This window comes from Melopsittacus undulatus, chromosome 4, assembly GCF_012275295.1.
Source record: "Melopsittacus undulatus isolate bMelUnd1 chromosome 4, bMelUnd1.mat.Z, whole genome shotgun sequence".
Taxonomy (NCBI): domain Eukaryota; kingdom Metazoa; phylum Chordata; class Aves; order Psittaciformes; family Psittaculidae; genus Melopsittacus; species Melopsittacus undulatus.
This window is the reverse complement of record NC_047530.1, coordinates 73,974,775-74,082,803: the sequence shown is the minus strand read 5'-3', so window position 1 is coordinate 74,082,803 and position 108,029 is coordinate 73,974,775. Positions and strand designations below refer to the sequence as shown.

The window sequence follows — 108,029 nt, the reverse complement described above, 5'->3', positions numbered from 1 at the left end:
TTTGATTAAATAATAGAAATATATATATTGGCCTGTGGTAAATTGTGCTGGAGCACAGTCATGGGGATGTGATCATTAGGAAGAACTTCTTAAAAGACCAAATTACTTCAAACAAGATTGTCTGCTGTCAATATATGTGCTAATTTAATTGGCTCTTGCAGCTAGAAAGATTTGTTGGAAGTTGGGCCTGTGAATTGATAGCAAAAGTGGCAAAACAAAGCCTTTTTTAAAAAATAAGTCTTAATTGTCATCACTGCTGAAATGCTGCGTGGATCTGACTAGATAGAGTTTTAAGAAATAACAAGAATCAAACTTACTCAGGCTTACTCTACTTCTACTCTTACAATCAGGCTTACTCTAACGCTAATAAGATTAATAGTACAGGAAACCTTTGGAAGTTTAAAAACTGTCTTGATTTCAGGAAAGAAAATGAAGTAATCTGAAGGCAGTAATTTCTAGGAAATGTGATCAAAACTGTATTATTCTTTGAGGTCAGTTTGAAACTCTTCTTCAACATCTCCAGCTTGTAGCTGTCATCTCTTGAGCTGTGGTTCTTGCCAGCTCTGTCATTGCCAAGTCCTTGTTGTTGCTTACATTCTTTACATTTGGACCCTGTCGTTTCAGTGATGCCAAGAAGGTCTTTCTCCAAAGTGCATACTCTGGGTGTGTTCTGAAATCTTTGGAAGATAAACTTTCAGTTTAATGAGCTTTTTAATTTGTGGAGCATATGAGGATGCGTGCTTATCAGCTCTTGTGCTTCACAGACTTGTCAGCCCTCTCCTCCTACGCTCCTTTTGGGATGTCATTTATATGCTGTGCAAAGTGCTCCCTCCTGTCCTTTGACTTTCTGAATGAAGTGTGCAGAGGAAAGCATATTAAGAAAAAAACGACAAAACAACAAGCCCTCCCCCCCCAAAAAAACCCTGAAATAGCAGCATTCTGGGTTTTTCTTTTTTGTTGTGGTGGTTGGTTGGTCTTGAGCTACTTTATGGTGATAGCAGCTGTGAAAAGCAGTGGGTGCCTCTGCTTCTGCCTGCCTAAGCTGGTCAGGGAGAGAGAATATAAAAATCTAAACAGCCAGTGCAGTTGACAGTCATGAAAAAGACAAAATCTCTGTTGAAGGGGTTAGGCTCTGCAGATATTTTGGGTCTGCAGATGTTTTTGTTAGGGTTTGATCTGCAGCTGGAGGTCATCACGCAGATTTTACTGGAAATTCAGGAGCTCTTGGTCTTGAGAAAGACCAAATACAATCCTCTTTGGAAGATTATGGTGAGATTTGTGATAAAAAGTCATGTAGTAAAAGTAAAGTAGCCAAAAAGCAGTTAAAAATGTTTTATCTAGGGGCTTGGGGTTGTGGTTTGGGTTTTTTTTTTGTTGTTGTTTTTTGTTAGGCTTATTCCATAAGGATATACATGCTATTGTTACACCTGGACTGGAATTTAAACCACTGCTGTGTACGTCACCTTATAACTAAATGAGCTCAGAGGTGTTTTGTCAGGGAACATGCAGTGTGCTCAGCAATCTGTTAGACCTCAGTGACACAAACCAGTCCAATGTACTCGTTGATTACAGCATACTCTTTGTCAGGGCTCATCTACATTTAAAAATTAATGCTGATATAGGGAGGCTGTCAGGCTACAGCAGCTCTACCCAAATAATCTTATGGTAATCTTGTTTACTGCAGTCCTTTTACTCGATAGAGGTAAATTATATAAGAATAATGCAATGTGTCCCCACCTGATCTTAATCAGCAATGACTAATGATGAAATCCTGTGGAGGCAAGTTTGTAGCCTCACTGGAAATGATTCCCAGTTATTTCCTGATGAAAGTGTTCTCCATTGCTGCATTTCTTAAAGTACCTTTTCTTATTACTCTTTTTTAGGCATAAGAACAATTTTCTAGAAATCATGAAGATCAGATGAATATGGTTACTCTCTATTCTTGCTTTTGTTGTCTGCCAACAAGCACTTTGTAAATGCTTCTCCTGGAGTAGCACATCCTGAAGGCCAAATGCATGGGGAAGCATGTAGTTTTCAGACACTTAGAACTCCATTCAGATATAGAGTCTTGGGTGACATGGTTTAGCATGTGGTGTCCCTGCCCATGGCAGGGGGGTTGAAACTAGATGGTCTTACAGTCCTTTCCAACCCAAACCATTCTACAATTCTATAAGACCTCTCAAAGCATCTTTGCTGTTTTCAAACTCCTTTACCACCTGAGTCACATAAAATGGGTTTTCAGTATAAGGCTTTGTGGCATCTATTGAATGGTGCAGTGATTCAAGGACAAGGATGTAAAAATGTGCGGATGTTTAAAATTCAGGAATTAAAGTCGTGATATTATTTCCTCTGTAAAGGGCAAATACTTTAAAAGTGCTTGCCTCCAATGTTAAATATCTGATGTATTTCTTCTATTACTGAATTCACTTTGTACTTCATTTATTCAGCACTGAAAGAAAAATACCCAAACCACCACACCCTGGAATAAAGCCTGTCCGCTTGCTTTGCCTGTTATATCTTCTGATGAAGGAAGATCATAAGATTTTACTTTGCTAAACTCAGCAGTGGAGATAATACAGAAGTATTCTTGCAACTGTGCATTGTTTTCTTTCATGCATGCCAGTAACCTTACAGTGGACAGGAGGTGTGCCTTTCACAGAACCTGGGAAGGTGGTGTTCCCCAAGCAGTTCTAGAGTTCAGTCCTGAGTGCTTGAAAGTAGAAATTTCATTGCTATAATTGATTAAGAACTGTGCTGAGTGCAATTCTTTCATTGAGATTGAGAGGGCAGTTGTTACACATAGTTAGCTACCTCATATTGGCAGTAAATCAAATGTTTTAGAAATGCCTCATGGAGAACATCAACATAATGAATTTTCTGTGCAGAACCCCTAAACTGGGACATCATTCCTCTAGTCTGGAAAGCAGCCCATGGAATTCATCAGTAAAAAGGAATTCCTGGAATTAATATTTATCTCTTTGTTCTTGTGTCAGAACAGAAGTGGGCTTTTTGGTGGTTGGTTTTTGAGGGGTGGTTTTTTTCTTGCTGGTTTTGTGGGGTTTTTTTCTTTTGGGTGGGGTGAGGCGTTTGGGGGAAGAAATGCAGGTATGCAAAAGTTTCTGATATATTCCTAAATAAGATACTGAAGAAGGAAAGTTATGCTCTCTCCTCCTATAATTAATACTTTACATAAGGAAAGCCAGCTCTAGAACTTCAAATCCCCCTGTACCTTTAGAAGTTGTCCACTAAGGGTTTAGGGACAGCTTAATTGGTGTCTTGGGACTTTTGCTGCCTGAATTGCTAGGTGGATGAGTATGCAAATACATAACACCCAGGCATTTGTGGATCATGTTTGGTTCAAGAGGGCAGTTGCCTTTCCTGGTTACTGTGTGTTATTGGCACTTATTCAAGTTTGTTAACGAAATAAAAATCCTTAGCAGGGAAAATGTATTTTACTAATGAGCTTTTCTATTGTGTCATTGTTCATGATTGCTTACCAGCTCATCTTCAGTCTTTAGGAAATATCATCTCTTGCTCCCCAGGAGGAAGTTTTCTGCTGCTTTACACTGGAGTAAATAGAAAGAATAGACTGAAGTGTGATTACGGAAAACCCCATCAGGGTATCAGGAGTTGATAATTACTTACTTTTTAAAACCAAAGTGTCCTTCTCTACTCTTTGCACTTCAGCTCCTCACAGGATATTTTTAACTAAATTGTTTAGAGCTACAAGTAACAACTGTTCAAATGAAAAGGTATTTGGTTTTTAGAGAAATATTATTTTATTATAACACCATGCCTAAACTAATTTGTGCAGGCAAGTTTCAGAGAGCTTACTTGAACCTAATGTTTGTTTTCCTTGAGCTGATCATTAGATAGTTTTCTTCTGTCTCTTCTGAAACTGTAAGTAAGTGAATTCATGCCATAAAACTCCAATAAATTATGCTTGAATAAAACACCTCTCCCCTTGTATTTTAATGCATTGATACCTCTGATCCTTAAAGCCTTGTAAAATAACCATTAGACTCTTGTCTTGCTAGGCACTTAGAGAATAGCATAGCAGGCTTGGTAAGAGCTCTGTCTGTTCTACTCTAAAATGAGAGAACATTGAATGCTCTTGTTGATATTATTCTCTATTTGAAAAAGAGTTTCAAGTCTAAGTAGCCTGCTGTAATCTATTAGTGCAGACAGTTTTAATAGAAATAAATCAAAACATGTATCCATCTTGTTTCACTTTTGATAGATAATTTGGTTAGGCTACCTTCTTGTATCATTAAAACTTTTTTCTTTTTTACTATAATATTCTATACCAGACTCATGTGTTATACAGAATCCAAGAATGGTTTGGGTTGGAAGAGATGTTAAAGATCATTGGGCTTCAGGGACACCTTCTACTAGTTCAGGTTGCTCCAAGCCCCATCCAACCTGGCCTTCAACACTGCCAGGGATGGGGCAGCCACAGCTTCTCTGGACAACCTGTGCCAGGGCCTCACCACCCTCACAGGGAAGAACTTCTTCCTCATGTCTAATCTAAATCTACTCTCTGTCAGTTTAAAGCCATTCCTTTCCCTGTGTGCCCTTGTAAAAAATACATATACATATGCTTTTCCCTTTTATGTGATGTTGTAATGGCTGGATCCTGCCTAAATGGAATTATCTGGTGTTTATGAATTTAAGGTGATTTTAATATTACTTTAACCCTGTATTTGAAGAGTTAGTATAATTAAAATTAATAAGATTCACCAGATTAAAAGAATAGAACTTTCCAGGGGATTCAGCATATGAAACTTTGTATGGAAATTTGTCTTGCTGCAGACAGTGAAAGACTCTTGGTTTCAGTTGGTGGTTTGGTAATTTTTTTGCTTTTGCTAACAATTGTGTGTTTAATTGGCTTGGTCAGCATGCATGTAGCCACTTGGGGAATTGCAGTGTCAAAACCATGTCTGTGGTTGATACCTGTGTAGAGCTGGAATTGCTGTTAGCATTGTCTCCTAAACACACACACACATATATATATAACGAGAATATCTTGTTTTCTATGTTGCTGCAAGTGGATTTCATCTCCACGAGAGGAATCTTCCGCTCTCTGCAAGTTCCTTCTATTCACTCAGAAAATGCCTTGACTATTCTAAGTTTAAAAGTTTATTTTTTTAAAGTAGTACACATCTAATATAGCTTCTGCCCTACCTGTCAGAAATCAGCAGTGCTAGGGGGTTTAGTTGAGTGACGTTTGATTCACAATTTACTCCTTTTTCATTGTGAATTATTTCCAGAACTAGGGTTTTTTTCCCTGTTACCGCAGCTATAAATAACTATTCCATTTACATACATAAGTCATGTCAAAAAATCCCAGACTTAGTCTTGACATGCAGTCACTCTCCTTTTCTTCACATATACTAATAACAGTTACTAAAGACTGAAGGTTCTAAACCTCATTTGTACACTGCTGACTCTCAGGATTTTCAGCAGCTGAAATTTTGTGCCCCTTTAAATTAAATTTTGGGAGTTAAATCTGAATGAGCGTGAAGTCATTTGAGGGCTGGCTGAGTCTTTGTGCTTCTGTCTGCCGCATGCCTGGCATGATTTTAAAATATGCACATGTAATCATGCACACCTTGAAGTGTTTGGTAACTCTACAGCACTGATGGAGATTTACCTTTTCTCAGCGTATGTTGAAGTATCCTTTATACCCCTAATTTTAAGGACATGCAAAACATGAAGGGATTTTAAAATATTACTAGTATAGCTTGTGTATAAGTCAGACCATGGGATTTCTGTGCCTATGTCTGTCAGCAGCTATTTAAACTTACAAAAGCTCCTGGGATTGACACTTGGTAAAGCTCCTTCTAAACTCTATGAATATTCCTGAAGAGTTCTGAGTTTGTATGAAATGTTGTGATCAATGACCTTTGCCATCTCATTTAACGGGCTGCTTGGTTTTTTTTCTTTTAATTCAAATGTTCCCTGTTCTTATAATCGGCTTTCTATTTCACTATTCTATTGAACTTCTTTTGAGGCCAGATAGGAAATTTAATGAACCTCCAGAAAAATGTTGGATCAATGTTTTGAAATCGGATGTTGGTCTCAGCCTGTGGCTGTATAGGAAAAAAAAAATGGGAGGTCTGTGGATTCTCTAAAGGATTCACTGAAAGGTAACGTTTGTAATGGGGAGGAGGGAAGTGAAGATTATTTTTGATAGGCTCAAATTAGACCGAGAGGTGATCTCTCTTTCAGGAAACTTTGAGGGATGTATGGATTAAAAGAGGTTAAAGAATGCACCTCCCTCTTCACTTAACACCTTTTCTCAGCCAGTTTGTGGGACAGGAACTAATGTTTTCAAGGTGATGTTCTTTGGCCTAGTTCCAAGATAAGGTCTGATCACTGGAATTCATGAAGGATTCTGCATGAAAATGGAGGTGTCCTCCCTCTGTTGTCATGGACACTCAATTTTTGTAAGTTGCCTTTCTGCAGTTTCCTTGCTCTTATTGTTAGTTAATGTGCATTTCATAACATCATGTCCTAAAGGCTGTGTAAAGCAGGAATGTTTGTGTTGTACACACCTCAGTATTTCAGAGTACAGTCATAGTGATCCTCTTAACATCCCACACATGCATAGACTTAGTTAAGATTTTAGGGTGGTTCTGAATTCTCAGGAAATGGACACTATAGAGGTGATACTGTGCAGCCTTGCTTACTGAGGTAGCATGCCTTTATGTATGCCTTTACACAGGTCCCCTTTTAAACTTTGGATAAAATCCTTTAGCTTTTCTTTGGCTGTTTAATTTTCTGAAAGAGATGCTTATCTCTTTTTTTTTTTTTCCCTCTCTTTACTGAAGGAGTCTCTGCTCTGCATAAGAAGTGGGCATTTAATTTACTTATCTTTATTTTTCTCATGGCCTCATCCTAAGGAGGTCCCATTTAATTCCACCAGAGTGGGGAACATGTCTTTGGCTATAAAAATCAAAAGCAAATTAAAGAGAACACAAGAACTTACAGTGCTAGCCATTTTATTGTAGATGCTTCTGAGAGGCTTAATATAGAATCATAGAATAGTTAGGGTTGGAAAAGACCTTAAGATCATCTAGTTCCAACCCCCCTGCTATGGGCAGGGACACCTCACACTAAACCATATTGCCCAAGGCTTCATCCAACCTGGCCTTGAACACTGCCAGGGATGGAGCATTCACAACCTCTCTGGGCAACCCATTCCAGTACCTCACCACCCTAACAGTAAAGAATTTCTTCCTTATATCCAATCTAAACCTCTGCTGTTTAAGTTTCAACCTGTTACCCCTTGTCCTATCACTACAGTCCCTAATGAATAGTCCCTCCCCAGCAACCCTGTAAGCTTATTAAACTTAGAATAATCTATCTGTAAAATATTTTGCACTTTCTTGTGTTGGTTGAAAATACAGGGTGATTATGTGGTTCTATAGGAAATGAGCTATTGATTTTTAAAAAACAGTGTTAAACCTTTTCCCCCTTCCTTCTCTATATTTATTGGTACAAAAAGGGTAAAGGTTGGTGTGGGAGTGAAATAGGATGGTGTAAGTAGGGGATTGTGGTGTTTGTCAAGGTTGGTACTCCATGATGCATCACAGAGTGTCAGGTATCATCCTAAGCCTAATCATCTCCTGGATCCTCAGAGAAAGCCAGCAAAGATCTTTCACTGGGGAGCATTGTTTCACTGCCTTCCTCACTGAAAAGTAATCTAAAGTAGATATGGAGAAGTCCTGCTGAAGTGCACAGGTTAGGAGAGAGCAGGAAAGAGAAATAGTGAGGAAGCATGGTGAGACTGCAGCTGCTGAGCTATTCCTGCACAGCCTGCAGCAGGGGTAGGAAGGGGCAGCCACACTCTTGAAAAGCCAATTACAGAGAAATCTGAGAGTTAACTTGGGAAGGAAAGGCAAAAAACAGTAGTAGCATGAGCAAACTTGACTTATGGAAATCTTCTGTATAGAGAAGGATGAAAGAGCAGTCTTGGTTACTGAAATTGCAGTAGCTCAGCACTTCATTCTATAACTGCAGGGTATCAGTTTGATTTGAAACCTAAAACCATTTTGGCTAGGGCAGATGAATAACACTAGTATTAAGATAGTTTGTAGATCCCAGTTGTAACAGTGGTTGCACTGACACTGCACATTTGATTCAGATTTGAGCACAGAGTGCTGTTAATGATGCTTCTTGAGACACCTTCATTCAAGAAAGTAAGTTACCAAGAGGAAAATTAAACCATATGGAAGGACATCAGTGCTGCGTGTGTAACAGAACTTTTATCCATCTGTCATCACCCCATTCAAAGCAGTCATTATGCCTGTGTTTTGCTGCGACTGCTGTGGAATTTGCTATCCTAAGGCAAGTAATTTCAGAGCTTCCTTAACTGACCTCCAGCCCTTGCTGCCATTAAGTCCTGTAAATCTCTCTGGTATGAATCCAGCCCAGGTAGATGATTTTGGAGATAGTAACAGAGGCGTGATTGCAGTGGGTTTTTTGGGTTTTTTTTTGTTATTTTATTTTTGAAAAAATGCTGAGGGAGTGTCCTTCTCCAAAGACTGTAGCAATGTGGATAAGAGAATATGGTGGAATAAGCAGCTGGGAGGATTCAGAAGCTAATATACTAAACTAATTCTTTCAGGCCTTGTAATTGAGAAGAAAATATTCTGATATGTTTAGGTTAGCTAAGTTAGTCACAGATCACACCCAGAAAACAAAGGTACAAAGTGTTTATGTGGCCCTATTAAGGTCAAGTGCTCTTGCACTGGTTTTGATAAGGATGCAAAAGGCTCATGACTAGGCATGGTACTGGGATGTGAGCAACATGTGCATGTGTTCCTTACATGACTTTATGTTCCCTTTGTGTAATGTAGGGATAAAAGCCTCTACATCACTCTACCTGCATTTGGGGAGCAAAACCTGTTTGACCTTAATGATCGTGAAGAATATGCTCCCTTTGTGTTTCAGTCTTACTGAAGGTTTTTAGCTTCTGCTTTCAATATTCATTTAGTAATTATTATATGTTAATCTCAACCTTTACAGAATAAATTGTAAAATTGGTGCTTAGACCAAAGGCTCTGTTCATGCTGAAAGTACTTATCTAACATTTCCCCATGTAACATCTTCTGTTTCTTCCTTCCTCCTTTGTTCAAACTGCCTTAGGTGTTTTTGAGACATGTTATTAGTCTTGCCTTAGAGAAGAAGCTTCCATTAATAGCTAGGCTGCTGTTGACTGAAATGGAGCCCCAATACCATTCAGAGTATTGCTTGTTCATCTGACCTGCCTGCACTCTTGTTGCCTTATTCCAGACTAGCTGTGTGCCTCTCCTCCCTATGTGTGTGATGGCCTGGGCAGCCAGTGACTGGTATCAAGCTGTGGTACCCCTTTAGTAACCCATGCTTATCTAAGATATCTAAGAGTCATTGCTCTTCACTTCCAAACTTCATTTGCATATATTGATTGATTAGTTCTAATTTTTATAATATTTGTTTTCCTTGTGATGAACCTTGAGGGAACCTGCAGCCTCTGCTTAAACTTTAAATGAAACCCACAGAAGTCTTGTAGGAGGTCATCTGCAGGCACTATTTCCATGATATCTGTCATGGGCCATCTAGGATAGCAAGGACCAAGGGACAGGTGAACTTCATTCTGTGGTGTGTTTGTTTGTTTTTTTTTCCTGTGCAAAAGTTGGAGGTAAACATCTATTAAGGAGAGAAGAATTTATGTGGGGCCTTAGGCTAGAAATACTCAAGTTTCCCTTTCAGTTGCAAAGTGAAACAAAAGGATCTGTCTGAGAAAAGCAAAACTTCAGAAAATAAACTGTCAATGGGTGCTGTGCAGGAAAATGCCTTTGGTTTTAAAAGGAAAAAACAAAATAAATTTTTGGTTTTTTTTTTTTCTCATGACTTTAATTTTTAACCAGGAAGTACCCCTATGCGACCCATCTATGTGTGGTATCATTAAAATGGCAAGAATCTTTGTATTGCATTTATTTTTCCAAACTGCAAGTCATAGTATCACTTTTTGTGCCACTGACTTTTATGAGATGTTATGAGTTGGTCATTGTTCAGCTTAGCCACATTACACAGTATATGTACACCAGAGCTAATTTCATATAGCCTCATCTAGCACAGATACCCTCCAGAACTGTGTGTACCTCAGCAGCTGCTTAAACCCCTGTACTCCCTAGAATTAACTAGTAATCAGACTTCTGGCCATGGCTAATAAAATAGCACTGAAAAGGTTTGCCCATCATGAAGATCTGAGGGGAAAAAACAACACAAAACCAAGTGTTTTGAATATTTGGGTAATTCCTAGGTTTTTTTCACAATTGCACAGTGTCATTCTGTCTTTGCTCTTCTGTAAAGTACACAGTTCCTGTGTCAGAGGTGTTATGGGGGTGTATTAGAGAGCACCTAGGCTGCCAAAGCTTTAACATTTAATTGTGTAAACAGCCTTGGCCTGAATTTTTGACCATCAAAAGCAGTGTTGAGGGAATCAATTCCAGGGTGTTCAATAAGCTGGACATACTTGTCATCCCAGCCAGCTTTGTGCCACCATGCAGGCATGGCTACTCTTGGCATTAAGAATCTAATTTCTGGGACAACAAAGCACCAGTGTCCTTTCCAATCAAGAAATGGGAGCTGGTGGCTAAAGTTCTCTCACTGTCAGTGAAAGACAGGCTTCTTAGGAGCAGATTTCCAAGTGGCTACATAGCAGTGTTTTTAAAGCCACCTATATTCCAAAGGAATTTTACAATACCCTTAAAAGCCCTGGATTACACGTCAAAGCCAAATTTTCAGACCGGTCAATAGGCTGTAAGTCAGTACATACACTTTACCATATTATCCATGGAGAATAAAAATCATAATCATTTATGTTGCTAATAAATCCTTGTAGTTTTATTGCTAAAGCTGCCAGAAATGCATTAAGAACGGATTTTTGTGTGTTTTAATCATATGACTAATGTAGGCTGAATTCAAATAGGAGAACTAGCATGAACATGTATGCCTCTGCAAATAAAGACTGAGTAATTTGTCTTGCATGAAAAGCAGCTTTGCTAGTTTTGTACTCCTCCCTCTGATGAGCTGGTTGTCATCAGCCATAATGCAGTAACATGAGTTTTGCCTGAAGATCCAGTGAAGTATGATGGTAAGGATCTCTGTGGACTGGTTTTTCTTTCTGCCTTTTTTTGTTTTCTGGATATTATAACTGAAGGTCAAATAATGCTGCATGACTGATACAGAAGCCTTGAGATTGTCCGGACTGTTAGATAAGGTGGATGCAGGTGACTGTGCACTGTACTTGGGTCTGTGCCTTGTAAAGTAACTAAATGTGAAATGCAGTCTCCTCTGAAGCTCTTAAGTGCAGAGCAATTACATAAAATTTGCTCGACTCTTTCTGCTATCCATTGAAATCTAAGCGAGGAAGAATGTGGCATTAGACATTAAGATTGATAGAATCCTTGATAGGCCATAGCAGCTCAATAGCTCTGTGTTTGCTTCAAGGATTTCTTCAGTATTCCCATTGTTAGTTTAAACTTGATAAATGCAAGGAGATAGTGCAAATGGAAGGCTGGGCTATTTTGTTTAAGTGGAGGAAAGATAGTATTTTACTTGTTTGCTAGCTAGTCAAAATTGTATTTTTTTTTTATTCTGAATATAAGCTGAAGTGTTGCAACATTTATTTTCTAGTGTTTTATTCTGTGTGCTGTTATGGCTTTTAAAAATCCAAACATGATACTTGCTGGGGAGGGGCAATCCAAAGGCTACTTATTTCCAAAAGCAGTGTAACCCTAGTGTTGGGCACTGATATGTGTGCAACAATGGTGTTATTCATGCTGGTCTTCAAAGATTGAAAATGAGTGATTAGATAGGCTGTCCTTCTTGGTTTGAGAAAATCGTGACTGTGCTCTTTTCCACATTTATACAGGAAAAGGTATTGGGAGGGGGGTGTGGGTGGTGTGGGTGGGAATTAGCATTTTTCAATTCCCAGAGCAAGGTCTGCTGCTGGATGTTAAATGATTTCCTAAGTGCTGGCAATACTGAAAACCAGTTGCAGAAACTGCATCTAATGTATCTAGTAATATGCTGGACCAGATGAAGATGAAGTCTGAGTGCTAAGGCACCATCTCTGACATTCCTCACACTTCAGGCTTGAAATTTGGGCTGACCCCTGAACACATGAAATAGACCCATCTCTGTTTCCCAAAATCCAGCAAATGGTGGTAACATCATCAAACTAAGATATCCTTCCTCAAAAAAGTACTTTTTTGTAGTGAGCAATGGCTCGCTACAGAGGGATGGCTAGAGTTTGCTTACACAGCATTAAAGTAGGTTTTGCAGAAGCATTTCAGAGCTGATTCTTTATGAAAACTCTCATTAAAAATTATGTTTAGATTTGCAGTTTCTCCTTGTATCTGTCTTTCTGGGTATAAAATCATAGAATCACAGCATGGTTTGGGTTGGAAGGGACCTTAAAGCTCATCCAGTTTCAACCCCTTCCACAGACAGGGACACTTTGGACTAGACCAGGTTGCTCAGAGGTCTGTCCAGCCTTGCCTTGAACACTGCCAGGGATAGGGCAGCCACAGCTTCTCTGGGCAACATGTGCCACTGGCTCACCACCCTCACAGGGAAGAACTTCTTCCTCATCTCCCCTCTGTCAGTTTAAAGCCATTCTCTGTTGTCCTACCCCTGTCTGCCCATGTCAAAAGTCCCTCTCCAGCTTCCTTTTTGGCCCCTTTAGGTACTAGAAGCTGCTCTAAGGTCTTGCTGGAGTCTTCTCTTCTCCAGGCTGAACAATCCCATCTCTCACAGCCTATATCTATAAGAAAGGTGCTCCAACCCTCTGATTATTTTTGTTGACTCCTCTGGACTTGCGCCATCTCCAATACTGTGTGGCTTTGAGCCATCTCAAATGGTGTTCGGCATGTTCTGCTTGGTTTGGTTCTGCCTGGTGTTTGCTCATATTGCCTTCAGACTCTGCTCTTCATGAATAGTTTTCCTGTGCTCTTCACATAGTATGTACCTGCCCAGGCCCATGTGCACACACCTGAGGGGTTTAGCTTTGATGTCTTTGATTTTGCTCCCATTCACATGTAACTAATCTGTTAATGCTACAATTTCATGTATATGAAAGAGGAAGAATTCCCTTACAGATCTTCTCATACTAAGAATATGGCTTTTAGAAGCATTGCCCTTCAAAATACTCAGCCAGGTATGAATGACTGCCTGGTTTACAGTCAAGATAACATAGGACCTATCTGTGACAGGCTGTGTAAAGTTTGGGAACAAAAAGCACACATTCGTTTCTTGTCTGTTGTATTTAAAAATAGGCTTTTGTTTTAAGAAAACTGCTGTGGATTCCTGTATTCACGGCCACATAAAATCCATAGAGAAGGGCTCTGGGCTTCAGCTTCTACAGCTGACAACATAGCCTGTGTGAGAAAAGTTTGCTGATTTAGGAAAGCAAAAGAAGGATGCAATTGCATTCAGGAATGTCTCAGAAAACCTCTTTCTAGAGGTGCAGAAGAACAAAGGCACTGAGCTGATGTGTGTACATATGGCATGTGGGAGTCACAAATTGCCAGTGATAAAACAAGCGCTGCAGAAAAAGAAAGAAGAGAAATACAGGCTTGGGTTTTCAGTACTGAATGAAGAGCATTATGAACCCCTGTCTTTAAATTACACACTGAGGATTTTGGATAAATCAGATCCAATGTCTTCACAGAAGCAAGTTAACTTTCAGGAAAGAATAGCTGAAGAGAAAAATCTGTGCTTAGAGGAACAGAGATTGGCAGACCGCAAGCAAATAGTCTGAGTCAACAGAAACATCCTCAAGATGCTGCTGGAGAGCACAGGACTGTCACAGGGCTCCCCAGATCAGAGCCAGCACAGCTGGAATATGTGGCTTTTATATGAGCTGGGCATGGAGGACAAAAGATCTGGTGATCTGGAGGTAAAACACCATTGCTGAAAGGAACAGATATCCTAAATTAAAGTTGTGGTTTAGGTACAGGGTTGAACACTGACATCTGTCCTGCTGAAGCTGAGACAACATGGTGAACTGGGTTTTGTTTTCACTACACTACTTAGAAAAAAGTTAAGCAAAATCTATACATGCAGCCCATTGGAGAGGACACTATTCTGAACCATCAAAATGCCTTGGCTATTTTGCACTTGCACAGACTGCCAAATATTGTGTAGTACAAAATGGTAGAGGATGATTTGCAAGAGGGACAACCTGCCTGCAGGAGAGGTCAGAGCTGGGGATTTTCTATATCTGAACAAAAGCTCCTCTGAAGCTGTCTAAGGGTAACAGGAAGGGCAACAGCAAGAGGCATGTTACCAGGGATAACTGAAGGAGTCCTTCAGATGTTTGAAATGCATAATCCTAAACTACCTCTGTGCAGGAATGTCCATTGTCCATGGAAAGTCCAGCTGGCTATGCTTTGTTCTTGAAGTCTGGGAAAATGTCCATTAACTTGTAGTTCAGGAGAATGGCATTAATTGTGAAATCTTGAAAGTGGACATTAATAAATTTTGCCATTAATATAATATCACCCTTGTCATTAATCATGCTGCGTTAGCAGAATATGCTCTTGACTTGAAAGAATTTTGTTTTACTCATCCTACCCCCACTGTTAAAGACTGTTACTGCTTTTCAGATTAACAAGACAAAATATTCATTAATGAATTGGAAAACCAAGTTAGAACTCTCAAACACTATTTGGAGTGTCCCACCCTTTTGGAAAGTGGCTGGGACAGCTGGTTGTCATAAAGTTTAGCACTGTCCAAGCATCAAGAGATGGAGTTAGATGTTCCTCACAGTGTGCAGAGATGTGCTGTTTGCAGAGGATGTTCCAGTGGTGGTCTGGTGCCCACATAGCAGAAGGTCTAGAGAACTCTATGGCTATGAATTAGGCATCCCAATCCTTGTTCAGATGCAGCCTTGATTAATGTGCTTGGCTTTCCCAATCCTGAACCAAGGCTGATGCTGTTTGTCAGAGCATTAATTATTCTTGAACAGGGAGTTTTGTGGCAGTTCTGTTTTGTGTGAAATGAAGGGATATCGGAGATGAAAATACCTATGATGAAAATGGGCTGGACATGGTCAGTTGTCATTGTGCTACTTTAAGAACAGAATCTGAAGTGATAGCTAATGAGCTTGAAGAATATGGAAAAAAAATCCTAAACAAAACCAACAAAGAACTGTCTCCCAAATGAAAATATTCCATCTTTGGTACTCATAACCAAGATTTGAAGAAAAAAAATCTGAATTTTCAAGACTTGAAGACACACACAAGCACATTTAATATTCTAAAAAGTACCATGTGTGCTAATGAATCTAAAAGTATTTGGACAGCAGCACCTGGCAGCCTGATTGCAAACACTTTGCACACCCATGGGGAGGGGACTGGATTTTGGTTGTGTTTCCTGAGTTTTGCAGCCTGGGGAGTGTTAACGTGTTGCCCAGTTACTATCGTTGTGGCCTTTGTAGTAGATCTCATCTTACATTCTTTTCTGCTCTCTGTGGATCCCTGTCTCTCCCAGGTGAGGGCAGTTATCTTTACATTGATGCAATTTTACAGCTCCTCTGATTTCTGTGGAGAAGCAGACTGCTTGGCTCCATGGCTGTTAGCATGCACTGGTTACTGAGAAATAAACAGATGGGAGAAGTTGTGTTTGTTTTCAGGTTCATTATAGAGCCTTTAAAATACTGCCTGTTCACCCACTAGATATGAAGACACCTAGGTACAGTCCTAATCCCATGACCTAATTTTAATATTGCCTAGAAAATGCTATTATTAATTGAATACAAAAAAGCTAAGTTATTTAATGATTGACAGACAGCATCTGGTAGTATTTTTGGATGATTTTACATGCATGCCAAAAGCCAGAGTGTGTGAGCATTTTGAAGTAGCTGACACTGGGTCCTTAATTCTGTGTGAAAATCACTAAATCCAAGTGTTTGATTAGCATCTGAGTTCTGCAGTGAGTATTCAGGAATGCTTTCAAGAGGGAGTAGGTTGAACTCTACCATTTTCAATTCTACTCAGAAATGAATATCTGAATGTTCCCCTCCAGTTTTGCTCAGTCTTAGCTCCAGAAGTGAAAGTAGCTTGCAGAAAACAGTCATAGCTCTCTGCAACCGCCATGGCTCTTGGCAGGTATGTGCAGTATTGAACTCCTTGAAAATAAGGCATGTGTATGGGATGCTGTTCTTGAGTCCCTGGGAGCTGAGTGGAGAACTGGGGGTGACTGGGTGGTCTGGGGTATAACTGTGCTGGTGAGGCTCATTGCCCCCTGGGAACACTTTCTACTGGTGTGTTAGTAGTTTGGAGACTGAAGGGAGAGGATGGGCACAGAGCGAGTCCTGTGGGTTGGGACCACTTGGGCAAAGAGCTGCACTTTTGAAATGACAAATTGCACAAGAACAGATGGGACCTACTGGAGTTATGCATCGGCAAAGGCATGCTGCCTTGGTCTCTTAGAAGAGGTGCAAGAAATAACTTCAATAACCTGCTTGCACAACGTCACAGCATACAATGAATTACAGTGCTAGCAGTCTGGTGCAGACTGCTGTAATAACAGCAAGAATGGTGACGATTGCAAGAGTGGAGCCAGCATGCTCATGAAGCCACTGGACAAACAGTGAAGCATTATATATACCTTTGTTTTGGCATTTATTTTTAATTAATATCTAAAGTTGTATGTATTTGTAAGTAGGCACTTAACACAAGGGTCTTAGAGCTGATCAGTTAATCAGTAGCTGTAGCAGTGGCTTCCCACTGCACATCAAACTCTTCTTTTGGTTATCTTTTTGATTTTCATCTGACAGGTTATTCTGTGCCCACTTAGAAAATGGCTTCTCTTTAAAGGATTTTTCTTAATCACATGAAAATATCATGAGAAGAAAATATTTGTTACCAGTGATGAAGCAATTATACCAACTATGTCAACTCTTTTCAGTCTTCCATTTAGGAAGGAGGTAGATGGCTCTGTGAAGCAGCTCACTGAGCAAACCAGCTGTGGCCAGTGGGAAGTCTTGCAGATAACCCACACAATTACAGCTGTTGCTCAGGATCACCTAGTAAATAATTTGGATAAATTTATACCAATGCGCAGAGTATTGTAAAGAACCAGAAACACTATACTCAGCCCCAAAAGATGCTAGTAGAGTGGAAGAAAAATAGAGCTGGAGTTTTATAGCTCTGTAGACAGTCTCTGTTCTCAGTGACTTGCAGGCTGATTCACTCCAGCTCACTGCGAGAATGAAATAACTGCCTCAAATCTGGACTGGCCATCTTTGCATTCAACATTTATCTCATCCTCTCTCTCATAAAGAATCTTTTTAGCCAGCTTGGGAGCACCTTAAAAGAAAATTAGGGAAACAAAGATGGAATCTTGGAGTGACATATCGTAATGAGACCTCTCAGGCTCTCAAACTTTCTCATTAACTTGCACCAAATGCAGACTTCAAAAATTACAAAAGGATTTTCTCTCATAGCCCATAAATAGTCTGTGCTTAGAGTATACCACGTTGTCTCAATCTTATTGGCTTAATTCCCAAAGCAGCTTCTTTTGGCATGCTACAGTTGATGGGAATGATATTGTAAGAAGAACAAAGTACAGTTTTTCCAAAGGAAATAATAAATCTGCCGTGGGCTTTCAAAGGAAGCTAACATAATCAGAAAGTGATATATTTTATGTTTTTTAAGAATGTAGGAAGAACACAGATGTTCCTTTGGACCATGAACATCTTCACTATAAAGACATGCAAAATATTTCCTGTGGCTTTTCCCCTTCCTTTTGTTTGTCACCTATTTTTATTAAAATTAAAGCTTTTTTTTTCATCCTGTATATTAAGCTTGGCAACATTGCAGTTCTGCCAATGCCAGTATGGTAGGGTGAGCAATTACAACTGAGTATTTTTAAAACTTTTGTTAAATCTGCTTGTTATTCCACCATTTCATATTTTATCTCCTTAACATATAAGCCCAAAGAAGACATGTAGCTGGAAAGCAACTCAATCTATAAAACAAGGGCAGCAGGCAATATGGTTAGGCTGCTGGCATTAGATATCCAGATAGACCTAAAAGTGAAAGGCAAACCCCAAGATGATGTTCATAATTAAAAAAATATTAATCTGTTGATGGAACTAACTTGGGGGGTGGGGTGGGGAATAGAGACATTTGAGGTTTTGTTTGGATGGTTCTTTTTGTTTGGTTGGTTTAGTTTTGGTTTTTTTGTTGTGGTTTTTTGTTGTGGTTTGGGGGTTTTTTTGTTTCTTTGGTTGGTTTTTTTAGTGTAATGAAAACTGAAGTTGGTGGGAGACTTGCATTAATTCAGCTTCAGTGGGCTTTAGATCAGGTGCTTAGTAACATTATGTGCCCAGTTTTTATCTGAACAAGGGCTCTTTGCTTTGGGATACTGTGCACCCATATGGTCCTAATGAAGGCTGAAACTGGCTCTGAACTAAAAGGTCATGTGTGTGATGCTGGGCGTGGGGTTCGGAGATCTCTCTCATTCCCAGAACCTTGCAGAATGCTTTAGAGTTAAAAATTGCATGAGTCTCTTTTGGAGTCCAAGAGGAAGAGTTGAAGCAAATGTGTGTACACATCCTCAGAGCTTTCTGACCAGGGACCAGTGGAATAATTACTGTGATACTCTTTGGTAACACAAACTGATGCTTGTTCAAAGGAAAATACTGGAGTTCAATTTGCTTGGATGGTATTTTGTGGTTATGGCATTGCTTTCTTTGCCCAGCAAAATGCAGTCTGACACCACTTCCATGGGAAGAAGATGCAACTTCATTTGCATGAGACTTTTGCTCTTTCTTCACTGTCATGTTTGCACCACTCTACTGAGCCTTTTGCTACTTATCTTTGCACCTACTTAAAGACCTCTTCCCTGAGGGAAGAATACAAAACTTGTCAGTTGACCCCCCTTTGGTATTTACTTTTAAATTTATTTATTTATTTATTTTCTGTGCTGGAAAACTGAGAGCTGAAACCCAGGTATTTCCCTTGTACTTAACTAAGGATCCATCCATTATAAATATCCAGCTAAGAGTATCAGAAATTACTGGGAATCTTCTTCAGATGATCTTTTCTCCTATGAAAATCCTATGAAACCAGAAGGATCACCTCCAGCAGTGCTCAGTTTTGTGTCTGAATGTTTCAGTGCATTTGCAAGCAGAGAGGTGCTCATGTAACTTCTGCCCATAGGGACTGCACTTGGTAGCGGTGTTTTTGCTTTCTGCTCTAGAAGGAATGGTGAAAAACCAACCAAAGTGATATAGTTTGGTATTTTTGTGAAAATGCAGAGTTATTTATCACACAACCTAGATGCTTCCTTGTTTGTGGTGTACACACACTTGTATGAATGGGATCTGCAATGAGATACTCTAGCCCATCCACTCTTTCTTAAATTCAGGGAAGAAACAGAAACACATGGGTGGAGGGATATAGAGTGCTGTTTAAACAATGATTCAAGTAGGTATTAATTCCCAAAACAGAGCTGTGGCATTTCTATTTACCAAACCCTGCAAGAAATGAAAATATAAAGCAGTAAAAAGATTTTGTGCCACTGTCAGAGATGATGGATGCACAACAGTAAAGCACATGGGGAGAAGTGGATGTCTTGTCAGTCTTCTGTAAATGTATAGCGTCTTGCAATAGAAATATCCTTATTGTCCACCTCCTTAAAATAGTTTTGTTTATATCACCCTAAACTGTAGGAAATCTTACCTGCTTGCTTCCTTTTTTTTTAATGTATCCATGAAAATTGTTTAGAACCTTTTAGTTTCTTTGTGCAGTGCTATTTCTATATTCTCTTACACTGGAGTTTCTAAGATAGTAATCAAGCAAATGCAATGAATCTGATTTTCTTGCCCAATCTCAGCAAATACTGCATTTTGCTTTCTATCTTTTCCCTGTCTCTTGGTTGCAGATAGCATTTATCTTTACCAGGCAGGTTACTGAGGGAATTAACGTTTACTTGTGCCATACTGGGGAAGAGTGACACTGCTATATCCCACTACTGACCTCAGGAATAATGGGAGGCTTAATTAATTGCATTTTGTGCCATGCTTTGACAGACCCAAATCAAAGGCATGGCAGGTATAGCAACTATTATTATGTTGATGGTAAATGAATTTTAATGTTGTAATACTGGAATGCGAGGCATAAGGAGGAAAAATGGCAAGAAGTTGTTTTCTGGGGTGGTTAAAATTGTCAGAAAAATTACTAGGAAGTCTCTTTGCAAATATGGCTGAGTACAGACATGTGTGTTTGCATTTTCACACAGGTCTGAGAGAAAGAGTTAATGGAGTACAGAGCTATCAGGTTCATTTCCAATTTTCCACTAGGCTGTAATGAAATGCCACAATGCCTCAAACCAAACCTCTCATTAGTCTCCTTATTAGTTTTCACTCTAGTAAATAAAATAATGGTGCTACTAGCAGTTAATAATAGGCAATCAGGATCTCTTTCATGCCTGTCACTTTTCTCCCTGCTCTTACAAAAAAAAAAAACAAACCCTGTGTGTGTGAGAAAAAACCAAAATTAACCCCTTTTTAGTTCTACTGACTCTCTTTCCCTGCACCCCCCTTTTATTTTCATCCTTTATATCATGGTTCTGTGCTTTTTTTATGGCTGCCACCGATCCAGCAGTACACTTTCTGTGAAGCATCCTTCTCTGTCTGAGAGGCTCTTGACTAAGTTTCTGCAGTTGATACCCAGCTCTGTAATTCTCTTCCTGGCACAGAGATGCCTCCAGCCAAAACCTGGCAGCAAAGGAAAAACACACCTTAAGTCATTTGTTGAAATATTGTACTTGATGCTTACAACGGGCAGGCTGAAACAGTAGTTTATAAATTGTGAAGCACATTGTTAAAACATGCCACACGCGTTTACTGCTTCTGCTAGGAAATAGAGTTATGTACCTGCATAACAGTGTTTTGGAGGTTGGTGCATGGCCCGAGCTTCTGTCTTGTTCCTTACTGACTTGGCCACTTTTTTATGGCCTAAAACCTTAGACATTGATTTTGGGCACGTCCATGCTTCTGCTGTGGCACAGAGCCCTGCATTGGCTAATTGATCTATTCTTGTCAGTCAAATGATAGTAGGTCCTTGAGGATATAGGGATTTCCCTTGTCACCTAACCTTGGATTGTCTTAAATCTTCCATTCCCCTTCCCCACGTATTTATTTCTCCATGTTCTGTTATACCCTTGCCCGTGAAGCTTTCCTACTTTTTCCCTCCACCTTTCCTATAGGTGCCTATCTTTCTGTAAGCCCTACCTTATCCTTTCCAATAATTTTTTTATTTGAGGTATTAAGGTTTTTTCTTATACTAGATAGGTGTTATATGTTGTTCTGTTAAGCTGTGCTTTCTCAAAGGAATGTCCAAAAGGAATTGTATTTGAGAGTTACCAGGGTAAGTTAAGGGATACTGAACTGGTATGAAATCCTATTCTTTTTGAGATTGCTTTGGTGATTAGGGTATAAGACTGGATACAGTTAAAACAAATAATTGATCAGTTTTTACTCTTTTCAAGTGATCCAGGCAGTCTAAAGTTAAATGAAGGATTCAAGAATGCTCTGTATGTCCTGTTCTTCATAAAATGTTGTTACTTAATACTGTGTTCCCAATTTTACCACTGGAAAGTAATTTCCAAATGCTAGAGACCAGTAACTCCATAAATACTTACCTCAATTCTCTTTGTAGAATTAGAAAATTCAGTATTGCTGCTATTGCAGAAAGGCACCCATTTAGACTGCTCATTCAGTCTTCCATCTCTGAGTATCTGTTGAATATTATGAAATGTTGTTAATTATATCACTAATTCCCTATGAAACAAAGGACTGTTGTCCTTTGCTTAACATTTGCATTATGATTATAAAACAACGGTAGTTTGGAATATGTCACCAAGGTATTGTCCTTGAATCTACCACCAAATAAGACAATTTGGTAGAATCTTGTCAGCAACTGAACTTGAAGCTTTAAAGCTCAATACATTCAATTGTGTTCCTTTGATGTGACATCTAATATCCTTTCACTGATTTTGAACTTTTTCCTGCTGAGACTGATGGTTTGGAGTTGTGCTTTCTGGGGTCAGCACACAAACACCACAGTTCCCTGAGGTTTGTAGGAATCAGAAGATAGGTGAAGGTTTGGATAGCCTCTTTGTATCAAGACTCTCTCCTATATCTCTGAAGATATGAAGATTCTGTTCCAACCAACAAGCAAAATGATCATTATAGCATATCCAGACTTGAGATATGTGTAAGCACCATCATGTTTCACCATTTCCTTGTAGTCTTTTTGCCCCAGATGGTGAACAGCCAGGAGAAGAGGGGCTGGTAGGCCTGCTTGGTGGTATTAACTGTGTGAGCATCTCTGCTATGTCCTGGCTTTTGTACAGCCTGATCATGGATGCCCAACTCTAATTCCACCAAGCCTAAAGGTTAATGATTTACACTTCCTCTTCCAAAACCTTGGCCTTAATCAGGAGGTTATAGAAAACAGACAGTGTGCTTTCTGGGAGCTGTCTGCTACTGCAGTAACTGAGATGTCCTTTCAAAACCATCAAATTCTGGGTGTGCTTGGCAAATATATAAAGGTGACTAAAACTGGCAGAAAGCTTTTTAAAAAGGGTATAGCAAAACTTAATTTAGACAGATATGTTATCTCTGATGCTGGTAGTGGAGAACTATAAATAGTAATAATGAGGTACACTTACTAGGAAAGGTACTGTTCTGAGCTACAGATGCAAAGAAGTTCAGCCTTGTGCCTCAACTAGATTAGGTCATGATGGGCACAGAAATTATAGTAGTCCCAGTTTAGTTATTTTCCTACTGTTTATGGAGAATCTGAGGAATCCAATCTAACAGTGTTAGCACACTGCTGCTTGTACAAGCTATATGCAGCTAAAGAAATGGCTTTCATGTTCCCCAGCTGTGAAGTGATCATTCATACCATTGCAAACAAGTGGATGAATAAAATGCATTGAATGTTGGCACAGAAACCAAGAGCTGTACTGAAGATACTGTTAAATAGTAATGTGTTTTCATGCCTGACCAATTAGGAAGTGTCTGAAGATATATGAAAATTTAAATCTATTTTTACACAAGTGCACAAAAGCAGAGTCATAGCACAGAAGCTCCTCAAAAGCCCCCAACCATGTCTGAAGGAGCAGATGTCACTCGTTCATTCACCATAAGAACAAAACTAGGATTTGCCATCAACAGAGCTAGTGTTGCCAGCTGGTTTTGTCCACAATTGTTAATTCTTCCATGTAATCTTTTAAACTAATGAATTAATAATAGCTATTAATAGCTGGCCTTTGATGCTTCAGGATTCCCTAATTTAACTTGGTGTGAGGCACCATAGCACTTACTTGGACCTTTGTGGTTAATTACTGCTCATGAACCTGCCTTAAATATCATGTCAGTGCTCAGACTCTCAAAGGGGTGCAGATGATACTTGCCTGTAGTGAGCAGTCCTCCTTAGGAGAAGAAATAAATGTCTTTCACAGTAAATTACCTAGCTTTTTATGGTTAACATAAATTATTTCTTTAATCCTCAAGTCTGTATGGGACTCTTAAAATGCTTTATGATTTATTTAATAACTTAAATAATTTTACAAGTTATTTTAATTATGGTTTTATGTACAACATTTCCAGGCTCTTTGAAATAACTCTATACTTGCATATACAATCAGGTAGATACATCTTCTAACAAATACTAATGGAGGGAGTTGGCATAAATTGATTCCTTTAAACCCTTCTCAATTAGAATTTTTGACTTCATAATCTCCCTACAGAAACACAAGGCTTTTGTAACCTTCATGAGACTTACAGCCCTTATAATCCTGATACTGTTGCTGGATTTCTTGCCTGTCCTTTTAAACTTTACATCTTCAAGATGCAGCCTCATAACCTTGCTGCTTGTTTTGTCTTCCCTTCGGTAAGCTCCTTGTCTCCATTGTTAGGATGGATGGGATGATTCACAACCACTGAAAGCTCCAGCCAGATTACTCTCTTCCTAGTAATGGTATTTGTAGGAATAAATATGAAAATAATTACTTACATAATATTCTGTGTATCAGGCTAGGTTTTTTTTCTTTCTGAGGCTTGATCTTTGAGCTGAGATAGGAACACTGTCCCAGTGTCCCAGAATCACTGTCCGCCTTATATTAGCAATGCTCACTGTTCCACTCTTCTAACCTTGTTTTCTCATTAGCTCCCCTGAAAAGGAGATTTCTTTTTTTACCCACTTATTTTTGGGGGTAAGGCTGGCTATCATCTCGATCCATAGAGGACCATTGAATGCTTGGTCTGCTGCACCCAGTTTTACAGCCACCACCTGATACAATCTGTGAACCAAGGAGTAAAGGTCATCAGATGCCTTTCCTTGGTCCAAGCAATGCCCTGTGTCCAATGGGGGATGCCATAGCTGCCTTCTTGCATGAGCTTTCTGGCTCCTGTCATCTCCATCCAAGCACTGCCAGCTCAGCACCAATGTCTGCCTCCACACCCAGCCTCGACTAAGGTCTTATGCCCAGAGCTGGCATATGCCTTTCAAATCACCTGCCTAAGCAGTTCATCAGCCAGAAATACGCAGTTGCTCTGGTTCTGCAGCATGGCAAGGAAGGAGATCTTGTCCTACTCACACAAAGGTTTGTTCCTCAGTCCCCTAAAGGCTTTCCTGTACCTCTTTATTGCCTTTTCTTTCTCAGTCACTTCTTCAAGTCCTCCTTCAGCCTGTATCTGACTTGTGGGATACAGTGGTCTGCCTAAGGAGGGTCTGCCCTTGATCCTGGGTCTCAGTGATCCATTACATAGTATTTTTCATGCAAAACCCTAAGGAAACTTTAAAATTAATGTTTATACTATAGTAATCCTAAGAGGAAAACACAGACGTCAGCAAGATGCTGTGTAGGTAAGTTATAAGCAGATAATTCACAGAATTGCAGAACAGTTTGAGTTGGAAGGGACCGTAAAGACAACCTATTTCCAGCCCCCTTACCACAGGCAGGGACACTTTCCACTAGACCAGGTTGCTCCAGGCCCCATCCAACCTGGCCTTCAACACTGTCAGGGATGGGGCAGCCACAGCTTCTCTGGGCAACCTGTGCCAGGGCCTCACCACTCTCACAGGGAAGAACCTCTTCCTAATATCTAATCTAAGCCCTGCCCTCTGTCAGTTCAAAGCTAATTCTTTTTCTCCTATCCATACAGGCCCTTGTAAAAAGCCCCTCTCCAGCTTTCTTCTTGGCCCCTTTAGGCACTGGCAGCTGCTCTAATATCTTCCCAGAGCCTTCTCTTCTCCAGGCTGAACAAGCCCAACTTTCTCAGTCCTGTCTCCATAGGAGAGATACTCCAGTATTTTCATGGCCTCCTCTGGACTTGTTCCAACAGTTCCATGTCTTTCTTATGTTGGGGGCCCACGCAATTGGATGCAGTACTGCAGGTGGAGCTTAAAAGGAGCAGAGTGGGAGAATCAGTTCAGTTCAAGGACTGGGCTTGACTTTGCAGCCTTTCCAGTGAGTGTGCAATGGTTATAGCAATAGAGCAACTCTTAAAAAAATAAATTAGACATAGGAGCGCACTTGTAGCAGTGCTCAAAACCTAGAGAACAAAAACATCTTTGGCTGTGCTGTAGATCTGTTTGAGTGAACTTATGTTTTGTCGATGATATTCCCATAAACTTTGCAAAAGGAAAAGAGGAAATAGGAGCAGCATGGAACAGGAAAGACCAGTGGTGTCATGCCAGGCTCCTCCTGGATCCCCTGCCCTGATTTGTGTGTGGGGAGTGCAGGATGGGAGCGGGAGACAGGTTGTGTAGCTTCTCCCATCAGCAAGAGCATTCCTGGCTTGATTAGCAGCTTTCAACTGGCAGCCTGTGCTGCTTTAATACTAATGCTTTTTTTATGAATTGTTGTTTAGTCTGTTTTGAATGTTTCTGCATGACTAATGAATGTACCAAAATGAATTAAACTGTGTTGTTAAACTTTACGGTAGTATGCAAACAATAGGCTGGAAGTCTCAGCTCCTCTTCAATATTTTATCTAAACTTTGTGTTCTCAGGAACAAGGCATTACTTGTTATCTAAAATCCACTTAACTGAGCTAAAATGTGATGTCATGCTTCTCTAAATACGCATAGGTATTTATGTTCAGCCTGTTGAGAAACAGACTTGAATATAGTGAGATATACTCAATTACGTTCTTTTAATGATAACAGAACCCACTTAAAATTGGCAGGAGATCAAAACCTACAGCCTCATATATGGGGTTTTGCTTGAGTAAAGCATTCTGTAACATTATGCTGGGGAAAACCGGCATGATTCATCACTGGAAAGACACTCCCAGCTGGAGCAGATAGTTAGAAATCACTCGCTATTGACCCTTGTGAAGAGCGGTGTCAGCCCCTCCGAGCGGAAAAGCTGCTGAGAAGAAGGTAACCCTGCAGCCGGGGTGTTTGTATTTCATATTTGAATAGTGCTGGTGCGGCGCTTGGTTTGCTTTTCACTGTGGAGGGCAGAGCTGTGCCACACTACAATTCCTCCCCCCTTTTGGCTGCTAATGCCCTGTGCTTCTGAATTTATGCTTTATTGTCCATAGATAATTTTCTTTTTCTCTCTGAAACAAAGATTTTTCTAAGAGAGTAGAATAACAGCATACGTGTTTGATATGTGTCTGTCTATGCTTGAAATAATCCAACATCTAATTTTTAATGAAGCATGAAAGAAAGCTAGAGCTCAGCACAATCCGTGCCCAGTGAAGATCCTAATCTTCCCTTTCCAACAGCGGAGAGCTGAAGCGGGCACATCTGTTCCATGACCGAGCAGCGTGGCTGCCGCTGGCCCCGGGAGGGAGGTGCACTGAGCCGGCAGCCCGAGGTCCCTCTGCTGGGCGATGGGAACCGGGCAGTGGTAGAAGGCAGCGACCGGCCGGGGAGCGCAGCCGGGGGGACGGGCCTGGAGTCCCCCAGCTGCTGGCTCTGCTGAGGGTGTGATGGAAACCCCCTGAACGACAAGCCAGGAAAGACTTGCTGCAAAGGTACACATCTCTCTATATATATTCTACAAAATCTCTTCTTTCTAACTTTTTTCTCTATTACAGAAAAAAAAGTGATTTTCTTGTCTGAAAGTCACATGCCATTAGGAAAACACACTGTGTTTTGAAAGGGAAACCTGAACATTTCCCGTTCATTTAGCTATCTGTTGCATTATTTCAGTATTGAGTATGGCTTAGTCACTTTGATAAAGGAGCAGAACTGGACCCTGTCTTTGCTGGGGGAGCCTTGGGGGGAATCCGGTGAGCCCCTCCTGCCACCTGTTTTGGGGTGAGAACACCACCACATCTTTCCCCCTCACCCCCCCCCCCCCCCCCCCCCCCCCAGCAGACTCATTTATTATGGAGGGTTTGCTTGGGTGCAGAGCCGCAGGAGCGGTTGTCTGGGTGCTTTTTGAAAGGTTGGGGTGATGGAGCGGGCAATACATGGTTGTCTGTCTGCTCCTGCCCTGCTCCTCAGTGGGGATGTTTGGGTTTGGCAGCAGAATGTGGGTGTGATTAGTTTTTTTTTATTCATATTTTTGAGAGACTGCTTATGAATATGTAGTTCTTTATACATTGTTTTCCAAGTAGAAGCAAATGAAATCACTATCTGTGTTGTGAGTCTGGGAAAGAGAACAGCATTGCTGGTGCAAAAGAGTTGCCCACTCTTCCTTGTTACTTAAAAAAATCCACTGTGTAAATAATTAATTTCTTATGCAAACAGTTGTTTCCAATCGCAGCTAGTGCAGGATCTCTTTTCTGCTAAAGTACCCTTCCTTTGGAGGGAATATTAACAGTTTCTTAGTTAAAATTACATTTCATAGCTCATGTGATGGAAATCACTGCATCACTTTCCGCTACAAGACCAAGCGGTATAATTCTTTTGTATCTCCGCCTGATTTCTTTTATAGTTTACTTGGTAATGGATATTGACATGTAAGGGAGCCTGCTCAAATTGTGGGACTACCTGCAGCAGTATCTGTTGTGTGTTATACTGGACACTGTTAGGTGTGTATTTGTTGACTTTTTTAGCATCGGAAGCCCAGGCTGCACCAAAGGTCTGTGAATTGTCTTTCTTGCCTGTATGAGATTCACTGTAAGTCCATGCCAGAGCACAGGGCTGATCATTATTGTAGATTGTGAACTTTCCATGGGTAGAACTGACACAGCATACATATTCTGTCTCTCAAAAAATCCCAAACCAGCCAAAACCCCAAAAACCCTGAACAAACCCAAACCAACAAAAAAACAACCCAAGCCCCCATGTGTTGCTTTGGAGAGCTTGTTCTGTGGAAATTAGCAGTAAATAACAAAGATCTCAGTGTGAACTGGGTGGAGATCCCCAGTGTGACTGTTAACATACCTTTAAAGTGACCTTTGTTGATTTTACTTTTTATTGCTGCGGAAACCCTATTTTGCACAGAGATAGGACTATCTGGATGCACCAGAGCTCAGGACAGTGGTGCCGGGAGCTCAGACTGGCTCCTGCATCCAGCTCCAGCTTCGTGTCTGCAGAGCCCCAAAGGATTTCAGACCTGCACATGTGGTTTTCTGGCATGGAAATGTAATGGTGCCATCTGCTCTGTAACAAGTGCATAAAGAAAGTTAACTGAAATAAAAACATAGATATTTCCCCTTTAGTAAGCAATGAGCTTGTGGGCTCCACGCATTGGTGTAGAGAGCAGGTGTCAGGCAAGGTTTCTTTACTAGATCTGTGTTTGCTTTACTGTGGAACAAGGTAAAAATAAATCATTGGTGAGGCGCTTATGTGTGATAATAATGGTGATTTAGCTTATTAGGACTACTCAGATAAAATGATTCCCAGCACTTAACTGATAAGTTATGCAAACACGGAGGACAGGCTTTTAATCAGGCTGGTCCTTGGGTCTAACTCTGGGAGGTGCTAACATGGAGGAAATCTGACCCTTTGGGTTTTCACTGGATTTTTTTTAGGCCAGTACTCACATAAAAACATATGAAAATTCATCCTGATGATTTTACAGTAGAAGAATGTTCGCTGTAAATATAAAACTTTATTTATGTGTCATTGATCTGCTTGTTTAATTATGTGGCATTTGTGTGACTGATCTTGAGTCTGATTTCCTCTTCTGCTCTGGTGTAAAACGTAATGTATAAGTTACAATGTCATTTGGAAATAGAATAAATTAAATTGTTTGTTTTGCTCATGGGTAGGACTGGGGTTTTCCAAAGAAAAAAAGATTCATCCTTTGATTTGTCCAGGCTTCCCACTACTATTGGAAATTAGATTGATCAGCAAGTATAGGGGATTAAGGAGTGCTAAAATAACTGTTGTACATCCTTCAAAATGTTATTTATTCATGTATGAAGCTGACTGCAGTAAGCTATAACCCCCACCCCTTCCTTTTTCTTGCTTTCACGTTGTACCTAATGTCTATCAAGTTGATGCAATGGATAGGCAGAACAACTCATAAGGGTCAAGTGATACAACAGCCAAGCTTGGGTGATGGTGAACTCTCCAGGAGAGACCAAAGTATGTACTGGTGCAGCTGATGGTTTGAATTGATAAAGCTCAGTAAGATGTATTTATTTAAAATGAACTCATTTGCCTTGAAAACAAACTCTTGTTTCAATCCTAGGGTGGCTGATACAGTCCCTGGGTAAAACATGGCATATCTTGATTGCTGATAGGTATCTTCCTTTTGTAAGAAGATATTTACCAAGAATACCACAGGGTAGGCATTAAGGTAGAATTGTCAGTACTTCTTTGGTGCACTATAGTTTATTTTTTCTTGGTGAGGAAGCACATGAGCACAAATGTATCCCATGTTGGTGTTTTTTTTGGGGGGGGGTGCGGTAGGTTTTTTTTTTGTTTTTAATTATTTTGGATTCTATGATTTTTTTGGGGAGGACAGGTTAGTTCAGAGGAGGAAACTGCTTGTTGGAAAGCCTTCTTTCTCTTATAAAGTGAATAACTGTTCATAGTTTTCCTCGTTGCCATGTATTAAAATAGCTGTAGTAGACCTTAGAGGCCCGTTTTTGTCCTTTGAGTTCTTTGTTTTGTGGTGTGACCTACTCAGAGAGTAGAGCATTTCTTATCCCTCAGTCGCCATATGTTCGCAGCAATGATCATTGTTTTCCATAAGTATCTGTATTAGTTCTGTTGTGCATACACTGTACTTTATAGTTTCTGATGTAGTTTTTATAAAGAGCTGTCATGGAAATTGTGAGGGTTTACAGCAGGGATGTATGGACATAGGCAGGACTGCTTCATCACAGGCTGTATATCACTCTTAGCTGCTTAAATAATATTTGCATTGGTATACCAAATAAAATCTCAGTTTATCATTTGGCATTTGTTAAAAAAGGGAAAAGTTCTCTATAAATGATGCTGTCATTTGAGTGTTACACAGCTCTGTGCCTACGTGATCCCCAGTTCAGACCCTTCTTCAGTGCTGCAGGGTGTGATTCAGTCTGAATCCACAATATTACTATTTATTTGGCTCACAGCAGTGCCAAGGCATGTGTTAAGACTGAGTCTCAGAAGAGATGCTGCAGATGCACACAGCAGGAGCAGCCCCCCATGCCAGGACTTTACTTTGCTTTAATACTCAGAAAATTCTCTATGGAAACCTCGAATTCAGCTATTAGAGTGTACTTCTGATGAGGACATAAAATATCCTGCGTGCTCATCCATCGGCATGTATTTCTGAGTAAGCTGTTGTGGGGGCTTGCCTGGCTTTAAAGAAACAGCTAAATACGCTATATAAACTGCTAAACCTGGTAGGCAGGGATGAGAGGAATAGAGTCAATTATAATTAGAAGTTTTATTGTCATTTTTCCTTTTTTATGTGTTCATATAATATATAAAATTCCTCTTGCATTCTATTTAAATTCTGGAGCTTTCATCTGACCTTTCATTCTCTTCCTATACAACTGCCTTTCCTGTAATAGAATAACATAAATTACTGTCATCGAATTCTGCCTGCAATTACTTTGTATCAGTCAACCTACTGCTTTTGTGTGTATCTGCTTTCATCTCATTAGCTGTTGTACAGACGAATTATGACTTGTAGGTAGTTGACTGACTAGCTGTTGGATGATTCCTTTGAGTACAGAAGGTATTTGGCTGGCAAAATGTTGATGTAGTTATTTCAGCATTAGGCAGGTTACAAAATGTTTGGGGTTTGCACTGACATGGAGTTTCCATACTAAGGCCTACGCTGTGCAAATATGTAAACGGATTAACAGAGCAGATTATTTGGATTCAGAAATTGGTTTATAGTGCAGTGAATGATATAATTCTGGAAACTGGAAGTCATGCAAACGGGGTATTTTCGTAGTGATTTGTATTCAGGAATGCTGAAGGCTCATAACCTTGCCTAATTTTGAGCTTATTGGATATAGCTATTAAGTGCCTCAGGGCAATTAAAAAAATTCCTTAAAAAAACCCACAACCTCTTTCAGTGAGTTTTATGAACTGCTGGTGTGTTAGTGGGGGGTTTAAATTACTGTTTATTTGTATAGTTATTTTAGCCCTCCAACTCAAATAGTTGGAAACTGCTAACTCCAGTCCCCATTCCCTTGCACTGTTATCATTCCTTTATTCATGCAGAGATTTTCAGATGCAGTCACTTTGCAGTGTGAGTCCATGCTATTTTCCAGCATTCATGCTGAATCACAGTCTTGGTGACTGCAGCTTGTGCTTTTATGCCATGGTATTCACATTATTGTTATGGAAATATTTTTTTCTTTTTTAAATTATAATAAAGTATAAATAAATAATGTCTATCTACAGCTGTGCTTTGGAAGAGAAAGTAAAGCTATAGCATAAAGATACATATTCATGTATATATATATGATCAAGACAAAATATTCTTCACTTAAGCCACTGGACTTCTGTTTGCTAGCTCCAAGATTTTGTGTGCATATTTTCATTTGTTTGTTATTTCATATTGATGTGGGTAACTTTTTAAGTAAATTAAGTAGATTGAGTTAGGTTACTATTTCAGATGTTATTTTTGAATAATCGAATAAAACCCAGTTTGGGTAATTGTGTGAATAGCCATTTTCCCAAAATAGCACTGATGTGAGTGGAAACAATAGCTTGTGTCTCCAGAATAATGGAAGTCCTTGATAAAATTTTAGCATCTTAACATATCACTCCAAACTGAATGCTAAAGTCATACGGTCTCATGGGTTTCCACTGACCAAAGTAGCAGCAGTTTAATTCCAGCATCCCAAATAAATGTGAACCTTTTCAACTGGCAAATTCTGGTGAGTTCATGCACTTTATTTGAATGTTATAAGCACAAACAGTATCTGCCGAGGAGTTAGTTGATACATTGTGATTTAACTATTTCTCGTGCACATTGGAAGGGATGAAACATGCAATGGTTGTGTTTGTCTTGGAAGGGTTTCCCTAAATTATAGCAATGCTCACTTAGTTTGAGTTGATTGGCAGGATAATCAGTTTTAGTTCTGATGTGCATGGGCGGTTGATTCAGATTTGATTCATATATATTTTATAAATACCTTTCTTGTATTTGCTTGAGTGTTGTCACGTAAGGTCTGTGACACTTCTGTAGGTCTAAATACATGAAATACAACAGACTACCTGAATTTTCGTAAACTAGGCAAACCTTCAGGTAAAGATGGCTTTGACAGGAGCATTAGTGGGTTTTCATGACCAATTTGCTAATGTTATTGTGGTATTTCATATGCTTAAATATTTAATGGAGTTTAAGATGTTTTTACATATTTTTACTACAGCTATTGAGCTGTTGATTTTTTGATGCTAGTGATTAAAGGCATTCCCAAACTTTTCTGGCCTTAAATATTTAACCAAGAGAGCTTGTTTTTCTGGGATTCTTGTGTTAATATAATAGTCTAAAGCTAAAGCAGTACAGGGCTGGATTTTGCAGAAATCCCTATTAGTTTTAGAGCACAGTTTCTAGACAAACATTTGAGGCTAAACTGCTGAGGAAGCAGATGCCAGCCTGTAGATACTAAGAGTTAATATCTCTTGAGATGTGTTCATTTTCTTAAGGAGCTTCCAGCCCACAGCAAGGCTTTTCATCAGCGAGAACAGAGGAGCTGGTGAAGTTGGTGGCCAGTGTCTTTGGTCACAGTGTTGAGTGGCGCTGGAGAAGTGGGTGAGTGTAGGGTAGGGATACATGTTTTGGAGCCAACCTTAAATACTGAACTTGAACCCTGCATCACTGGGATAACGGCTGTTACTTTGGGTAGGTTTACATGGCTTCCAAACAAATTAATTTGGTGGGTAATAATAGTGGTGCTTCAGAGCATCCAAGAGAGTCAACAACAAAGAGTGGCTTGGGGGAAGTGAAAACTGTGATTCCCCCCAGCACAAGAAAAGACTGAGTGTACTTGTCCTCCTTCTTTTACCTTGTGTCTCTGCTGAATGATGAGTGTGTGTGCATGCATATATATACACGTGTGTGTATATGTATTGTATATATGTATGTGTACATATATAATTTGTTGGTTTCCATATATAAGTATGTATTTGTTGGTATTTGAGATTTTAAATTTGTATTATCAGCATCAGGAAAGCAGCTAAGTATGAAAGTTTCATTGCTATTAAGTTGTTTTCAACAAGAGTTTAGCTTGTGTAAACTGTGCACTACTATAACATATTATAAGGTACAGAGGGGTTTGTGGTTTGAAAATGTTTTAATAATTCATAATATAGTTTTCTTTTTCCCACATAAAAGAAGTTGAAACAGCTTCTACCTCAGTATACCTTTGTTCTAGATCTCATATTCAAGCGGTAAAAAGGGAAAAAAACTTTCTCATTGTATTTTGTTCTCATGAGTATTTTTCTGTGGTACTGCTTTACTGAGCAAATTTCAGTTGAGGCAGCCAAGAGAACTGTTAAACAAAGATGTATCTGCTTAACAAAGGTAGACCTTTATATACACTAAAATATTTTATCTGGAAATAACATCTGGTGTTATTTTGTTTGGTGTTCAGACAACAACTTTTGTTGCTTGTTTTTAAAAGCTCTGGCTTTCTGGAACTGATGAAACAGAAACCTTTGAGTATGACCCAGTTTGACAGCAAACTAGCTGGTGGTGTGCCTTGCTCTGAGCAGACCATGAGACTCATGTCTGATGAAGCCCTCTCTCTTACAGCTTTTCCTCTTATGCTGGTTTGTGGTTTGCAATTCATTATTTTCCCCCATGATCGGGGCACCTAAATTTTTTCTCTTTCATTCTCTGTTGGGTTTGGGTGTTGTTTGTTCTGGGGGGAGTGGTAGTTGTTTCTTTGGTTTGGGTTTGTTTTTCTTTTGTCCAATAACGTACTAATAAAAGCTGCAATATTTCCTTAACTAAGGCACTTGAAAGAATGTTTCAGTATGTGTGTTCACTAATTTCTCAGCCTCTACCTTCATGTCCAGCCTGCCCAAATGTCACCAATGGCACAGAGTATTGCTTTGGTTGGGGAAGGGAGCAGAAAGGTACACAATTGCCTGTGCTCTGGTATTGATAGCAAAATCCTCCTTTCCCTAGGAAATCATGGTGAAGGTAGGATCAGAAGAAGTAGGATAAAAAAGGGACAAAGAAGTAGTAACACAGGCTGAATCAGGTTGCTTTTTTACTCATCTCCAGTGAAAGGGTACAGAAATGCTGGGGTCACCATTGGGTGACCCACTTCACTGACTGTTAGTGGGAGTCACAGTGAGAAACCCTCACATATGGGTCTGGATGTTGTTTAGCTCACCATGAGAGTCTGACATCATTAAAACTTTTTAGCACTTCCAATAATAGAAATATATTTATTTCTGAGCTGGATCTTAAATGCCTTTTAGTTGATGTGATTCAAACTAATCCACTAAGAGCTTGATCATCTGCCAGCCGCTAGAGTTGGGCCAAAGCTCTGTAAATTAATGAGCTCAGGGTGATTAGTACAGGTTTTGGTGCATTGGACCATGCACCAAATTGGTGCCATGCAAGGTATATGTCTGTCACTTTATTTCCTTTAAAATTCTTATGCTTTGAGGATGTTTTCCTGGTTTGACAGTCAAAATAAACATGAAGGGCTCTGTCTGGTGCCAGTAAATGAAAATTATATTATAGTTCCAAAAAAGTAGAATCAATGTTATAACCACTGCTATGTTACAGAGACACTTACTGCTGAGATAATCCTAATCCAATCTCGGGTGAAGACCACTGTGTATTTAGCAGGTTTGTATCTGGTATCCATTCACAGGACATGTTATGGGAAGAGGTTAAGTCTTGCAGCAACAGTTCTGCATGGCTTGTATGAAGCTGTGGAAGCTACATAGAGCTTCTGTGGACATCAGGTTCATCTTGCTGATTAACTGTTGGCTGGTAGTGGGTCAAGGAGAGGAAATGAGCCATTGCAAAGTCTAGTGACGGCTTAAGCACACATGTTATCTGTAGGTTTTTTTTAAAAACATGGTAACTTCTGGTAGAATGTAGCTGGCTTTGTAGGCAGAAAAGACTCTTGTATTTCATGAGCTTTCAGACAGCTTCAGATGATGGAAGAATGATGTGTGATGGATATCCAGATTCACTCTGGCAGTTGACAGAGGGTCCAATTACAGTTTAATGGATTTGGCAGCGGAAGCTCACATTTCTGAGGCCAGTCCCATACCTGCCTGCTGGCTTACATCAAACATTTTCAGCAATAGGGAGCACTTCCAAGCCATTTTGGCTCAGTTTTGTCCAGTTTGATCTAGAATACTTGATAACTGTGTTGATGCCAGTCTTTGTCTTCATTCTGTTTTATTCTGATTAGCATTCATACTATAAAATCAATTTTCCAGACCTTTACAATCCTCTTTCCACAGATGTCTGAAAACGGTTTACATTTGTTGGATATCATGAGCTTTCTTGAGGGAGGATTATTTTCAAGGTGATTTGCCTTGAAATGATTGCATGTGCTGTCAGCAGCTGTCAAGAGCATGTGGCAGGGCTGGACCACCAGTTAGCAGTCTTAGCTAGATCTCTCTAAGCACCATTCACTTGCTGGATTTTTTGCATTATTCTCAAGCATTTCAAGTGAGAGTTTAATATGTGCTTGTTATTTTCAATTCCAATTGAATCTGTGTCAGTTAACTGTGTCAGTTAACTTGTTAGTTCTGTTAAAGCTGGTTCATTATTTAAGAGTGAGGCTGTAGCTGTTGTCACCAGTGGGGCACCAAGTCTCCTTGTGCTTCTGGGAAGTTTAAGTATCTTTATTTTGCCAGTCTTTATGCCCCATCTCCTGGGGTTTGGGTCCATCTGGTTGGACTCCTTGAACATGGGACACATTTGTGGTCCATGCATGACTGTGCATACAGCAGCTGTCTTGTGCTGCTGGGTGGCTGGAAGAGCAGTTGGGTTCTGTTGAAGTATAGTAAAGTCACATCCCATGGACAGACCTTGCAAGGCATGAGAATTGACTGCATAATACAGCATTTTGTGTCATTTGAAATTTTCGGTCCTTTGACACTTATAACTAAGCACTGAGATTGTTTAAATATCTTTGACCATTATTCACTATTGTTGCTGAGCCCAGCTCAGGCTGTGTGAGCTAAACCTATTGATCCCCACCATTCATGGGTGGCATCTTCCACGGCTGGGGCATGGGCGCATTTTGGGTGCATTTGTGTAGCTGATAAAGCTAAGCAGTCATTTGCCTTAGTGTGAGTTGTAACATCTGCTTTGCAAATTCTCTCCAATTCTGACCCATAATCATACTTTTGACTTAATTGTGGTTAAAACTGCCAGGTGTCTACAGCTATCAGGACTGGCAGGCAGTAGTGTTAAATTAAGTTCTAAATGATTCCTCATAATTAAAAATAAACAGTAACTCCTCTGTCTCCAGCTGGGGTTTGAGGTTACATCTTCTACCCCATGCTCTATACTCCATGTCTGGGAAATGAGCAGCAGGGCAGGAATGTCCTGGGGTGGGCAGATCCAAGCTGGTGGTTTGTTGCCTGCAGCTGTTTTGAAGTCTCTCTCTGACTTAAATATAGCCACATTATGTAAAATCCCACACTGTATTTTTGTTCTGTGTGTGTAGAAGCTGATAGCGTGATAAGATGGTAGCTGTGCCTTGAGTTGGACATATATATTTCTATTAGCCTTGAGGGTAGTGTTGGAAAAATGCTCTTTTGTTTCCATTTTAGCACAGGAAGCTCATTTTGGCTTCATTTAATATCACTGCTCAAACTGGCGGGGAATCAGAAATGTAGTTACATGACATCATATCTCTGGCACAGCAGCATGGCTTGGAGCTTCAGAGAAACCAGCCCCCCTGATAATAAATCAAAAATTGAAACATTTCTGCAGTCTGTCATAACAAGAGAAGGTTGCATGGCACATTTTTACTATTTCTCTTTTGCTTCCAGAAGAGACACAGTTTTCTGAACTGTTAGAGTGACCTGGATACTGGTGCATATAAACAAGCACAGGGGGTGAAGTTACAGGCTTTGTGTTCTGGGGATGTGTGACTGTGCTTTCCTCCTCTGCTGCTGTTGGGACTCAAAATCCACATACTCTTCCAGTGCAGTGCCTCCACTTTGGCCTGGGGTTTGCTGATATATGGCAGAACTGTACTTTGAGGATTACACATTATTCTGGTTACACTAAGAGATATTAAATCTATGCTGGCAGAGTTCTTCTTGTGTAAAGTTGATTTTATTTTTATTTTTATTTATATTTTATTTGTATAGCTGAGAGAATACAAAGCAAAGACTTATACCACTGTCTGGTGAATAATTTTCATGTCTACAGTGTGCAAAGTTTTAGGATTTATAGTGAATGAGTCTGGAAGAAACAAGTCACTTGTGGAGCAATGAGACCTTTCCTGCTTTCCTGTTAGTCACATAGCGGAGAAGGCATGGGTGTGCACAGAGAGCAAATATAAGGTAAACTCTATAAACTTCTGTCCACTGTTTTTTGTCTTTATTTCTCTAACCTTTTTATCTTTTTTTTTTTTTTTGCTTGTTTTTGGTTTAGGTTTTTTTTTGGGGGGGTATTTTTTGGGTTTTTTCTTTTTTTTCATCTCTTCTGGAGTGTGCATAGAGCAATGGGTGTCAGGAGGAGTCGGGTCTGGTGCCCATTTTCCTTGTAAACAAAGCTGTAGCAGAAAGAGCAGACACCTGATCAGACCTGGAAACCTGTTTTCTAATTAATTCCTGATGCTTCTCACGCTGCTGTATAACTTTATAAGGAGTTCAGAGAGATACAGTTCCCCTGGTTTGGGAGGCTTGGTTACTGCACACCTTATCCTGCCACATCTCGGCAGGCCTGGATTTCTTCGGTTACCTGTCCCTTCTCTGCAGAAAGGTATATTTTATAAAGTGCTTGCTGTATTGTGAGGGGGTTTTATGCTGCAGGGGAGGGACCTGGCTGATTGTGAGTGAGAGTGGGATGGTTTCCTGGTGCCTGACTCCATGGCATGAGGCGCTAGCACAGCACTGCTACTCCAGTGCTCAGCACAGAACTCCAGTGCTTGGGTGAGTCTTGGTATGAGCAAACTCTTTTTGTTATGCATTTGTAATTGTGATGCTCAGATTATCAGTGGCTGCAATTACAGGCTTACATGTAAAGGTACCGTTGCTGTAGGAGGGGCAGGTCTGGGTAGGTGCCGCAGCTCTTTGCAGGAGCTTGGCTGTGCTGGCATTGGTCTTCACCCAGCCTTTGCAGAAGGATGCTCATCTTGTCATGACCACTTATCAGAAGTATAGAAACATGAGAGACTGCTCTATTTACATCTTCAGATAAGCAGTATTTTATATACATATATTTTTTATGATAATTTACGGAGAATAGTTACTGGAAATGGGATCTACCAGATAAGGAGTCATGGATAACAAACTCCTTCTCACATGAAAAAAGAAGGAAACAAATAGAAAAGGAGAGCAGGGATGGGTTGACTCTTCAAAAATTATATGAAAATATTGAAGATACTAAAGGAAAACATTTTCTGGTCATGGATCTCTTGTCTCTTTGGAGGCAGCACATGTTGGGATGAATGGGCAGGCAATGGTGAACCTCGTTGGCTTGGGACTGCTTTTTCTAGCTTCTGTGGTCCATGCCTAGGATTATAGTAGGTAATTACTGCAAGCAGCAACTCTGTCTTTGTTTCTGAGTATCACCAGGACTGATTTAACTTATAAGTTGGGTGGAAATGGTTAGCATCTGGAGCTTGCAGAAAGGTTCTCAGTGCTGTAATTTCCCTGCAGTGCTGCAGAAACTGGAGGCCATAATGGATTTATAGTGCTTTTTGCTCCATGATATAGTCTCACTTTCTGTAATACATTTTAAATGTCTTTCTTTCATTGGTGGTTTGACATATTGACAGCTAATGCATGTCTTACTTCAAAAGAGGACAGAAATGTCATCGGGTGTTTTTAGAACCCAAAGTGGATTTAAGCACATAGGTAGTTTTTTAGCCAGTGACTTGTGACATAACTAGACGTTTTGGAAATCGAATCAGTCTTTCAGTTGCAAAATGTGTATCTGTTGGTGACTATTGTGTTTATGATCATAGATGTTGTCCAAAAGGTCATCATTCCCATTTAAGAATCTTGGCCTGATTAACTTTTCATGAGGTCTCAATTACATCTAAAAGAGAAATTAAGTAAAATAGTATCATAAAAAGCAATTTGGAATTCTTCTCATCAGGCATATTCTCAGGTATCCTTCAGGACCTGAAGGTCTGATTTTTTTAATTTTCAACCTATTAGCTATAATTAGCCTTTCTGTCAACTTTAGAGAGTGAACTTCTATCTTACTTTAGTGTAGGCTGATTTAATTGTTTTAGCAGGCTTTTAATAATCTGTAAAATCTTTCAAATAAGCAGTTCTTACTAGTGCCTGACTTACTGTCTGGGCTTCTTTATGCTTGTTTGGTTTTTCTTTCTTTCCAAATAATAATGTGTTGTGCTGCCAGCTATGTATCTTGCACAACAGTACTGTCTCTGCTGACCCATGGGTAATGCTTTGTTATTGCAAAGGAGCCTTCAGCCTTTTGGGGGTGGTTTCTTAAATGCTCAGGGAGATCTTTGCTAGGAAATATACTAGTGCATAAGTTGGAAAGCAAAACTGTACAAAGTTTCAGTCCATTTTTTAAAATAAAGTGGTGGTATTTTTGTCTTGAATATTCCTCTGTTGTGGAAAAAATATAGCAGTGTCATGGCTAGGATTGTGAAGTGTCTTTGCTAGAAGCCTGTTTTGTCCCAGGGCTGGAGGAAGAGGTGCCCCCTCAGGGTCATTGTTTATAGTGGTATATGCTTACTGTCAGCATTGGAAGTAATTGTCAGAAAACATCAATTTTAGAGAAATTAGTAGATGAAGAGCAGTGTATTTTCAAGTCAGATCTATATTTCACTGATCAGACACAGATTTCTTGACAAGTTTTGGGGGTAGGACTGAGGGTGAAGATCAGGTCTAATGAAAACCAGTAAATCATGGTCTTAGAGAAGTGAAAATGTCAGTGGTGACATAATGAAAGCTATATATCGTGGCCTGTGGAATGCCAGATGATTCATGTGTGAAAATTAAGCAACTAGATAAATGGGGGGGGCACACATTCTGAAAACTATGTCTCCTTTTAGTATGTTCTGTAGGTGAGCATTTAAGTCTGATGAGTTGGAGCATGATTTTGAGGTATTCTTCAGCTATGCTGGAGATAACATCTCTTACCTGGCAGACAGTTGAATTACAGATGATACTCCATAAACACTCTGTACCTTGGGAAAGTGGACTTTCTAATGCCAAGATGATGAGGCATTTGGATCCAGCAACAGGCGCAGCAGATGAAGAGATAAATGAAGGAGCAGAGGAGTTTGAAGTGAAGGTTGATCTCTGGGAGGTGAGGGTTTTAGTGGAGCAAATGGAAGATGGAGCAGGAGGATGTCTGCCTTAGCGCTCAGTTACTGATATCAATTGTGCTATTTAATATCATATATAATATTTGCCATCTGGTGAATTAATGATATTAAAGCATCTTAACTGAATGAAATGGACAGTGACAGAGATTACAGTGCATGGAAAGGTGGCCAATGGAAGGTGTTAGGGCAAATGCATGAGACATCAAGGTGTGGGGCTGGTTACAGCTGAAGGCAAAGGGGAGATGAGAATGTCAAAATCCCACAGGGGCTGCCTGATGACCCTGATGGGTGCTTGCCCCATCTAAGCTTATCTGAGGGACAAGACTGAAGGAGTTACAACTCCTTCATTGCAGAGATGTTCTAGGGTGGAGATTTACTTCAAAATTATTTTGTGAAGTTTAAAGCTTGGATAATACAGAGTAGGGGTTGTTTTGATTTGTGTGCTGGAGATTGGTAGAATTGCCAAGCAATATATGACCCAATGTGACAGCTGCAAAATGATTTGCGGAGGGGCATGCTTCAGTTTACCCCCCATGAGAGAAGTCAAGTGAACCCATACCTGTTTGTCCAGGTGTGTCTGTGTGTGAGCAGGACTACAGAGGCAGGAGAGCAGACCCATTAGTTTCTGTGGTTTCCTCCTTTTCTTGTGGGTTGAAGTGTGAGGAGGTGTGGTAATATTGTTCAGTGACTGTGGTTTTCTCTCCATCATGGACAACCCAATCTCTCTACACTTTCAGCTCCCGTTCCTTTTCTCTGCTGATCTCAGGCAATGACCAGCCCTTGTCCTGGCTCCTAGGCTCTTCCTTTAGTGCTTCTCCCTCCTGATTTCTGTTTGCTCTGCTTTTATTACCAGAACCAGAGTTTATCTGTTATGATGGTAGTGGTCCCCTGACTCTCAGGATCCAGCCCACTGAATCTTCCTATAAGGTCCCCAGTGACCTCCTGCCCCACTTTCCTCTTAGCCCTTTTTTATGTGGCTTTATTCATGTACACGTCATTTCTGCCATGAAACCAAACAAATGTGTGAATATAATATTATTTTGGGAACATAGCAGCTAGCCAGGCACTGTAACTTCAGGGAGATTCACTTTTTCTGTCTTTGTGCACTGTTGTTTGAAACTTACCATGAATCAACACAGTAAATAATTGATGAGCTCCAGGTAATTATTTCTGGTGAGGTAAAGTAACAACTGGGAAAAAAATAACCATGAAACAATCAAACAAACAAACAAACTCCAAACCAACAAAGCCCAACAAAAAATCCTTTCTGACATTGCTTACAGATGAATAGATCTGGTTTTGTGAGAAATCCAGGAGGATGAGGGCCTGGTTTTGTGCTTGTGGTGATTCTAGTGCAAGTGTTTACTTCTGTGCAGTATCTTGATTTACAGTTATTTAAAAAGAGCAAATATGAATACACATATGAGCTTTATGACATGTTAGCAGACAATCAATGATCCAGAATGTCCTCCTGGTTAACTGTGCCCTGTAACAGTATTTTTGATGAGAATATTGTGTTATGTGCATACCCTTGCTTATGCAATTTGTACACAGTAAAATGGAGGAATGAGTGACAGTGATTAGCTACAAGTGAAATGTAGGCAGGGTCAAAGCTTGTATGAAGCTGAATGAAAATTGAAATGCTCAAGGAAACTGGTACAAGGGGGAATGAATACATCTCTGCCTTAGTCCTGGTGCTTTCTGTCTACAGTTAACTCGCTTTACAAGTAGTTGCCTCCAAACTGAACTCTGAACAGCAACGTGTTTCAGATCACTTTAGCTTCAGAAGGATGAATTCAAGCTAGCATTAATTTGTCTATTCAGTGGACAGTGTATGCCAAGCTGCAGCAGACTGCGCAGCTTTGGCAGACTCTGTTTGAGTCAGGTTGCAGGGTGACTGTTTTGTCCATCTATAAATTGTAATGCCATTAACAAATGTAGGTGACTATTGCAGAGACACTTTCTGTAGAAGCAAAGGGTAAAGATCTTTATGTAGGAAGGCACATGTAAAACTTCTATCGGGACCCAATGGTGCAGTGTTGGAAGCTTGAAACAGTCAGAGTAGTGGTGGCTAAAATGAGAATGGTATTTTATAGCTTCCTGTCATGATGGAGAAGATTATTGTCTTTTAATTGGTGCTTTCCCCCCCCCTCCCCCCAACCAACAACTTATAAAAATGAAGCCATTAAATAACTTTTTCTGGGAGGACAAGTGCCAAATAATTAACTGGCCATTGAATACAAATAACACTTGCAAGTCTTACGGGGCATGGGGGGGGGGGGGTGTTTGTTTGGGGTTATGGTGGGTTGGATATTTTTGGCAGGGGGTGTTTGGTGGTTTTTTGTTTTTGTTTTTAAAGCTGTTGAAAATTAAATGTGTTAATGATGGTAGTGTTTGTTTACTCCATTAATTAAGCAGACAGCTGGAAGAACACTAATTGGTCAGTTCTAATTTGGGTTTCTTTTATGTGACTTTGATGATATATAGCTTTTCTAATGTTTATACCAAATAAAATATGCATTAAATTCAGATGTATGTCAGTGGAGTAACCCTGAGTAAAGCTTTACAAGCAAAGCATTTCAATTTCAGTACCACATGGTAGAAAACATGAAATCAGATTAATTTTACTCTTTTAATGTGACTGATTATGGACATTTTTGCAAAGAAAGATTTCCTCCAAAGTTTGTTGTAGTCCTTGTGGAGTGAAGGCTGGCAGTGCATATAATGAAACAGTGCAGGAGAAGAGTCTTCTTTTGATTCACAGAACCAGTTTTGCATGTCACCTCTGACTCTGCTAGATGTGGATGTACATAAACATGAGCTACTTTTTTCTATCAAGAGAAAATGAGAATGAAATACATACTTTAAAGGATCACTAAGCAAGGCTCAGGTCATTGTTCATTAAACTTTGTGTAGGTGCCAAAATCATATAGCTGGGAATGGCCAGCCCATTCCCAATTATTTCTCTGAGGGTTAGCTGCCGACATCTGTGTGTCATCTTCTGCAGCCTCGTTTGAGATGTCCTCTTTGGAAATGAGCAACAGCAAACCTGTTATCCTCATATGTGTCCTCTCCCTTTGTGGCTTGCCTGTATTTTTGATGCCTTGTGTCAATGGGAATTCACATGTGGGTTGGGAAATAAAAAATAGCATGAACTCTGTATGAACTGCCAGGGGAGCAGAGACATTCTGCAACCTAGTCTATGTGTGTCTGGGGCTGAAACAATACCACCTGGTGTTCATTAACTACCATATAAATATGTTAAATTGTTTTTGGGGAGAAAACATGGACATGGCATGACAGTGTGAATAGACAAAGCAAAGGAGTTCATAAATATCTTGTCTATTGTGAGGAACCAATAGCCCAATTCAGTTTCCATTGACTTTGGTGACAAAACTCTCTTCAGTGGGGAGAAAGCTCAAGTTTTGAATTAATTCATAATAATAAAATCTCATTCAATACAAAACATCGTGTATTCAGGGCTGATCTCTGAACTTCTACAGAGCCCTCTTTGGGTTGATGCTGAGCAGTCTGTGACTCTGTGCCTAATCTAGCATGTCAAATGTGTGGGGTGATGTCCGAGAAGAACTGTCACAAATCACTCTGGAGAGCTGAGGGGGAAGGCATCGGGAGAGTGAGGACACAATGGTGCAGATTGATGTATGGTTTTATTAAAGCACAGTTTGTTGCATGACAGACAAGCAATTTAGCTCACTCTTTAATGTCTTCATTGGTGTTTAATACAAAAAGTTTCTTGTTGTCAATATTTCTGGTATAAAAATGCTGAACATAGCCTTGCAAGAAAGTGGAGGTAGGGGGAAAAAGTATTTTCTCTTGAAGATGCCCCTTTTTACCAATTAGATTTTGAGATGTTACTAAACTGTTTTGTTGGGGTTTTTTTGTTCATCCCAAACATGCTTGGTTAATTGGGTAGAACTCATTTTTGTGATCAGAAGGGTTTGGTGCTCTGGCGCTCTGCTTTGGTCTCTCCCCAATTATTCTGTGTAACAGTCTCCTTTCACAGCAGAGATGTAATCCTGCCCATTTGAAAATGATGGTTTTATTTGGAGATCTATTTTCCCCAAAATCCTACCAACCGTTCCAGCAATTTTTCACAACTTGAAATGTTTTTTGCTGTAGCACAAATAAACTGTTCTGTGAGTTTACCCAGGACTGACTTCAGGCTAAGCAGTTGCTCCTTTGATCCTTTAAAAATACTGAGATTGTGCGGATGATCCTCCTTGTCTCTAGATCTTTTAAACTGGTCCCAATTTTCTAGATTCTATCTGCTAGCCTGGTACATGGACTAGAAAACTACTTTCTTAGAAAGCTTCATGTGTTTGTTGTAGATCAGATCATTTGCCAATTATCTCTTTGTAAGCATGGGATACATTCTTCTATTTTGTTTGATATCACTTGGTTTTGGCAACTCTTATTCTTTGGCTAAATGGTAATATGCCGCAATTTTTTTCTACTTTTCCTAGCAGATTTGTTGCACAGTCATATTGTCAGTGCTTTCCCATGTTTTAACTGGGATGCTCTTGCTTTTTGGGTTAAATGTAAATAGGAAAGATAGTTCAGGGTAATCCAAATAGCTGTTGCCATACCAAGCATCACTGAAATTTAACTTAAAAAACAGCCAAGTATAAGCTTGAGACCTTGTTTTACTTTTACCTGGGAGAGCATGACCACCCTGTCCACAGCCAGTGTTGTTTCATGGTGTGGCCACCAACCATGGCCTGGCAGACACAGCCTCCCTGCCCTGAAACACCCTTCCCCAGGTGTTCTGAATGGAGCCTTGCTCTCCTTTTTCTACAAGACATTAAGGAAGAGCAGAAAGGAGATGTATGTAACGTGTAGTCCACAGAAATAGTATCCCTGCCTTGGAGAGAAGAGCCTTTTCATTTGCACCAGTGAACTTCAAGGTTTATTTAGCAAATTATTTAACCTCCCATTCTTCCCCTTTGCAGAGTTGCCTGGCCACTGGAACTCAATGACTGGGGTTTTTGCCTCTTATTAGCAGGAAAATCCCAGGATTTCTGTGCTCACGCATGGTTTCCTTATCCTCCATCTCCATGGAGCCGGTCTGTCTGTGCATTGAGGTCAGCACTTGTGCTGTGGGACACGGGAGGGGTTGAGAGCTGGCTTCCAAAATTCCCAAACTCAGCCAGATCCTGATCTTAAACATCCTGTTGAGTTCAAGGCTTGCTGCCTGCTGCTCCTGTTGCATGCCATGCAGATACCTGGGAGACAGGTCTTGAAATGTTTTCTTAGATCACCCATGCCCATTTTGCAGCTAATTCAGAAGCATTTATAGTCAGTCCTATGTTTTCTGTATCATTAAAAAACTACCAACAAACCAGTGGTGTCACTGCACCACTGTGTGTTATGTATGGTGAAGTGAAATTGGAATGAAATATGTCCAACTTTTAACATCTCACCTTCTTAGTTAAATAATTAATTTGATACATTGTGTTTTCTCATATGAATGTAATGACCTGCCTGATTTTTAAGGTTTTTTTTTCTGTCCTTCACACCAAATACTAAGTATCTGAAATACTCAAGTGAAATATCTCTGTTTCATCTCTCCTCTGCATTTATCTGCAGCCAAACTATTCTCTGGGGATGAGTGAATAGAAATGACATTTTACTATGGCTCATTAGAACATGAGGGGTTTGTACATGACCTAATAAAAGTTAAGCTTTTGGCCAGTTGGACTGAAAATTTAAGTTACACAAGTTGAAAATGGAAGCAGTGTGCTACTTTTAAAATAATCTTGAGACCACATCTTGTTAAAGATTAAATTGTATCTGAAGGAAGACGGCATGAGAGGTAACATATTGTACCCCCCTTCACTTCCCCAGGATGTGGGCTTTTAGCTCAATGGACTACAGGCTTTGTAATTAGCAGCAAGGCGATTAGATTGTCCATGTTTCTGGGAGTAATTTGTGCACTAATTGTTTGATCATTTAATTGCTATTACTTGCTGCAACTGAGGAGAGGTGGTGAACCCTTTTGCAAGAGCTCCTAGAGGTTCCTTAGGAGTTGCATGTACTTCACTACATCCCCTATTATCAGGAGGGTAATATACATTTAAACGTTTCAAGGGCCAAACTGCAAAGAAAAATCTCTAAATAGCAAGCAGAAAGAAGAATTCTGTAAATGGCAAGTGGCAGTTAATATGGTTAACTACATATTCTGTAGTTGCAGTAGTGCAAATTCCAACCTATAGTTTTATGGATGAAGGGCAGAAGGGAAATCTAAAGAACAGTAAATTTTGGGAAGGTGATGTGCATAAGGGGGAATTATTGTTGGGTAGACTTTGTATCCAGGAACAGATCTTCCAGCACTGTCACAATGGTTGTAGTTCCTTTGACTTCATTTATCAGTGATGAATAATCATCATAACATAATTGAATGATAGACCAGGTGATCTTGCACAGTGGAATTCACAAAAGCAAATGACTCATGCTGTGGTTTCTACAGTTTCTCACAGATACTGCTGTTTTGACATGCTGTGCTTTATACTTTGGGGCTGATATGTCTACTGCCTGCTAAGAGGGAGTTTTTATTTGCTTTTGCTATTTTATTTATCTGAAGGAAGTGTTGCTTTAGGGTGTTCTGAGGTGGAGGCTTTTCCACATGAAAAGATAAGAGAAAATGTCTTCAAGATGAGAAGAGGTAGTAACCTATGAAACTTGAAGATATGGCCCAGGCAGTGAGGAGGAGATGTAGGGGGAAGGTGGAGGTGAGAGATCAGCAGAAGCATCAATCTCCTGTGAGACTAGGCAAACCTCTGTCTGCATCAGATGTCCAGAGAGAGCAAGGCAATGTTTCATCTCCCATGGGAGTGGGCACTGACCACCCCAGCATGTGCTGTCCTTGCACAAGGAGGAGAACCACAGAAATGCCCACAAACTTGGAATTCCTTCATTAACATTTTCCTCCTGAAATGCTTCAACATTTGCTGCAGCCCTGCAGCTAATAGCAGTCCAGCTCATGGCCTTCAGTACTGATCAGCTAGCAAATATCTATTAAACTTGTGAGAGGGACAAGATGGAGAAAAACATCCTCACAGATAACTCCTTCCCAACAATGTGTCTCTCCCAGAACTGGAGATCTGATGGTCAGCAGTGCCTCTGCTCAAGGGCTCCCTGGTCCTTCCTTGGAGGATGGGGACATTCCCATTGTCACCAGGGCTGGTGACAGTGAAGATGAGATGTTGCTGCCCTAATAAGACCTGACAAATGGGTGATTGGGCTGTGGCTTAGGGAATTTAACGGTTAATTTCCATAGTGCTGTGTCAGGGCAAAGGGCAGGAAGAAGTAATTCTGCTGCAGAGTAGCAATGGGGATGCCTTTCCGTCTGAAAGGTGCTGGTGAAGCTGGAAAGATTGAGTTAACTAGGATTTCTGTGCTGGCGCCCAAGACCTTTTATAAACAGACTGTATGATCTAAATACCATGTGACTATTTCCCCTAACTGAAGTCTGGTATCAAATTCAGAGTGGGCCATGCCATTTTATATTTGGCTGGTGCACACACTCTGCTATGTGAGAGAGGCTACTACGCCTGTAAAGGAGAGGAGTTTGTTCAGAAAGACAAATTGTGTGCCTGTACACTGGAGAACAAGTCTGCTCTGTGAGCAGAGGTTTAGCCCTGTAGTAGCTGATATGCCAGCAATAACTGTTTGAAAAAATGGTTTAGCACAGCATTGGCAGTTGTGGCTGAAAACCTTGAACTAGAAGGGGCTTGTGAGTAAAAGAAAAAACCTTCATGCCCTTGATGAAGCTTCTTTTAGGGCTTATAGGCTTCGTGAAGAGATGCCATCTTTGCAGAAAAATGACATTTTGGATTATTTATGGATAAAAAGGGACCTGAAAACAATTTTTTGTCAAATGTCTGCAGGTTTTAAGATTGTGTATCCAAATATATATGGGTCTACTTCCTTTAAAAACAAAAAAGCAACTACACTTGGTTTTTATGTATGGGTCTAAAACCAGAATGAGTGTGCTGAACAGTAAATATTGTTTTATTCAAAACAGTTTTTGATGTTCCAATGTCTGTGAAATATCAGTATTACTTTGAACACCAACAAATAATCAAATATTTTCTCAGTTGGATATATTTGTATATGTATTTTGCCCATTGTGAAAGACAGAACTATGTGTAACCATGTGTAAATACTCAATATATTTGTGAAATACTGAGTATTCAGGTTTCTGGCAGTAGGTACTTCTATGTATATGGAACTATCTATTTTTATGTTACCCATGTGTTTGAAATGATCAGGTACAACATACTTGCTGTAAACAGCAATGACTATAAGGGTGGTAGGTGTTTTTGTTCAATAAGTACTTTCTACTTCAGTAACCAAAAGGGTTTTTAATTTTGCCTATAATTAAATCTGTTTCAAACATACAGAAGTGGGAAAGTGAATTCTATGTATTCATTTGAGGTTCTTGCAACTTGTAAGAAGTGGTGTTGGCAAGCTACTTGTAATTAGGAGAAGCACAATGTGGGTATTTTTAGCATGCAGCTGGAGGATTCCTGCCACCCTTTCAGACAGGACTAACAGCCACTTGTCTTCTGAATCTGACAACTAGGCAAGTACTAATAGCTACACAGAGACATTTGGAGATGGGCTGAATAAGCAAGTGATCCCATAAAAGGGAGGATGAACGACAGAGGGAAAACTGGTGTCCTCAACTGGAAGACTGCACTGTGAATAGAAAAGCTTTTTATGATGAGAAAGCCCAATAAATTCATTTCTTATTATACTTTGGAGGAATACTTAATTCATTATCTTAATCTTGCTGTGTTTTAACTTAAAATATTGCTATTTGTCATTTCTGTTGATAACATGTTAATCATAGGTTTCTGCTGAGAGTTAGCGTTGAGCTATGAAGAGCCTCTCTGTTTGGGATGGGGGGTCCTAATTTCTTTGTACTGTAATGCAGGATTGCTGCAGTTTCACTACAAACTGCTGCTTCCTTGAAATGAAAGTTGGGCTTGCAAAATTTGCCTTGGTTTTGTTTGGGATAAAAAAAAAAAACCACAACCCAGACCCCTCTCACCTCCAATCTTTCATTATCTTAACAGTATGAATATTAAGCAGTTTCCACATCCAGTTGCCATTGGGCAGCTCAAGTCAAGCAGTGAGTAAAGAGGCTGATATGTGTGGTAATGGATGGCTCTCCTTTTGCATAGGAGAGGCTCAACTCAGGAGTCCAAACGCATCTTGTTTCCTTGTGCTGAGCATCACTTATTACATATAGATATGTGCCCTGAAAGCAAACTCTGCCAGAGTGGAGCATGTCTACCTGGTGATGCTGTTTGTGCAGCTGATGAGTCCTGTTTTCAGAACTGGACAATCAGGACAACATTGCTGTTTGGCCAGCTCATCTCCAGGTGCATTTAGCCAAGAGGAACTCAAAAATGTGCATAGTCCCATGCACGTACCTGGCTCCCTTGCCGAGGTGGGCTCCAGCTGGCTTTACTGGGGGCTCTTTCCCTGGAGCACACAGGACACACTGGCCCCATTTCTTTAACCTTTTATGTGGCTGGGAGAGGTTTATTTCCTTCTTGCTCCTAATCAGGAGCTGATACACATCAATGGAGTAAACCCAATGGAAATTGGCATTTCCCCCTTCATAAGGTTAAAACAACAAAGTTTAATGCACCATATTGTGTTATCTGTTTCCCTCGCTATTTTTATGATTTCACAGTGTTTCAATAAAAGGGCTGTTTTCAGATAAGAGCCAAGGATGATGACACCCCCACTGGCAGCCACTTGAGCTGCTACTCCTGTGTGGGTCTCCACTGGGAGACAAATACTTGGAGACAGAGCTGGGAGGTTACACCCCTGCCTCTGGGACATCTTTCCTGAAAAAAACCCAACAAAACAACCAACCGACCAAACAAATTCATTCGATGATAGCTCTCACACTTCCAGAGGAGCTGAGGAAGTGTCTGGGTATTGCAGAGCTCTTGGTCAGTCTGGGTGGAAAAGAAATCCAACCCCCTATGTTCTGGATGAACGCCAGCAGCCAGGGGAAGCCAGCGGCTCCTGCCTGGCTCGGCAGCTGCGTCCTCTCAAGGCTTTCTTTTCTCGCTCAGTTTTTGAGGCCCTTTTTCATCATTTTTAAGTAATCCTAATAATATCAGCTGTGTATCTAATGATGCACTGGTATTGTCTGCTCCTGGATGGCTCCCTGCTGCCTGGGTGCAGGGATTGGGATGCTTCTGAAAGCTGCTGATTTTGGGAAGCTTCACAAGTGCTACTGCACAGGTATTTCTCCCTCCTTAAACTGGTTCCCTTCGTTCAATGGCATAGGAAAAATAAACTGCATTGTTTGACAACAGGGTCACAGAGGGAGTAAGACCCTTTGGAGCACAGATGAGGAAAACGCAGTTGTCACTTTGTTATAAACACCAGCCAGCTAAAGGTAGAAAAAGCCTGCAGCAGCTGGAGCTCCTTGCCTTTCCTGAGATACATGGAAAGTAATGTAGGCTTCTGGCCTGCAGAAAAGGTGCATTTTTGAAGGGTGTGAGCCTGTGTTAGAGTGTGTGTTTGGGATACCCATCACTGCTTCCTACGACATCCCAATGGGTCTTCAGCAGTGCTGTTTCCTTTCTTCCTGGTCTAACTCTGCAATTTTCCAGTATTCTCTAAGAGAAGCTGTTAAATCCTGCTGTAGCGCAGCCTCTGATGACTTTATCAGTGCCCTGCTGGGGTTTTTGCAAACCAGTCACTGACCAGTTAAACTGTAAATGGTGACAAGCCATTCTGCCATTCACCTCTGCTCCTGTTTGCAGCTCTCTGGCCAGGGAAGGGTTTGTCCAAGTCCCTTTCCTAGGCAGTGACAGGGATGTCACTGAAGCTGAGCTAATGTAAACCCACTGCTACTTGCCCCTGCAGGAGGGCAGCTGGAGCTTCATGGGAGCATCATGGTTTTGGTGAGGTTGGGTTGCTGGGGCTAAGGTGGTGGCCACCATGTGGGTTTGCTCTGCTCACCCCTCTTCTCTGCTATTGCCAGGTGTGTTTCTACAGCCACCGCATGAGTACGTCCTCCCCCAGCGATGGCCTCGCAGCCCACACTGGCATGGGTGCTGCTGCTCAGCCTGCTGGCCAGCTGCCTGCCAGCCGTGCAGCCCAGGGACTTCACCGTGAAGGACATTGTCTACCTCCACCCTTCCAGTAAGCCACCTTTGCACAGGCTGCAAAGCCACAGGCAGCCACGGCATGGGGGTAAGGATGAGGGCAAATGTGTTTTAAGGCAGCAGAAACATCAGGGTTGAGCTGGGAGCCGAGCAAAGATTAAACAAACATCCCCAATACTCATAAAACCAAGCAGATGTACAACCAGACCATTGCTTCCCAAGGGCTCACAGGTCAGCGAGGGTTACAGGCAGTTGTTGAGCATGTCAGGAGTTTCTTCTTTACTGTTTTCTGTTCCTCAATAATCTCTCTGGCCATGAGACCAAGCTCCATGCCATGCTGTTTGCCCAAGCACATCAATAACGGCGACCAAGAGGCAAAATTTGACTATTAACAACTACAGCACTAACTGCTCCTGACTTTATTTCAGTAAGTCCCTGAAGCAATGCTATAGCAAAGTTATGCCTCTTGTCTTTTTACTAGTCTGTTCACTTTATTGGATACAAAGCTATTTAATTCTACAAAAAGAAAGCACCTGGTGAGCTGTCTGTGCCATCTGCTCCCAGAAAAAACTCATCACCTTTCTGGATTCAGCTGAAACTTTATATTCTGTACGAGACAAAATTCCTGTTTTATGCTGTAACTGTGACCTGCTAGATGTCCAGGGTGACATGGATGGACTTAGTGTTGGTGTGTTGTCCCACTACAAGCTATTGCTTGAGGGCAGCACCAGCCCCACCAGGGATGCTCCCAGGTGATTTGGTGGTCCCTACTCAGAGAAGCCTGGGGACAGGAGCAGTGAATGCCTCTTGCTTCACTGAATGGGATCTGGCCATATGGGAAATCCCATACCTGAATGGGATCTGGCCCAGAACTGCTGAGCAAGGGGAGGAGGTGAAGAGGAGGGAAAGGCAAGATGTGGTGCACAGGGCTGTGGATGTTCAGCTTACTTCATCACATGCAGACAAATGTGACCCGTTCACAATTCAGCTTCTGAGAAGGTGGCAGCATCTTGAAGATGTATTGAATGTGCTACAGAAACCGTGCCAGGAGATCACTTAAGAAGTTACAGTCTTTGTTTGGTGAGATAATAGGATAGAGTCTGCTGTTAAAAACTGGAGGTTCAGCTGTTCCTTTGGGGACATCAGCCTGCCTTCCAAAGGGATAGCTCATTTTCTCTCCCGGACAGTTTCCAGAAGTATTTTAATCCATCTGATATTTTGTTATCAGGACTGATAAAGGAGCTGTATTGGATATGAGCTCTGATACCAAGAGGATAAGTACTCCTTGCTCACGTTAACTCCCTTTGAAGTCTGCAGTAGGCACTTCTGCTAGGTAAACAGGGTTGAACTGAGTCATTATTGTGCCTGTATGTGCCCTTCCTGCATTGCTATTAGTGATAGGATTTTTATAATCAGGACCAACCTGATGAAGTTGAAAGGTATATTTGTAGAAAGATATGTCTAAAGAGAACAAATGCTACTATGTGCCTCTGAAAAGCATAGTAGAACCCGACAAATTGTCTCACTTTAAATGCATATTGTCTATTCCTTTCAGCCACACCATATCCTCATGGATTTAAGTGTTTCACCTGCGAAAAGGCAGCAGATAATTATGAATGCAACCGATGGGCTCCGGATGTCTATTGTCCAAGAGGTAACCAGCTGCACCCTTGTGTTTAATTTAAACCCACCTTACAACAACCTCTTGCTGTTCTCACTATGGAACAGCACTGAGCCCCCATTATTCCTTGAGCATACTTGGATGCTAGTGATTGCTGTTCCTGCTTGTAAGCCATCTCAACAAGAAAGATGTGTAAGCGATATGGGTAATCCTTTAAGCTTTTCTGTCTCTGCGATGGATGAAGTTTAGGACTTTCATCTATTCCCCATACTCCTCTAGCTCAGCTGGAAATTAAATCAGGCTTACTTTTATTTAAGGGTTGTATTTCTCTTACTGTTGTGAGTGTGTGGCCTGTTCTTGCATTGGTTTCTTCCCCACCCTAGGGCATAAGCCCATGCTTCAGGGCAGCTGCCTCTTTTCGCCCAGAATCGAAGTATTTTCAGTATCTTGGGCTCATAACTCTGGAGTCAGAAGTTGGGAGCAGCTCAGGAAGGGCTTTGGAATACAGGCACACAAGTAGCAGATCCAGGTATCAGGGAGATCCCTGGATCTCCACCTCCCTTACACTTCTCCTTTAAAGATACCCATTAGGATTGCCCATAGCTGCTGCTGAAGCCCATTTAGTTGTGTTGGACATGATGTGTGTCCTCACCAGGGTGGGTGAATGCAGGATGCAGCTGAATTTGCGTGGGCAGAGGGATGCTGCCAGGGCTCGTTGCTCCTCTAGTGCTTTCCCTGGGCTTGGCAGCCTTGTTCAGCACCTACTCAGGATGTCTGTGGTCTGTTGTGAGACATTACAAGTGCTCTCAGAAAATATTTGTTTTGGAAGGGGACACACAGTGACCTGTGCTGTGGGGACAAACCAGCTGTGTTTGCAGCCTGTGTCAGAGCACCTTATCTCTCTCAGATTTATTTGCTTTGAGCTGAAATCAGCGCAACATCAATAATAATAAAAGAGATCAGCCTAGCTGGCATCAGATGAGACCAACAGTCACGGATACTCCCTGTTTTGACAGGAGTGGATGGTATTTGAACTGTAGCCTGTAGATCACTGTGTAAGAGAGGCCCAACTCTGAGGTCTTCCCAGCAGAAATAACCTGATCAGAAAAAAAGTTCTAATCTGGGGAGTTAGCATGTAGTGGCTGCTTAGGGGAGGGGAAAGCAATGCTTCAGTGTGTCTGAAAGTCATCAACTGCATTAATCCGAATCAGAACAGCTAGTTATGCTCACCTGCTCTCCTACCTGCTGATACAAACACCCACTGTATGTTCATGAAGCAGGATGGGGTTTTATTCAGGAAGAGGAGCTAGCTGGAAATCTGAGTCTGTCTTTAATCTTCAGCACAAAAGACTTCTTAATTCCTTAAACTGGAGGGATCTGGTAATGTTTTACCCAGGCACAACACCTTAGTAACCAGGCTGCCTGACAGTGCATGCTTTGGGGCTGGAGAATGGCTCTGCCTGTGGCATGGATCCACAGCCCCTCACTGCCGTCTTTTGGGTCAGACCAGGCCCCCCCCCCCCCCCCCCGGTAAAGCTGATGTTACTGTGTGTCAGAGGAAAGGGGATGGGCACTATGGCTTGAAGGCTCTGTCCTGATTCTGTTGCAGTGGAAGCCAAGACAGGAGCAAAATTGATACTGTCATTGCTCCCCACTCTGCAGCAATCAGCTGTTGCATTGGGATGTCTCATCACCAGCAGCTTTTGTTGATGTCGCTTAGTTTTACATCCAATACACTTCTACATCAGAAAGCTTTTATTACAGCAGCTTTTTAATTTTGTTACTTTAATTTTCAAATGTAATTTTGAGTTTGTGTAAGGAAACCGCAGAAATGTAAGCTTAGGTTTGAGGCGTGACTGAGGTCATCTGCTCAGGTAATTGCCTTGTCTCTGGGAGTCAGAACTATACACTATGCTTTGGTGGGAGAAAAAGAAAACTGTCCAGCTGCTGTTATTTTTGAAAAAGACAGAATGCTGTTAAAACCAAAATATTTTCTTAATGAAACAATCCAGGACTTACATGGAACTGCATTTTATTTATAATAAAACTTGTTATAATGGAGAGTGAACACATGAATCCTGAGTTAAACAGAGATTAGAAAAAGAATTTCCTAGAAAGGAGACCTCCTGCTATGCATGAACCTTGGTTTCTGTTATTTATTAGATTCAGCTCAAGCAGAAACTGTGTTAGTGATCTAATTTGCATGGAAATACTGCACTTGGAATACTCCCAGTACTCTGGTTTTGGATGGCCTACGAGCGGGCTGACAACTTACGAAGGGGATAGTGCCCACAACTGCTGAGGTGATGTTCCAGTGTTGTTAGAGGCTTTGGTTTGGGAAGTAGGCTCTCAAAAGTCAATGTGTGACCCTGGGCCCTTTGAAATACCAGATTTGGTGTTTCCCTACACAGTTTAAAGCAAAGAGGTTCAATTTTTCCTACTGGAGACATGTACCAACCTTGCTGAGTCTCAACACGTGCAGCTGGTTTCTTAAATTTAGCCTGGATGTTGGGCTGCACCATGAGTTCTGGTTTCAGTAGCTGGATTCTTTCTGTGTTCCCTCTTAAGGGTACGGAAGGGTGCTCATGAGGTGGACCCCTGGAGAACATGTGTTTTAACTGTTGGATGATGCTGCTGTGGGTCAGCATTGCTCAGGTTGAGACTGAGGTGATCTGTTGATAATAAATGTGTGGAGAAACCTCACTGTCTTCGGAAGACAGTTCTCCCAGAGGAAGGAAAAATCGAAAAGCAGAAGTGGCAGTGTCACATGGGTGGTCAGTATAAATCAAAGGCCTGAAACCCCCACAGACAATCCCATAGAGCAACAATCTAATTTTGAAAAGCTTTTGTAATGGAATGTGTTACTGGACAGGTAAATATTATACCACAATCAGCCTGGTTCTCAAATGCCTTTAAAGATGGTCTAGCCCTGCAAAGTTTATAAACAGAAATCCATCCTTGTTTGGTACAATACCACTGAGACCCATCCTTACAGTGTGGCTGTACTGCTGCCTAGCTTGCGCAGCATGTTACTTAGAAGCATCAACTTTCATGTTGCAACACTTTATTTTAACTGCTGTAAACATCTCTTATTTCTAGTAAAATCATTATAGTGTTTGGGCTGTGCTCTTCATAGGCTCAGCTTGGAGTTCCTCCTCCATCACTCCGGCAGGCAGCCTCCCTGTTCACAGGGCAGTTGTTATGGGTTAGATGTGATGATGTTCCCCAATTCTGCTTTGCTCTGGGCTCTCCCAGACACTTTTCATAGTGTCTGTCCTGAGAAGAGAGGCAGGCCAGAACACAGTGAAAAGTTGATTTTTTTTGCTTATTGTGGACTTATTCTGTACCTGCAGTCCTGCAGCCCTGCAGCCATCAATGATGGCTGTGCAAGGGGAAGCATGCAGGGAAAATACATTTCTCAAAGATGATTGCACAATATTTTCTGAAAGCATGCTTGGAAGAAAGAATGAAACAGCCTTAGAAGAGTTATGAGGTGCTAGAAGCTTTATTTGTTCCATCTGGGACTTGTCAAGAGTGAGCTCCACAGACAGAGCCATTGCAGGAGAAATAAAGCTCCTGTGATTCATGGATGGCTTTGCTGGTGAATGGCACTTTCAGGCAAGTCCTGGGAGAAGCTCAAAGCTTCTGCTTGAGCAGAAGTGCTGCTTCCTTTAGGGTGAGACCATGAGCTTCACCCCTTGGGGTGGGAGAGCCTGGAAAATGCATTATAAGCCGTGTGGTGCAGCCCTGGCTGGTTTGACAGAAGACAGCACGCTGAGAATATCCAGCCTCTGTTGATAAGCTAAGTCTGTTTGCTGTGGATATTGCACTTGAGTTAAGAGCAGGTCAAAGATATCACAGATGTCTGAAGGGTTTTATTGCCTAGTGAATAACATGCTCAGTTGGCAATCACATTTTGCTGTTGCCAAATGCCTAAAACATGTGAAGTATGCAGGGCTTTGCCCATTGGAGACAAGGGCTGAACAGGAATGTTCACTTTAAATTAAATACACCTCTTTCCCTCTCCTCCACTTCCCCTCTCCCCCCCCCCCCCCCCCAATGAAAGCAACAATTTTATTAATAATAAGGTTGATTAATAAGAAGTAGGTTATAATTTAGAGAAGAAATATATAATGGCATGTTTCCTGTGTTGAAAATCCAGTGCTTTCATCTTGGAGTGCTAGGAAGCAAAATAGCACCTTCAACTTTCCTCTTATGACTAAAGCAGGAAATAAACCTAAATACCTTTATGCCTGAGGATAACCACAGCATTTGTCATATATTCTGCTTTGAATTTTCTGTGTGTTTTACAAGCATTGTTAGAAAAGTAGCTTAAAAAGGGAGAAGAATGGTCTCCCTTGGGGATAAGGGGCCCCACAGGAGAAACATGTGGAAGATGCAATGGGAATACCAGGGGGACAGTGCATTTCATGCTGTTTTTTCCAAAGACTGGGAAAGTGAGAAATACATAAATCCTTTCAACTCTTCTGATGGTATTTTATAGATGGTAAAACTGAAGGACAGAGAGGTTTGAGGATCTCCTCTAGGCTCTGCAGGAGCTGTGGGAGAGTTGGGATAAGAGCGCGAGCAGCAAGAACAGCTTGCATGGGCTGTTAGGATATAAAGAAAGGTGTCTCCAGTGTGTAATGCTTTAGGTAGTTCTACAGAATGAATGGTTGTGCATGAAGCTAGGAAAAAATTAAGCCTATATAAATGAAAGTTAGCTTCAGATATAAAGAGATGTGAATGTTTGGGGTTTTTTTAAAGACAATTCCTATAAAACTGACAGTGCACAAGATTTGGGGTGTTTATATGAACTTCCCACTGTGACTTGATTATCCAACATGCATGCATTTCTTTATCTGTAACACAGAGGCCCACATTAGAACTGGGGATAAATCTCTGTGTTCCAGAGTACTTTGAAGCCTCCCAGTTGCACTAGAGCTTGGGGTGTGGGTATATGTTTATGTATTTTAATAAATATATCAAAATGATCTTTTTTTTTTTTTAAACCCCAAGATTTGAAAACAAATCTAGGACTTATTTCCTGTATCTTTCTACTTGTAAACTGTCACAAATCTTAATTTTGATGGATAAACACATTTTTCTGTCTTTCTAGGTACCAGATACTGCTTTAGCCAACATATGATGAAAGTTACTGGGGAGAGTGTATCTGTCACCAAACGCTGTGTACCATTAGAGGACTGTCTGTATACAGGATGCACATATGTAAAGCATGAAGGATACAAGGTAAAGGATAAAACTTTCCCTTTTTTAAATATGAAAATTGGGTAGGATCCTTCTGGCCTCCACCAGAAGTCTGACTGGTTCAGTGGGTAAATCAGCATTGTCAAATATTTCTATTTTTAATGAGCTCCAGCTCATTTCCATTTGTTACAGAAACAAAGGAATAAAGTCTCTCAGAACAAAAGAATAAGCTCTTTAAATAACTCTCTTGCCAGTAGTTCAGGGGAGCAGACCACTCCCTTCTGCTTAAGGAGGGCTTTGCCTGTAGAACTGCATCATGCTTTGGCTCCTCTGCTCTGCTACTGATTCCCACAGATTTCATTCTGTGAAATTCATTCAGATTTCATTAAATTTCCCACTATTTCATTCACCCAGATGTATTCCTCAAAACCTCATCAGACCGATACTTTCATTCACACTATTTCATTCACACTTTTTCAGCTCTGAGGCACACTGCAGCCTCATCACCAGGTGCACCCCTACATGAATAAATACTGGTTATATTTTTTAGTTACAGCTTGTGAGCTCTATGTCTTTACTGTGAGGGTGGTGAGGTCCTGGCACAGGTTGCCCAGAGAAGCTGTGGCTGCCCCATCCCTGGTAGTGTTCAAGGCCAGGTTGGACAGGGCTTGGAGCAACCTGATCCAGTGGAAGGTGCTCCTGTCCGTGGCAAGGAGGTTGTAACTAGATGGTCTTTAAGGTCCATTTCAACCCAAATCATTCTGTGGTTCTATGATTCTACCAAACAATGTTAGTTTTTTGTCAGTTTAGCTTATTTGATGTAGAAAAGAAAATAATCTTTTGGAAACGTGTCCTCCTTGTACCAGCCAATGTACTGTTCTTGTACAGATGAAATTGCTCTCCAAGCAGATAGATTAAGTAAATGGAGGAAAGAAGTGGAGGTGGGGGTGGAATCAGACTGGCCACTGTGCTTCTTTGCATATATTGTATTATTTCCTTATGTCTTTATTCAGGGTATTGGTATTTTTCATATAACCAAGTTATAACTGTGTTTCTTTCAGATCTGCACCTCCTGCTGTGAAGGAAGCATCTGCAACTTGCCCTTACCAAGGAACACAACAGATGCTGTATTTACAACCCTCTCCCCCCTCAACAAAACACAGAGACTTTCACATCCTGCCCTGCTGACAGCAGTGTGTCTTTGGCTGGGGTTTATCTCACAGCACTGGGTTGTGCTGCTGGGTCCAGGCAGCTGAGGTCCGCGAGAACATCTGCATGAACATTCATCCTCTCCCTACAGAGCCTGTGCTGTGGAGTTGTCTTTGGAACTGCTTTTCCTCCTGATTTCTTGCTAACCATGAATGAGCAGGCTGGAATCTAGATGTATTTGAAGGGTGTAAACCCCACCCATTTCTCTGCTGTTTTCTGAAGAAACTCATGCAAGATATTCCCAGAATCCATGGCCGAGATGGATGCATACACTTTTCTTAATGTCTGTCTTTAAATGTACTATACTGTCGATAGTATCAACACTCATTTGAAACTTTCTTATTATAATTTGTCAGAGCACTAACTCTGGTGCCTCATTAACCTCTTCTGAGAACATACAGTAAATAATACACAGCCAGTGTACATCTTTGCAGTATCCCTGTATCCCTTACTCTTCTCTGAGCAGGCAGGAATTTGTATCAAGGCAGCAGTAACTGTCAAGGGAGCAGCAGCTTTGATCATCAGCATAATTCACAGATGCTTCCTCTGAGTTTGTCCACCAGAAGCCTGAAGAGCCACCCCTACAACAGCACACACTGGGATGTGCAGAAAATCACTGTTGCTTATAAACTGAACTGGAGAAACTCTAAAACCTCTGGCATAGTTAGAGGGGAGGAGGGTGTGTGGCCCCTGACCCTCAATTCCAAGGAGGTAAGGTCATGGGGAGCTACTGGGTGGCCCCCTATTTAAGATGCCTACCAAGCCAAATAGTTCTTAGTGTTCTGTGGCTTTATATATTCTGGCATTACTAGATACAGCTGTATTTTGGTGACTTGTGTTGCTTGATTTGCTCAGAAATCATCTATGCAATATTTATTTTTGTATGTTGAGTAGGATTTAAAGTGTTTAAAAGATTCTTAATACCTATATGGCCAGGTAAAATGGTTGTTTTGCAAATAAGCAAGCCTGTAATATATAAATTATCATATAAATATATATATATAAAAGTTTTTAATTTTTAAAAGTCAACTTTGTTTCCAAGGTCAGTAATAAAAGCAGGGTGTCACAGATGTGCTTTAAAATTAAACCAAACTCTTTTGCAATTTTTATTTCCCTTTTTTTAGTCATAAACTGCTCTTTTAGGAGCTAATTCTTTGCTACTTGTGCTCCAAGGTAACTTGTGCTTTATCAAGTTACAGTATGGTTATGCTCTGAAGTGATTTTTTTGGTGAGTTATACAGTGAAAGGCAGGTGAAGGAAGGCAATGCTGGAATGCAAATGCTTTGTAAAGGGCTCCTAGAGAGTACAGGCAAGCCCTCATCTACCAGTGTGTGCATTGGATACCAGTGAGAAAGCTGCAGAGCTGAGCATGCAAGGTGCTGTCCTGAGCTTTGTGGCCTATAGACTGAACTTTGCTTCTGCTTCCAGGGAGTTTTACTGGAGGCAAAGGAGGAGGAGGAGGACCAAGAGCAGCACTCCCTCCCAATTCAGTTTCAGGTGATTTCTCTGGGGAAGGAAAGCAGGCTGGAAGCATTGCTGTGTTTTGCTGTGAAGTGTCTTTTAAAGATGTATGTATATATCATCATGAAAACTGACTTCAAACACAGTTTCTTTCCTTTTGTTTAACTTTAATATATAAACCTAGCCTCTTTGAGGAAAGGATGGCTGACCTCGCCCACAGACAAACCTTGTGTTTTGCTCTTCTTTCTGTGAGCTGCTCACAGATCCCTAGTATTGAGGGTTGTTGCAATCTGTTATTTTAAGCAAGTTAGACTTATCTGTGGAGACCCAGAGGAAAATCAACCCTGTCTCCCTCTTCTGCAAGCTCACTTGGGCAGAGCTGTGTGCCGCACTTACAGGTTGGGTGAGAATGGAGCTGGAGGGGGTTATGACTTCTCTGACAGCAATTTAAATATTTTTATTATTATCCTGCAAAATGGATGAGTTTAAGCCTGGAAGGACCTCATTCAGGGGTTCAGCTGCTCTCCTGGGGTGGGGTTTAAACAGGTTTTCTGCATCCACTGCGCATTTCGGCAGCACTCTCCTGCTGTAGCTGGGCTGGATCCAGAATACGTGCTTTGAGAAGACATGTTGGAAAGCCAGCATGATGAGAAAGCATGGGAAGTCCGAGATTACCCATGAACAACATCTTGTTTACCTTTTCAACCAAGGTAGGCTCGAGGCTTGGGCCATGTTGCACATGGGCAGCAGTAGCACCTTGTGGGAAGCTCCCCACCATCCTCAGGACTCACACTAGTGACGCAGCTCAGCTGGACATTTTAAGGTTTTACATTTTTACTGTGGGCCTCACCCATGCTTTTAGGAGTGAGTCCCTCAGTGAGATACCTAACCAGCAGCAAGAGGCAGATGTTACCCCCTGACCTCAGTTGGCTGCTTTGGTCAATAGCATAGTCAGGTTTCTGGCTGTGTTGTACGTTGTCTTCCCTGTTTCACATATATTTTGCAGTCTCACTGTTATCCAACCAGCCTAACCAGTGGCATGGTAACTCTGAGCTAGATACATATGACCATGCAGAATGAGCTGCAGGAATATATAGATTTCTTCATAAAATACTGGGACTTTTAGGACCATTACCACCCCATTAAATGTGTGGTGCCTGCAGTGAGGCGATAAGGGCTCCAGTGCTAGCTGGCTCCCCACATGCACTAACAGACAGGATCTTCATGCTGTGTTTAGGTGTACTTCAGACAGACCAGACACCTTTTCTGGGTACCTTTCAGTGCTCTCTACCCACAAACACTGGGTTACCACAGATCAAATGTAGTTATCAGTGTTGTAGAGGAGTTAAACCAAGGCAGTTACTTCTATTCCCTTTGTAGTCAGTGAAGGATTGGACTGATTCACTGTATGCTAAGGTAGTGGTTGTGTTGTCTCAGGCACATGATGGATGCGTCTAGGAAAACTAGTTTGGTTATAAATACCACATCCCACCTCGGTTATCCAGCTGCCAGCCACACAGTTACACCAAGACCAGTGCTTTACAAATACCTGAGCAGGAGCCACTCCTAAGCATGTTGCTGGCTTTGCTCTGATCATGACATTGCTGCAGCCAGAGAAAAGCCTTGTTCTTGCGATGTGCTGGTCCCTCTCCACCATGGTTGTGCCACAGTTGTGCCCTTCAAAAGGGACCTGAGCCCTGCCCAACCGAGCTGCTACCTCCTGCTGTGGTACAAGGATTATGGACATTGAGTTTAAAAGAGCAAATTAAGATGACTGAGAGCAAGTGAGGAACCCACTGAGAACCATCCCTGAACCAGCAGGTTGGTGTGCCCCGTCTGCCCATGGAGCTGTTGTGGGCTTTTTAAAGCACATAAATGCTGAGCTGCACTGTATTTTTAGGCTCTATATATGTGATATTGCTTTTAAATGTCTAACTTTTTAACTCTTGTAAATGCTGTATATTTGTATAAATAAATGTTTTAAATATTCAGATAAAGTGTGAGGTGTCTGATAGCAATGGACAATCACTGCCACTAGCCCTGCTCTTCAGTGTGGTGCTACCTCCTGTGCCAGGATGCTGCTGTCTGCTCCCCTGCCCCCTTTTCCTTTCTCCCATGTCCTGCAAGGAAAAAAAGGAGCTGAGCTGTATTTAGAGCATTTCAGCTCCCCCTGTAGCTAAGGCTGAGCTCCCATGGTTACTTGTTACAAACTGTTTTACACTGGGCATTTAATGAAATAAGTCAGAGGTGACTCCTGCTTAGTTTGTGACCCCTGGATCTTCCTTTCTCTTGCCTGCTCTAGGAAAGCTTTACATTTTCCATGAGACCCAGTGTGTTCTGGGGGTTTTCATGCAGTTATTTCTAATTTTCACTCCTGACCCCAACCACTTGGATGTAAACAACTTCATGTAGCTAAAGAAAGGTTTCAAAGTTATCTGTGGATCAGGTGAAGCAGGAGGCAGCTCACAGTATTTCTACACAGCTCCAATTCCCAAGTCTTCAAGTTGAATAAACACATAGTCGCACAGTACATTGGCTTACAGCTCCTGAACTTCCCCCTTAGTCCTAAGTAAGTTTCCCTCTGGCTGTTTGTTTGGCATTCGTGCACCTTTGGTTTACAAACATGCTTTGAAATAAGAGGCTCTGTTATCCCATTTCAACAGGTGCCTCTGGAAACACCAGTTGCTGCTCAGGCTTGGGACATGATGATCCTGGGTACACAGCCTTGCAGCACTTACCTAGCTTCTTGCTGAATCAGTGATTTTTTCAGCATTGCAGCATGGTGAGCTGAAGGCAGATGTTAGTTAATGAACACTTTGAATTAAATTGTTTTGCAGAAAGTAAAGCATTGTCAGTAAAACAATTAATCTTCACTGCATAGTTCTTCACCTCCCCTTAACCACCACCAGACACAGCTTTCAGCTACCCAGTTCATGCAAAACACACCTAGCACCAAGGCAGACAAAGCAATACTGAACCTCCTGATTGTAGTAGCAAGAACCTCTTCTCCACTGCCAGAAAAATCCAGCACAGTCCCACAACAACCAGTGTGAACACCTGGTCAGGCAAAGGTTTTGAGAGCATTTTTACCCTCTTAAAGAAGCTCAAGTAACCAGCAAAGGTTATGCCCCCTAGTGTCTCCACTAATGCCTGGAGGTTCCTGTATATTCCTGTTCAAGGCTGAGGAGAGGACTCTGCAACATAACTTGCTCTTTCCACCAAGAACCTGCCAACAAGTTGAACTCTTGATTCCAGTGTATGGTATCACCATACCCACTTGCAGGTAGTGGGAAAGTAAATGGAAAATGTGCTTAAAATACGTATTTTATGGAATCAATCATGTCAAGCATAAATTAAGTCTCATGACCTGAGGATGCAAACCTTGGAAATGGTGATGTGCAAAGGTGCATCAATTTAGGCTTTAAAAACCAAGACGGGACCCAGCCCTCTGAATCAAAGCCCTTGTACACCCCACAGCATTACACTCCCTGCTGTGCATCAAAACAGGCTTCCAGTTTTTGCTACATCTTGCCAATACAGGCTTTACAATGCCAGCCTCTTTAGCTCATTTGATTGGTTCTTGTATTAATTTATCTTTGCCCATTCCTGGGTGGGACTCCCCTTGATATTAATCCCAGTGTCCTCTCAGCTTTCTCCTTTTACACCCATTGGCCAGGCTGAGCTAGTAACTTAATTCCTTTAGCACTGACATTATTTATTTGAAAGCATTTTGAATATATCTGTTGCAACTTATCTATATGTATTTATGGGCTTTAAGGTTTCTGATCCCCTTTTTAAGATTTCACCAGGTCTCAGACATGTAACATTTACACATTTCATCACACAGAGCTCAACCTACAAGTCTTAGGCTATAAAAATTAGCAGGATACCTTCAACATGATGGACCCTATCCACAATAAAAGGAAACAAACACAGCATAGGGCTGATGATACCACAAAAACAAAAAGTGATACCAAGTTGGCAAAAAAAAAACCCTCTAAGGGGTTTTCTTCATGCAGAGAAGCAATCTGAGCAAGCCAGCTTCACTGATGTTTATAAACATTTCACTACTCACCAATATGAAAAAGTTAAATAGCCTTCAGCTCTGCTACAGATGTACCTATCAAGAAGACAGGCTAAACCTCAGCTTGCTAGTCCATGTGTGTCAGAAATGGCTAACCCCAACCTCCTATCCAAAAGCTCAGGTAGTAAGGGGCTGCCAGCCAGGTTCCTTCTGTTGCTGGGTGCTGGAAGGAGAGTATTTTAAGTAGGCAACTATTTCAAGGGGGTAACTTGCAGGTTTTCCTTGTGAAAATGTAAATAATCCTCTTGCTGTGAGGCTGTGTGCCAGGCAGGGCAGTATCTGGACAGCTAAATAAAAGAGCTGCGCCTAACGCCCACAGCAGATGTCACAGAGTTGATATTACTGACCCCATAGTTGATCACCTGGAATGGGTATTTCTTACTGTTCACATTCATCTAATTTCTTGTCAACCTAAGCACAGGTAGGGTGCAACGCGTGTACTCACACACAGCTTCTCCATAACAAAAACGGTGGGTCTGGTCGCCCAAAAACATCCCCCTAACCCAAATGCTGAGTTTTCTCCAAGTGAAAATATATTCCAACAAGGTCATTTCCCATCATTTTCTATCAGTACTCACCTAGTCTCTACAGGGTATCACCATGTCTCAGACACAAACCCCTCCCGAAGTCCAGCTCTCAGACTACATTTGTTTTCTTAAAGCTTTTCCAATCTGCCAGACACTGCAGTTTTAGCAGCAGAGATTACTTACTCAGTGAAGCATAACACCCGGTTGCATGAAATTTCAGTCTCATAATCCTGTTAGGTTTCCCTGTCCAGACTCCACACCGATGAGACCTTTGTTTGTGCAGCAGCCTGAGCCTCACCAAAGAAAACCTTAAAACAAGAACTGCCATTGCCAAGGCGAAGGGCTACTGTTTTAAAGGCACCACAGTAGCAAGGGAAGAGAAAAGCTACAGTCAGTTTGCAACTATTACTCAGTCTTGTGTTTTATGCAGACCATGGGTTTGAGTGCCAGGCTCAAAGATGTACCACCTGCCTTTGGCTTTTTCCAGATGAGAGCACATTTTCTTTCCTTAATGGATGATGATTTAAGAGAAAACAAAATAAAACAGACATTTCTTATCCTTTCCATAGGCCTTAGTGTGTAGCGGAAAACTTCATTCATTACACCAGAATTTTGGGAAGAATAGATGCTTTTCCAGTTAAATTTTCATTAAGATACGTCCAGCAGGTTTTCAGAACCTTTTCTTTTTTTTTTTTTTTCCAGCAGGAACAGGGATGGAAGGGGTTCATTTTACTGACACTTTGCTCATTGACATTTCAGTGTCTTTTCAAACTCCCAGATTTCCTAGATTGCCCCACAAAGACGAGGACTTGGGCCCAACAGCCTTCTGAGGCTGTTTCCAACACTAAATCATTGAGTCTGCAGCAATTTTCCAGCAATCAGATCCAGCAGAAAACCTGACCAGTGTAAAAGCTGTCAGCAAAGGGATTATTCTAAAACTGTGGCACACCAGTGAACTTGATCTATTAGCTTTGTTAAAATCCTCCTTTATAAAGGATTTCTACATTCAAAGATAGATTTTTCAGCTTCTGACTGTGGAAGCATGTAAAACCTCAACTTGTGTAATAGCACACTAGTATCCATGTATATATATTTATATACAGCATATACCATACATCCATATGTACACACCTCTTCAAAAAACAGGGCACGTGTATGGCGAAGATGACGTTAGGCACAGATCATTGCTGAACATGCAATCTGCAGTGAGAGGCTACAGTCTACACAGCTCAGGATTGCTGCACTTCAGTGTTTAATAAGTTTTCCAACCAGAACAACTCACTGCCTAGGTAGAGATTATTGAGTGTTTGATTAAAAAAATGGAAAAAAGAAAAAACAAAAAGAAAAGCAAGCTGGCAAAAGCCTCAGGAGATGTGTTGTCCTCACACCTGTAATAGATTAGCTGGAAGAGCAGTGGCCTTGGAGGGCTGCAAAGATCAAACCCCACACACCGATGGGCAAGCCCCATGTTCATTCATATGTGGAATATTTGGGTCATTAAATGGGACATTTCCCCTTGGTAAGGGTCAAGATGCTGAAAGAGTCAGGCCTGGACAAGCAGTATTCCACTGAGCAGTTTTAAGAAGGACATGGTCCCTTTTTGTGTTGACTGAGGGGATCAGATGAGCAGGAAGGGGCAGACACAGGGGTCCTGTCACCTGAACTCTGCAGACACAACCAGGAGGATGTCAGCTTGTAGGGAAATCCCCAGAGTTGAAACTCATGTGCTGCTCTGGGCAACTTTCATAACAGGATGGAGTTAGAAAACCTGGGTTTCCTTTGATTCCTACTCCAATTCCTGCCTACAAAAATTACTAACATTACTGTCTATGCTTTTGTCTTTAAATGTAGAACTTTCCTTAATTCTCCCTCTTGTCTCTTAGACTCCAAAGTACTAAGCCAGCAACAACCCTGCCCTCTCCCCTTACACCCTAATTTCCCTTTCCACCCCTTTGCACTCCTGCACCTCTGGGTCTTCTCATCTTACAATTCATCACCAACCTCTGTTTTCCAATATTCTTGAAACATACGTACTTCTGGATTTAAAACACACAACATTCTCCCTTAGAGGGAACAAAGGCCTCTGGACAAAATAAAAAAGAGAAACCTACCTAATTCCCACAAATAAACAAAGAAATCCTGGAAAATAACAACATTTATCTGGAACTCATCAGCTCCACTCCAGCACTTAAGTTCTACTCAAATCAGTAAATTACTTGGTTCAAGGTTTTTCAGCTTCAGGTTTTCTTGAGCTAAGACACTACTGTGGTGTATCAACAACTGAAGGCCCTAGGGCTGGGCAGCTCCCTGAGCAGCAGCCATGTGGTCTCTGCAGCAAAGTCAGCCCTGAGGAGCCCCCAGCTGGTACAAAACCACCCCAGTATTTTATTATTGTTTTAGAAACACTGGAGTTCACTGAATATTTTGCAGCTTCTTCTCCTGTAGCCACATCAGCTTCTCAGCAGACTGTAACACTTGGGCACCCTTCCTCAAACTGCTGCTCAGAGGGAGAGAAGATTTGCAGCTGCCTGTAAACCAAACAGGATTTCAGCCAACTAGACTGGACTGCCCTCCTGAGCCCAGTCCTCCCCTCTCCCCAGTACAAGCCCAGATAAAGCTCCCCCAAAACCTGTAGGAGACTGATAGGGTCTCTGCTACCTTAAGACCCACATACTCATACAGCAATTTATTCTCACAGTATTCAGACCTGAAAGGCCACAAGCATCTCACAAACACAACTCACCCACATTGAGGAGATTAAATATCGATCGGATCCTCTTGGAAGAGGCAGGATTAGTTCAGCAGCACAGCGAAAGAGGCCTCACAGCAGAGCTGCACTGTGGGAAGAAGATGGGCAGGGCTGGGGGGAACCAGCTGCAGCTCATTGAGCCCACTGAACCTGCTGAAAACCTGCCTTCACCTGGTGGGTGAGGGAATGGGGCTGATTTGGTGTCTTGCAGGAAATCCAGCTTTGCTGAGCTGCTCCTAGAATTTGCTAGGTAAAGTTTTTGTGTTTGACTGTAATGTTTATGATGCAATCATGAGCAGATAACTTAGTCTCAGTCATATGGTTCAGACACATTAGCCTCAAATAGGTTAGAGGGTCAGACCCTGTGTACTGACAGGGCACAGAAACCCTTCACACAGCAAAAATTAACTTTGCATCTCTAAGTCAGGCCTAAGTGGTATGTATCATCAACACTGCATGCATCCCCTGGCAATGATCTGCTCCTGACAAAGACTGTCAGATGCTGTTATTCCCCTGGAAACAAAGAGAATTATAATAGAGCAGGACCCTATGAAAAAGCCAACACATAACTTATTCTTGCAGCTGACACAAGCGGTTATTGTTGTCATCAAGCAGCTGCTGTGAGCCTCGGGGGTGTGTGTGCTTATGGGCATGCAGCTCCTGGACAACTTTCACATTCAGGGAAAAGTTCCTCCATGCAAGTGCCAGCCTGCACGAAAACTTAAGAGCACAAAAGGCTCCAGCTGACCTATTTGGAACATCAAGCAGAAAGCATGGCAATATTTACCTTCCTTGAAGCATTAAAGTTCCATGAGCTGTACCTTTATTTGGTGGAAATGAGAGCAAGTCTGCTGGCTTCAATGAAAGAATCTGAAACAGCTGGCCAACTGCCTCGAAAAGCTAAAACCAAAAAAAGCCCAGGTCATAGCAGCAGCAGCAATTAGTGCTCAGGTGCAGTTGAGGTCTTGATGGCTGATGGAAGCTCTTTGGCCAAGTGTTTTAATAGCAGGGTCAAAACTTCAGTGCTTCACCACTCTAATTGCTGCTGCTGTAAATGAAAATGTAACTTTTCAGTTAGGTAGCCCTGCTGGCATTCTGCTTGAAGAAGAAAGGTAATCACAATAAACTGCAGGAATTTCACTCTCTATTAGTATCTTATCTGTAGTTTCTTCTGCTGGAAATAATGACTAACCTTAGTGTTCATTCCTAACGTAGCAATTACATAGAAGATCCTTTTTTGGACCAACCGTCATGTTACCTTTCATAGCATACCTAGTGCCTTCCCATCCAGTGCTTTTGCAGGCTAAAAAAAAACCCCAACAACCCAAAACACAGAATTGTATCCAGTTAGAACAATGACATACAACAAAGTACTGACACTAAAAGGCAGAACAATACAGCCAGCCCGTTAGTATATGCTTATGAGGATTCCCCCCCCTCCTCCCTGCAAGAACACATACATACAAGCTTGTCCCAGAGCAGCAGAAGGTATTCTGCCTTGTCTTAGGAAACAATTTATCACTACCTTTATTTTGCATTACAGTCCTAGTGTTAGCCTGAGTTACTAACTAACCAAACCTCTGTGATAAAAAGAAGATACCTTGGTTTCAACAGTAATTAGCAAACTCAATAATACTGGCAAAATATGCACTCTGGATTTACTCAGCAAGACTTTGTCAGAAGCTTATGGAGGCACAAACTACGAAAATGTAACTTTTCAAGCTCTGGGTTATCTCTGTGGATTTCCTAGAGTGTTCTAACAAATCAGCATTAAATTCTGCTGTTTAAAAGGGAAGTTTAAATGCAAGTGTTTTCATAACTGTTGTGTTTATGTGCACAGGGACAGCTCAAGCAAAAAAAAATAAATACTGACACATATGTGGTTAAAACAGCTATTCCGAGAGAACATCAGAAACTGTGTATGAGTTTACCTTTGTGCAATTAAAAAGATATCTTAGAAATATTTGAATTTTCTTTCTGTAACCACCCTATTTTGTTAAAAGAATCAGTATGCACAAATACCTGTACATGAGATGTTTCACTTTGGATTGAGGCATTTCAGCCCTCACAAGTTAATTCACATTAACATGGTTCATTTTCCTTCTTTCAGCCAGCCTTCCACACTTTTGCTGCCATGCTAACAAGGCATCTATCATCCATTTGCTATCAAATGAAAAGGTGGTTATTGGTGTCCATTGAGTATTATCTTAATAGCAAGGGAAGGAATTAATTTAATACACCTGGTCACAACAGCAGCTTTTAAGTGGTAACACTGTGTCTTAGTAAGTCACCCCATTTTAAAAGTAATTATTTCAGAAATAAATATGCTATGTATTTGGCAACACAATGCAACAACTGCTTCCATATGGGGCTTTGAGCAATCAGGTAGAGCAGAAGGTGTCCCTGCCAACAGCAGGAGAATTGGAATTAGATGATCTTTAAGGCCCCTTCCAAGACAAGCCATTCTAGGATTCTATGATTTTAGATCATGCATCCATGAAAATCAATTCCACCCTTGTTTTGAATCAGCAGCTTTCACATCTTCACTCTGGCAGACAGACTGCAGGAAGAGCTGCTCTGTTGCTGCGTAAGTGTGCAGCAGAGGGAAAAAAAAAGAGCAGAGCAATTGTACTCTCTCTGTCTTGGATCATACAAATCAGATTATAAAAACTTCACTGCTGTTCCAATACTTATTTCAAATTATTGAGTAAGAGCATGAACACCTGCACAGCACACCAAGTTCTTCCAAACTCGTGGTTTTCCACCACAGATTTAGACTTCTGCAATTAGTTTTGCCTGACCAGGCAGAAGCTTTTAGAGTAAGACAAGATCAGAGACCAAGTTTTATGTATGTTGCCGTGACAAAGCAGCTTACATCCTGCAGCCTCACCTTTCTGGATCAGCTACCTGGAGCTGTCTAAAGTTACCACCATGCTTTCCTGCAGGTTTATGAACCAGAGTACCTCTTGTTGAATGACACCTCAATTAGCAAGAAAGGGCAACAAGCCTGCAGCCAAGATGGCAGTCAAAGAAAAGGGGCCCTCTCCCCCAAGAAATACCTTTGACCCTCCAGATTATTTTGAGAGCTTTCTTCAGCCAGGTGGCTTTCAATGGAAAGAGAACAGAGTTCTTCACTGTTTATGCTCTTCTCAATGCTCATTTTTCCTATTCTCTCTAAATGTATGCACAGTTAGTTTGAATGACAATTTTGAGGATGCTGGGTAAAAAAGGGACTTAATAAAAACAGGCTTTAAAAGGACTGACACATGAGGCAAGCCATGCAATTATTTCACTACTACATTTCAGCTCTATATCACTATATTTTTACTCCCTCCACATGATGTTTTAATTTGTAACCCAGTGAACCAGAGAAAGACTAGTTTGTTAGCCCACAAATTAAGCGTAGTTAAATATAAAGCAAAGTTCTAAAACCTGCACCATTACATAGGACGTCATGAATAAATCAGTGAGTTCACTGAATTGAACCAAAGTGGCTGAGCAAAAGATTTGGAATAAGCTCCCCTCCCCCCCCCCCCCCCCCAATCCTCAATATAGTAAAACACTGTGCTTCTGTCATGTCTAACAACACTAGAAAACTACCTAACAGTCAACTAGTGCTATTTAGGTAACAGAACAACTCTTACAATTAGCCCTCATACTAGCACAGCTTAAACATGAACAGCTATGACACTGAAACCAAACTTTTTTGGTAGTTGCTACTTCAACATTTGTACCAGTCTGAGCAAAAATTATCAGAGTCTAAACTCAAAGAGTCTGCAGGTGGAACGAGAAAGATCCCCACCACTGCATTAAAGACTTCAAGATAATTATTTCCCTCTACCAATTCGACCAAGAAAGCGGTGTTTTCCCATTCCACTCAGCTCAGACATGCAGTGAGGACTTTTGTCTTTCACAGGACAGTAAAACACTTCCTTCCAGCTGGGAACCAGACCGTTCTCTGTCTTGTTCTATTTATCCCTATTAAAACTTTAAGCATGGTTTCAAATTTATTTTGTAGCTTAAAATTAAATTCCTGTCACCACTGCTGCCCTTTGCTGGGATGCCACCAGCTGTTTAGGAGACTAAAGTGGTGTAGAACATCTGTAACATTTCTACACTTCACCTGTAACATTACTTCATCCTTTGGACTACTACAAAGAACTTCAAGTCTTGCAACATTTTAAGTATATTCTCCCTGTACACTAATACGCTTACAATTGTAACTACACAGATAGCACTGCTCTTGTGACATTCTGCGTCACTAAATATGGTTTTATGAAATATATTGAAAAAAATAAACCTGGTATATCTGATAATGAATTAACATCCAGAAATTAAGAATGCCTCTCTGAATTAAGAAAAAATAGCACCTCTCACAGAGCAGTAATCTTTTGATAGGCAAATGTGACCTTACAGACAATTGTTCTTCTCATGTTTATTTCTTTACCTGACAAAGGAATTAATTCTTTAACACTGAAAGTTTATTATCAGAAGTACAGTTACACTGTATTCAAGAATTTTTATAGTAGCAAGTTAATTAATACACAGTATAGCTCTGCAAGGCAAACAGAACTGGAACAGTTTTAACCTCTTTTGAGAATCAGTATGTACCAGAACATTTAGAAAAATACCAGGAAATCACACCTCCCCTCACATTCTGTCATGGCACATCAGTATTAGTGAAGTCAAGCCTAAACTCCCACTACTTTGAGATTTTTGCCCCGCACTGAAGGCACTAGAAAGCTACTGTAAAAGCCCTTTACAAGACAAAACTTTAAAGAACATGAACAAAAAGGCAGCATCTCAAACTTAAACTGAATAGCTACCTGATGGCTCCCTCCCTTTCTAAAACATAGGAAGGTAAGCACAGCAATATCATCTGAAGGAATGATAGCAGCAAGTCTTCTAGAGTTAAAGTGTGAACCATTTCATAGAATTTATTTCTCCAGTTTTATCTGAAGTTTTCCCCAAGGCTGCTGTATTGACCAAAGACACCAACCCTCTCATCAAATGAGCTAATTTAACTGTATTTTGCAAACAGACAAGACACATTGCAGCTTCTCAAGATTTGTTTTAATCCTCTTGATGAGAATGAGAAAAAAAAAATAATAATAAAAGACTCTGAAGTAATACATCTTTCTTGACAGTAGTGGCAGTCAAGAACTTGGGCTCTGGAAATACAGCACAAATTCCAGAACATGGTGACAAGCATATCCTGCCTCGAAAGCCATACACTTCAACCTTGGAACGTGTGCAGGCTAGAGCCAGCAGTGATGACAATGATGGTAGGTGAGCAGGATCACCTCTGAGTTCCTGGCTTAGTGTGTGACTTTAGAGTAGACAGCACTCCTCCAGTGGAGAGTCTTCCCCACTTCTGCCTCAGGGATCCAGCAAAGTCACAGGCTTGCAGAAGTCATTAACAAAGACAGATACAGGCACTTAGTAAAGGGTAAGGTTCTAAACCCATTAAAAGCCAATAAAAAGACTTTGGTGATAACTGTCTTAGACCCTGAGCAAGGAACAGAAGTATTATACAAACCTAGAACAAGTTTTCAATCTGTGTCAGTAAACACTGGGAAAAAACACAATGAATAAAATCCCCAGCTATCCCACAGGAAGCTAAACCTCTTACATCATCATCTTGTGCCTCCATTATAGAGACAAAAGTTGCACTATATTTTGATGGCATCAGGACTGAAAGATTCCCATTGTTACATGAACCGGCATAGCTACTCCTGAGGTGTATTAACAAATGGCCTCACTAACTGACTGCAAGGAGATTAAAATCTAGTTTGTTACTTAGTCTCTGAAGTGAAGCAGCTGACAGTTATGTTATTTCATGTGCTTTGAATTTTCTTCACTATTGTTCCTCCAGTAACTTCAACTGACCTCATTGCTTTTATGATACCTGAAGAGACTGACTAGTTTACTGGAATCTTCCTGTTGAAATATTTTTATAATTGATCATAATTGCAATAATTGATCATAATTGCTCTTTGCATTTCAAAATTCCACAGAGACAAGTCTAAATTGCATCCAGGTACAGGAAAACAACGATGACATCCAAGCATTGCCCTATTATCTTCTTTTTCTTTCCCCACAATGTATTTAATGACCTAAGTTACAAAAGCCACTTTAAATTACTTTTACAAATATAAACTAATTAAATATATTCAGCTAACACAGAGAAAGAAAAATCCCAAGCAACATAAGGACAAAAAAATCCAACCAACCAAAAAAAAAACCCAACCAAAACCCCAAAACATTAAGAGATGATTGACTCTGGAGTAATTTAAGACTTTTACTGAGTTGCTGGATGTAGCATTTGAGTGAGCACTTTCCTGCTGAAGTACAACTTGTAGTTAGAGATCACTGAATGCTTACTTCATTATTCTCATTTTGGAACAGCAAATGAGGGATTAGTCCAGCATAACTTCTGTAGTTTCTATTAAGTTTTATATTCCAGCAAAATAATTTTATTACTTCACTTTTTTTTTTTTGCCACTTGCTCATTTCAGAGAGTGACAAAATTCCTAGAAACTGCAGTGGCATCAGGATTTTTAATATTAAGAGCACAGATGTCTCAGACACTGAAGGACAAAATTGTTACGATAATATTAAAAATGGGTATGCACATTGCCATGTATATGTATATTTAAACTCATTCAAGGTGAAAGAAACTCACAGCTTAAATTTATGTAGCATAACGGTATGTGTTTGAATGCTGTCAATTAATATTCTAAGTCATATATGGTGAACACATACTCATAAAGACTAAAATAAATAACGGCTACTTTATTATTTGTGGCAGTTCCTGATAATGCTTAGAGAATTATCAAGGAAGAGAACGCAAAGGTCATAAGAACTTGTGAAACTAATTTAAAGACTAGTAGTTTCCACTTAGTTTTCTCATGATCGGACTGTCAGGTTCAGCATTAGTGAAAATACTTCCTACAACCACATGAGTACCCCAGATGTTATGACGAATAACTTTGCAGCAGCCAAGATCATCAATGGAAAATCCCAAGTGGCGGTAGCGTTCATCTGTTTCAAACAGAGTGTTGTTTGTGTAGGATCCAAAATACTAGGTGAAGAAAAAAAAAAAGAAAAAAATTCACATGAACATTTCCAAGGGCATTTAAAATGCCAGAAGTATCCCTTTTTAAAACAATTCATAAGCCCAGAAGTACCAGTTACATTTATTGGAGCAAATTTTATGTAGTTTTATTTATGAAATTGCACAGAAAACTAAGCTGAGCACTTCTGGTTATAATGGTACCCCATATTTACAGATATTCCTTTGCCACTGACAGAGCACTGAATCTAGCCATTGTGTTTCAATGGCTAATCAATCATATATACAAAAAAAACCCTCGAGTGCTTTGGAAAGGTTCTGCTACTTCTACAGGTATCAAGGACAGAACCTTTCTGTGAAAAAAGAAGAAATGCAGCAAGTACCTCTTTAATGAGCCTCCAGTACAGAAAGATGCTTCAAAGATCGAAAACACATGTAAACTGGGAACAAGTATTTCAGTTACCTCAGCAGGAAGTTTCTGACCAAAAGCCTACTTCTGATGAACAGATTATCAGTAAGGGTGTTCCTACTGATTTCGACAGAGCCCATTTTCATCGATCCATAACTATTCTTCAAATGCATGGAATTTCTGGGAAGCTTTTAATCACACCTTCAACTGCCTGTTTACCTTATAAACATCCCATTAGGCATATCTGTCTCTGTTGACACAATAAATCAACTGCCTTTTATACTGGTTTTAAATAAAAACCCTCTAACCTGAGTTTGGCATGATTATGTTCAGCTGGTATGGTTTTACCAGTTCTCAGGCAAAACTGCATATATACTCATGCTTTGACAGGAGTTTTTTCAATTTTTTTGGTAAGTTTTAATACTATGTTCCACAGATGTCTTTGTATGAAACTGTCATCTCCTCCAGAGAACTGATGTGATCCAGTAACAAATGCCAATACTGGTTTATAGGAATATGCTATTCGTTTTTTCTATTTAACAAATGTATCATTACCAAGTGCAAAGAGACTTTTTAAAATTCTCCATCTACACAGACATCAGATCTACCTAGTTACTTTGGGAGGGCAAAACCAGCTTATTGTGCAGTGACTAAGAGCTTTTGAACATAAAACTACAGTTATCTAAATTTCAACTTAATTGCTAAACAACATTCTCCAAAGTGTCAACTGCAATGACAGTGGACACAGCATGGGAACTAATGCAGGTTTACTATCCTATTTTGATTCATGAAATGATGTATCCTAACAGCTTTTGAGTCATGTGAAAAAGCTGGATTTAACCCACAGAGAATACAAATAACACTGCTAGCTAGGACACAGCAGTGTCCACTGCATATTCAACACAGCACATAACTTACTGCCAGTCCTGAGGATGGATCAATGAAGTCGGCCCAATAGCCTTCTGAACAAATTGCATAGCAAATTTCCTTGGCACCATTAATGAACTTCAAGAAAATAAAAAGGAAAGAAGGATATCAAATGAGATTTTTGTTACATACATATATACACACATATGCATCTGTATATATATCATTCTGAAAATGATCAGGCACAGATTTATTTTGGCCTGTACTAATAAGTAAGAAATTTAGCATACTTTTAATAAAAATATTACTGATATTAAGAGGATTAGAATTACGTTAGACTACTCCAGTCATATGGGATTTAGGAGTGTTCCTCATGCCAGTCAGTAATGGATTAACAGCTTGTATAAGGAATAATGCAATTGTTTTCATTATTCATGCAATTGCAATCATACCTGTTATCCTCTTTAAGAAGTCAACCATTACATCAGGTGTTTGTGTTATTTCCACAAGTTTATTGATCTCACCTAAACTCCACAAATTTGACACCGAATGTAGCATTAAATATATTTTTATAAATACATGAAAAACAGTCTTGCCCTATAGTCATATTTCAGACAGCAGGACAACATTATGTAGTTCTTCCTGCACTACAAATGGTTTTAAAGAATTCTTCAGTTTTGCCTCATGATACCAAACAGTTCCATAGGCATTTGACTTTTTAGACTAATTTACAACAATTCTCTTGAATTACTGCCAGTAATTCTTGGTGGTCAGGATGATGATTTCAAGCTCTCCTACTATTTGATTGTCAAAGTTGTAGACCGTATTTCAATTACACTGGAGGACACTAGCTGATGTATTAATTAAATAATAAAAAAAGAATTGTAATAAAAACTGTATTTTGAAATGAAAATACTATTGTCAATTAATTGAGATGTTAAGAAGTTTCCTATTCTGCAACACATCATCAAAAAGCTCCCTTCTTTGAAGGGACAGCTTAAAGCATCTATCAGTTTAGGCAACTTAAAACTTTGGTGTTACGTTGCAGTTAGTTATCTGCTTGCCAGATATAGAAGAAAATTCAGCCAGGTAGATTTAAAACTGTGCTCCTGTACTGACACCAAAACACACGGCACAAAATAATTACACAACCTACAGACTACACAGCACATTTTTTCCACAGATAAATCAGCAACAAGAGAACTCAGTTATGTGCTTTTAATCACCCAGACCAGCAGTTTACAACCAATGTTACCAGGGGCAGGAGGGGCCCATAAAAAAAAAAACTTCTGAAGAAGCCTGCACAATTGATGTAAAAAAAACCTCAAAAAAACCCAAACCAAAAATCACAAAAGTTGAGATTTGTGATGGTTCTAAAACCATCCATGCACTCAGAAAAAGAAGACCAAGTGCAAAAATCTAAACAGCTGCAAAGACTGAGCCAGAACAAAGCACATACAGAATTCATGCAACTGCCTCAAAATGTGAGAGAAATTTCCTAGTATCACAAAAAAGTATTTCTAACTTCAGAATAAATTTAATACTTTATTCACTTTCAGTTAGAAAAATAAAATTGTTCTCACAGTTAGTGCCCTCAGCAGCTCAAAGTTCCAAATTTATAGAAATATTATTATAGGTACTCAGCTTCAGCTCCTTAATGGACCAAAAAAAGGGAAGTTTATTCTTTACAGTAAGCTGTTCTGTAGTTTGAGGTTTGATGGGTCTGATAATTAATTATGTTTCAAGTGTAACTAAGTCACAAATATAAACAAACCAGCTGAAGACAGCATTTTAGGCATTATATTTCTGGTACAGTACATCTTTTGATCTAATGCTGTAACAAGCCCTCAGCAATCACTTAGAACAAGATTAACAAACACTGGAGATTCACTTCTGTAAACATTTACATTTAGCTGTACATAACCCTCATTACTTTAGCACAAGCCTCTCACATTAAATCAGTATTTTTAAAGTTACTCCTAACCAACTATGAAGCAAACAAATAGACCATTTTCTTGTGAATTTGCTGTTAGTAACCTTTAGGCCGGGAGGTTACATCCAACATCCTAACACCCCTACAATGACTGTATTAGATTTGACAGGGAGGTGCACACGGAAGAAAGATGCCAATTAACATATAATTAGACCAGATTACAATGCCAAAGACCAACAGACCATAAATAATTCAAAGAGAAGAACACACTAAAATGAAGGGAATTTTAATTTGTGTGTATACTTTATGTTGATCCTTCAGTCTGCTTCTTCCTTTTTTGTGGTAGCCCTTAACACTGCTCCATACAAGCTACATTGGCAATTTACAGGATTGAAAAGAACATTACCACACTATTTTCAAACACAAATATGACCATCACAGATCTAAATCCCATAGGATGATTTTTACCAGTTTTAGAAAAATTATAACAAATAATGTACAGAAACATTGCATTTTGAGGTGCCAAGACAAGAATGCCAGTAGTGGTGAACAGTGACACCTGCTGTACACACAAAAATAATCAGGAACATGAAATTAAGTGATTTTTCAATGAGACATCTAGTGGCAGCAGAGCAAAAAGACAGAAGACTGTTAGGATGAAATAAAAGTAGCTGATACCTAGGCTAAAAATATTAACTGTATTCATTATCAGAATGGAGGGATAAGAGGGGAACCACAAAACAAACCCCAAAACAGAGCAACCCCTTTTTACAAGTAAGCACGCACTTATCCACAGATCCTGTACTGGAATCTCAATTACACCACGCAAAAACAAAGGCAACAGTGAAATCCTGCAAAATGCATAGTATTAAAGCAGAATGAAGATGAGAAAACAGTTGCTGCCCTTTAATTGCAACAGGGCAATGATCATGTATCTTTATTAATTTACAGTAGCATTTTACCTTTTAGCACACTTTTGACTCACCCCACTATAAAGAATTTAATAGTCCTATGAGACATATGTAGTCAAAAAGCTACAAAGCTGGAAAAAAGTAATTGCCATTCTATCAGTAAGAGAACATAGAATTAGTGCAAAAATCCTCTGAGTAGTAAAATAGATAATACTACCAGAGCTAGAAACAGACCAAAATATACATAGTTAACAAAAGATTAATCTGCCAACAAAATGAAGTTGATGCTAATGTCAGCTACTTACATTTTCTAACAGCATTTCTCTTTCATCCTCCACTTCTTGACTCCATACAGTCATATCATTTTTAGTCTTCTGGGTGACAGTTAATACTGTTAACTGGCTGGTATTCACTTCTGGAAACATTGACTCAAAATCTAAAAAAATGTAAAATCGGCACATTATGGCTTGTTCTTACATTCTACTTACGGTTTTTCAGATTGACACAAATTATCAATCCTACTTTAGAAACCTCCTTTCATTGAAATATGTGTGTGTTTTTCATATCAGATCCAGCAAACAGCATGCTGATCTGAAATGCTGATGTTGCTTTTGTGGAAACTAACGCACCTTTGTAAGGTCCTGTTAAAAGCAACTTGGGGAACAGAGTTTGCTAGTTCAAGACCTCCTGCTGCATTGCAAGATGATAAAAGCTCCAGGAACAAGTGTTTGTCTTTGCAAAAATATAAAACCAAGTATAATATTTTAGTATTTGGAATTGAACACCACCACAGTTCTCCACACATACTGAGAACTGGCTAAGCCACATTACATGATGCACTGATTTTTACATTAAATCTTTCAGTAGAAGTGTCTCAGCTCTAATTCCTAGGACATGATAGCAGACTCAGTATCAGCAGTATACTATGGGCATGAGCTGTGGCAGTTAATCACCTGGAGCAGAAAAGGTCCAAACCCATCATGATTTTCTGTACATCATCTTTTGTACTACAAACAAGAACACACACGAAGTGCCAAAGTCATGATAAGGGTTCATGAAGCCTTGTTTTCAGTGTGGGGGAAAAAAAAAGCCCATTCCCAAATTAAAAAAAGTCCAAAGGTTCATTCTTCCTTAAGTCTCTGAGAAGTCTGCTCTCTTTATCACACAGACCAAGATTTTAACCAGATTATTTCAGTCTCTTCTTTCAGTTTATCACTTTTTAAATTAGAAGGTTTTACTCAATTTAATTTCAATAATTTCCTTCTTGAGCACATTAAATAAAGATACAAATCCAATGCTTTCAAAAGTTTCATAATTTCAATTTGCTATTTTACTAAGAAGCAGTGCCAAAAAGATTCGATTTTGTCAGATTGGTTTTTGGATAGTGAATTAGCTCCAGAATCTACCTGACACAAAAGAAGTCCCTAAAAGTTTCTCCCTGCCCCAAATGATCTTGAATTTAAGTGGCACTGAATTTTACATGAAATACTAAGTATTGCCAATGGCAAAGTTTCAGTTTTCCTTTTATGGTGTGTATTTTTCTTCTGAAAACATTAACTCTAGATTACTCTTTTCTACTACACATTTTATGGCATCAATTACATCAGTGTTTACTTACATATTTTTGCATTTTAAAAAGTTATAATTTCTTAGCTGTCAGTGAAAGTGAAAATATACCTTTTCGTAACAGTTCAGGACAAGCTTGTACTGCACATTCTACCTTTGCATTTTCAAAGTAAGTTTCAGCATTATTTATTTGCTGTTTCTGTGGAACATCAGCACCCTGAAAAAAAATGAAAATTGTAACTTTCTCATTAATATGTAACAGAAATAACTTTACACACTAGACTATGGCTTTGTGATACACTGATACACTTCAAGAAGTTTCAGAAAGGTGATTTACAATGAGTCTTAATTTTCCAGCTACTGGAAAGTGGAACATATATCGATAGGTATTACCTATTAAACTTGTACATAAGTTGTAAGTTTTATATCTTATTGTAATCATATTATCTTAAACTCTTCAACAATACAGAAATTTTTGAAACATATAATTCTGAAACAATGGCCTGAAGTATTTAATACACCACCAACTGATAGCTTTCAGATATAGACACGTTACCTGAGCAAGAACACAACTTTAAAGTTATACAACAGTTCTAGAGCTCTGAACTACCAGTATCTTCAGCTTTAGCTGTTTTAACTTGAAAAGCAGAAGTTTTCTAATAATAGCAATTTCCAATTTTTATTATAATTTTTAGCTCTACAGTTAAAAAAAAAACAACCACAAAAAACCCACAAACACCAAACCCCAAACAAACAAAAACCAAACAAAAAAACCCCAAATCCAAACATCATCAAAAGAACCCCAAGATTCTTGTGGTATGTTACATATGGAGCACCAGTAGTTAGATATATACCATGTAAGCTTAAAATACCCTTAAGAAGATAGTAACAACAGCTGCCTCCTTTGGGATAGATGTAAAATGCCTTAATACATTTTTTCTAGCTCCAACTATGTCATAATTTACAATCAATTTCAGCAAGTTTCTCTAAGACTGGTATTAAAATGTTGGGTAGTACATGAAATCCTACATAACACGTGTTTGTAACTGAAAGTTCTCCCTAGAGAAAAATATTACACTGAAAACACACTGTGAATATAGCATTTTTGTATCAGAAGTTAATGAGAGCATGTCACATACTCAGAGAGCCTGGAAAGCCGAGTCACCAGCTAATAGTCACTAATCATTTCTTGAAACGTTGCAATCACACTAGCAATTATCAAGCTGCTTGCTGTTCATAATGCATTTGACTCACTGCAAGCTCTGCCATCACTAACATGCAGTCTCATTGTGAGACCCAAGGTTGAGGTACATTCATCTGTTTCTCCTGTGTTATTCAAATGATTGTCAGAACCAAGTGGGCAGATCTAAATATTGTCGAAACTATGTAAGTCCAGATCCGTTAAATGAGATACTGAAAAAACTACCAATTTTATTTGATAAAAGGTGGTGAGATTTGGTAAACAGCAAGTTTTGTAAGTTTTCTTTTCCCATATCCATGTGATTAAGCCACTACCAAAATGGTATTTCACTAAGCACTCCCTAGACATACAGCCAAGAACCCCACCTTGAAATATTTTTCTCCTGAAAGGAAGTTCAGCTACATTTTATGGAATCTTTTGCTCATCTGAGTCAAGTTCACCTTTCAAGACCATCTAGAAAACTTAACTATATCTTTTTTTCAGGATGAAGAGACATTAGTTACATTTTCTTTTAAACAAGAAATACCAGCTTCACATAGAAGCAGCCTGTTCTTACCTGAAATTCATTTATGTATTGTGCCATTACAAATTCATGCCTTTCACTCGCTGAAGGCTCTGCTATTATATCAGGCAGACTTTTTGAAACTTGGCTGTTCTTCTGAGAAGCGGTGCCATTTAGGTGACAGTCAAAACCAATATTACCAGGCAACTGGAATCTCTGGTCCTGAGGACCAAACGGACCCATTACTTCATCTGGCCACACAGTTCTTGGACCTGCAAAAGTCAACGCCTTGTTTTAGTCATTGCATCAGAAAAAAAAGGAGAAAATACCTTTCCCACACAAATATATGTATTTGATCACAATCATATATAACCAAAGTAATCACAACACACAAGCCCTGACAAAAAAACCACACTTCAGAATTCCCAAATTTATATGGGGTGCAAAGTTCCAATAGCACACGAATTCAAAGAAAATGAATTTGCTTTTTCTTACATAAATCAGGAGGTGTAGCAGCAACATGAGGCTCATCTGAGCCAGAGGAACCTGCTGTAGAAAAAGCCTTGGGATTTACAACTCTTTTGACTAAGGAATAAAACCCTGGCAGGTAGGTGACCAATCTTGCTCTGTTACAGAGCACCTGAGAAGACAAAAACAAAATAAGTATTACATACTGCTAGCAAAAAATGTTTAAGTACAGCTTTGTGGGTCACAAGAGAAATCCTCACACAATAATTAAATTAGTTTTCATTATGATTAACTGTGTTTCCATAAAATCATGTTTTAAAGTAGTTTATGATTAATTTTATATTTTACTAGTAATAGTATTTTAAGTAAAGAGAAAGCCTTGAAAACACTTATCGAAAAGCCTTCTCACATGAGGAAAAAAACCTTAAAAGTTTAAATAGCACCACTGAACCCCCCCAACCTGAACTGAGATATGGAAGGGGAATGTTTCCATTATTATTTTCATGCATGTAATTGTTTTTATGATTGTCATAATTCAATCACAGGATTGATTAGCAGAAACACTTAGAAATATTGTTAATTAAGCAAATGCTGATACCAGAGACATTTGCCTTGAAAGACAGCACAAACATTAGCCAGCCTATATTCCTACTTCTTAGAAGACTGGAGGGAGACACAAATAGTATCACTCCAGATACTCCTTGTGGCTTTCCTCACCAGAAAATGACACATCCCAACAGCTCTGAATGATACAGGAAGATATGCATATCAAAACAGGTAAGTATGGTAACTTCAGCTTCTTTCTTTTGCTCCTAAGTCCATAAATATTTAACAGGAACAAAACTTGTTAGTGCAGGCAATATTATTTAGATTTGCAAACTCCTTGCATTCAGGTATTTATAAACAAACATTACTGCAAACAGATCAGTATTGTCAGGAAAATGCTGATAAGCCAGAAAGCCTTCATGAATTCTGTGATCTTGGAATACATCAGAAAACCTGCTTCCTACCACAGAGCCATACTGCCAGTGTAACTTTCAGCTGCTGAAGATGATTCTCTCAGAACCTTTCAGCCCCACAGCAAACTGCAGATGATGCAATGCTACCTTCCTGAGCATGCAAACATCTTGACAAGAGGCCTCCAAAGAACTAGTAGCTCCTTGCCAAGAGGTCCAAGCCTGAGGCCCAGTGGCATCTTCAATGGTAACATAAGCAATTGTTACTGGGTTTTTTTTGTTTGTTTGCTTTTGGGGGTTGGGGGTAGTGTTTGTTTTGATTTTGTGTTGGGATTTTTTGAGTGTGTGTGTTTTGTGATGTTTTTTTTGGCTGTTTTTGATTTTTTTTTTAAGAAGAAATATCCAGGTGGTGTAATTAAACTGAAAAGCCTGATCGGTTTGCTATACTTTAAAAACAGATTGACAACTTTGATGATGCATTTACACAAATGCAACCAAAAAATAACCAATCATACACTCAAAATGAGGTTAGAAGTGTAATATTAAAAAAATTAAAGATTACCAAGCTCTAGCACAAAACTATCAATACTCTCGACTACAGCAGCACAAAAGCATGCATCACTGGAAAATGCAAACCTCACCCACCATAGCATGTGTGCTTTCACAAAACTATTTTTCAGGTAAGGGAAAGAAATTAGTTCAAGAAACTGACACAAAGAGTATTTCCTTAAGTGCCGTATTCCTGATTCTGTATGAGTTTATCCACGAGTTTACCACCAAATATATATGCAACAAGGTCACTCAAAAGACACGAGTAAATGGTAGTATTTGTACATTTAAGACAAACTCTACTCAAAGCCTTAGGACATGAACTAGTAAGCATCAGATTCTTACATACCACCTCTGTATAAATGTATAATATCTAATAAGTTCTACCAGTATCATAGAGGCTCCAATGCACAGAGGAACATTTGATTTTCTAACTTACCTTACAGTTAAGGCCTTAAGCTGCTTAGTTCCAAAACACCACTGGTTTAAACAGTTTCTTTAACAAGCTGATTCCACTTAAATATTTTTTCCTTCAATTTTTGCATAATGATTATATTACATATAAACCAGATGTAAACAATTACAGCTGACATGTAATTATAAAAAAAGAGCATATTTTCTTATAATCATGATCACTCAACATGGAAATGCTAATGCTAATTACAGATCTGTTGACTGACTCACCTATGTAAATATTTACATACCTAGCATTACACAAGTGAAAAAATACAGCTGAAATCAATAAATTATTCATGCCTCCGTGGCAAGACTAAACCAATAACGGGCATTTATTTTTCAGTCTGAAAGCAGCCTGGTGAACCACAGTATTTAATCTTAACTCGTGATATTAAAAAAAACCAAAATAAAAACAAAACCACATCGTACTTAAAGCCTCAATTCGATTACTACCATGATTTCCACAGAAACTGGCTTCCAAAATTCAGATGAGGGATGACAATACTACTGCTTTCTAATAAAATCTACCCCGGGTTAACTCATACTTTTATTAATGACACTTTCTCCATCCCCCCACCCCCAAAGAAAGATGACTGAAAGACAGCTTTAAAGGGAGAATAAAACGCAAGCGTCCCGCAAAACGCGGAGCACCACTCTGCCTCACCGGCGCGGTTTCCCCTCGCACCGGGACGAGGCGCAGGGAGGGGTTAGCAGCCACCCCCGTGCCGGCAGGCGGCCGAGGAGGGGGCCAACGGCACCAACGCCCGGGAGGCGGGGGGGCTTGTTACTCACGTTGGCCATTGCAGACGGCGGGATACCTCTCGCCGACAGGCCCGGCTGCCCTGGAAAAGAAACGAACGCACTGGCTTCCTGGTCGCCTCTCCCGATCCGACGGCGTCGGTCACCCCTCACGGCCGCCCTCCCGGTTCCCCGACAAGGCACCTCAGCGATGCCCACCCGCTGCAGACCCAGCCACCCTCAACGGGCTACGAGAGGGAAAAACAGGGGAGGGGAAAGCAGCAGGAAACCGCGCACGGCGTACGGGTGGGGAGCACCGGAGGCAACGGGGACACCCCACCTCTCACCTCTTCCTGTAAAATGGCGTCTGCTGCCGTCGCCAGACGCACCCTGCGACGGCGTCCACCCTGCCCGTCGCCAGGCCGAGCGAGCCGATGAACCGACACCTCGATTAGCGTGCCGAGAGAGCACACAGAGACAGGAGGGGCATGTCGTTCGGCGGCCGATTACTTGGGGCCGGAGGAGAGCAGCGGCTACGGCTTGTTGCTGCGAGGAGCGCCGGGGTCTGTTGGCCGGTGCGTGGCAGCGGCGGCGACACTGGCAGCTCCTCTGGGCGGGCCGGGCCGGGCCGGGCCGGGCCGGGCGGTGTGCCCAAGGCCTTGTGCTTCTCCGTCTTGGCAGGGCGGAGGGAGCCTCAGAGTCGTGGTGTCAGCACCGGCTTGCCGGTGCAGTACCCGCTGGGAGCACCAGGAGTCAGTCATGTAATATAATCCGGGCTGCCGTTAGCACACACAGACACACACACGCACCCACCCCGCCTCTGCTTTCTGGGGCTGGGGGAGACAATGAAGTCGGAAATTAATAGAAAGGGGGTGTTACTGAGGAAAGCGGCGGGGGAGCTTTTCAGCCGCCGAAGGGCCGCCAGGCCCGGGGATTTCCTGAGAAGTCTGTGAGAGCGGGTTGCGCAACTGCCACTTCTGCAAACAAAACTGGTTCTTCTAGAGTGGCACATGGCCTCTTCAGAAAACTGTTTTACAAAATAACAATAAAACCCTTCTTCAATGAACCAAGTGCTGTTTTCCCCCCATTTTGTTGTGGAAATGCTTCGTTTCCCCATCTTTTCTCCTTGTGCCTATTGGGGTCTGTGGTGAGGTTTGCTTGCAAAGCCAGCTTTTATTTAAAATAAACTTTCCATTGTGAGCTAGATCGAGGTAATTCCACAGGCAGAGCTTTTAATAATCCGTTAATTTATGTACTTGCTGCTACATGAAGTTAATTAACTGCAGAAGATATTAAAGCAAATGCATGTGATAGATCCATAGAATGGTTTGGGTTGGAAGGGACCTCAGAGATCACCTAGTTCTACGCACTGAAAGCATTCTCCTTTGTGGGGTGACAGCAGCTTGGGTCACTGTTGTACTCTGCTCTGTTCACTGCCGTGATGTGCTCCAAGCTGTGATTGTGGACAAGTCTTTGTTGCTCCAAGAAAAACGAGCATTACAAAGCTAGCTTATGTCTGGTGTTGAGCCCTACTGACTATATGGGATTCTGCTGAATAGATGGATTGATACCCACAGAATGTATGTTGAATATATACACTAAGTCAGTGTGGCTCAGTTTAAATACCAATTCTAAAGTCACATCTCTGCATATGTGCACATGCTCCCTCTTCATTTGCAGAATTGCGCTCGTTTTCCAGTATGTAGCCTGGGTTCAGATTGATGTCCTTTTCTTTAATGTCATGTGGAACATAACACATTTGTTCCCCTCTGTCCTGAAGTGTATTTGTACAAAGGATCATCCTAGTTCCTTCTTTTTCATCTTTGTATTTGCCTTTTTCCTCATCCACTTCACACACTTTGGCCATCATGGCATATCTGCCAAATCTGTGACTTCTCATGTGCTATGCCTTTCTAGCTTTTCTAACAAAGCTATCTTTATTAAGTCTCTAATTCTGAGTGTGCAATAGCCTTCCACAGGCACAGTGCTGAGCAACCTCATCATCTTTGTCTTCAAGATCAGTCTTTTTTGTTTGCTTAGCACTGGTGATCACCCTCCATATCTTGCTTTCTCATAAATCTTGGCAGCAATGAAAAGGGGAAGGGAGAAAGCTTTGTGGCTATCGTAAGGCTCAGCACTGTTCTCAGGTAGCTTTTTTGTTGTTTTTTCCATATTGTGATTTAATTTAGATCATGACTGCTTTGAGGCAAAACCCTCGCTACTTGTGTATGTGGAAAGTGCTGTGCATACTAATGCAACTATTTAAATGCTGAATTAAAAATGTCAGGGGAGAGGTGCCTAAATCCAAATATTCCTTAAAGCTAATATAAAAGAGCTGTATTGCTGTTTGCTTCTGCAGTAGAGGGTAAATGTCTAAAAGCTACGTTAGAATACTGGGATTAAGACTCTTCTTTCTTTTTTTTTTGTGTTTTTTTTTTTCCATTTCTTTGCTGTCTGTTCAAAGCAGCAATGCTGCTGAAGGAAAGGGAACTTTAATCTGTTGCCATCAAAATAAAATATGGGTGCTCAGATCCCTCAGTAAATGTGCACATGGCCTTTGATTTACTTTAGTTATGAACCAGATATTTCTGGACTTTCTTTTTTTTTTTTTGCCTTTCTGCTGGGTTATTAGCATAAAGCAGTTCTAATGGTTTCAATACATAATGGCTAAAAATCAGAGCAAGAAATTGGTTTTGTTGTTCATAATAGTGTTTAGCCCTACAATTTTCTTACTGCATTTAATAGAATTTTTGCTTTATTTTATTAGGATCAGGAGGAAATTCTTCAATCCAATTCTAAACAATATGATATATTAGATAACTATAATGTTGCAAATCTTATTTTTGGATTTTTCCGGGAGAATATTTGCCCACTATTGAATGCTGCTCAACTATTTTATTAATTCAATGTTAGCATACTTAATTCTCATTTGCTTTTAAATGAAATATTCATGTTGAATCTCAGAACCTCAGCAAAAAAAGGCTGGAGAAATTAAACTTTAACTCTTTACAGAATGTAATTTATTTCCTATACTAGGAAAGCACTCTGGATTACATTCAGTCTCTATTGACTTGTCCTTAGGCAATCCCAATTTATCTTCTCTCCAGGGTTAGCACTTCAAGATACTCAAATCAATCACTGAGTTATCGTCCCCTGAAGTTTGTGGTTTGAATTCATAAAGATTAATTTCAATAAAGTTTTTACCTCTATTCAAAGGAGACCGCAAAATCAAACGATCCAATTACAGATTTATCAAATATTAATAATGAAAATCTTCCAGATCTTTCTGATGCCAATGTTCTTCTCCCCTGGTGTCAGGAAAGTAATTAGCAGCTGGCTTTGATTAAATTCTTTCCTCAGAGATTACTTTTCTCAGTTTGGGGAAGAATGATATCTAATTCCTCATTTTAAAGTCTTTTCTGAAACATACACATAGGTTCAGTTAACTGGACAATTTTTCTTTCCATGAAGAAAACTAACTCAGTTTCTGTCCAGAAGCCTGCAACAATTTTAACAGTGGAATCTGAAGTGCATGACCAGCTGTTCCTGTTGTGTTACTGAAGTGCTTTTTTCCTTTATCCGTCGTTTTTTTTTTTGTGGCAGTGGCTTCCCCTTGGCAGTTTGAACAAGGTGCAGCATTGGGTAGAGTCTCAGCAGCTGCAGCAACAATAGAGCAAGAGGGATGCAAGAAGGAGCTTTCTCAGTCACCACCACCACTGCCTGAAAAATAAGCTCTGGTTGTGTTTTCCTTCACCATTCCCTGACTTTCTGGATTCCGTAGTCTGCAGGTAGAGGAGCCAGAGGTGCCTCTGAGAAGCTGGTTTGCTACCTAAGACATGCAAAAGATTAATTTTTATCCCTTCCCCATTCTGCTCTTCCAGGGTCCCAGTGAAGCTGTGGAAACTCCATTCTTGGAGGTCTTCAGAACTGAGTGGAATGAGGAACTGGACTGGAGAGCTCCAGAGATCCAGTGTGGAATGTGGCTTTTTCTGTGATCAGGTGCTTCTGTGTTCGTGAAAATCAGAGGGCTCTTCTCACACAAACATCAAACACTCCTGGACAGTTCCATGTTTGTCAGCCTGTCACTGGTGCAGGTAGACGAGGTGTCTTAAGTATCTGCTCAGTCCTGTGGCACCACTGTTATAAACTGTTTACATGGATTGTGAGCGATGGACCCAGATTGCTGTCCTGTTCAGTACAGGAAGTTTGCCTTCCTTTCTGCAGAGAAGCATGTACTGTTCCTGAAGCACGTATACTGCTATATAAAGCCCAGCCTCAAGGGGGTCCTCCTGTCCTCTTCACTTGTTGCAGAAACAAGACCTTAATCAAACCCTCTTCATCTTCATATTTTATTAATTAGCTGAAACATATTTTTTTAAGTTTGCCTAAATAGAGGCTTTTGTTTTTTTTTCCAAAAAAATCCAAAGTTTCAGGTTTTGTCTATTTTCCCAAAGTTGGGGTTTCATCCTTAATGTGGGGTTTTGCTGCTTATATGGCCCCATTCACCCTGCAGTTAATCAGGTGTGATTCAGCTGAAGGCAGTGGAATTGTACCTGTTTATGAAAGAGGTGTTTTTTTCATTTCTGTATACTGGAGAAATTTGTTAAGTGGTCATAAAAGTCATGAGATATTCTTAATTCTTATTGTACTTACATGAGAAACTTTAAAATGTGTTTTTAAAGTATCTTCATTTCTATGCAATGATGGATAGTGCTGGTGCTTGCAATCTACCTAATGCATCTATTAAACTTCATTAGGACTTTGTTAAGCTGAGGTTAAAATCGTTGACATTGATTTTTGATCTCTAAAACCTGCTTGCAGCAAATCAGTAACTGAGCGTGCTAAAAGTCAGCCAACTATCGTAGCATGCTGGTCACATTCCCTGTGATTCAGAAGGACATTGTGAGCAATGGTAAAGGGAGGGAGAAGGGCCTCAGCCTATGGTCCTGTGACATTTAGGAACACCATGGGTCTGACTGGCAGAGCTTAGCCCTGGGCTCATGCTCTTTGAGTCGACAGTCTTCACCCATCACATTGCCTGCCTGGGTCACTGCCCTAGCTAGGGAACTTTTGTCTCGTAAGCAATGTCAGGCTCTTTGTTTATTCATTTCATTCGCTGTATTTATTTTCTCTTGCATATACAACTGTGGCTCCCCCTTCACTTGACCTGCTAAACCTCGTGTTTGAAAGGAGGAATGTCTGTTCCTAAGTGCCAGTGAAATGGTGATGAAGTAGAAGAGAGGAAAGGTTTTAACATTCTCCTAGTCTAGAAAAGTAAACATCCTCTGGCTATAGGAAGAGTAAACTTCCCCTGGAAATGTATGTGTTTATATGAACAATCTCTTTCTTCTGGCATTTCCAGATACTAGGCTAGGAGATTTGTTTGCTACCACTGGGGAAAGAGGATTTTTTAGTAAGTAGTGCAAATGCACAAGGTAAGTCTTAATATGGTTTGTTTTCATTTTAGAAAGACATCCCCCTGGATCTGTTTCTGTGAACCTGAAAGGGATTTCCTCCTTTATCTCAGGGTGTTGCTCAGTGTCTCATTCAGCTCCTCTGCCCATTTGAAAGTACATCTGAATTAATGGACAGAGGAAGTGAGCATTTCCTTGATAACTGTATGCGTCTAACTCTGCCAGGGCTTAGGGAGCTTTACTGGAAATCCTGTACCAGCATAACTTCCCTTGTATCTGTAAACTACCAGTTTACATTTTTACAAAAGAGAGATAGTCATCAACTATGCTAAAATGGAATGTGCTGTTTCCAAATGTGGTGACCTCCTTCTAATAGGAGCCCTGATGCGTGATTACCCAGATGGATCTGAGGCTATAAGACACACATTAATTCATCTAAATTCTTATTGTAGCTTTTAATGTTGGTTGAAGATGGGGATATTGAACTTTAAAAGCTTTATAGTTTGCTTGGTAGGGATTAAAATGCAATATTTTTCCTGTGGTGGCAACATGAGCTTCTGCCTTCAGCCATCCCCATTCACATGGGGGGATTCATGTCTCACTTCTCCCCACATATAACTTCACCAGCACTACTGGGATGTTGACACAACCAGCTTGGCCAGGCTGCATGGGAAGTGGAACAGGGGGTGTTTGTAGACTGGGTGTTTTGGGATGTATTTACATTTACAACTAGGAGGTATTGCTCTCATTCTGAATCTGTCTCTTCGTGAGAGCATATAGGGAATTTAGGTATCAAATGTCTTGTGCTGAGACTGTCACCAAGGCTGGAGGCCAGAAATAGCCTGAACTAGCCTTGGTGTGACATGAATTTGTTCTGTATTGAGCCCAAACTTGACAAGGGACTGTTTTGCATCAGGACTACACCAGAGTGTGGCTGTTCTGCTTGACCAAGGTCCCAGGTCTTGGATGAAGACATCTGCAAGAAGGACAAGGAGGAATTGGAGTTCTCCCACTTGATCTCCTGGTGGGAAAGACATCAGGCTCAGCAAGCTAGAAGCATTCGGACTCCCAGCTCTTGGCCATGGTGGTCCTCAGCCATGTATGCTCTGAAACAGTCTTCCAGGCGCATGACTCTGGGTCTGGATGCCAGATGTGCTAGGTGGCAGGTAAAGAGACAGGTTCCCATCAGAACAGTATCAAAATCCATTTTTATAGGGTGTTTCTATTTTGGTAAATCTTTATTTTTCCATCTGGAAAGTGTTCTCTCAGAAAATCTGAGAAGTCAAAATTCATGCTTAAACATAGTGCCATGCTTAATGGGCTACTTACTCCACTAGATTCTCCATTTATTGCTTCTTAAATATATGGGGTCATACTTTTTAAACCTCATGGTTATGAAGTATGTCTTGCAAAAAGGTTTATGGCATCGTGTGTTGCCTGTGAGTTATGAGGCTCTGTTCCTGTCTGGCAGTGAATGAAAGAGCCCAGCATCTGGCACTATGTAAAACCAGATATTGAAAAACTTCCCACTTTGAGGAGATGGGCTGGATGATGGATGTTGTGATAAAGTATGTCTTTTGACATACAAGTCAGGACAGTTGGAGGCCCTTTCTATAAAAATTTACAGAGTTTATCCAAACCTCCTGGCTGGAAGCTTGAAGAAATCAGTCACTGTGAAGCATGTCACTGCCATGCAATAGCAGGAATACTGCCCTTAAAATCCTGTCCTTTTGTCTGATGTGTTAGGAGCAAATTGATGACTTGGCTCTGGAGGGAGGGAGGTGAGTAGTGCCCAGAATTTCAAGGATCAGTCGAGAAAACCTTGCAAAGTCTCTTCAGGACTTTTGTTACCCACATTCAGAGCCTATCAAAGTCAGTAGAAGACCTCCCAATGCCTTTAGTGAAAACTGGAATAAAAAACAGACACTAAGATACATTGCATATTAGCAATTCCCCAAATATTTATTTTCATGAGTCACTGAGTGAGACAGAATCCACATGCATAGTCTCTCTGTCCAGGCTCACCAGGATTGATCTTGTACTTCAGGGTAAAATAATTACTGTAGAGCAGCCTTGGGTAGAGACAATGAGGTGAACTACTAATAATAGGAATTATTGCATTTTGCCTTGAAATATATCTAGAGTTAACCTATTAACTTAGCATCTTTATTGTTGACAGCAAAATGCTGCTGACAAATCTGGTTAGGTGCTGTTATGTATTTCTGTCATCAGACTCTTGTTCCTAGTTTGCTATTTTGCTGATGCTTTTTTTTTCTTTTTTTTTTTGTGCTGAATTCCATAGCACAACACTTATTTATGCTTTAGAAAAAATAAGAAATAGTGTAATTTCCAGAACACATCCCTGCTAGGTTTCATATTCTCTTTTACCAGTTTGGGAATAGCAAACAACCTACTAACTTGTCACTGTCAGATTCCTTTGCTTGTGTTGAAATTACTAAAACAAATGAGTGAAAACTACATTTTGCATGTGTCAACCTCCTCCTTTGTAAAGGTAACCTAAAATAAAGGCTCTTCGCTTTCTTACATGAACTTCAGAAGAAAACATCAGACATCCTCTTCAAAAGTTATGATATGAGCAGATGAGACATGTAAGATGATCAAAGGGAGACTGATGTTAGCTGAAATGCCCCTCTCATATGTTGAAACCACGAAATGCTAGTGGTTCATGTGCTGCGCTTGGAATTAAACCTGCAAAAAACAGCTGAACTTGTGCTTAGTACAGATTGTTTTGTTTTTTATTTGTCAGTATCTTTAAAGCTACTGTGAAAAAAAAGGAAGAAAACCAGTGGTGTAAATAATCAGCTGATCCTGTTTTCCCCTTGCATAAATACTGATCAGAAGAAATGGGTGAAGTGGGGACAAACTGCAGTGCTGCTTTGGAAGGGATCATTCCTGTTCTGAGTTAGTGATTCTCTGCTGAGTCTTTAGTTGCATCTCCAATTACTTCCCAGACGGGCTAACACCACTGTTGATGCACAACTTTGACAGCCACAGCTTTGGCTGAAGTATTGGTTGGCTGGAGTTGAATTAGTATTTGTTTCAAACCTATAGATTAACTATGTGGGACCCAGAGACAGGCAATGTGCGTACAATTTTCTTGAACATAACGTTTTATTTAAGCTCCATAGTGCAGACCCAATGTTTCATGCTATCCCTAGCTTCCATTTGACATCTAGTATAGATCAGTGACTGGGGTGTCTAACAAAAAGCACCATCAAGCATATCTCTGTGTACTTGAATATTTAAACTTGCATGTTTATTCATTTCCCTGCAACGGTTCCAAATTGCTCTTCACCAGCTATGGTGATAAACCATATCAGCTATGAGCTCATTAAGGGCTTCTCCATAGACAGACAAAGAAGTCCCATGAGGTCATGGTAAGATCATCATTTCATCATGCTGAAACTCGGCTGCAGTATCCCCCGGGAGCAAACTTGGCTCAGCTGCTCGCAGCCTGTTTTGATCAACCTACGTAGCAATGTATAGCTCAAGAGAAAGGAGCAGGGAGGCTTGTGCTCCCATGTGCCAGCCTTCACCCATCCTTTCTGCCTTAAATAAAACATGTTTTAAAGTGAATCAATTTGAGAAATGAATGCTTTGGGGCAAATTATTTAGTTGGGTAAACCAGTTTGGTGTTGAAGACCAGCAGAGGGGGTGAATCTCTTTTAAGGCTTTATACTTTTCTGTAGTGTTCACTTTCACCAGGGAGAAGCTTTTTGGCAAACTGCCTTCAGCTGGCAGGTCTTGCTGCTCAGTCCCTCTTTACACCAGTGACTGCACCTATTTCACACATCTGTGCTGTTCCTCTGAGAGCTTTTTGTGTGTGAAGTGACATGTAGAGAAAATTAAATTTCTGGTGTGAGCACAAGGGGATGACATTATGGATCTGATAAAGCAAATGTATTTTGAAAGATCACTGAGGCAGGGTGGCTGTAGTGTATGCATGTCTCTTTTGCAGGACATTATTGCCTGACAGTCTTATTTCAAGCTTGCCTTTCCCTCCAGTCTTCCCGATAATGTAAGGAAAACGTCCATAGCTCGACCAGGGCAGGACTGTCAGTGAGAGGGCAGAGGAAATGAAAGCACTGCTCCCTGGAGCGCCTTGTGAATATTTATTGTGGCAGTGCTAAGCATTTCTATTGAACTGCCCAGCCCTTAAGGGCCTGAAGCTGATTTTACTGCTGATTTACTTTAGAAAGTGCATGCCAGGAAGCATCCCAAAACACAGATGAAATGCTTTGGTGCACAGCAGTGACAGGGGGCCATGGCAGGCATCTTAGCAAAGACCCCGCATGTTTGTGACAGTTGCTGACCCTAATGAGCCTCGCCAACAGCTCCAGGAGTGGGGATGGCAGAGCAGAGCTGGTTATAGACTGATGATCCCCCAAAAGACCCCAGGGTGCAGGTAGAATGAGCAAAACTGATTCACATCAGCTGAGGACCTGGTTGGCCAACTGTGAGCTCCTGGGGAGATGACCCAGCTCTGCAGTCTGCCAGCTGTGCCCCTCTCTTATCCCTTATAGCTAACCCAGGTAAGCCCATAAGCTCTCCTGCTTGGCTGTGCATGGACACTGAGTGGTTTAAATACTTGCCAGTATTTAAACTGAGTACATCAGCCCTTAGCAGTAATAAAAGTCAGTGATGTGTGTTTGTGCACTGACTGCAGATAGCCTGGGTAGAAGAAAAGTGGGTTAGACTCAGGCTATTGCCTTTGTCCACATTACTGACCTTTTGCCTTGCATATTTCATCGCCTGCGGCTGGAGGAAGGAGGATGAAAGGTTAAGAAGCCTCTCCTGAAAGAGTTAGGATGACTAAATGTTTAAAATGTTTCCTTTCCTCAGCAATTCCCATCCATATTAAAGTTAAAACCCTTCTGAGAGGTAATAGAAGAGCGGAGGAGATCATTAGGAAAATTTGGAAGAAGAGACTTAAGAGCTTACTCTTGATGTGTTCGGTTTTATACTTTGTTCCTATTTTACCCTGTCAGTCTCTTCTAGTGTTTCTCATTGTGATTTTTATTGTGTATTTATGGAACAGAGACGGCTTTTCAAACTACCAGGGAAAAGCTTGTTGTCGTTTAGTGGAGAGGGATGAACATTCCTTTGCACATTTTTCGGTGTTCCTGTTCTATATCAAATTTAGAAAGTAACAAGAAGTAGCATCCAGTTTTCATTAATGCCTCGGGGTTTTCTTGGCTCATATGTTTTCATTTCCAAGCGTTCACATGAGAGGCAACGGAGAAGATGAAATTCCTCTTTCCTAGCCATCTATGGAGTATACATCTTGTCATAACCAGGGTGATCCCTCGACCTTGGTGTCAGATAGCAGGCTGGTAACCTGTTCTGTCTGTTTGCTCTAGCTCTAAAACCAGCAGCCACGGGAAATGTGGTGATGGTTTATTAGGACAAAGGGCCACAGTATGATTGCTTCCCTTATGTGAGTGTTCCTCTTGACACAGCCTGGCTTGTGGCCCATATTAATTTGCTTAAAAAAAAAAAGATATTCACATTCTTGGCGTTGCGTGTTCCATCTGGATACTGCAAACCTGCTAACCCTGTCCAAATAACTCCCGTGTTTGCCGTGCTCAGCGAGTGATTTTTATGTGTCTTGTCAGTTAAATACATATTTCAGATCCTAGGGCAAGAGCTTGGCATGAGGGTGTCTCGTGCCTGTCACTGCTTCCTCACAGCTGGAGGAGTACCCTTGGGAGATGGTCCTGTAAAGCATTTGTTCCCTGATTAAATCACAGCAATGTGTTTGTCAGTTTAGGTGCGAGTGGGTCTTGAAACTCCAGGGCTGGTGCTCACTGTTGTGCTGGCGGGTGTGTGGACTGGGTAATGTTAAAAGTTTTCTCTCTCTCTTAATCTCCCTGTTCCTATGGAAACAGATACTGAACAGGAATTGTTCTTTCCTACCTTTTGTTCATCATGGTTTCTTTAGTGGGAAGATGAAAACCAGAGCACCCAGGAGTAGGTTTTTCAGTGAGAACAGGACTGAGAAATACAGACTCAAAAAGCTTCAGTTCATATCTGGGAAATTATTTCTGAATTTTAAGCAAAAAGTAACTTATTTGACTGTGGCTTCAGTCAGAGTGTTGCCACCAGCTGGAAAGGAAGGAGGCTTCAGGGTGGAGACTCTGGTTTCTCAGGCGACTTCTAGCCAAACTGATCTGGAGCACTTCTGGTTTGGGTTTCTGCTGGAATAGAAACATAGATGGGCTCTGAGCTCTGTACCTTTACAGAAATAAAATGGTCACTCAGGTAAAAGAGCATATTGATGAAAACCGTTTGGGGACACAGGAGCTGGACAGTGCTTATTGTGAAGATGAAAGCCAGCTGCTTTCTGCTATCTGAGACATTTTTGGGTCTCATCTTCATGACCATCTGAACAAGAAGTACAAGCTAAGCAGGTGTGTTTTGAGGTTAAAGCTGGAGAAATGCTTCTTTAAGTTGCCAGTGAAGCAGCTTCCTCGCAATAAGAGTTTTAGGATTTTTTGTTTTTCCCTTTGGTGATGATACACTTGTAATCAAACACACAAGTTGATTACAACTTGTAAGACGTTGCATGTCTTCTTGGCTGGAGAAAAGCTGGAGCTTCTGTCCATGCAGTAGAGGCTCCACGATGTGGTGCAATCAATCAAGGACTTGGTGCTTTTGAGACATTTTTCATACTCACGATGTCTGTCACTCAGTACTGCAGCAGGCTGACAGGTTCAACTATGGTCCAAATGTCCTTATCTTTATTGCAAGGTGTTTTCAGTGAGTCTCTCACACCCTGGTTTGTTAATTAATCGATTTTTAGAAGATTATTCATTCCTGTGGCATTCAGTGGCAAAAAAACACATCTCAGGCAGACCATCTGGTCCTGATATCTGCAGTGGGAGGGAAAGCCCTTCCATTACCCTCTTAGCCATAGCTTTCAGCCTCAGCCAGCTTGTCTTGGGTGTCTACTCCTTCAGCAGCCTGCTGCCACTGGTCCCATCCTCTCAAAAACGAGACATCACTAGAAAATCTATTTATACAGAAAAGAAAGAGTTAATCTTTCTTTTATTTTTTAAATTTTTTTAGGGTTGTCTTCCTGTAAGTTTTGATAATTAAAATTAATGAAGAAAATGAGAAAAAAATGTGGCTCAGATTGCTCCTCACTTGTTTTCCTGGCAAATTGTTTCTTGTAGAGTTCTGGCCTTTTATTTCCTTATTTCCTTGGTTTTCCTTTTTTCTTTTTTTCCCCCTCCTGTTTTTTTTAATGCGTTGACATCTCTCATCAGGCTCTATATAACTCTTTCTTGAGAATTATATGATGGGTGGATGGCCGTTCACTCCTGGTCCTGCTCCTCAGGGCATCCTTTTTTGCAAGCCGTTCTCCCCCTCTTTCTTCCCTCCTCCAGCCTGTGGGTGTCTGACTCAGAGAGCTGGAGACTCATTATGAAGTTTTCTCATGTAACTTACCATTAATTAACTTGTGACTCAACACACTCTTCTTACAAAAGAGATAATATGCAGTTTTACATTTGCTTTGCCTGTTTCTGTGTACCACCTGAATGCATGATATAATTCCTTTGAAGCTGGTAACATTTGTAGGTTAGATGAGGTTGTAGATGTCCCATTCCTGGAAACATTCAAGGTCAAGTTGGCCAGGGCTCTGAGCAACCTGACCTAGTTGAAGATGTCCCTGTTTGTTGCAGGTCGGTGGACAAGATGGTCTTTCCAATCCAAACCAGTCTGAGATTCTGTTTGTAGTGGTACAGCAGTAGGGGTGTGCTAGATGCAGGCTCAGAAGGGAAAGGTCTTCTGTAAGCAATGAGTTTCTTGCATTAGTGCAGCCATGCTGGACAAAGCAGTGCTGCAGACAGTGACCTGCAGCAGCAGGGTTGGCCATGCTGCTTTTCTCCTTCAGAACAAAATACTGGTGCTGAGCTGCTTGCTATGTGCCAGCACAGTTGGGCATCTTCCATCAGCAATGGGTCCAGAGTCCTGCATCTCCCATGAACAGAGGGGCCACCCTCCCTGGCCATTAGATCTGCAAGTGAAGAAGCATTAACTGCTGGTAGCAGTTCATAAGTTCTGCTGAGGTTTGGTAAATGCCAGGTTTCTGGATGCCACCTCCCTCAGAGCAGTGCAGGGCAATACGGACCATTGCCGAAGGAGACATTGAAAACAGCTTTCTAAACATGCTTGTAGGCATACATGCTGTTGTTTGTCAGAGGGGACCTCGCTTCTGTGAACTTTAAATGCCCACAAAAAGCCTATGTTGCTCTTTCTTCCAGTTTGGAATTTAGGACTGTTTTGAAAACTAAAGCAGTTAGGAGAAGGAAAAATTGTTAAACCGAAGCTTAAACTGAAGCAATTGAGTTGAGCATCAAACTGCAAGCCCAGTGCCAACATGCTGACAAAGAAAATCACTAAAGCCACTCACAAGCTATCCAAAACACTCCCACACTCAAATAAGTACAGTAACTACAAACCTAATCTTTAACTTTAGCTCACAGTATTTGGGTTATTAAAGTTATTAAAATCCAGTTGTTGGAGGGTTTGTGGACTCTGTTAAGGTATCTGCGGCTCATTGAGCCTCATGCAGGAATTTTGCCTGGGGGGATTTTCTGGTTAATACATATGTTGACTGGCAAATTGCTTTCTGTCTGCAGAGCTGGCTGAGTGAGTAGCTGGGATGCTTCCATATGGAGGTACTGTTGCTGCTGATGAAGGTGAAGAGGACAAAGTGGGAAAAATTCACAAGTAATTCAAACCCCATGTGTGATTTAGCCCCCCGGTGCTCTAACCCAGCTATAAATATTAAACATGGGTTTGGGATGGGGTTTCAGCTTGGCCCATTGGCTCCTCTTCCTGGCATGCAGAAACCTCATCCATCTCCGATCCAGAGGGGTGGGCCGCTGCCTGGGCAGCTGTGGCTTGGAGGAGCAGGATGCCTCTCTCCTCTTCTTACCCAACTACTTTTCTCCTTCCATTAATCACACTAATAGAACACTGGGGGGAAAAATAAGAAAAAAAAAAGGTTTTAAAATCTCTATCTGTAGTAATGGGTCAGAATAGGAGTAATTTTTTTCTGCCCTACTGGTGGGGACACAGAGTCCCAGGGAGTGGGAAAACTCTGGATTACAGGGGTCTGGGTAATGAGGGATCCCCTGCTGCTTCATGTCAGTGGGGGTGCAACCTGCCAAGGTGCTGTGGGGTCACAGTCTGTGGGATTTATTCCTTCTGAGGTCTGTAAGACATCTTTGCAAGGGGTGCATCTGAGTTACTAGTTGTAATGCAGTGCAGAACTGTATTTCCACTGGGTGCTAAAGTCTGCACAGAATTTTTTCCCCTGTTCATTGTAAATACAGTCATGCTTGCATTAAAGAGGATTCAATTAGAAGGGAAAAGCTTAGAAAGCCAGACTTCTAAGAGGGCTGGGAGGAAGGGAAGAGGGCTGTGGTGCAAGCCCTTGGGAAGGCTGACCTGGACCTAATACCCAATTCATGCTGCACTGAATAAATCTCTTCCTCTACCAAATGCATGTAAGGTCAGAAACTAATCTGTCTAATTTAAGTTGTACCAGGACAAATTTTGAATTCCAGCTATAGTAACTTTTGATAATGTTGTCTGCTAATCTGCGGAGCACCATGTATAAGATACATTAGATATTATGGCCAAGTCTCCTGTTAATCTTTCCCTTCACGAGAAGATTATTCTATCGAGCTTAAATCTTTTGCCATAAAAATGTATTTAATGTTGTTCTTTGAGTGAACGAGCCTTTTAGGCCTACCAGCACCTTGTATTCTTGGCTCCAGAAGTGGGAGATAATTTTTCATATCACAGTTTTACAAAGTGAGAACGCAAAAGTAAATACTCCTTCACACCTTCCCCCCGAGGAGACATATTGCTGCGGGTGCTTTTGGTCAAACACCACATCTAATAAAGAATATTGCATTTTGTCAAAGCATCTTTTCCCAGTCTCTTACATTTTAATTATTTGCATTATTTGGTCAGAAGGTTTGAAGTCTTCACTGAAAACACATTTCCAGAAAATATTTTTGTAAAACCTGAAGTTATTTAATTTTCTTGGAAAACCTGTCTGGGGGGTGAGGAGGGGACTGGGGAAGGAACTGAAACAGCTTTTCTGGCTAAGCCAGGCTAAACCTGGCTTAGAAAAGCTGGACAAGTCCATGTTACTTATTCACTTGTATAAATGTGTTTAGTTCCACAAATGCAAAGGTGCTGGCACTGCGGGTGTGTTACTGGGTGATAAGTGCTGTTCATATACTTAGTAATGCAGTGTGGAAATAAATGACCACATTTCAGATTATTTTAAACTCCTGATGGGTTCCGTATGGAAAGGAAACAGCCAGTACAAATAGATTAAGCATAAAAACTATGTTTAATGTATGAAATGCTCTGAAGGCTTCTAGTGCTAAAAAGCACTGCAGGAAAATGCAAAATCCCACGTGTTTGAACTGAATTGTTACAACTTTTGTGATTTTGCAGACAGAAAGGCTAACAATCATTGCACAGTGATGGCCTCCTTTTCTTTCCCATCCTTGCAAAGCTGCTGTGATAGATGCATGTCACTCTCAGACAGAGAGCATCTCTAATGATAATGAAAGCACCCCATAAAGCAGTGGGTATTGGAAGAGCATAATCATTAAGATGATTTTACTCCATAATGAGATGTTGTGGAGTGCAGCTCCATTCAAAACCCTTTAAATAATGTTAACATTGAATATAATAGCCTTACAGGGAAATAAAATCCCTCTCCAGGTCTGTTTCTGTCTCTAAAAGGGAACCAATTTTCTTTGCCTGATAGCTTTCCCCAGCACTTAACACAGATGGGGGAAGTCGGTTATTGTTAGGGTTGCCCATGAATTTCCTTCTGAAGGTCAAACCTTAAAAAAAAAAAGAAAAGAAAAGGAAAGGAAATAAAAGAAAAGAGGTCTTGTGACCCCTATCCTGATGGGAAATGTGGACGCCCGGAACATCCCCTCTCTTGTAGATCCCATGGGAAGAATTCACCACAACTGCTTTGGTGGGGAGAGGGACTGCAGAGCAGGGGTGACAGCAAGGCTTATGGTAGGGTAAGGTTACAGGTCTTAATTAGATGTGTAAGGAATCTGTGTCTTGCTTAAAACACCAATAAGGAACCCAATCATAGCCTGACCAGAGTAATGTGAGCGCTGGGGCTGTGTGGGTATCTCTTTTAGATGTGGCATCCTTGACTTACAGAGACTGAGTCAGCTGGTGCATCCAACACTTTGCTTCTATTGCTTTTGAGACAAAGCAATGTGAAGAACAAAACTTACAATTGCATATTCCTGTCTTGCAAATCTCCTCGGATGTCTGCACTGTGTCTGCACAGGGAGATCCCCAGCAAAATCAGAGAGCCCTTTTAACAATGCATTTAATTTCACTTCTCATGGAGGGGTTGAGAGAGAAAGGGTGCCTGATTCCCCTTGGTTTGTTCCACTCTGCAGCTGTCAAAACCGCAAGCTGACATTTTTGCAGTGAAACCATGACTGTTTGGGCCAGATTTAGCTCTCAGTTACAATAGCAGAATGCCCATGAAGTCAAGATCAGTACCCTTTAATGAGCTTCCCATGGTTAACAGAAGGCAGAATTTGGCCCACGATGTATCTTCTGTGAAACACAGAGCCCAAGGAACGTGTACATTGGGTAATGAAATGCCCAGAGTGGGAGTGCAGGTACTAGAGGGAGAGCATTTAACAGAAAAATGCAACTCGGAAGTAATTTTCCTCATAAAATCCTAACTGCATAGTGTCACCATAATGCACTGTAATGACTGGGAGGGGGTGTAATTTTAGAAAGTGGTTTTAAAATGCTGTTCTGGAATACATCTGGATTCTCTTAGGAACAAGCAAAATCTCATCAGGGACCACTTCAAAGACTATTTCCTCATGGTTAAATTATCTCGCGTGAGCTGCTGTTGCATGTACATTGTTACATTATGTATGATTTTTGACTGCTCCTAATATGAACAAACTGCACAATATTCCATCAGTGATTTTCAATTTGTTCTGAGCCTTAAGTCCTGCAGATAGCCTGCCTTGCTGGCGTGGCTTTGTAGGTGTACCCCAGGGAAAATTTCACAGCGCTCCAGCCTGGTGTCCTGCCTAAGGCTTTGGAAATGGGGATTAACTGAAGGTTTTAGTAAGCATGCCAATGTTATATTTACAGCAGTGTTTAAGTTGCTTCAGATTTTGTATTTTTATACAAATTAATTAAATGCTGCTGTTGTGTACCATGGCTGCATTGCACATGTCTGATGGCCAGTCTCCCCATCAGCTCTCCAGGCTGTAGGTACAACATGCCACTGTCACACTAGGTCATCTGCTCAGGTTTTCTGTCCTCATTTTCCCTTTGTAACCTGCAGGTGGGTAGGTGTCCTCTGTGAGGAAAGTGATGCTTGGGCAAAGCCTGTGCACTGGCAGGGAAGAGAAAATGATGTCGTTTACTTCCCAGTGAGGTACACCTGAATGATACAGATGTCTTTTTATGCCAGTACCATGAGTGCACAACAGTGCATCAAATTAAACCCATGTAGCTGCATAAAGCCTATGATCTGCACATATTTCTCACTGTACTCTTGTGGAGCAGTGCTTTTGTCAGTTGGTGGATTAAGGGAGTGCAATTGCTGCCCCATATTTCTTGCTGAGGTGTGGTCCAGAAATTGCTGCATGCTATATAGTAGGATTTGGAAAGAAAATACAAATGTAAGGTCTTAGAGCAGCTGTTTGGTTCAAATAGAGCAGGGTAACTCATTCTGTTGTTTATATCACTAGTGAATACCATCAGCTTCCTCTTTATATCAAATCCAAGTCCTTTTATCTCACTTGGCCAAACTTTTTCAAGTTGATAAAATGCACCAGTGCTTTCCTAATATTGATATTCCATGGAAGTAATTGCATATTAGTCACCTGCTAAAGGGATGGAAGATAGAATATAAAATAGGCTTTCTGAAGATGTAGCCTATATTATGAAAAAGCTTTAAAATCTTGATTTTACATCATTTTCTGTCTTTTTGGCATACAATTTGCACCGCGGTATCATCCTTTTACTCCCTCATGTGTTCTTTGTTTAGAGGAACAGTTCTGACAGTGTCACCCTTGCTTGTCACGTTGAAGCTGGCCACACATGTACCTTGTGCCTGGCACAACTGGTGCTCCACAGAGTCATTTTTTGGTACCCTGGGGTTATCTCTGGAGGTGCCAGGCTTCCTGCCATCCTTGCAGACTCTGCTGCAGGCAGGGACACTCATAAGGATGCTGTGCCCCAGCCCTGCAGAGCTGCCAGACATCCTTGCAGCTGTGGGCCAATGGCAGCATGATCCATATGCAACCCCTGCCAGGGAAAACTCCCCTCCTTCCTATTTAGCTATGAAATACCAAAGCCCTCCTTTCTTCCCAAGATCCACAGCTGAGCTGTGCCAGGCATTTGATTCTCTTGGCTCACTGGTGTTCAGAGGTGCCTCTTCGCAAAATCATAGCTGAAGCCTTTGTGCAGTCCCTGAGTAGATTGGTTTGTGCAGGTACCTCCCATATCTGCCTGGAACTAAGAACATAATTGTGGAAATACAGAACAGAACAGAAGAGGAGATGGAGAGGAGAGGAAAGTGCAGGAGAGCCAACTGCTGTAGTCTGCTGTCTCCCACCATCAGGACAGGGAGTGTTGCTGGCTCCCTGCATGTGTGCATGCAAGTACTCTGGTAAAGTAGAGCTCTCTGATACAGTGTGGAAAGGTGGAGGTTAGAAGTAGCAGCCTGGAATGGGGAGTAACCATGCTGATTAATCGAAGCAACGGAAGTCAAACTGATCTTTCACTGGCTTGAAAGGGTTCCAGCTGCATCTGGAAGGATTCCTGAAAGTGGTTCTGGGATACACAGAAAAATAACCTGTAAAAGGAGCGTGACTACTCCCCTCTCTGAGCATCCTCCTCCCTGCAATCCCCTCAACACCCCTGCACAGACAGCTTCATGGAAATGTGGGAATGGCTGCTCTTTGCTTTGAATCACTCCTGTTGTTTAAGATTTCAGAGACCTTCGGGTTTGGGTCCATGAGTAAGAGAATGGGACAGTCTCAGTTTTCCTGCCCAGAATGACTATCATTTAGATTTATCTTGTTGCAGTTCCTCCTGAGAGTAGAATATTGGTTAAGAGTCACATCCTTCCTCCCCCCCAAAAAAAATAATTACAAAGATATAGTCTCTTTCTATCAGTTAATAATTTTGTGTGCAATCTGAGTCATTTTTGTGTGAATCAAATATAATAATCCTCATAACACAAGTTAATTAATTGAATCATAAAGCAGTGACAATTACCTTCCTTCTCCTTGGGAAAGACTTATCAGGGGTTTGGGAGGGCTGTCCTGCAGGAAGCTTCTGATTCTGGGGGTGTGCATTTGTGTGTGCAGAACTGGTCAGCAGATTGAGTGGGGGTACAAGGTGAAGGGTAAATGGGATGGGATCTGAAAACAGGGATGGAAAATTCATGTGGAAAATTAAAACATGGAGTGGTAGAAGAAATTTGGGATTCTTTTGCAAGGTCTTCTCTTCCCCATGCACCACGTGGCCGGCGTGGAGGAGGCTGTGGTGAAGGGATGTGCTTAATGATGGTGACCACTGACAAATGCATTAACCAGTAACTAAAATGGGCTGAGTCAGGGACTAAAGGCCTGGTTAAATATCTAATGGAGGAGAAAGGTGGTGTTGAAGAAATCTCTGGTGGTGTTAGGTTACTGGAAGAACTTTTCTCTTGGATGCTGGATGTCTCTTAGAGGCTGCACGTCTACTGCCAGCCTCAGGGTCTGGTGCTTTCAACTAGGCAACAGCCCTATGCCCTGAGGGTATCAATACTGCTGCATTTATGTTGACTTCCAAGTCAGCACTTCTGGCTATGCTATGTTTTTTCTGCCATTGGTGGTTTTGTTGAGAGTTTATACCTCCCCAAATTTTTGTTCTACCATTAAAATTCATGACTTGTGGGTATTTAAAGAAATAATATTTCCAAGTAACTCAAGTTTGCCCATACTGAAAGCAAAGCTGAAGAGATAATGGATTTTATATAAAAATAAAAATGGTAGTCAAATGAAGAGGGAGTAGATTCAAGTGAAATATTTTTTTTTCTTTAAAGTCATTATAGCTGGATGAAATCTGAGGGGGTATTTTGGGGTTAATCTTGCTGTTTAACCTCTTTTTAAGTGAATCAGTTTTGCCATTTTGAAATGAAGCATCAAGAGGAAAAATTCTGCTATTTATGAATTTGCTAAATTCAGTCAGAATTCATATATGTTTTCACTCCTCCCAAACCACTATTCTGCTACTTTTAAATTAACATCTGAATTTATGCTCCACAGAAGGAAACAAGTGGGAAGAACACATTTTCGATTGATTTTTGCTGAGACTTGGGAGGTGAAGCTCTGGGCTGGTGCTAGTAGATGCTGGTGGGTCCCATGGAAGCATAGGAGACAGCACCTTGAAGGTCTCAGAGAGGTTTTGCACACTTTTTCCCCTGCCCCGTATGGCTACAACCTCTCTTTTTGTCTGATTCCCTTTTAGAAAAGCAAACAATAGATCAACACAGGAACATAAAGTCTGTCTTGAAATGGTGGTGGGGCCATCCACTGAAATAATCTGATAAAATTCATGCATTTTTCATAAGGTAGATCACGTATCATTTCTGACCTGGGTATTTGATAATTCTGCTGAGAAAAAAACAAAGTAGGAATGAAATTTTTCACAGCTATTTTTGCTCAGTGAGAAGTGAAGAAGATGTAATATTTATCATCTGTTTCAAATCAATATAAATCTGGAAAGTCTTTGACACAGTAGTATTTTTTATGAAAGGGGATGAGAGGATGGAGAATACTAGAAAAAACAGTATCACAGAACACAAACACCTTTCTGATCTGATAGGATATGACTGATGTACCATCAGCTGAGAAACCTAGCAAAACACGACCCGCAGACAATGAATTGAGAACCGAGATGAAGCCAATTCCCTGGTGGGTTTCCTTTTATTAAAA

At 40.8% G+C, this 108,029-nt stretch overlaps 2 protein-coding genes across 9 annotated transcripts; one reads left to right on the top strand and one right to left on the bottom strand.

Moving 5' to 3' along the window:
- Positions 1-10,426: 10,426 nt before the first annotated feature.
- Positions 10,427-63,525, top strand: LYPD6 (LY6/PLAUR domain containing 6). Of its 6 annotated transcripts, none has more exons than XM_005154034.3 (6): positions 26,343-26,461; positions 26,812-27,063; positions 51,950-52,110; positions 53,629-53,727; positions 58,814-58,944; positions 59,964-63,525. In XM_005154034.3, the coding sequence occupies exons 3-6, from the start codon at positions 51,993-51,995 to the stop codon at positions 60,156-60,158; spliced, it is 543 nt and encodes a 180-aa protein (XP_005154091.1). In that variant the 5' UTR covers positions 26,343-26,461; positions 26,812-27,063; positions 51,950-51,992; the 3' UTR covers positions 60,159-63,525. The 6 variants fall into 6 exon arrangements, with proteins under 6 accessions (XP_030909174.1, XP_005154091.1, XP_030909172.1 ...); XM_031053312.2 differs by having other exon boundaries at positions 51,950-52,161; XM_031053314.2 differs by lacking the exons at positions 26,343-26,461; positions 26,812-27,063 and adding an exon at positions 10,427-11,143 and having other exon boundaries at positions 51,950-52,161.
- A 9,866-nt stretch (positions 63,526-73,391) lies between these two features.
- On the bottom strand, positions 73,392-87,175 carry MMADHC (metabolism of cobalamin associated D). Of its 3 annotated transcripts, none has more exons than XM_031053151.2 (8): positions 86,911-87,175; positions 86,618-86,667; positions 83,892-84,036; positions 83,451-83,668; positions 81,805-81,910; positions 80,433-80,563; positions 77,335-77,421; positions 73,392-76,016 (listed from the first exon to the last, which is right to left on the bottom strand). In XM_031053151.2, exons 2-8 carry the CDS (start codon positions 86,624-86,626, stop codon positions 75,819-75,821), a joined length of 894 nt encoding a protein of 297 aa, XP_030909011.2. In that variant the 5' UTR covers positions 86,627-86,667; positions 86,911-87,175; the 3' UTR covers positions 73,392-75,818. The 3 variants fall into 3 exon arrangements, with proteins under 3 accessions (XP_030909011.2, XP_030909014.1, XP_005154090.1); XM_031053154.2 differs by having other exon boundaries at positions 86,904-87,067; XM_005154033.3 differs by having other exon boundaries at positions 86,868-86,911.
- Positions 87,176-108,029: the final 20,854 nt, after the last annotated feature.

What these genes read in the sequence shown, in the direction of transcription:
- LYPD6 (XM_031053314.2), top strand. Translation starts at nt 51,993, where the DNA reads ATGGCCTCGCAGCCCACACTGGCATGGGTGCTGCTGCTCAGCCTGCTG. An exon ending in GGATGTCTATTGTCCAAGAG is followed by an intron (nt 53,728 to 58,813) that starts GTAACCAGCTGC and finishes CTGTCTTTCTAG; the next exon opens with GTACCAGATACTGCTTTAGC. An exon ending in TAAAGCATGAAGGATACAAG is followed by an intron (nt 58,945 to 59,963) that starts GTAAAGGATAAA and finishes TGTTTCTTTCAG; the next exon opens with ATCTGCACCTCCTGCTGTGA.
- MMADHC (XM_031053151.2), bottom strand. An exon ending in TGCTACACCTCCTGATTTAT is followed by an intron (nt 83,669 to 83,891) that starts GTAAGAAAAAGC and finishes TGACTTTTGCAG; the next exon opens with GTCCAAGAACTGTGTGGCCA. An exon ending in ATCCATCCTCAGGACTGGCA is followed by an intron (nt 76,017 to 77,334) that starts GTAAGTTATGTG and finishes TTCTTCACCTAG; the next exon opens with TATTTTGGATCCTACACAAA.